The sequence below is a fragment of the Bos mutus genome, chromosome 9, assembly GCF_027580195.1.
Source record: "Bos mutus isolate GX-2022 chromosome 9, NWIPB_WYAK_1.1, whole genome shotgun sequence".
Lineage (NCBI taxonomy): Eukaryota > Metazoa > Chordata > Mammalia > Artiodactyla > Bovidae > Bos > Bos mutus.
In genome coordinates, this window is record NC_091625.1 from 84,630,364 (window position 1) to 84,774,542 (window position 144,179).

Genomic DNA, 144,179 nt, shown 5'->3' on the forward strand with positions numbered 1-144,179 from the left:
TTTTTTCATAGTGACCTAATAATTCAAGCTTTACCATATATTCTTTTAATGTAAAAGGTGATCAGATTTGGTATTTCAATATATGAAATCTCTGCAAGTATATTTTGCTCATCTGTTCTCATCTATGTCTCTATTGTAGAGATTTCTTTCCTCCTTTGTTTTCCCCCTTTAATTGCACGACTGATGTAAGATTTAGCTTGAAAGTGTTCAGAGATCCTTTGGAATTGCTTCTGCCAGATCTTTGGGGACACCGACAACCCTTGATCACTTGGAATTACTTTACCACCCGGGTAAGTATGCATTTCTGTACCAAACCTACCTGGATGTTAGGAATCTTCTAGGGAAACCTGTGTTTCCTCTGACACTCAGAGCCAAATTTGAGATGTTTGCCAATGCTCTCCCTTCACATGGTGATAGTTCCCAGACTTACCTTATTACTGAGGTTATCATCCTCTGTAAGTTATATTTTTACATGGGGGGATCAACTATACAAACCTCTACTCTGCTCAAAGTGCCAGGTTTTGTTTGTGGCTCTTTTTTTTTTAAGGCCTCATATGTTATTTATTTTTCAAATATTTATTTATTTATTTGACTGTGCCACACCTTAGTTCTGGCATGGGGTATAATTAGTTGCAGCATGTGAGATCAACTGGATCTCTAGTTGACCACGATTCAGTCCAGACCCCTGCATTGGGAGAGTGGAGTCTTAGTCACTAGACCACCAGAGAAGTCCTTGTATGGGTTCTTTAAATCCCAAATTCTTGTCCCCAGAGATTGCCAAATACCAAGGACAAACACCTGATTCCAGCACTTTCATGCCACACCAAATTCACACTTTATTATCATTTTTGCTCTTATTATTATTTGTACTTTTCTATCAGATCAACCATACGTTATAAAATACTTAAAATTATATAGCAATTTTCCTTTCTTCTGAACTTCATTTCTTCTGCAATATTAACTACAGTGGATTTTAATTAATGTCTTTTTAATTTCACTCCAGCGAAAGTGGGGAATTTGATTCTGGTTCTAGCAACATGACCTTTGGTTAGTCTTTCTTTCTCTCTGTGTCTTAGCAACTCCATCTATGAAAAATGAAGAGATTGGGCTAAATTATCCTTATGGACCCTTTCAGCTGTAAATGTTCATTGCAGATGCAATAATTCTTAATTGTGCAGAGACTTCAATAGTTATTAATCACGTAGTGGGAGTTTTTTTTTTTTTTTACATTGCAGGGATGAGATTGTTTTACTCAAAACTATAGTTTTTCTCTGACCTGAGTGGCTCATTCATTTTCTCTTCTATAGTGGGAGTTCTTGTACTGGGGCCTGTACACCTGATTGATGACTATTATAATTCCACTTTAAAATATTAGAAGAGTAAAAAAAATACACCAAAATAAAAATTGTTTTTTTCCTTCACTTCGATTTTAATAGTACCCAGAAGAGGTAAAATAGCAATGACATATCCTTGAAAGCAAGATGTTCTGTAATTACTATTAATGACTTTAAAATTTTATTTTATTTTGGCAGCATCACATGGTTTGTGGGATCCTGGTTCCCTGACCAGGGATCAAACCCAGACCCCTGGCAGTGAGAGCATGGAGTCTTAACCACTGGACAACCAGTGAATTCTTCTAAAACTTTTTGAGATATGGTTTGGCTTTCTTTAGAAGAGTTATTGGTTATAGAAATTCTCCAAAAATTTCAGATAGCATTCAGAGATAACTATATATTTAGCCAATTCAACACTTTCAAAGCCATTCAAAAAACAAGCCATAAATCGGCAGCAGACATTGAAAAGGAAAAATCCTCTTGGAGCAAACACTATTTACTACCAAGAACCCATGAATGATAGAGAACAATATAAACCAAAAGGGTGTTTTCTTCTGTCATTTGAAGTTGCAGGAGCAAGTCTATATCCTTGAAGAAATGAAATGCACTGAGACAGCATGAAATACATTATTCAGTTGCTTGCTACATAATGTGATTTAAATTGTTTTTCCTTCCATTATCCTCGGCTCGTGGGCACTTAAGTTGAGGCAGATTTATGAGCAGTTCATAATTAACAAGTGTTCCTCTCCAACAAAGATAGTAGCCTCATCTGGGGGGAGATGGGGTCTTTCTCTCTGTCCCCACTGAGCTTCTCCATCCGCACCTTTGCTTCCCTCCAGTGTACGACTCCATTAACTTCAAAAGCAAATTAGAATCTAGTCTTTTTAACTGTAGTTACTCCATTCAAATCAAAAGGTACTTAATTAGTTCGTGTCTAGGATATATTAGTGTAATAACAGCATGTAGTATAAATAGTATAACAGGATGGTCTAAGACGAAGTGGGTTCAGAAAAGATTTTGAACCTGAATTATGACCAACGCCTAAAGGACAGCCTGGACACCATCTGTGATTCTAGCCTACATTCGTTAGACTGTCACCCATTCATAAAGTCTTAAAAGACCCATTTGGCCATGTTTGGTGGGTCATGAGTCAGTCTTGTGACACGAGTTGAAGTTGGAAAGTTGTCTTCTCCAAGATGGTTTTGGCAAAGTCTATTTTCAGCAAATATGAGAAGCTCCAGAAGGAAGCGATTTATCTAGTTTTCTTCTGCTGCCTCCAATTTGCCCACGCCTGGCGCTCCAAGCCCCGACTGCAAAACGTGAGGACAGGAAGGAGGCTTCTGACTGTCATGATGTTGCTTTTCTCTCTGTCTATACCTCGTGATCACCTGGGAGGAAGTCCCTGGGCATATATTAAATTTCAGCTCGCTTTGCCCAGCTTTGGAAAGTGTGATATACATCCTGCTGTGTTTCACAGGATGGTTTAGTGATACAGAAGCCAAGAAAAGAAGTATTTCCAGAGAAGGGAGTGGGTAACTGCATTGAATGCCGCTGAGAGAACAGAGAAGAGCTCTTTAAATTTGACAGCGTGAGGGGAGTCATGGGTGATCTTTGAAGAGGGGAAAGACATTTGACTGGGAGGACCTAAGGAGAAACAAGAGGTAAAGATAACTCTGGTACTTATTCTATAAAGAATAATAGGAAAGAGGGATGTACCTCAAGAGGATCATGGGAGTCAGGGAAGTGCTCCTAAGAAGGAAAACATCACAGAAGTTTCTGTGCAGATGACAACAATCCAGTGGACATTAATAATGCATTTCCTCTTCTAGGAACTTACGAATATAATCAGAAATGTGAACAAAAAGAAATGTACAAAAATGTTCGTTTTATGTCCATTTAAATTAGTGAAAAAAATGTATAAAAGTGGAAAAGAAATGTGCCAAACTGCCAACAGCAGTTATCCTTGGTTGATGGAATTATGAATAAGTAGTGATAAAAGTAAGAAGTAAGAAATTATTTTCTCCTTCATTGTTTATTTTCTAAATTTTCAATGTGAGTATATATTTCTCTTAAAATAAATGTAAGAAAAACATTTTCTTTTAAAATATGTGAATGTATCAAATCCCCATTAAATATGTTTAGATATTATTCCTCATGATAACATCTAACACAGTCTGATTAAGGAGAAATAAATTCTTATTTGTAGAGAAAGCCAGAAAAGACATATGTCTATAAGAATTTCAAATTTTTTTATATTCTCCATTTCAAGATGAGAATATTTATTTCCAAACCTAGCCTATGACTTTAAAGATGGAAAAATAAAATTTGCAGGTAATATTTATTTTTACAAAAAGAGGGTTGCTTACTTTCTACTAGACCTGCAAGTATTTCATATGAATACGCAGTTCAACCAAATGGATTTAGGTGCATTTACAAAAATTGCATTAGGTGTGCAAATTATGATTGAATAAAATGTGTCATGGTAAGTTAAGTGTGTAAACCAAATGTTTAAGAAATGCTTCTGTTAATATCTTAAGTATAATAATTCTACATGTGCAGGTTGTCCAGTTTAAAACTCATAATTAGAATCTAGTGAAGCAGATGACAAAACAGATGCCTAGAATACAAATGTGTAATTTATCCTTGTATATGATTAATTTATGATCCGCTCTGCTTTGAAAATTTTGAAATAAGCCCATACATATTCCAAAAACTCGTTTTTATTAAAAGTGGTTTGTTTCACAGACAACACAATTTTATATTTAATTTAATTTTCATTATTATCTTCTGGAACAACTGTTTTTTCCCTGAAATATTAAAGAAGAAAAATGTTTTATTAGGAATACAATTTACAACAACAGCAGGATCTGCTACTTTATTTTTTATGACATTTATTGTCTTGTGTTTTTAAAAATTCACAAGACAGTAAATTCCTTAGTGAACTATTTTTCCCATCTTCAAAGCATTGGTTTTATTTTTGAAATTCTGGTTATGTCCAAGGTTATAACATGTGTCCCTTATTTTTATGAGCACCAATTTCAAGTATCATAGCTAAAAATCAAGTAAATATCTTTATAAAGAAAAGTAAAATCTGAAACATTTCACAAGAAATACACAATAGACTGTGACCTTATTAAGACTGCTTGACTACCAACCACACAGAAGATCTTGTTAAACTTTAATCCCCTTCTTAACCTTTAATAATAATCACAATAATTTTTTGAGCGTTAGGAGGTACACTGTGGCTCTACAGAAACGCTGTCGGCACCTGGAGAGGCCATTTATCTCCACTGTTACTACCCTTCTTTCTTTCTGTGAAGTCTCTAATTTTACTTTATTTTGACATCTCTTCTGATTTTGACACTGACAGTTGGTTTACTGCCTGCTTCTCAACCTCTTTCTTCAATTATGGAACATCTACTCTTGGCAAGGTTTTTTGCCATTGCTTTTACATAGCTGCCTCTGGAAAGTTTTTAAAAATCAGATTATTTCAGGTGCTTTGATAATTGTTGATCAAGGATCCACAAGGATATGTTAAATGTAATGCAATGAAAAGAACATACAATTTGGAGCTGTGAGACCTGGGGTTGATAATCCTTTGTCTGTCACTTAATAGTTATGTGACTATAAATGACCGAGAGCCTTTCTGAACCCTGGTTTCCACATCTTAAAGCGATAAAAATACTTATATCAAGGCTTATAGTGAATGAAGTGCACAAAAGATAAAGTTCTCAAAAGTGCTTTGTACAGTGAAATACTAACGCTATTGTTATTTTAAAACCATTAGGTTCTGACTTGGTCTTCCTTTACTCCTAGTTGTCTCTGAGGCTTTCCACATCTATAATTGAATCTGCTATTTTCTCTTTGTTAAAATTAAAGTTTATGCTAAAACCTAAATGCAACCATGCTCTGGAGCCCACAAATTAGCACATTATTCTTTCCCAGTTTATCTGTAGGACACACGCATGGTTCTAGGCAGAGGAGCGTGCAATGCAGCACGCTTAACTTTAAACAATGAAACGACAGAGATAAATTAGAAAAGTGCTAGGAAGAGCTGGGAAGAATAAGACCACTTTTCATTTTATTTCAAAGTTCTTTGAGGCTGCTCTAATCATTCTGGTGCAAATCTGTAAACACAATAGGCAATCAATGTTTCAAAATAAAATCATCTGAAGGAACAGACCAAGAGGGCCAGATAACTTAGAGGGCTTTAAAAATCCTAATAACTACGTGTCTTTGCAATCTACAAATGGATTCCAAATAACTGGAGTCATGTACATATACATTATTACAGTAACATACATTATTCCAATTATGCATATAATGAAAGTATTATCTTTACCAAGAAATTACAGAAATTATGCATGCTCTTTAACACAAGCTTGCTAGGTCTAGAAGTGCCGTGTGGATTTTTCCACCATGGAGATCTTTACTGATCTTTTAAAGAACTGCTCATCATTTCTGCATTCATTCTAAAAATAGTCGTTAAATACCTCTCATATATTAGGAAATAAGTATAAACAGTATATAAAAGAGCCACTATCCCGCCCCCAATCTCTGTTCTGACTGAACCTCATTAAATATTGTGTCAGATGATAATAAGTTGCAGGGAGAAAAATAAAATCAGGGAGGATAGTGAACTGTGCAGTAGTGGGGGAGAATTTTTGCTTATTTATTTGCTTGTTTGTTTGGCCCTTTAATTAGGGTAGCCAAAAAAATCCCATTTGAATAAAGATGAAGGAAGAAGTGAGGGAGCAGGCCTGGCAGGTCAGGTGGGGAAGCTTCTTCAGGCGTAGGCAGCAGCCAGGGTTAAGATTCCAAGGGTCAGCATGTGCGTCTGGCATGCTTGACCATCAGCAAGGAGATGACTGTCCTGGAGTCGGAGTAAGGCGGTGGGAAGGTTGCTGGAGCTGTCAATGTATCCAGTAGGGCTTTACAGAAAATCGTGAAACCATTGGTTTCTCTTCTGAGAGAAAAGATGGGCAGACATGGAGGGCACCAAACAGAGGCCTGACTAAATCTGAACGGGATCGCTCCGGCTGCTGTGTGTGGATACACGGGATGGGGGCAAGTGCAGGAGCCGGGAGACAGGGTTAGGATGCTGCTGTGAGAGGTGATGGAAAGCCTGGACCAGGCTAGTGATGCTAAGATTACCTGAAAATGTCATTGCAAGCATCCAAAATGGTGGCCAGAGAAGAAGGAGATAATTCAATTTAGAAACTCCTGTATTTGTAAGGGCTTCCCTGGTGGCTCAGATGGTAAAGCGTTTGTCTGCAATGTGGGAGACCTGGGTTCAGTCCCTAGGTTGGGAAGATCCCCTGGAGAAGGAAATGGCAACCCGCTCCAGTACTCTTGCCTGGAAAATTCCATGGACTGAGGAGCCTGGTAGGCGACAGTCCATGGGGTCGCATAGAGTCAGACACGACTGGGTTACTACCTTGGGGGTATTTGTAAGATAGGAAGAAGAAGAGGAAACCAGATAGTTTCAGAGTTCCCAGAGTCCAGGTCTCTGCTAGACCCTCCACCTAAATTTTGGTTCAGATGTCGAGACTGGTAATGCCACACACACCCTGAGAGGTTATGAAAAAGTTGCTTAAATAATTGAGGTTTCTGGGCAGCAGGGATTAGAGGGGAGGGGATTGGAGGGGAGGCTCGTCTCGCAGGTCAAAATGGCCTGAGAGTGGAAGGAAAGGAAACTAACTCAGGGTTTTTATTGTGGTTGAGTGTTGGGACGGTGGTGAGAATTCTAGTGGATGTGCAGAGGTTTGTGTGGTTTGAATTTCCCATTGGATCCACTTGCTCTTTCTTATCAACTTGCCACTTCGTGACACACCAGGGAGAGAAGGGTAAGGATTAAAAGCTGTGGGCAGTCAAACATCAAAATTGGAGTCTGACTCTTTATTATAGCCCCTAACCCAGTTTTAAAGGAGTCGGGTCCTCTAAAAGGTACTTCTCCTCCTGAAGAAGTAATGCCAGAGATAATATAAATATTAGAAAATGATATTTATTGACTCATTCACAATTTCTTGTTTGTGCTTGTAATATATTGTAATTGTAAAAATAAAAAAATACAGAAAAGTATAAAACAGAAATTAAAATTTCCTCATAACCTCATCATCCTAAAATAATTACAGTGATCCTTTTTGTGTATTGCCTTCCTGTATAGATTAGTTTGATTATCAGAAAAATAAATTTAAAAAATAATGACATGAACTTTTTTCTGGTGTACATTGACCCCTTTCCTCAATTAAATCTCTATATAACTGCTATTCTCAAACCTTTTTTAACTTATAATAAAGTTAACACTACTGTTCAATTTTGCTTACTGTCTCTGGTAATGCTTTCAGCCTATTCTCTTGTTTTTTTAAACATGGCAGAACTGAATCTACTGTATTTTTTAAAAGTCGGCAAATCTATGTTTCTTTGTCAGAGAAGTGTTATTTTTACCAGACGTATTTTTATTTTGCTGTCAAGAATCCACGGGAATTCGAACTTGATCTTTACTATTCAATGCCTCTTGGAAAGTTAAGAATCACCACAGGACCACACACCTCTACACCACTCCACAAAAAATACATTGTATATTTGAAAATCCACAGTCTCTTACCACTTTCATCTTTCAGGTGCTTAAAGAACTTGTCAGATTCAAAGGCAGAACCACGAACTTTTACGTTTAAAAGATTTCATGGAAGTTTGGCAATGGTGCTTCTGAAGTCAACTAGAATGGGCACTGCTTACCCCCACTACTCTCATCTTTTCATATTCCTTACTGCTGTTCCTCAGAGCACTTTTCATTGCCACAACGCAGGGACAAATAGGAAAAAGAATCCTGTGTCATGTGTTGCTTGTCATCTACTCTTTCTTGGTCACTTTTTGTTTGTTTGTTTGCTGTGTTCCATTTAGTGAATATCAACCTACATAGTCAGTTCCATGATAAAGCTAGTGGAGTTAGCTCGGTCATAAGGTGAAGATGGCACGGCCTTGCGCTTTGCAAAGAAAACCCTCAAACATATGAAGACCTTCAAAGATTTTGGTTCTCAGGGACTTCCCTGGTGGTCCAGTGTGAAGACTGCACCTTTCAATGTCGGGGTTGTGGGATCAGTCTTTGGTTTGGGAGTTTAGATTCAATATGCCTTGAAGCCAAAAAACCAAAACATGAAACAGAAACAAGATTGTAACAAATTCAGTAAAGACTTTCAAAATGGTCTACATCAAAGACATCTTAAAAGAAAAAAAAAAGGACCTTGGTTCTCAAGGTGGTCCCAGAAAATCCCCCTGCATACATGCCCTGTCGCTTCAGTCATGTCCGACTCTTTGCAACCCCATGGACCATAGCCCACCGGGCTGCTCTGTCCTTGGAATTTTCCAGACAAGTAGAGTGGGTTGCCGTACCCTCCTCCAGGAGATCTTTCTGATCCAGGAATTGAACCTGTGTCTCCTGCATTGCAGACAGATTCTTTACCGCTGAGCCACTGCAAAAGCCCCAGGAAATCACCTTATGGCTTTTCAAAAGAAGGTTGACCTTGGATCATAGAAATATGTGAATGTGTTTCCACTTCACTTACATCAGAGACATTTGTGTAAAGGATACAATATAAGTATATGTAGATAACAAAATTTTTCAGGGGGAAATGCATTTCGGGCTCTTTGTGGAATGATCGAGAAGAGTGTTTTCTGATACTTATGTGGAACATAAAGCCTAGAAGATTTACCGTTGGCCCTTTACAGGAAAGCAGATCCCTGCCCTGCTCATCCACGTTCACACAGAGAAGACTGTTTATGTCAAAGTTTGTTAAAAATTGGTAGTTAATTTGGCATTATAACTATATACATTAATTATAAAAACTAAATTATTGTCAGGTACTGACTCATAAATAGTGAGATTATATTTATTGCAAAAATGTCTAGAAATGGGGAATATCATTCTCGGGCAGGACATTGGAATCACATGGTAAAAAGAAACAAAGCAAGTGACTTTGGAAGAAAGCATGTGGTCTTTTGTTTAACTCATTCTTTGTCATTGTTTTTGTTCAGTCACTCAGTCACATATTGGAGCTTCAAGGCCTTGTTAGTTCCTACACTTGAACTACATTGTGATAAAAACCAGCGTAAGACCTACTTTAATTTTATGAACAGTATTAGGTGAACTTAGCTTGGTGTGATATATACAAAGCTATAAAAATCTACTTGTTCTTTCAAGAAGTTAATATTAACATTATTATTAATAATCGTACTAAGCAGGGGCTGCTGGATCTGAGAATTCATCTTTCACTGGTGTCTTTAAAGCCCATTAATTTGTACTGATATTAAGAAGCAGAAGACATTTTTTTCTTATGTACAAAGAATATTTTGAATTTCCTCTTGTCTTAACTTGATGTAGGCACATGAAAAATCTATATGAAAGGGAAATTCAGATTGGGATTTTATTACAGAAAAATGGAATTTTACAAAAAGAAGTTATGTTAAAATATTTTACTTACAAATTACTCTGTCCTGTGTGAGACACTTAAAAAAAACTTTTAGGTGATTTCTGTGACATATCATATCACATATTTGTGCTCTGTTGCTCAGTTACATCCAATTCTTTGCAAGCCCATGGACTGTAGCCAACCAGACTCCTCTACCCATGGAATTTCCTAGGCAAGAATACTGGAGTGGGTTGCCATTTCCTACTCCAGGGTATCTTCCCGGCCCGGGGATCAAACTTGCCTCTCTTGTGTCTCCTGCACTGGCAGGTGGAGTCTTTACCACTAGTGCCACCTTGGAAGCCCACAGCGTTCCCATAAAAGTGTAGGAGCTATGTGCATCTTAAAGAAGGGCACGACCCTGTATCTTTCTACTACACACTAACATCTATGACATTTATTTCAAATAATTCTGCCCTTACCCAGAAATTCCGTAAGGAATTAGAAAATACACAGACATAAGTTCCTGTAATATTGCATATTTATCATTTTATTCATATTTATCGGGCTTCCCAGGTAGCTCAAAGTGTAAAGAATCTGCAATGCTGGAGACCTGGGTTTGATCCCTGGGTTGGGAATATCCCCTGGAGAAGGGCATGGCAACCCACTCCAGTATTCTTGCCTGGAGAATCCCATGGACAGAGAAACCTGGCAGGCTCCATTCCATGGGGTTGCAAAGAGTAGGACACGACTGAGCGATTTTCACTTCACTTCACATTTATCATTTAGTATTTGCTTCATAGAATTTCTACTTTAGTGGACACCCTAAGTTTTTTGTCAAGAAACTTTTAAACAGTTTTTCCCATTAATCTTATAAAATTTCTTGGAAAAAGTAGTTTTCTTAAAGATCTTCTTTTTGGACGTCTTCAGGAAAAGTCTACTTTATAGCTTTTACATTTTATAAATCTTTCACGATATAAATTATTCCCACCTTCCTTTTACCTTTGGCAGCACAATATTTCAGAATTTTCTGGAAAGAAAAAGCTTAAGTCATTTCCCATCATTTCTAGGTATAGGATTAAATTAATCTAACAAAATTTAGAGAAGAAACTCTTCCTTTCACGGAGCATTTGTGCTCTTTTCTTTTATTTCCTTTGTACCTGAAATTTATGTGCTCAAAGGGATTTGTAAATCATTTTCGCCATCCACACCACTGATCTCAGACACTGGAAAAACATTTTTGAGTCTTGATTTCCTTTCCTGCAGCATTTTCAGGATGACAGATTATACTAAGATAATTTCGATTAGAATGTAAATTGGATTATCTGGAATTCTATCAAGTATAGTCATTTTCTCCTCTTCACTCTAATATCAAGATTAGTACAGTAATGATGTACTGATTAGTACTGTACTGTACTCATGTACTGATACACTGCAATGAGTAACTAATGCTCTTATTTATTACCCCAACGTACCACACTGTCCTCTGAATCAAGAAGGTTGCCAGTATGGTTTCAGTAGTTATTTTATTTATACTAATCCTTTAAATATGTACAATCTTATTTAACAGAGTCCTGTTAGCCAGATTATTCAATTAACTAGATCAGTTCTTTCCTTGCTTTATGTTGGATAACAGAAAGACTGTCAAATTTTAAGTTTGTTGGGTTATTCCACTTTTTCATTTCCTATATGTAAATCCTCTCTTGCATCTTATTCTCTTTTTTTCTAAGTCAAAGTGTGTTTAAAGTGAATTTTCCAGCAGCTCTGCACTTGCACCATAGCACCTCAGTGCCACTGAAGAAGAACACACAATGCTGCCAACTGGTCTCATTCAATGTATGGCCATAGGTGCAAATATGACCCCGGGATTCCTGGCATCCCTGCTATATTTCTCTAGTCAATTCACTCTCCCACTCTCTAGGATGACTGTTCTTACACTATCTCCTATCTCCCTTGCCTTCTTCTTCTTTTTCATCAGATGACTTTGCCTTTGGTCATCAATCAGAACAGAACTTCCACATCCTTCCATCCCCACATCTACTCAGCTACCTGTGTCTGTCCCCACAGACTTGCTTTCTCACCTGTTACAAATGAAACGCACCAGCTGGGCTCCTACCCAAGGCCAGAGCACCCACGCCTGCCTTGGATTCCATTTACATCCCCTCACAGCCACCCAGGCGCTCTGCTCCTGTATCACCCATCCCCCCCACTCCCAGATTCCTGAATCCTTCCCTTTGGCAGCCCCACATGCAGAAATTTCTCATTACTGAAAAAGACCCTTCCATACTGCATGACATTCTCTAGCCCCCACCCATTTCTCTGGTCCCTTATGGTTACAGCCCCTATATTGTCACAGCCACTTGCTCCCCTCAGTGTCCCTTGAGCCCACCCCCATGGATGAGACTGCTCTGGGCAAGGCCAGAAATTAGCCTTCCTGTTGCCAATCCAGGTCAGCTTCAGTTCTTACACCTCTGGATCCCTCGGCAGCAATGGATGCAGTTGCTCATCTTGAAATGGCTTTACTCACAGGTTCCATGCCATGCTCACCGGCTGATCCTTCTCCTCTCCTGTGGCTCCTCGGAGTCCCTCCCAGAGTCTCCATGTTGAGGTACATGTTCATTGCATGCCTTCTTTAATCTAATCTCACTTTATCCTATGATTTTATGTACCAACTACATGCTGAAATGGCCAAGGTGGCTCAGTGGTAAAGAATCTGCCTGCAATCCAGGAGACTTGGGTTTGATCTCTGGGTTGGGAAGACGAGGAGGAGGAGGAGAGTATGGACCAAGCTGGAGGAGGGTATGGAAACCCACTCCAGTATTCTTGCCTAGGAAATCCTATGGAGAGAGGAGCCTGGTGGGTTACAGTCCATGAGGTCACAAAGAATCCAACACAACTGAGCGACTAAACAACACAACAATGATATTTCTACCTCCTGTTCTCCCCTGACTGCAGACACCCCTTGAATAACTCCACTTAGATGACTGTCAGGTGCCTGAAACTTGGTATGTCAGAATGAGGACTCTTGCTTCTTCTCCCTCCCCACTCCCAAACTCACTCCTGTCTCTTCCATTTTAGAAGACGGCAACTGGTCCCTCACCTACTCATGTCAAATATTTAGGAGTCCACAGCCCACATCTAGCAAGCATTTCTACTGCAGGCAGTCTTTGGAGATATTGCAGGTTCAATTCCAGACCACTGCAATAAAGTGAATATCACAATAAAGCAAGTCGTAAGAATTTTTTTTGTTTCTCAGCGCATATAAAAGTTATGTGTACACTATATTGAAGTCTATTAAGTGTGTGATGGCACTGCGTCTTTAAAAACAATGTACATACCTTAATTAAAAGATAATGCTGTTGGGGAAAAAAAAGGATGCTGATTGAATTGTGCAACTCAGGGTTGCCACAAACCTCCAATGTATGAAAAATGCAATATCTTCAAATGAGGTATGTCTGTGTCATAAATTCTGAACATTTCTCACCCCAGATTTGCCTCTGTAGGGACCAAGTCCAAGGCTTTGCTAGACCTATTGAGCACTGCTTCTGCCCTTGATCCCTCTGGTCTCTATTCCATGAAGTAGATAGAATAGTCCTATTAAATTATGAATCAGCTCAAGTTCTCCTAGCCCAGAACCCTCCAGTGACTTTTCATCACATTTGTGTGCTGTGTGTTAAATTGCTTCAGTTGTGTCCGACTCTTTGAGACGGTATGAACTGTAGCCTGCCAGTCTCCTCTGTCCATGGGATTCTCCGGGCAAGAATACTGGAGTGGGTCCCGATCCAGGAATCGAACCTGTATCCCTTATGTCTCCTGAACCGGCAGACGACTTCTTTACCACTATCACCACCCAGTTTAAAATAGGGCCAAATACCCCTTGCAGCAATTTGGTCCTGCCTCGCCTCTCTGATTCCTCTTGCTTCCACTCTCCTGTGCTTTTCCTTTTCCCCCCCACAGTTCATAAACCTTCTCGTTTCTCCCCAAATGCACCACGTTTGATCCTGCCTCAGTACCTTTCCATTTGGTGTTGCGGCTACCCAGAGCACTCCTTCCTCCAGGTATTTCATGACATGTTCTCTCCCCTTTATTTTTCTTTATATTTTTATCTGCATCTGAAATGATATAGTGTTTTATTTGAACCTTTCAAGGACAGAAACTGTGTCCCTCTTTAGGCAGTGCTATATCCCCACACTTAAAAAAGTGCGAGAAACATGACAGGCACTCAATGAATATTAAAAGATAAAAACTAATCAATGAAATAAGGTATTTAAAATTTTTTTAGTTCTAGTTCCACCTACTTGCGTAGTGGACATTGATTATACTCTTTGAAATGGAGCTTTTGTCACAGGTATGGTTCTAGTTGTCTGCAACTCTGGACCTTTACATAATCTCTCTGATCTCTGTCAATGTCAATATCACCTCTTGAGAGTGGCGTGAATGCCCTGTTGGTTCAGTTGTGTCTGACTCTTAGCAACCCCATGGACTGTAGCCTGCTAGGCTGCTCTGTCCATGGTTTTCCCAGGCAAGAATACTGGAGTGGGTTGCCATTTCCTTCTCCAGGGAATCTTCCCAACCCAGGGATTGAACCTGTGTATCTTGCATTGCAGATGGATTCTTTACCGTTGAGCCACCACGGGAGGCCCCCGTGAGAGTGGTAAGGACTGTAATTACAACAGACCACCTTGTGTTCATCTAAGAGTTTCAAGTCACCCACAGAATAATGTGGAATTTGCGCTGCCTGTATATTTGTTTACCTTTTATTATGAAAATCAGAAAATGTAAAATCATAAAGAAAATAATATAATGAACCCAATTTAATATCACCTAGCTTCAACAATTAATTAATCGTTAAGCTTGTTTCATGTAATGAGTTTTTCAAAAAGTTTGTTTCGGTTTGTTAGCCAAAACTTTTTGGCCAGCTCCATATCTCAACTTCTTACTTCTCCAGGTTAACTCTGAAACAAATCTAGGCATTATCTCATTTCACCTGCAAAATTTGCATCTCTATTGTGTGGTTACATTAAAAAAAAACACAAAAAACACACTTAACCATAATACTGGTATCACACCTTAAAATTATCAATTTCTTAATATCAACAATTAGTCAATATTCACATTTTTCTCATTTTCTTATAAAAATATTTAACAATGTTTGTTTGAATCAGGTTCCAGAAAAAGTCTGTATTTTTTAATTGTTTGATCTGCCTTTTGTTCCTCGTCAAAGTCCCTGTCTCCTAATTCCCCTCCCCACCCACTCTCTATTTTGCCACTTTTGTGGAAGAAACAAGGCCTTTTTTCCCCTGCAATCTCCTTTCATTCTGGATTTTGCTGATTGTACCTTCCACATTTTTATTCTCACACTCTTGTAAGTGTGGAGATATAGTGTTTCCTATAAATTGCTAAAGTGAAAGTGGAGAGTGAAAAAGTTGGCTTAAAGCTCAACATTCAGAAAACGAAGATCATGGCATTCGGTCCCATCACTTCATGGGAAATAGATGGGGAAACAGTGGAAACAGCGTCAGACTTTATTTTTGGGGGCTCCAAAATTACTGCAGATGGTGATTGCAGCCATGAAATTAAAAGACGCTTACTGCTTGGATGGAAAGTTATGACCAACCTAGATAGCATATTCAAAAGCAGAGATATTACTTTGCCAACAAAGGTCTGTCTAGTCAAGGCTATGGTTTTTCCTGTGGTCATGTATGGATGTGAGAGTTGGACTATGAAGAAGGCTGAGCGCTGAAGAATTGATGCTTTTGAACTGTGGTGTTGAAGGACTCTTGAGAGTCCCTTGGACTGCAAGGTGATCCAACCAGTCCATTCTGAAGGAGATCAGCCCTGGTTTTTCTTTGGAAGGAATGATGCTAAAGCTGAAACTCCAGTACTTTGGCCACCTCATGTGAAGAGTTGACTCATTGGAAAAGACTCTGAAGCTGGGAAGGATTGGGGGCAGGAGGAGAAGGGGACACCAGAGGATGAGATGGCTGGATGGCATCACTGACTCGATGGACGTGGGTCTGGGTGAACTCCAGGAGTTGGTGATGGACAGGGAGGCCTGGCGTGCTGTGATTCATGGGGTCACAAAGAGTTGGACACGACTGAGCGACTGAACTGAACTGAACTGATAAATTGCTAATTATTTGTAGAGCTTTGATCAGAATCAAGTTCAACATAACTTTTAGCAAAACCTCTTCATAGGTAGTATCTACTTCCAATTGGAAGTAATAGTAATATCTGGATGTTCCTCTTTTAGTGATGCTGTCAGCTGTTAACATACTACTTAGATTAGCAGTTATCGAATTTTTTGCCTTATGAGTATATTACAGTCTTAAAAATTATCAAGGATCCTGCAGAGCTTTTGCTTTTGTGGATTTTATCTACTGATATTTACTATTTTAGAAAGTAAAACAGAGAAAACTTTAAAATATTTCTTTTTTGGGAATTAACTGGCAGTCCAATGGTTAGGACTCCACACTCTCACAGCCAAGGGTCCTGGTTTGATCCCTGGTCAGGGAACTAAAGCCCACAAACTTACAATAGTTATTTGTTTAAAATAACAATAATCAAACATTATATGTTAACATAAATAGCTTTTATGTGGAAAACTCTATTTTCCAAAGCAAAAAATTAGCAAGAAGAGCACTGTTTAATATATTTATTAATCTCTTTTATTAATCTCTTAAGCCAGACTGCTGGCTTCTTCCTTTTGTTTCTGTATTCAATCTGTTGCAATATGTTGCTTTACTTGAAGTACATTAAAAAAAAAATCCATCATCACAAAGATGTGTTGTTAGAAGTGGAAGGATTGTTTTAACACCCTTTTCAGATAATTGTAGATATTTTTCTTGGTACTATATGAAACCTTGATGAACACCTTTAGTTTTCTAAAGATTAGTTGCAATGTGAGATCTAAAACCACATCAGTGAACGTTTCCTATTCAGTTACAGATAGGTTTATCTTCCTTTTTTAGTGGATCTCTCAGCAGGCATGAATTTGTGACAATATTTGGAAAATATACTGATATAGGTAGAACTTCCAAATGCTGACGTATTTCTTTATTCAGTATCAAAGAATCACATTGATTAATAACCACTGGCTATTTTTAAAAAATCTGTCTTAGAAGCTTTCAAGCTCATGGTAACAAACTAAGGTTTCCATAGGGGCCCCAGTTACATGCAGGTTTCCTTTAAGTTAAAGGTTCAAGAGTGTTCAAGAATTTTAGACTGTATATCCCAACAGCAAACTTAAACCAAGTAAGAAGAAAGAGGTGAAAACAAATATATAAAATTAATCTACCTCAAAAAAGAACACCTACAGCCTCTCAGTCAATAGGGAGCCAAATAGACCTCAGGAAGTAGCCTCACCAAATCATTTGTCCTAAGACCGGATTGGAAATCAACTGTTAGGTGGGAACAACTAATATTTGTTCAGTTTTTGACACCTGTTCATAAACTGAGTGATTTCACAGTTGTGATTAGGTAAATAACTTGCACTTGTCAGAGATAGCTTTCATCAATATTATTTCACTTGTATTGAGATTATTTTGATTATATCAGTATAACCTAATTTTCAGGTGGCAAGTTAACTTTGCAGATTTAAATGAGAAAAAAAATAAAAGTTACTGCTAAGAGCTTCCTATCATTTAACAAAATAGCTTCACCTATCATCTTTACCTTGCTGCTGCTGCTAAGTCGCTTCAGTCGTGTCCAACTCTGTGAGACCCCATAGATGGCAGCCCACCAAGCTCCCCGGTCCCTGGAATTCTCCAGGCGAGAACATTGGAGTGGGCTGCCATTTCCTTCTCCAATGCATGAAAGTGAAAAGTGAAAGTGAAGTCACTCAGTCGTGTCCAACTCTTAGCGACCCCATGGACTGCAGCCTACCAGGCTCCTCCATCCATGGGATTTTCCAGGCAAGAGTGCTGGGAGTGGGGTGCCATTGCCTTTTCCATCTTTATCTTAGGAAACACCAAACTAATTCTTTCTTCTGGTTCCTGAGAGCATTTGAAAATATAGAAATTGGGGGGCTTACCAGAATGGTAGAGAATTAGGATGCAATGCAGAAGACCTGAGTTCGATCCTTGCGTCAGGAAGATCCCCTGGAAGAGAGCATGGCAACCCACTCCAGTATTCTTGCCTGGAGAATCCCATGGACAGAGGAGCCTGGTAGGCTACAGTCCATGGGGTCACAGAGAGTCAGACACAACTGAGCAACTGAACAGCAGGAGAGTGGACCAGAGATAAGAGTATAAGATTGTTAAAAAAACATATCTCATTTTATTTTCTATCTCTATTAATCTCTTGCTTGGCTCTTCCTGTTAGTGATCTCCAGGTCTCTGACTTTTTGAACTTTTTTTTTTTTTTTTTACCCTTTGTTCCTTCCTTAAAGAAAGAAAGGCCTGTTATAATAGTAATGAATTATCTAATGGAATCCTGCTGCTGCTCCCTACTGCTCCATGTCTCTCCTCCTTTCATATACGTGTTGTCACGCACAAGTATAATGTATACGGCTCAGACATATTAACAGACATCCCCGCCCACCCTGCCCCCAATTAAGTTGCCAACCCAATGCCTGACTCCCAGCCACTGAACAGATTGCCTGTTACATCACTCAAGTCCATTATTCTTTTTTCTCCCTATGGCATATGCTCCTCCTAGATGCTTTTCAGCTCGTAGTTTAAACAGAGGCAAGACATATTCTGCATTTGAAGATTAATATTATATATCCTTGACTTTTACAAGCCTAGACACCCTGGGGACTGACATTTAATAGATGTTAATGGAATTTAATTTTTACACACCCTATGTGTGAACATTTATCTTCAAAAAAAAAATGGTGTGAAACCTCATGAAACCTTATGTGGCACCAAGAAAATTTCACAACAAATTATTTTTCATTCTATATCCTTAAATCAAGTTACAGAGCCTGAGCAAAGTAGAAAAGCTGTCTTCTGAGATTTAGAATTTAAAACTTGAATATAATTATCATTAATTTATTACACTGAGTATCAACAGGCATTTTGCCAGTTATTACCATTACAAAACAGTTCAAAAGAATGCCTAAAAAGAAACATTTAGAAACTTTGTCTAAGATAGGTTAAAAAAGAAAACCTATTTTATTCTTGATTTTCATCAGGTGAGGGGTCCTCTCTCAAAAAAAATATCTGGCCCCAAACATTAAATAATAATCAGCATCATAAATGTTTTGGACATTTTCTTAAAAAGAAATTCTAATAAAGCAATACCACTTGAGAATACTTGTAAAATTATAGGTACTTGACAATGTGTGTTGAGTAAATTAATTTGGTGTTCTAAGGCTGTGCCTAGAAGCATAATAGCCACTTGTATTTTTTAAAGTACATTTTTGTCTGGATGTAGAATAGTTTAATTACAAATTTTGGCTAATGTAATGATTCATGGAATTTGAATAATTAATTAAAGATAGAAGAAAATATCACCTTCGTAATCTTAATTCATGAACCCACATACAAAAAAACAAAAAACTATGGGTTTATTCTCTACATATTTAGAATGCTGAAATCTCTCCAGTTCCAATTAATGAAAAAAAAACTCTTCTCTTTTTGCTTCAGTGCCTGGCACTGAAGTGCCTACTTAATAAACATTTGATGAGTAAATGAATGATTTTGACAGTAGCCAGGCGCTTACAGCAAAATGAGGTAATGCAGGGCATTGTGAAGAACAGGGGAGGAAACAGATCTGGGTTCCTGTCCTAGATCTGTCAACAACCAGGGGCGTGACCTTAGGTAAGTGACTTGACTTTCAGAGCCTCAACTTCCTTTATGTAAACATGGATGCTTGAGATGACCTTGAAAGGCCTTCTAGCTCCAAAAAACTACAGTTCTAAATCTTTAAAATTGCCTGTTTTACTTTGGATTTTAGCCTTGTGTCTCTCTCTCCCCTTAAACCTAAAAAACTTTTGTATTTGAGATGACACATAGTTGCCTTTGGAACTAAATCTATTTAGAGAGGTTCAATATGCCAAGGCAAGCAGAAGAAAGAGCCTTGAGGGCTCACACATAAAAGGCTTGAGCAAGTGCAGGAAAGGAGAGAGGTTACTAGAAGTATCTGGAAAGTGTTGTTTGGACTAGTGAAGACTCCACATAGCAGGCTTTCTCTAGAGGTAATAGTAAGTTTTATTTATGACTGATTATCAAGTGATTAATTTAGAAAAGGCTTCCCTTCCAAAGAGAGTACCAGGATGCTTTATTTCCTAATTGGATACTGACTTGCCCATAAATAAAGGGAGAATCACTGCCGCCGGCTGGGGAGACACTTTGACGTAGCAGGTTTGTTCTTGTCTCTGCCCTGATTTACTGTATGACCTTGGGCAAGTCATTTATCTTTCCCCAAACAAGTTTCCCTAATTATAAAATGGAAATAAAAACACTGCTGCCCTTCTCTAAGGATTAATGAGCAAGGTGAACATCTCTCAGCTCACAGAGGGGAAAAGGCTGTAGATAAGCAAGCAAAGAACCCCTTGGTAACACTGTTGGATTTTTCATACAACTGGGGAAAGGAAAAAAAAAATCACAGCAGTACAACATGGACCTTTCACTTTCCCACTCTAAAAACAAAATGCATTCCCTTATTACAACCAGTCAGATGTTTTCTGCATGTTCTCTAGAAGCTTCCTGGCTGAACACAAGCACTGAATCAATGCCTCCGGAGTTCTAACCCTCGCTCTCCTGTGAACAGTGGTGACATCTTGGGTGGGAGGAACAGGGATTCTTTTAGCTGCCTCCCTTTCTTCTGTAGGATGTTGTTGTTGTTTGTCACTAAGTCATGTCTTGCTCTTTTGTGACCCTGGTGTACTAGGGCCCACTAGGCTCCTCTGTCCGTGGGATTTTTCCCGCAAGAATACTGGAGAGGGTTGCCATTTCCTTCTCCAGAAGCTCTTCCCATCTCAGGGATCGAAGCACTGTCTCCTGGAAGATTCTTTACCACCGAGCAACCAGGGAAGCCCTATACTGTATAATAATACGATATTTGCCGTATATACAGAGAAATGTGTAGGTTCCCCGCATATAGGAAGTTCCAAAGAAATATCTGATATAACTTCTTTTCTCAGCAGCATTATTCAAAGTGCTGGAATATTTGCCTCCTACAAGTCAAAGGTCCTTATGAAACAGTGTCTGGGTACAACGGTGAATCTGATGCAAAAAATAAACATTCATATTTTAAAAGGGGGCCAGGTACTAGTATAAAACCTTGAAGATACTTCTTTCGCTGAACTAAATCAAGTTTGGGGTAACTTATGGCACCCCACTCCAGTACTCTTGCCTGGAAAATCCCATGGACGGAGGAGCCTGGTAGGCTGCAGTCCATGGGGTCGCTAGGAGTCGGACACGACTGAGCGACTTCACTTTCACTTTTCACTTTCATGCATTGGAGAAGGAAATGGCAACCCACTCCAGTGTTCTTGCCTGGAGAATCCCAGGGACGGGGGAGCCTAGTGGGCTGCCCTCGGGTCGCACAGAGTCGGACACGACTGAAGCGACTTAGCAGCAGCAGCAGAACACCTTAAAATTCAGTCACGCTATCGCTAGGGGGCACTGTGAGTCCGCCTTGGAGCGAGAGAGGAGGTGAGCCGCGAGGGGCGGAAAGGACTTAGTGATTCCAGCGCCGAAGCGCGCAGAAGACTAGCATCCTAACAGAGCCGACGACTCCAGAGTCGAGCTCCGGAAGGGATGACCCGGGTGACCCAGAGGGGATGGGGAAGGGCTACTTGCAGCCCCACGGCACTCCGCGCTCGATTTCCCACCTCCCACCAGGTTCCTTCCAGGCAGATCCTTCCTGGCAACTGTTCTTAATCTGCTAGTCCCGAGGCTTGGGAACCCGGGTCATCCTCTTCTCTCCGCCCCCAAATATAGGGAATATTTTGGGTGCAATTAGGTGCGTTAGTTTCCCGCCTCAAAGGGCAAAAGCTATTTGATTCTTTAAGGGGTCTATATCCCCAAAGGGGTTACACTCTTCTGATTTAGGTAAAGCGGACCTTCTCCCCGCCCTAAAGACCAAATGTGCAGATCTGGAAACGACACTGAAATCATCGTGGTCCACCTCCAGGGTCGGGGCTAGTGGCTGGAACGTCCCCACGGAGACTCCAGGAGAAATGTCCAGTTCAGGTCCTGAAATGGCTCAGGTGCGTAGCTGAATCGCCCATCCCCGAAAAGAGAGGAGACAGTGACCTTGCCCACCGAGTACTTAGACCCAAATTTCCCGAGCCCAAGAAGAGGTCAAGACACTCAAGGAAACTCGGGCGAGGTACTCGGGCTGTTCAACCTGCTTCTCGGGTCCCCACCCCAGGGGCCTGTTCAGGTATTGAGCACGGAAGAGACAAATCGGTAGATTTCGTTCTTCCCAAGAGAGAAAGCGTGGCAGGCGGAGGTCCGCGCGTCTCCTCTAACGCGAGCTGGGTGGTGGTGTATCGAGGTCCACGCGATCCCGGGGCGGGAGGCGTGCGCTCTGCTGCCCAGGCTCCGGGACTGAACACCTCGAAGTGCCGTCCCTGGAGGACAGAGCCACTCGGGGAGGTCGGGCAGGATGCTGGGTGGTGGCGGTGGGACCGGAAGGAAAGCGTAGTGGACACGAGGGTGAGAGGACCCGGTGGGGGACCGCAAGGGATGCGCCAGCGGAGGGAAAGCACAACCCAACCCAAACTTTCGCGGACCCCGGGGTCTAGGAAGCGCGAGCCAGGCAGAACCACCAGCCTCTCCCACCGCCCGGTGCGCCCAGCGAGGAGGGGCCGAGCGCAGCGCGGGCTGGAAACGGGCGGTCCCCGCGTCGCGCCCACTCGCCGAGCCAACGCGCCGCTGCTCCCGGCGCTGAGCGGCGGTCCACCTGAGAAGCCGGACCGCGGGGCTCCGGCCTGCGCGCGGGCTCGGACGAAAGGGGAAATCCAACACGGATCGGGAAACCAGAGTGGAAACTTGACCTCACAGCCTCGCCCCGCCGGGGGAAGTGCCCTTGGGCGGCCGGCGAGCGCGCAGGCTGGAGTCAGGCTCGGGAAGAAGTGAGCGCAGAGATTTTCACGAGCTAGAGAAAACGGATTAAAAAGACACGTAAAAAGCCATCCAAGGCGGCCGCTGGAGCCCGGCAGTTTGGAAGACCACCCCCTTTCCCGCTAGGAGGACAACCGTGACTCGCACTCGCCGAGACCAGGCGCTCCTGGGCGGCCTCGGGTCTGCGTGGAGGAGGTGTCTCTCCAACGCCGGGAGCATATTCAGACGCCCACGGCAGCGGCCAGGGATTGAGATGCGGCGCGCAGCCGGGGGACCGTCCCGGCTGAGGAAGGTCCGGGGCGGAGCCGGGCACCGCTGACCTCGCACGGGTCCGAGGGGTGTGCCCGGGCCCCGCCTGCCTCCGCCCCCTCGCGCGCCCGCCGTGCGCTCCTCCCCGCGGCGGCTGTGGCGGCGAATCCAGGGGCTGCGCGGAGCGGCTCGCCCAGCCGCCAGTGCCTGCAAGCTCCGGGTTGCTTGGGGAATTCACTTGGCTGCTTTGCCGCTACTCCCTCCTCAGGCTTCTGATGGCTTTCTGTCTCCGGCCCTGTCCCTCTCTTTAAAAGGAAAACTTTACCGAGATTTCGTTTTCCCCTTTGAAGGAAGAGGATTAAAAGTTCTCAGAACTGGTGCCGCTCGGGCGCTGTTTGCCGGCGGGGTTCCGGTGCCACCATGTGCACCAACATAGTTTACGAGTGGCTGAAAGCGCTGCAGCTCCCGCAGTACGCCGAGTCCTTCGTGGATAACGGCTACGATGACCTGGAGGTGTGCAAGCAGATCGGGGACCCGGACCTGGACGCCATCGGGGTGCTGGCGCCCGCGCACCGCCGCCGCATCCTGGAGGCCGTGCGCCGGCTGCGCGAGCAGGACGCCGCCGCCGCCGGCCTCTATTTCACGCTGGAGCCGCAGCCGCCGCCCGCGCCACCCGGGCCGTCCCCGCTCGCCGTCCCCACCCGCCGCCTGGGGGAGTCGTGCGGCGGCCCGAGCCAGGGTCCCCGCGGGGACCCCCGCGGCCAGACGACCGCCCCTCGCGGCAGGGAGCTGGTGAGCTACCCGAAACTGAAGCTGAAAATCATGATCCGGGATAAGCTCGTCCGCGACGGCATCCACCTGAGCAAGCCCCCGTACTCCCGCAAGGTAAGGGGGCGCCGCCCGGACAGCGCGGGGCGCGCGGCTTAGGGACCCGCCCAGCCGCTCGGCTCCGGCTTGGGGCAGCCCATTCCGGGAGACGACGCGAGACGAGGATGCTTCGGGCGTTTGGGATCCTTTTCTGTGTTCTTTCTGTCTTCGCTCTTTTATTCCCTCCTCCCTGGTGTTAAGACAGGACCTCTCACCCAGGTGTTAATAATTCTCCACTAGGACCAAGTCCCCCGCGTAGTCTCGGTCAGCAACTGGACGCTCGGTGCTCCCCCAGTGGGGCCCCGGGCAGTTCTTGATAGCCTCCGTGTATTTTTGGGTCTAGGGGTATCAGAAGAATGGTTAAACCCCACATGGTTCTCGATCTTTCTTTTTTCTCGTTCTTTTCCTTGCCTTTTCTAGAAGCTGCCAAGGGAAACTGGCCAACTCTTTTCATCAAAGAGTGAGAATTGATGCCCTGTTGCTCTCAATTCCATTCAGTCGCATCCCAGCACCGCTGCACATTTGGAACGCAAATGACTGACCTGAACAGTGTAGGGGAAAAGTTAACAGAAAGCCAAGTCGGCCCACTTGGAATAAGTTCCTTCGACTTAGGTAGAGGGAGGTAGTGGGTGCTCAGGGCGTTGGAGGTCCCAGGGCCACTGAAGGTGCGCTGCTGAGTTCTGTGCTGGGTCACCAGTTTGGTTGATTATTAATTCAGGTGAGATGAAGCAGGTGCTACGGACTTCTCAGTGGGTTCGAATGTGGGAAAGGAGGGCACAACCCAAGGAAGTGAGATTTTTCGTCACCAGTGAGGAATTCCCTAGGGAAGGAGCCTGGAAAGAAGCAGGGAAGTTGTGGCAGCCGCTGTGTGAGGAAGGCTGAACTGTGGATTTGAGCGTTTAATGATTATTTCTTTCGAGAACTCGGCCTCCAGCTGAGACTGTTCAGCTTAGGCTTCTGCAGCCATCCAGGTAGAGGGGTCCTAACTTGAAAGGAGGAAGTAGACAGTACATGGAATCCTCAAGCCTGCCTGCGGTTACTGTAGGAAATGGAGCGCCTCAACGGGAAAGTCAGGACAGAGAGAGGCCCAGGGGGAAATGATGGTGCTGCTGCTCTTGCTGGCGAGGAGTGAACACCGCCTGCAAACAGGGCCAGGCGGATAATCCACACGTTGTGTGCTTGTCTGGGGCGCTTGCATTGCTTTATAGTCTGAAGACCATAACGTCTGGATTCAAGGAAGTTCCAAAGAAAACTGTAAAAAGTAGACAGAGGAGTTCAGGCCACTCAGACTTCTGTGATAACAGCCCAGGAAGTGAGGTGGGCTTGGGCTGTGAGAGTGTGAGCACCTGGGCACATGGTGAGAGCACAGGTCAAGTCCTGGCCAGAAAGGGATGCCAAGAACAAGTTCATGTCACTTGGTATTGCTTATGCTTCAGGAGGAGAGCTGGGTGCTGGGCTGGGAGGACAGAGGAGAGGATGGGCTGTAGGCAAGGTTGATGTGCAGGAAGTAACACATTTTGATTCTGATGCTTAAAAAGACAGACTAGATATCAAACAGAATCTAAAAAGAATCAGTGGAGGAGGATTCTAAGCTCATGAGTGCCCGGCCATCGGCTTTGGACTGTGCATTCCTGCCTAAATCAGTGTATGATATGGGTAAGAGCAATTTAATGAAGAAAATTTCAGCTTACATTGTAGTACGATTTACTTTTCATGTAAATAATAATTTTGGTCAACTTCTATATGTAAATCCCATAACAATAATGTTCGATAATAAAAATGTACCCTTTTTCACTTTCTATGCCTATGTAATTCTCTTTCTCAAACTGAAGAACAAAATGAGGCCAGAATGTTTTTGAACCACTTCCACTGATGCTCCCAACTGGGGACCAGAAAAATGTGGCTGACAAATTTAATTGTAAAAATATTCTGTTACTTTATATATTTTTTGCAAGAAAAACATACACTAAATTATAAATAATTATACTTAGAAACCAAAATATAATTAGTATAGTCCAAACTGAGCATGCACGTGTATAGTGCCAGATTATGTTGGTCATTCTGAATTTGTTGCTTATGTGTCCATTATCTCTTTCAGTTTTGGATTTTAGTTTATTTAAGATGTTTTTGGATGCAGCTTGTTTCTTTACAGACAGGTTTAGGACTCCTCTTTAAAATGTGATCCAATTTTTAATTTCCTCAGATTCCTTGGCTCTGTTATGATCAGAAAATATAATGTTTATTATGTGCATTTGAAATTCTGCTTATTAGAGAGGCCTCACCTCTTCTTTATAGTCTCTGCATGGCTGATCCTTGTAATTTTTTTGTACTGTGGTGAGATTATTAGATGGTTTGAAAGCAGATTTTACCAAGGGTGATCAAGGCAGGAAGAGTGAGCCCTTACAGAAGAAAGTAAGTTGCAGAGTTTCCCCAAGAATTACTTGAAAGGACTGTAGGATTGTAGTATTTGCCTCAATAACAGATAATATTACCAGGAACTCTGCCACACTGCTATGTTCATTACATCTTATCAACAGTTGTTAATTTCCTCTTTTAGGTCAGTTAAAGTGTAAGAAAAGTAAGTTTCTCTTTGTTTTCCAAAGGCAGTATAGCTTTGGAAAAAGCGCTGCTTAAAATCTAAAAACATTGAATGACTCCCTCCTTTGCCCTGTCCTTAGCTTCTCTGACTGTGGTGATTTTCTACCTTCATGAAATGAGGACATGTTTTCACAAAGTAAGTATTAGGTAAAGCTTTGTACAAGAAAAAAAGGAAGTGAAGTTGCTCAGTCATGTCCGACTCTTTGCGACCGCATGGACTGTAGCCTACCAGGGTCCTCTGTCCGTGGGATTCTCCAGGCAAGAATACTGGAGTGGATTGCCATTTCCTTCTTCAGGGGATCTTCCCAACCCAGGGATCAAACCCAGGTCTCCCTCACTGTGGGCAGATGCTTTACCATCTGAGCCACCAGGGAAGCTCCTTCTCAATACCAAGCTTCTCTCTCTGGAGGCTCTGCCAGGCTCCAGGTTACTGAGATAGGCAGAATGCACCAGCCCTGCCCTCAAGGAACTTGGGATCTGGTGGGGAAGACAGAATAGAATGAACAACAATGATAAGGTATGCTGATTGCTTTCATGGGAGGCACATGAGCCATGGACAGGTGCCTCCAATCTAGTCTCGGGAGGTGGGGTCATGACAGGCTCTCTAGAACCTGTCTTTAGTCTGAGAACTGAAGGATGCAGGGGTTAGCCTGAAGGAGAGGAGGGACCTAAAGAGAACAAGTGTTCTAGGCAGAGAGATGGTGTGCTCAAGGGCCAGAAGGCGAGGGATGGCACCATCCAGCAGGGCAGAGGGGATGTAGAGGGATTCAGTCTGGCTGGAGCACAGAGTGCTTGGAGGAAGTGGCAGGAGGTGGAGACAGGTGGGGGCTGGTCCTGAATGGACTTGGACTGTATCTCAAGAGGGGAGCTATTGATGGATCCTGACCAGAGATGGAGTAAATGATTAGGATGAGGTTGCAGTGTCAGGAGACACATGCTGCAGCCTGGACTGCTTGGTGACAGTGGGAGGTGCCATGGAGGTAAGTGAGCCAGGATTGGATGACTATTTGAATGACAAGGGTGAGAGAGGAGGGAGGTTGAAATGACAGGTAGAGAGTTCCAGTCTAGGGTTTCGATGCCCTCTCCTGAGTAGGGAACCCAGGAGAAAAGCAAGTTTAGAAACAAAGATGTTGCCTTCGGATTTAAACACACTGAGTGTCCAATGCCGGAGGCATATTTGTACATATTTATCTAGTTAACAGTTAGAAACATGGCTATGGAGCAGAGAAAAGATGCTGGGGCAAAAGATACAGATTTGGGAGTTGTCCCCATGTTGAAGCCACAAATATGTGTGAGCTGTAGAGGGAGAAGAGAGAAGGGACCCAGACAGAACCCTGGAGAAAACCAGGATTTGAGAGATGGGTGGAGGATGAAGAACCTTGGAGGGAGGTGAAAGGGTGAGTCTTCGGAAGCAGTGTTGCTTCAAGGAGGAGGGACTGGTCAGGAGGTCAGAGTGCGACCAAGCAGGATAAGAAATAAGTGTATCCATGGGAAGTAGCAGCCATGCCAGCGGGGACCTCTGAAATAGCAGGTTAAAGTGATGGACAGAGAGGAAGTAAAAATGGGGAGCACAAACTTTTTCTTTTTAAAGACTTAATTTTTTTAAAGAGCAGTTTTATTTTTTTTAAGATTTTAAAATAAGATTCTTTTATGTGGACCATTTTTAAAGTCTTTATTGAACTGGTTGCAATATTGATTCTGTTTTATGCTTTGGTTTTTTTGGCCATGAGGCATGTGGGATCTCAGCTCTCCGATCAGGGATAAAACTCATATGCCCTGAATTAGAAGGTGAAATCTTAACCACTGGACCATCCTGAAAGTCTCTAAAAGCACAGTTTTAAGGTCACAGCAAAACTGAGAGAATGGTACAGAGATTTCCTATCTACCCCGGCCCCTACCCAAGCATGGTTGCCTGTCTTATCTGCATCCCCCACCAGAAGTGGTACATTTGTTATGATTGATAAACTTACATCAGTACATTGTAATTATCTAAAGTTCAGATTTTACATTAGGGTTCACTATTGATGGTATGTATTCTGTGACTTTGGACAAATGTATACTGAATGACATATAGCCATCATTATGGTATCAAGCAGGGTATATTCACTGCCCTAAAAATCCTTTGTGTTCTGCCCATTCATCCCTCTCTTTTCCAACACCTGGGGACAAATTATTATTATTATTATTTTTTGCTATTTCCATAGTTTTGCCTTTTCCAGAACATCACATAGTTAAGAGTTCTGTAGCCATTTCAGATTGGTTTCTTTCACTTATTAGCGATAGGCATTTATGATTCCTCTGGGTCTTTTCATGGCTTGTTAGCTCATTTCTTTTTAGTGCTGAGTCATATTCCATTGTCTGGATGTACTGCAGACAACTTTTTAACGAAGTCAGACTGAGAAGATAGAATTGAAGCTACATCTGGAGGAAGAAGGGGGAATTTGGGTCAAGCGAGGAGTTTTGTGAATTTGTATTTTTTTCAAGAATGAGAGAAGCTATAGCGTGTCCGAAGTGTTGGTGGGAGAACGTCAGGGAGAGGGAGCCTGTGAAGATAATGGGAGAAGGGAGATGACCCAAGAGATCAAGGAAGTGGAGGGAATTGTGTCCAGAGAACTGGAAGGAAAGGGGGTGGAGACACTTTCTCTGTGACAGAGGGGTAGAGAGGAGGATGGATGAGCAGACTGGGGACTTTGTTGGGGTGACATTGAAGAGTCTTCCTTTCTCTCTCTGCCCACATGATACCAGTGAGGGGATAGATGGAGAGATTAGAGATTTTTGGCGAACATTGTGTTAATAGATAAATATTAGGTATTTTGAATCTGGTGTTTATGCTGCTGCTTCTGCTTAGTTGCTTCAGTTGTGTCCAACTCTTTGTGACCCCATGGACTATATATAGCCTGCCAGGCTCCTCTGAAAACTGGAGTGGGTTGCCATGCCCTCCTCTAGGGGATCTACCCGACCCAGGGATGGAACCTGGGTCTCCTGCATTGCAGGCAGATTCTTTACTACTGAGGCATGAGGGAAGCACCTTTGCCTAAATAGAAATATTGTAGAACAATGCTAAAAGGATTTATATAAGTAAACATGAATAGAAACCACACTCACTATTCATATATTTGTGCTGCAGGTTATAAGCTACGTATGATGTTGTGTTATGTAAATTTGGCCATGCTTGTGCATGGGGGTGATGGTAGATGTGGATGGTTCAGTTCAGTTCAGTTGCTCAGTCGTGTCTGACATTTTGTGACCCCATGGACTGCAGCATGCCAGGCTTCCCTTTCAATCAACAACTCCTGGAGCTTGCTCAAACTCATGTCCCTCATATTGGTGATGCCATCCAACCATCTCATCCTTTGTCGTCCCCTTCTCCTCCTGCTTTCAATCTTTCCCAGCATGAGAGTCTTTTCCGTGAGTCAGTTCTTCACATTACATGGCCAAAGTATTGGAGCTTCAGCTTCAGCTTCAGCATCAGTCCTTCCAATGAATATTCAGGACTGATTTCCTTTAGGATGGACTGGTTGGATCTCCAAGAGACTCTCAAGAGTCTTCTCCAACAACACAGTTCAAAAGCATCAATTCTTCGGCGCTCAGCTTTCTTTACAGTCCAACTCTCACATCCATACATGACTACTCGAATAACCATAGCTTTGACTAGATGAACTTTTGTTGACAAAGTAATGTCTCTGCTTTTTAATATGCTGGTCTAGGTTGGTCATAGCTTTTCTTTCAAGGAGCAAGCGTCTTTTAATTTAATGGCTGTAGTCACCATCTGCAGTGATTTTGGAGCCCAAGAAAATAGTCTTTCACTGTTTCCATTGTCTCCCCATCTACTTGCCATGAAGATGTGGATGGTAGGGAACTGTAAAAGTATCCTGTTTTCTAGCAGACTTGGGAAAGCGGAAGGGGGCTCTAGGGTAGATTGTGGATGAAGCAGGTATATAGATTTCACTGGAAAATACCTCCTAGGCACACGCTACCAACTAGAGCTGTTTCAGTTAGTATAACCTTACTTAATAATACTATAGGAGTGTTAAACTTCATTCACACCACAGACTTTCATGGTAGTAGGGTTATTCATAGGTGTCTGGGAGAGATGGCTTGGGATGAAGGTGTTTGGAGGTAGCATGAGGGCTCCTGTGTCTGGCACCAGGGTGAAGGATATAGAAGAAATATTTAGAAAGAGGTTGGCACAGATAGGCTTGTGTCCTTTGGAGTTGTGCCTTGGGTCCTGGCAGAAGCTGAAATGACAATAAATATCCCTTCTCCCAGGAATTTCTGCCTTTATGAAGTTACTTTGGACAGCCTGGACGTTGGCAAATTTCAGCTTTTTCAAATCAAATCAATATCATCAAGTATCCTCAATCTGGGCAAGAGATGATCTTTCTAGGTTTTTTTGTTTGTTTGGTCTTATTCCCTGAAAAGAATACTGTGGATAAAAAAGAGAGAGAGGAGATGAGCTTGGGTGCTGGCAGGGCTGCCCGTTTCATCATGCTCCTCATAGTTTAGTTTCTATGGAGTTTCAGCATCCCTGGACCCTCAGCCATCCATCCATCCACGCATCCATCAATCCATCCGCCCGCCGTACTTGATGAACATTGAACAAATGCCATGTGCCAAGCCCTTGGCTTTATTGTAGAGAACTAGACAGATATCCTTCTGCTTACTCTTTAATGGACCTTGATGTTGAGGGTCCAGCCCATTGCTGAATGGATGCACCATGTAAAAGTTGAATATTACTTCCAAAAGTTAGCAAGGGTTGGAGAATTTTATGCTTGTCTTCATTTCAGATGTTAAAAAACAAGATCAACTGTGGTTGAGACTCCAGTCAGGTAATGAAGTTTAAAATCAAAATGTTTTTCTTCATTAAGTAGTATCAAAGAAGAACTAGGACTTAAAGTGCTATTCTTGCAAGTCATTTGAAAAGAAGATATTGGCAGCAGGGCCAGGACCAAGATAATGCAGGTAGGGTGCCAAGGTGCAAAATTGAAGAAAGGGATCACCCTCGGGGTTGTGCCAGCCTGGGCAGTCTGCCATTAACAAAATCAATCCCTTACCAAAAAATAGCGGATATTTGTGGGGATTGCAGGGAGCCTTCAAGTCGAATGCTGGGCAGTCACCTACCCTTCAGATACTCAGAACCTGCCTTCAACAGCAGGGTGCTGAGAGCCTAGTTAGAGAGCTGAGCTCCTAAACTAAGAGGACATGGTTTCTATGGTGATGACAGCCCATTCAGGTTATCCAGGTGAGAGAAGCATGTGGGTTCCTGTTACTCCTCTGTTGACATGATGGTCTAGTGGTTAAGAGCACAGGCTCAGAAGCAGACTGCAGAGTTCATGTCCCACCTCTGCCCCATGCAAGGTCATCTTTGGCTCCTCTCTCTGCTGTGTGCATAGTCACCCAGTCGTGTCTGACTCTTTGTGACCTTATGGACTGACCTGCCAGGCTCCTCTGTCCATGGGATTCTCCAGGCAAGAATACTGGAGTAGGTTTCCATGCCCTCCTCCTGGGGATCTTCCCAATACAGGAATCCAACCTGAGTCTCTTACGTCTCCTGCATTAGCAGGTAGATTCTTTAGTGTCTGAGCCACCAAGAAAGCCCAAGAATACTGGAGTGGGTAACCTGTCCCTTCTCCAGGGGATCTTCCTGACCCAGGAATCGGACCAGTGTCTCCTGCATTGCAGGCGGATTCTTTACCAGCTGAGCAAACTGGGAAGCCCCTCTCTAAAAAGTAGTAATACTCGTGACTCTTAAGGTGATTGGTCCTTGTACAGGTGGCACTAATGGCAAAGAATTGCCTGTCAATGCAGGAAATTTAAGAGTTATGGATTCGAACCCTGGGTCAGGATGATCCACTGGAGGAGGAAATGGCAACCCACTCCAGTATTCTTGCTGGGATAATCACATGGACAGAGGATCCTGGTGGGCTGTAGTCCTTAAAGTGATTAGATGAGCTAATACCCTTGAAGTCATTAGAACAAAATTTCTATCCATTTCTTAGGACTGTGATCATAAACTCCCACAAACTGGAGGTGTGAAAAAATAGGAATTTATTCTCTGCCGGTTCTGGAGGCTAGATGTTCAAAACTAAGGTTCGGTAGAGTCTTGTTCCAAGATCCTAAAGGTCTGCACCGATTTACCTTTGGAGGTTTCCCCAAAGCACCTCCAAACAGCGCATCTCTCCCTGCCACTGAGAGGACAGGCACTGCCAACCTGCTGGAGCATGTGCCCAGATGTCCAAGCTGTCTGCATGGCAGCCTGGACCTGGTGCCCAGCCTTCCCCTGCTCTCAAAGTGCAAGTGTCAGTCGCTCAGTTGTATTTGACTCTCTACGACCCCATGGACTATAGCCGACCAGGCTCCTCTGTCCATGGAATTTCCCAGGCAAGAATACTGGAGTGAGTAGCCGTTCCCTTCTCCAGGGGATCTTCCCGACCAAGGATTGAACTTGGTCTTCTGCATTGCAGGCAGATTCTTTACCGTTTGAGCTACCAGGGAATCCCTTGGTCTGGGCCCCACTCAAACTAATGGATTTGGAGGGGTCTTTTGGTAAAAGGGCTGAAGCAGCACATCCAGAAGGGGCATAGGTTTTCTCCAGAATCCAAAGGGGCACTGTGCCCCTTCTTTGATTGTCAGAGTGGCCAGATGCAACAGCTCATCCTTACTTTAGATAGGATATCTCAGTATAACCCACACCACTGGACCCCTGACAGTTGCACTGAGATAGAAAGCCCCTGAATTTTTGTTAGATTTCCCACTTTCTTACATGCAGAAGTCTTACCAGTACATCTAGAGTAGTTGGTACATCTTGCCCACTAGGTTCAAGCAGCGTGATGTCATGAGTATAGTGGTCCAGTGTGTTATTTTTCAGAAAGGAAAGGCATTTGGAAGAACATTGCCCATGGTGAGGGCAGGTATATCCAGGACTGTGATAGTTATCACTTTTCAAGGTCGTAGTCTGTGTAGAGCTAGAAACAGCATTGAATCCTTGGCTTATGAAAGTTAAGTGAAAGTGAAAGTCAAGTCGCTCAGTCGTGTCCGACTCTTTGCGACCCCGTGGACTCTGGCCCACCAGGCTTCTCCATCCATGGGATTCTCCAGGCAAGAATACTGGAGTGGGTTGCCGTTTCCTTCTCCAGGGGATCTTCCCGACCCAGGGATTGAACTGAGGTCTCCCGCATTGCAGGCAGACGCTTTAACCTCTGAGCCACCAGGAAGGCCATCCTTGGCTTATAGCTAAGGCTTATTATAGCTAAGGCTTATTATTGCTACTGCCAGCATGTGAGCTAAAGGTTTATAACAGTTATTTTCTAAGGTTTATGAAAAGTGCTATTTGAGATCAAACTGCTGATTTGGGCTTGAGGAGGTTTGGGTGGAGTAGGAAGAGAATCCTTGTTTTCAGTCAATATGAAAGTATTAAGGACAAGGAATTGTGGATCATGCCAAAAGGCATTAAGTATACAATCTGTCTTACATAGAGACTAAGTGATATCTAATAGTTTAAACAGATTTCATTACCGCTTCTAATCGAAATAAATGGTCTGATGAGCCCTTAAAACCTTCCTATTATGTTTCCATAAAGTTATAAATACTAACAAAATAAGATCTACCACATTTGGAATATGCTCAAAAGACAAGGAAAACAATTCGTGTGTATTCTTTACCAAAATCCTAATGAACAGCTATTCCAATTTTAAGGTATTTTTCTTAGAGCATAACTTTATAATGAGACTAGAGATGAACCTGTTGATTTGACACCTGTATTTTTTTAGCACTCTACCTCTATTTGACAAGATTATTTTAAGTACAAGTCAGAAAATAATATACAGTATTTATTTTCTTGATTTTTTGTTTTAAACAGTTAACAATTAAAATAAGGAATGCATTTCAGTTTTAAAGAATTCAAATTTAGTAAAACCATTTCATCTATGGAATAGAATTTGCACTTAACCAAACTAACATACGACCCACTTGCAGTTTGTACCAGTTTGTACTGTGTTCCCGTTTTGACTTTTCAACACAAATGAAAACTCTTTAAGTGGTCACATAAGAATAATAGAATTGAACTAATTCAAGTTTTGTTTGTTTTTTAACCAATCATGGTGCTAACATTGTTTATTTTCAGTCTGTTTGACTTATTCATGTAGTACCATGGGAGAGACATGACCACTTTTACCAGCTTATTTTAGAAAAGGACTCTTAGAACCCAGTTTGTGGGTTGGTCCCAGTTATATAACCAGGAGTTCTGTGAATTAACTCCCACGTAGAACACGATGCTTATAAAACGACAGGTAATAAAAGATGCTAGTTTGAAGTGAATGTAATACCATTATCACTTGACAGTAACTGTGACAGCTAGAAGTTAGGCCAACAAAAGATTTTTTCAGGGAGAAATGTTGTATCACTGACATTGTTTAGAGTTTCTTTAGGGCATGCTCATAATTCAGAGTTTCATTTTCTTTTAAGGGCTCGTCTTTGCCTGCCCCTCTCTCTGCCCTGTCCTTGGAAGACATAAAGAAACTTAATCTTTTTAGTTTAATAAAAATTATTTATTTTGTTAAATGGTGCCAGTATATATCTCAAAAGACTGTTGTGTGAATTAAATGGAATAATATTTATAAGGTTACTTTATAAATTCTAAAAGAACTATACAAATTTAAAGTGTTCTTATTGATAGTGTATAAATCATTGTTTCTAATACAATTTTAAAATATTTCTGATTGAAAAGTGAATACACTGAATTGAGAAAATTTGGAAAATACTAAAGCAGATTGAGAAGAAATTTAAAATGGTCTGTACAATTTCTAACCCTCATAGTGTATTTCTTTAAAAATTACCCATGAATTAGAATTTCTGTCTTATACACATGCACAAATCTGGTATTGGATAAGAAGACGGGTAAGGCTATTCTTGTGTTAGCAAATATCATTTGATGATTTTAATACTAAGACATATTCCATCTTAGTTTAACACCATAATTAATTCAGTCATTTTCTTATTGGGTTGAAGCCTTACCCATGTTATTATTGATTATTTAATTTCTTTATTATTTGAAAATGTCATGTTTGAGAAGTAGTATTTCATCATTCTTTGAATGATATTTCTTAGATTACCAATCAACATAGTTTTATATTTGTAGCTTTTATATTTATAATTGCTACTGCTAAGTCGCTTCAGTCGTGTCCGACTCTGTGTGACCCCATAGACGGCAGCCCACCAGGCTCCCCTGTCCCTGGGATTCTCCAGGCAAGAACACTGGAGTGGGTTGCCATTTCCTTCTCCAATGCATGAAAGTGAAAAGTTAAAGGGAAGTTGCTCAGATCTCGAAGTTGCTTCTCGATCCCATGGACTGCAGCCTACCAGGCTCCCCCATCCATGGGATTTTCCACGCAAGAGTACTGGAGTGGGATGCCATTGCCTGCTCCGATATTTATAATTACGTAGTGCTTTTAATGGTGTTTGCCTATTTTTTTTTTGTTGGTCTTAAACCATTTCCGGTTGCTTTGCAAGAATTCTTTCTATATTAAGGAAAATAATAATTGTTGCATAAAGGTTGCAGAGGTTTTTCAGAGTGTTGGTTTAGCTTAGAATTTTATGATTTATTTTTGGATGTCCAAAATTTTTAAACTCTTATGTATTCTACCTTATCAATAATTTTAGTTGTTTCTTTGAGACTGAAGGAATATAGAGGATACAGACTTAGAATTGAACTTAAAATCTTTTTTTTTTTTTTTTACCATTTACTTGGACAAATTATTTAATCTTTCTAAAACTGAGTTGCTCCATCTATAAAATGGGTGAACTATCACCCACTTGTTAAAGAGTGTTGAATACAGAGACAGTATATGAGAAACACCTCAGAGAGTAACTGACGGATAGTAATTCCTCAAAACGTCTGGGTAATGTTTGTGGTATAATACAAAACCGTATGATTATGAGGTTATTCTTAATATGAAGACTTATCTTAAATTATTAGTTTATGTCCTTGTGATTCTGTTGAGGCTAGTTGTTCTTTTCCTAATTTCAAAAAGCTTTTATACTATCAATAACATATATACTTTATTTGTCTGGTATAACAGTTGAAAATATTTTGCCCAATTTACCGTTTGCTTTTTATGGTTTTCTCTTTTTTTAATGAAGAAATATAATCAATCTCTATTTTCATGATTACTTTTATCCTTATAATATTTTATGATATTATCCTTATAATATTTGTGATTATTTTATCCTTAAATTCCTTCTCTATTAAAAAAAATCAGTTAATATTTACCTATATCTCCAATTAATTTTTTTGGTTTCAGATTTACACCAAGCTCTCTAATTCATCTGAAATTTATTTAGGGACACGATATAAGATAAAGTTCTAATGTTATATGTAATCTGATATAGACAAAATTTTGTCACCTACTTTCACAGGAATTATAGCTTTTATTTGTCTGTTCTGGTCTTATTGCATTGGCTAGAGTTTATATGGCAGTGCTAAATAATAATGATAAGTAGATGTTTTTGTCTTATTCCAAATTTTAATGGACATGCTACAAGGATTTTGTTAGTATTCTGCCATTGGCTCTCAGCTTAGGGTATCCTTCATGATGTTGAAGAGCATCTTGGTTTTAGTAACTTTGTAGGCATTTTTTATTAGGAATGGACATTTGATTCTAGTAAATGTCTTTTTTTGCAACTTAAAAATAGTTGAGAGTCTTTTTCTTCTTGGGCCTGCTGCTTGATGTATTGCATGAACAGATTTCCTGACATGAAACCATCCTTAAGTGATGTCTTTTGAAGCAACCTGGGTGTGAGGGTAGGAATTTTGTGATCTCACGCCCAGATTATTGTCACATTCTTTTATACTACGTATCTTTCCTTTCACGATGATGTTTGACATTTACCTTCAGTTTGGTAAGCGCTGCGACAGTTGTTGTCATGATATTATTACAGTTGACTTCTGCCAGTAGCTTTTGGAGGTTGTCATCTCTGTCTAGACAAGCAGGAGAGGCAGTGACAGCGGGGAGATGGGGGGACCAGCACCACACTCTTCTTACTCAAAAGGCAGTTGACACGGAGTTGTGAGTAATGATTTAGTTTTCTGGTTTGTGGAGACATTTTGTCTTTGAACCAGAGGGCAGAGACTCTGAGGGGGGTGAGGGGTTAACTTGAATCTTTATTGATTTTACCGTTTTCGCAGCCAAAATGGGCTCCCCGCCTCACCACCATGTGCAGCTCAGGAAATTGCTCCCAGATTCTAGAATTATATTCTTCTGCTCCTACTCTTCCACTTCCCCACATACCTTGTATTCCCTGATCAATTAGTCTTCGCCCTTTCTGCCCCCACCCCACCCCACCCCTTTTAGTGGAAAATACAGATGGGGCTGCTTGTCAGATGCCATGTTAAATAGAAAACCCTTATAAAAGAAATGGAAGTGGCATTCATTTTAATGTGAATGTTTGGCTTTGTATAGAAACAACAGTCCACTTGTAATAAAGATAAAACTGGAGAACTCTGTAAGAAATATTATTGGAACAAGTCCTTGATTGACAATTAAACATTTGTGGAAAGGTCAAATAGAATGACTTTCATTTTAAAAGGCCATTGAAGTGAATATTAAAGATGGGATACAAGAATGGTATGTTTGTAGATGAAACAGCTACCTCAGTTGCAGTATTCTGCTTAGTTTGTACAAATGGATGCACCCAACACTTCCCAAGCTGGCCATCAATCATGCAGTAAAGATATAGGCACTTTAAAGTAGCCATAGACCAGAGAAGGCAATGGCACCCCACTCCCGTACTCTTGCCTGGAGAGTCCCATGGACGGAGGAGCCTGGTAGGCTGCAGTCCAGTGGGGTTGCTAAGAGTCGGACACGACTGAGTGACTTCACTTTCACTTTTCACTTTCATGCATTGGAGAAGGACATGGCAACCCACTCCAGTGTTCTTGCCTGGAGAATCCCAGGGACGGGGGAGCCTGGTGGGCTGCCATCTATGGGGTCGCACAGAGTCGGACACGACTGAGGCGACTTAGCATTAGTATAGCAAGGTAGTCATGTATCAATGCAAAATGAAATACTGCTGGATTAGGATGCTGTTCTTGGGAAACTCTTGATTGACAAAAGTAGTACTGCTTTAAGTATTAGGCATATTTTCATGGCCAGAAAGTAATAAAGTGGTAGATGGTCTTTATGAAGGGGAAATATTTTACATTAAAAAAGTTGAGTAATTTTTGTGCGTGTGTGTGTTTAGCTGCTCAGTTGTATCTGACTCTTTGCAACCCTATGGACTGTAGCCCACCAGGCTCCACTGTCCTTGTGATTTCCCAGGCAAGAATACGGGAGTGGGTTACCATGCCCTCCTCCAGGGAATTTGCCCAACCTAGGGATTGAATCTGTGTTTCCTGTGTCTCATGCATTGGCAGATGGATTCTTTACTGCTGAGCCACCTGGGAAGTCCCTGAGTAATTCTTAGGACTTGCTAACTACAGGATCCAGTTAAGATGAAAAGTTCAGTTCAGTTCAGTTCAGTCGCTCAGTCGTGTCCAACTCTTTGTGACCCCATGAATCACAGCACGCCAGGCCTCCCTGTCCATCACCAACTCCTGGAGTTCACTCAAACCCATATCCATCGAGTCAGTGATGTCATCCAGCCAACTCATCCTCTGTCGTCCCCTTCTCCTCCTGCCCCCAATCCCTCCCAGCATCAGAGTCTTTTCCAATGAGTCAACTCTTCACATGAGGTGGTCAAAGTACTGGAGCTTCAGCATTAGCATCATTCCCTCCAAAGAACACCCAGGGCTGATCTCCTTTAGAATGGACTGGTTGGATCACCTTGCAGTCCAAGGGACTCTCAGGAGTCTTCTCCAACACCACAGTTCAAAAGCATCAATTCTACGGCGCTCAGCCTTCTTCATAGTCCAACTCTCACATCCATACGTGACCACTGGAAAAACCATAGCCTTGACTAGACGGACCTTTGTTGGCAAAGTAATGTCTCTGCTTTTGAATATGCTATCTAGGTTGGTCGTAACTTTTCTTCCAAGGAGTAAGCATCTTTTAATTTCATGGCTGCAGTCACCATCTGCAGTGATTTTGGAGCCCCCAAAAATAAAGTCTGACACTGTTTCCACTGTTTCCCCATCTATTTGCCATGAAGTGATGGGACCAGATGCCATGATCTTAGTTTTCTGAATGTTGAGCTTTAAGCCAACTTTTTCACTCTCCTCTTTCACTTTCATCAAGAGGCTTTTGAGTTCCTCTTCACTTTCTGCCATAAGGGTGGTGTCATCTGCATATCTGAGGTGATTGATATTTCTCCCGGCAATCTTGATTCCAGCTTGTGCTTCTTCCAGCCCAGCGTTTCTCATGATGTACTCTGCATATAAATTAAATAAGCAGGGTGACAATATACAGCCTTGACATACTCCTTTTCCTATTTGGAACCAGTCTGTTGTTCCGTGTCCAGTTCTAACTGTTGCATCCTGACCTGCATATAGGTTTCTCAAGAGGCAGGTCAGGTGGTCTGGTATTCCCATCTCTTTCAGAATTTTCCACAGTTGATTGTGATCCACACAGTCAAAGGCTTTGGCATAGTCAATAAAGCAGAAATAGATGTTTTTATGGAACTCTCTTTCTTTTTCCATGATCCAGCAGATGTTGGCAATTTGATCTCTGGTTCCTCTGCCTTTTCTAAAACCAGCTTGAACATCTGGAAGTTCACGGTTCACTTACTGCTGAAGCCTGGCTTAGAGAATTTTGAGCATTACTTTCCTAGCGTGTGAGATGAGTGCAATTGTGCGGTAGTTTGAGCATTCTTTGGCATTGCCTTTCTTTGGGATTGGAATGAAAACTGACCTTTTCCAGTCCTGTGGCCACTGCTGAGTTTTCCAAATTGGCTGGCATATTGAGTGCAGCACTTTCACAGCATCATCTTTCAGGATTTGAAAGAGCTCAACTGGAATTCCATCACCTCCACTAGCTTTGTTTGTAGTGATGCTTTCTGAGGTGCACTTGGCTTCACATTCCAGGATGTCTGGCTCTAGGTGAGTGATCATACCATCGTGATTATCTCGATCGTGAAGATCTTTTTTGTACAGTTCTTCTGTGTATTCTTGCCACCTCTTGTTAATATCTTCTGCTTCTGTTAGGTCCATACCATTTCTGTCCTTTATCGAGCCCATCTTTGCATGAAATGTTCCCTTGGTATCTCTAATTTTCTTGAAGAGATCTCTAGTCTTCCCCATTCTGTTGTTTTCCTCTATTTCTGGCTCTACCTAAATGTGAAAGAAAAAAAAAGAATTCAATGAGTTGTTAATTGCATCTAAAGCCAGTGCTCTAGTCACCGTCATTTGTAAAGCATCTAAAGAAAAGATGGGATTAGTTCCTGTCTGGGGTCCCACAAACCCCCTGTATCTCTGGCTTGCTTAGGCTTGCGCAGTAGAAGAATAATTCAGGATATGCATATTACATCCATTATAGATTAGAGTGGAGCCAGGGGGTATGCAAAGTAATTTATTCTTTTGAGACCGACTTCATTATAGAGAGGTGGTGGAGAGTTGGAGTTAGGTTGGTGACATTAACTTTGAGTTTTATTGCCATGTCATTTTAAATCAGAGTTTTTACTGCCACTTCTTGGCAGAGCAGTTTGGGCCATGTGTTTATCTCTGTTAATATGGTTCCTTATATTGATATACTCACCTTGAAAATAGTGGTGAATTGAATCTTCTTTTTTTTTTTTTTGAATTGAATCTTCTAATCGTTTATTAAAACATTGTGACAGTGACACGCTTGACCTGCTGAGTCATATTAGTCCTGCTGTCTGACAGGAAGCATGATCTTCTTTATCATCCCCAAGATTGCTGTTTTGGGATGCACATGCTGAATTATGTTACAAGTGATTTGCAGGAAAAGTAGGAGAGGTGTGCTTTTGGAGGCAACAAACTTAAAAAGCAGGAGCTTCCTAGAGCAGCGAGCTAACCCTGTAATATGACCACTTCACTGTGCTTCGATTCACTCATTGTGAGATTTAGACGTATTCTTGGTTCAAGGGCTTTCCAGGTGGCTCAAGTGTAAAGAATCTACCTTCCAAGGCAGAGGACACAGACAAGAGAGGTGGGTTTGATCCCTGGGACAGGAAGATCCCCTGGAGGAGGAAATTGCAACCCACTCCAATATTCTTGCCTGGAAAATCCCATGGACAGAGAAGCCTGTGAGCTACAGTCCATATAGGGTTGCAAAAAGGAGTCAGATACGACTAGCGACTGAATACATATACATTCTTGATTTAACCTTATATGAATTAATTATGGATATGTCTGATTTTCCTCTTCAATCAGGAGGGGACTTCTTGACTGAACTACCTCCTTCATGCAGGATAATAATCGTGGTAACAGTCTATATTATTTGAGTGCTTTATCACAGTATTTCATTTTGTCCTCATCACAGGTCTCTGAGAGCAACGTTATTTGTGCTATCCGTTTTATAGGTGAGGAAGATGAGGACTAGTTGTGGGGAAGGGAGTGGATATGTCCTAGAGATTTTCACTTTATTTTTAAAATTTAATAGCATGCTAATCAGTGTAAATTCCACAGGCTCATGATAGAATGAATCCATATTTTATGTTTGATAAGACAAAGAGAATGCCTTTATTCTTCCAACATGCATTACAGATACTGATTGGCAAAAGGAGACTGGAAAGAGACTCATATAGAAATTGAATCACATCAGTTTGGTAACACAAGACCCTGTTAATCTTGTGTTAATCTTCATCAGTGTTAATCCACTGATGAAGCAATTAGTCATCATTAACTGTGAATGTTACTGTGAACATATTCTGCACAGCAAATACTAGTTCTTTTTGGTTCTGATTTTCAAGAGTTTTTACTGTATTTTTAATAAAAATTTTTTATTTGGCTGTGCCAGATCTTAGTTGTTGCTTGCAACTGAGCTCTTTAATCTTGGTTGTGGCACATGGGATCTTTAGTTGTGGCATGTGGGATTTAGTTCCCTAATCAGGGATCAAGCCTGGGCCCCCTGCATTGGGAGCACAGAGTCTCAACTAGGGAAGTCCCAGTTTTTACTGTATTACTGTCTTTGCTATATATATAACTTGTGATTTTAGTTTCTTTTTTTTCTTAATTATGTTTGGCTGTGCTGGGCCTTCGTTGCTTCACCAGCTTTCTCTAGTTGTGGTGAGCGGGGGCTACTCTTTGTGGTGCTTGGGCATCTCATTGCAGTGGCTTCTGTTGTTGTGGGACTTCCCAAGTGGTGCAGAGGTAAAGAATCTGCCTGCCAGTGCAGGAGATGCAAGAGGCTTGGGTTCAGTCTCTGGGTTGGGAAGATGCCCTGGAGAAGGAAATAGGAACCCACTCTAGTATTCTTGCCTGGATAATCCCGTAGACAAAGGTGCCTGTCCTTGGGGTCGCAAAGAGTTGGGCACGACTGAGCATGCTCCCCCTCTTGTGGAGGCTGTAGGGCACGTGGCTCTGTAGTTTTGGCCTAAGTTGCTTGGTGGCATGTGGCATCTTCTCTGATCAGGGACCCAACCCATGTCTCCCATGCTGACAGGCAGATTCTTTAACCACTGAGCTACCAGGGAAGCCCAATTTTAGTTTAAGATAAGTTCTTAAGATCCAGGGCTTTTCTTCATTTAGAAAAAGTGTAGAATAGCATGGGAAGCAGACGTTTAATCAAGTGATTCTCTTCTTTCTTGGAATACTTCTTCTGAGTTGCTTTTGGAGCCTCCAACACAGGTTTTGAACATCTGTAATATGGTTGGATGGCATCACCGACTTGATGGACGTGAGTCTCAGTGAACTCCGGGAGCTGGTGATGGACAGGGAGACCTGGCGTGCTGCGATTCATGGGGTTGCAAAGAGTTGGACACGACTGAGCGACTGAACTGAACTGAACTGAACTGAATGGCATTTTGGTGTTTGAGGTGGGGTTCTGAAACAATTGCAAGTCATTTTAGTAAACAAGTTAGTGTGTGCTCAGTCACACAGTCATGTCAGACTCTTTGCAATCCCATACTAGTCTCCTCTGTCTATGGAATTTTCCAGGCAATAACACTGGAGTGGGTTCCCATTTAGTTAGTGGGTAGTCCTATTTTAGTTCCAAATCCCAAACAAATGGATGCTTGGGGCTAGTGCACTGGGACGACCCAGAGGGATGGTATGGGGAGGGAGGAGGGAGGAGGGTTCAGGATGGGGAACACAGGTATACCTGTGGCAGATTCATTTTGATATTTGGCAAAACCAATACAATATTGTAAAGTTTAAAAATAAAATAAAATTAATAAAATAAAAAGTAAAACAAACAAACAAAAAATGTGACTGTATTGAGACAAAGCTGATTTTCTTAGAAATGTGCATTCTAGGGAGAAATGATTTATTAATATTTTTATCATGTATATAGCACTACTGTTGTAATAAGCATTGTCTCCCAAGTTACTTTTTAAAAGATTTTTATTTTTAAATTTAAAAAATTTAATTTATTGGAGTATGTTTGATTTACAATGTGTTAGTTTCAGATGTTGGAGAAGGCAATGGCACCCCACTCCAGTACTCTTGCCTGGAAAATCCCATGGATGGAGGAGCCTGGTGGGCTGCAGTCCATGGGGTCACTACAAGTCAGACACAACTGAGCGACTTCACTTTCACTTTTCACTTTCATGCATTGGAGAAGGACATGGCAACCCACTCCAGTGTTCTTGCCTGGAGAATCCCGGGGACGGGGGAGCCTGGTGGGCTGCCGTCTATGGGGTCACACAGAGTCAAGACATAACTGAAATGACTTAGCAGCAGCAGCAGTTTCAGACACACAGCAGTGATTGTTATACATATATTCATTGTTTTTTTAGATTCTTTTCTCATACAGTTATCACAGAATACTGAGCAGAGTTCCCTGTGCTGTGCAGTAGGCCCTTGTTGGTTATCTATCTTCTATGGAATAGTTCCTGTGTGTTCATCCCAAGCTCCTGATTTATCCTTCCTGCTACCCTGCTGTGTTTCCCTTTTAGTAACCTTGTGCTCAGTCGCTCAGTCGGATCCAACTCTTTGTGATCCCATGGACTGTAACCCACCAGGTTTCTCTGTCCATGGGATTCTCCAGGCAAGAACACTGGAGTGGTTGCCATTTCCTCCTCCAGGGGATCTTCCCAACCCATGGATCAAAGCCAGGTCTCCTGTATTGAAGGTCTCCTGTATTCATTACCATCTGAGCCACCAGGGAAGCCCATATGTTTGTTTTTGATATCTGTGAGTCTGTTTCTGTTTTGTAAATAATTTTACGTGCAATCTAATTTTTTTAATGATACAAATTTGTATCATTTAAAAAAATTAGATTGCATGTATCAGTGATATCATACACTATTTGTCTTTCTCTAACTTACTTCGTTTAATATGATAATCTCTAGGTTGCTGAAGTGATAATCTCATCCATGTTGCTGCAAATGGCATTGTTTCATTCTTCTTTATAGCTGAGTAATATTCCAGTGTGTGTGTGTGTGTGTGTGTGTGTATACCACATCTTCTTTATCCATTCTTTTGTCAATGGACATTTATATTGCTTCCATGTCTTCGTTATTATAAATAGCCCCAAAGGATATGTGCACACAAGTGTTCATTGCAGCACTGTTTACAAAAATTACTTTTAAGGATACTTTTTTTAGCACATGTGTCTTGATTTGTTTGTTTAAAAAATATATTTATTCATTTATAATAAGTACCCCCTTTGCTTAGGTTCATCCATTTTAATGGTCTTACTTTGCAATAAAATTAAGGATATTTGAAATTGAGTAGCAGTTCCAAACTTGGGGAAATAAGCTGTCGTGATCTGAAGAACTAGTTGACATATTGTTGAGTTCCAGTAAAGCTCAGCCCACATTACATCTGTGAGCACCATGTGTGTCTTAACTGGAATATGCCTAGGAAACCTTCAGATCATTTCAGTCTGAAAAAAAGACTCACATACTGAATATGAGGCTTAATTTTGTTGGAAAGAAGGAAAGTTTCAAAATAATGAGAAAGCCTTTGGTTATACTGTAATGTCCATTAGGATCAATAACTTGTTTTAAATAATATTAAGCTCTATAGTTCTGCTTTCATTTAAGGTATAGAAAGCCACAAGAAGACACTGCTCCCACTTTAAGCATGAGAAAAAGATGCATAATGTACAATATCATGCCTATCTTTTGTTCCATCAGAGATCTGAGTTCTAAAGGCAAACAGGTGATCCAAATTCCAAGGAGAGAAGAGACACATCATGGTCAGTTCAGTTCAGTCTCTCAGTCGTGTCTGACCCTTTGTGACCCCGTGGACTGCAGCACACCAGGCCTCCCTGTTTATCACCAACTCCGGGAGTTTACTCAAACTCATGTCCATTGAGTCGGTGATGCCATCCAACCATCTCATCCTCATCCTTCTCCTCCTGCCCTCAAACTTTCCCAGCATCAGGGTCTTTTCCAATGAGTCAGTTCTTTGCATGAGGTGGCCAAAGTATTGGAGTTTCAGCTTTAGCATCATTCCTTCTAATGAATATTTAGAATTGATTTCCTTTAGGATGGACTGGTTTGATCTCCTTGCAGTCCAAGGGACTCTTGAGTCTTCTCCAACACCGCAGTTCAAAAGCATCAATTCTTCGGCACTCAGCTTTCTTTATAGTCCAACTCTCACATCCATACGTGACTACTGGAAAAACCATAGCTTTGACTAGATGGACCTTTGTTGGCAAAGTAATGTCTCTGCTTTTACCAGCTGTCAACGCAGATGTTAAGACAACAAGCAAAATTTTTTGAAAAATTTAAAAAGCTAGTATGGGCTAGCAGAACAGTTTTAAGTGGTCACAAACACAAACACACCCCAGACACAAAGAGGATCTGTATATGCTTGCCACTCTTTTCCATAGGCCTTCACTCAATACTCATGAGAAAGATTAGGAGGGGGCAGAAAACCAGAGAGAGCCTGTCAGTGATGCAGGCATGCAGGTGATAGGAGACAGGCACAAAATCCCCCAGTGTCCCAGAACTTTTGTCATAGGATACAAAAGGTGTCATAGGCAGAGGATGGGCAAGAAAGCTGCCCAACCACCTGGATCCAGGTTCTCTTTTACAGATTAGTTGGTTAGGTATAGAAAATAACTGTTCCAGCCCTGCACTGATGCTGGATAAAGCCCATCTGTACCAAGGGAGCTACAAGATTGAAGGCAGGAGGAGAAGGGGACAACAGAGGATGAGATGGTTGAATGGCATCACTGACTCAAAGGACATGAGTTTGAGCAAACTCTGAGAGACAGTGAAGGACACTGGAGCCTGGCGTGCTGCAGTCCACGGGGTCGCAAAGAGTCGGACACGACTGAGCGACTGAACAACAACCACCACCAAGGGAGGAGTGGGAAATCCATTTATGCCCAGGATCTGAACTGACATTAACCGGGGGTCTGCCATAGCTGGGGAGGAGCAGGCATGGACCCATGGTCCTCCAGCAATGCAAGGTAGAGACTGGCTGTCATTCATGGGTAGAGAAGGAAGGGATGCTGAGAAAGCCTCACCTCGGAAGCTTAGGTGCACAAGGTCTGTCAAAGACAGGTGCAACAGGAGAATAAAGAAAACTTTTGACTCCACCATGGAACACTAAGAAAAACTCCTCTGTTACGCCAGATCTCTCACTAAACATAAGGTAGCTGGAATCCACTGCTAGAGGAATTCATAGTTTTTGCTGTACCTTGTTACTATGGCAACAACAAAACACGAATCTACTTCAGTACTCTTAGATTAACACAGCTACTCACAATAATAGCCTGGTAACAGAAGAGATGTGCCCCTCCCAGAAGTAAATTCATTTACCTTAGTCTCAGCTGCTCTTTTACATACAGTGTTTTGCATTTAATCAAAACTCATAGATATGCAAAAGGAATGGAAAAGTAAATTGACTTAGCAGAGAAAAAGCACTCAATAGAACCAGACCTAGGAATGACCAGGATGTTGTAACTATCAGGTTGAAAGTTAAAAAATGGCTATTAATTATAAAAAAAATACCATAGGGGAAAATGGGTATGGGATTATATGGAAACTCTTTATACTACCTTCTTGATTTTTATATAAATCTGAAACTTTTCTAAAATAAACTTTATTAAAAATTATATTGTTAAAGAACATATTTAAAATATATTATTAAGGAAATTAAAGTTTAAGCCAGAGACTGAGAGAAAGAATTTGTAAAATGCTTGTCGGATTAAAGGACTGATGCTGAAGCTGAAGCTCCAATACTTTGGCCACGTGATGTGAAGAACTGACTCATTGGAAAAGACCTTGATGCTGGGAAAGATTGAAGACAGGAGGAGAAGGGGATGACAGAGGATGAGATGGTTGGATAGTTGGATGGCATCACCGACTGGATGGAAATGAGTTTGAGCGAGCTCTGGGGGTTGGTGATGGACAGGGAGGCCTGGCGTGCTGCGGTCCATGGGGTTCAGAGAGTTGGACACGACTGAGCTACTGAACCGATGAACTGACTGACTAGAATATAGAAAGAACTCTAACAATTCACCAATAAGAATAAAATCATTTCAGCAGGAAAATAGACAAACATTTGACCTTCACTAAAGATTTATGGATTGCAATTATGCCCATGATAAGATGCTCAGCATCATTAGTCATTAGATAAATGCAGATTAAAACCACTGTGAGATACTGTACAGTTCAGTTCAGTCCCTCAGTTGTGTCCGACTCTCTGCGACCCCATGAATTGCAGCACGCCAGGCCTTCCTGTCCATCACCAACTCTGGGAGTCCACTCAAACTCGTGACAGTTGAGTTGGTGATGCCATTCAACCATCTCATCCTCATCCTTCTCCTTCTGCCCTCAATCTTTCCCAGCATCAGGGTCTTTTCCAATGAGTCAACTCTTTGCATGAGGTGGCCGAAGTATTGGAGTTTCAGCTTCAGCATCAGTCCTTCCAATGAACACCCAGGGCTGATCTCCTTCAGAATGGACTGGTTGGATCTCCTTGCAGTCCAAGGGACTCTCAAGAGTCTTCTCCAACACCACAGTTCAAAACCATCAATTCTTCGGCACTCAGCTTTCTTCACAGTCCAACTCTCACATCCATACACGACCACTGGAAAAACCATAGTCTTGACTAGATGGATCTTTGTTGGCAAAGTAATGTCTCTGGTTTTGAATATGCTATCTAGGTTGGTCATAACTTTCCTTCCAAGGAGTAGCGTCTTTTAATTTCATGGCTGCAATCACCATCTGCAGTGATTTTGGACCCCCCCCCCCAAAAAAAAAAGTCTGACACTGTTTCCACTGTTTCCCCATCTATTTGCCATGAAGTGATGGGACCAGATGCCATGATCTTAGTTTTCTGAATGTTGAGCTTTAAGCCAGCCCTTTCACTCTTCTCTTTCACTTTCATCAAGAGGCTTTTTTTTTTTTAGTTCCTCTTCACTTTCTGCCATAAGGGTGGTGTCATCTGCATATCTGAGGTTATTGATATTTCTCCTGACAATCTTGATTCCAGCTTAGAATGGTTAAAATGAAAAAGCCTGTCAAAACCAAGCACTGTTAAGAATATAAAGCAAGTAGAATGCATGTTTCTGATAATGCAGAATGGTCCAACCTCTTTGGAAAACAGTTTGGCAGATTCTTATGAAGGTACTCATAAGCTTACCACACAACTAAGCAGCCTCATTCATAGCTGTTCCCAAGAGACGTTAAACGTATGTTCATCGAAAACTTGTGCATGGATATACATAGAAGCTTTACTGAAAATAGTCCCAAGCTGGAAACAGCCTGAATCTTCATCTGCTTGTGAGTGTAGAAACAGATTGTCATATATTCATACTGTGAGATACTACCAAACAAGAAAAAGGAACAAATAACTGGCCCTTGGCAATAACCTTGGAAGCCTTATGCAAGATGAAGGGAGCCAGATTCAGAAGACTACGTAGTATATACTTCCATTTGTATGATATTCTAGAAAAGACAAAAGTATAGTGACAGAAAAAAAGACCAGTGATGCCATGGGCTGGGATGGAGGGATGGGAATGACTGCCAGAGGGCACGTAGAAAATTTTTGAGATGATGAAAATGTCATATATTTTATTGTGGTTGTGGTTTCATGACTGTATATGTCTGTCAAAACTCATTGAGACAAATAGATTAAAAGGATACACTGTTGTATGCAAATTATATTTAAACAGACTTATCCCCAAATGCTAGTATACTCTAGAAGGACACATAGTAAGGTCTTAGAAAAAATTTAAAATATAATTTTGAGATCATGTGATACTTTCTGTTTACAATAATGCTGTGCTATGTGAGGAGGGTTGGATAAGTTACCGCTCTTCTTGGGGCCTTATTTTCCTTATCTGTGAAATGGGATAGCAATCCTTGATACCTTATATGAATTTTTTTTGCGAGCATTTAAATAATACACATAAAGGACTTAGAAAAATTCCCAGAACACAGTAAGGACTCAAATAATGTTATCTCTGTGTTGCTTTAGCAATTGAATGTAATAGGGGACAGAAGACTTAGATCTCCATGTGTTCTTGATGACCTGAAGTAAGAATCTAGATAAGTGTTACTATTGATCACTGAAAAACTGCAACCTAAAAGTTGAGGATTATGTTTTATTTAGTGGCCTTATGGGTTATAGCCTCTCAGATAACTTGGAGAGGAGGTAAGGGAGGTAAGGGTCTGAAGAGGTAAGTGAGGAGCCAGGGTATATAGGAGATTTTGCCCAAAAAAAAAAATCCAAACCAAACAAAAATCCAGGTAGTCTAAGTATCAAAAGATGACTGCTAATTAAAGAAAAAACAGACACCTCAAGTTAATGAGTTTAGCACTTTTCTCTGTATGGGAAGATGCAAGAGTCTGAGCTTATTCAAATTACTCCTTTGATATACACTTTAACTATCTAGGGCCAGTGTCCTGTTTTTCTCCAGCCTGTGTTCCCCTTAGGTTCACCATCAAGGGTGGCTGAAGAGGTTGATGACTTGATGGCTGCAACACCCTTTGTTTACTGAAAGGCAGGTGCCATTCTTTGTCCATGCTGTTTTACTGCAAAACTGATGTTTGCTTGTGCTGTGCATAAACTCATTTCTGCATTCATTTGACATTTTTTGACTCTCTCTGTTAGACTTTGTTTGTTCGGTGGTGGAATTATCTTGAAGAATAAGACTCAGTCTGTGCTCTCAAGAACTTATTATGAGAACAGACCACTCAATAAGGAATTACAATGCTCTAACTGTGATAAGTACTGTGAGTAGGTGTGGGAGCCTGTTATGAGAGTCAGTGGAGTGGGTATCTGATCTGGAAAGCAGGAAGATCTTATGGAGGAGGTGATGATGTGGTTGACCCCTGATGCAAGCTAGTCATTAGTTGGCCTGTTTGGGAGTGGAAATACATTTTTAAAACTTCATGGAACACCCATACAGAGAGAATAGAACCTTAAAAAATAGAACTCAATCTGTATAAATAGTCTTCAGTCTTTAAGTAAAATCAGTTGATATCCAGAGTGTCCATAGCTAGAGCTTACAAAGGATCTGATTCAAACCTTTTCCCGTTTGTGACTTGGCATCATTGTTAGTCATAATGGAAAGGTCAGACTTAAACCACAGCCCTCAAATTGCTAAAGAGAGCAGTTAAGATTGTAAGTTGAGGTGTGAACCATGGTGGTTGGTTCCTGTGTGGGCAAAATCAGCTGAAACCTGTGTCACAGAGTCTCATGAAGAGAGAAACATCTGTCAACCTGTGTTAGAGAAGTGCTGGTTATTGTCAGTGTCCCTGAATGTGCTTGACAAATTCTGCTGCTTTTGAAGGATCAGTCTGTTGATATGCTTACCTACAGGTAGAAAAGCACAACCGAGACAGCCAGTATGCCATCTGGAAAGCTAGATGGTTTATGATGTTCATTTCAGTTCAGTCACTCAGTTGTGTCTGACTCTGCGACCACATGGACTGTAGCCCGCCAGGTTCCTCTGTCCATGGGATTATATAGGCAAGAATACTAGAGTGGGTTGACATTTCCTCTTCCAGGGGCTTATTTAGTGTAGGATGCAGCTTAGGGCTGGGCTGGGTTTTTGGGGTGCTTTGCTTTAGTGCTAAGGAGTGTAGAATTTATTCCATTGCGTGGGACCTGTCAGATATGTTTGACCAGGACAGTTACCTAAACCTGTTTATTTTACAAAGCTTCTTTATGCTTTCTCCATTCTCTGTTTTCTTCCCTGTTATCTCCTCAGGAATTCTGATTCTCTTTCTCCACAAGCACCAGTTTATTGGGTTGCTACCCTCCAACTTCGGGGCTTTGATTTAAAAAACTGTCTCCTATATTTCTCTAATGGTAATCAACTACTTTTCCTTTTTTGTTGGTCAAAAGCATATAATTCAGGATATTCCTGCAAGGGTTGAACATGGATTTAATTGCTAAACTGTATTAGTTGACTGGGGCTGCTATAACAAAATACCACAGGGTGGGTGATATAAACAACAAAAATTTATTTTCTCACAATTCTGGAGGCTGAAAGTCCAAGGTCAAGGTGTGGGCAGGGTTCATTCCATTCTGAGGACTCTTCTTGGCTTGCAGATGGCCATCTTTTCCCTGGGTCTCCTCTCTGTGCATTGTCTGTGTCCTAATCTTCTGATCGCCTCTTATAAGGGCACCAGTCCTATTGGATGAGAGCCCACCCATATGACCTTATTATCCTGTAATTACCTCTTAAAGACCCTATCTTCAATACAGTCATATTCTGGAATTCTGGGGCTTAGGACTTCAACATGTGAATTTTGGGCAGGACACAGTTCAACCCATAACACTGACATAAAGGGGTTGCATCTATATTCTACTACCTGACAGGCAGTCATGCTGTTGGGGTTTAAGTCAATCTGGGTCATGTGTTGGGATCTGAGCTTGACTCTAAGGCTGAAAGTGGCTAGTTGCTCAGAAGCTGATGGATCTAGGTGGTTGCTCAGTGAAGGTGATCCGTTCTGAAGAGCTCTGCTGTTGCTAAGTCACTTCAGTCATGTCCGACTCTGTGCAACCCCATAGACGGTAGCCCACCAGGCTCCCCCGTCCCTGGGATTCTCCAGGCAAGAGCACTGGAGTGGGTTGCCATTTCCTTCTCCAGTGCATGAAAGTGAAAAGTGAAAGTGAAGTGGCTCAGTCGTGTCCGACTCTAGCGACCCCATGGACTGTGGCCTACCAGGCTCCTCTGTCCATGGGATTTTCCAGGCAAGAGTACTGGAGTGGGGTGCCATTGCCTTCTCTGTCTGAAGAGCTCAGTCTCTCCCAAATCCAGAAGCAGTCCTTATTACAATAGTTTTAAGTAAGTTTGGAAAGGAAGAAGATAAGTCCGTGGCACAATTGCATGATGTTTACTAGAGAACAACGAACTAAGCAAGTGCTCAACAGCATGTATAGTTGATGAGATCCCAGGCACTCAGGTCTTATGCCCTGCAACAGCATATATAGTTGATGAGATCTCAGGCGCTCAGGTTAGATGCCCTGGGCTCCATCATTTTTGATTTGTGTAACCTCCAACAGAGATGGCTTAATCTTTCTCTGCCACTCTTTTCTTATCTATAAATGAAAGATAATGTTCCCTACCTTATAAGATTGTTCTGAAGATTAAAGGAGAAAATGTATACCAAGCATTTATCACAGTGCTTGGTACATAGTAAGCATTCAGGAAGTTAACTAATATGTGTTCAATGTTTAGCTGCTGTTAGAGATAAAAATGGTGAATCTTTTCACAGGCATGTTAACAGTAGAACTATTAGCAAAATATTTGTCTTTCCAGCCATATTTGTATAAATAAAGTAAACTTTTTCTTATATATTTAAAAAATTTTTAAATATAGTTCTGGTAACCTTATCAAATAATGTGTACTTTTTATTCTTGTGTACACCATAATATTTTTGAAAAATAACTCTCCTTGGCCTTAATCCAACAATTTGAGAAATATCAATTTAGATATAACTTCAATTTCAGTTCAGTCACTCAGTCATGTCCGACTCTTTGCAACCCCGTGGACTGCAGCATACCAGACCTCCCTGTCTATCACCAACTCTGGGAGTTTACTCAAATTCATGTCCACTGAGTTGGTGATGCCATCCAACCATCTCATCCTCTGTCATCTCCTTCTCCTCCTGCCTTCAATCTTTCCCAGCATCAGTCTTTTCCAATGAGTCACTTCTTTGCATCATGTGGCCAAAGTATTGGAGTTTCAGCTTCAGCAGCAGTCCTTCCAATGAATATTCAGGACTGATTTCCTTTAGGATTGACCTAGGTAGATTTATCTTCTAGAATTGAACATTTGATTCTGTTAACAGTATAAATTTAATTGTCTTACTTATGTGGAGTAGATGCAAATACATTATTTCTTTGTGTTAAGATACCCAGAACAATTGGATACCATTACCATTTTGTTACAGATAATGTTATAGGAAGGTTTGCATGAAGAAAGGATGGCATTCACAGAAAATGCTGAATAAACTCACTGGTAATGATTTTCTTGAACCTTTTGTGCTTTCTGCCTACTTCTTCCCACTTTGAGCAAAGCAATTTATTATTAATGCTTTTCATACCACTTTGCTAGTCCTATACTCACTTTAGCATATTTTGAAACATCCAATAAAAATGAGTTGGGCACTTATAAATACTTCGTAATATATGGCTATTTTTTTTTTAACAAAGGGATTGGATTTCATTTTGGCCACTCGTGCTTCAGCGATGGCCACAGAAGGAAAGAGCTATATGGCTATTTCGAATAGTATCATAAAATAATTCTTTCAAAAGTTGCCCAGTTTATACAATGCAAATGGTAACTGAGATACTTACGATTTGTATTGCATGTTTAAAAGAATAAAGTCAGCAGAAAAGGTTTGTTAGTTTTAGTAACAGATTGAAAGGACATTTAAAAATGTCATAAATAGTTGGGACTCTTCAGCATCTTTTTTTTTTCCCCTTAAGATAGATTAGTCTTTACCACATATGGAAAAGGTACTTTTCTAATATTTATAGTCTCCTTTAAACAATCCTACAAACAGAGCTATCCAGCAAACATATTCAGAGGTTCTGCCACAGGAAAGGAAGTATTTGTTCTTTGTGATTGGGATTTCTCTTTAGCAATAATTACCATAAGGACAAATATCATATGATACTGCTTATATGTGGAATCTAAAAAAGTACAAATGAGCTTATTTACAGAATAGAAACAGGGTTATAGGTGTAGAACACAGTCTAATAGCTACTGGGGGAAAGAGGTTAGGGATAGCCTGGGAATGACCTATACACACTGTTACATACTGAAACAGATAACTAATAAGGACCTACGGTATAGCACAGAGAACTCTCCTCAGTATTCTGTAATAACCTCCATAGGAAAAGAATCTAAAAGAGTGGACATATGTATAACTGATTCACCTTGCTGTACAGCAGAAAGCAGCACAACATTGAAAATCAACTATGCTGTGTGTGTGCCTCGTCGTGTCCGACTCTTTGCGATCTCATGAGCTGTAGCCCACCAGGCTCTTCTGTCCATGGGATTTTTCAGGCAAGAATACTGGAGTGGGTTTCCATTTCCTTCTCCCGGGCATCTTCCCTACCCAGGGGTCGAACCCATGTCTCCTGCTTTGCCAGGCAGATTCTTTAGCTGCTTAGCCATCCAATACAAATGAAAAAAAATTAACCTTTTAAACTACAAGTAGAGGTGACTAGGAAAGGAATCAGGTTAATACTAGTGTAGGAATGTTTTCAGTAATTATTACTTACCACAATCTTATACACGTGTGTCACATACACACATGCACATTTTTCTTGTTGGCATTTACCTTGGAGCAGGGCCGGTGGGCAGTGTGCAGGAGGCAGGTGCAGAGAGCTTTTTGTAAGTGATAGGGCATGTCAGTTCTCATTTCCTTTCTGCAGAGAAGTGCAAAGTGAAACAGCCCACGGTACCCTCTGGGGCCTGCCCACTCCTTCCTTTTGCTGGCATCCTAGAGACGTGCCATCCAGCCCCCACCCCTGCCTTCTCAACCACAACTGGCTGGTCGTTTTTGTTTTTTAAATCTTTGTGGTGACTATTGAGGGTTGTGAAATTAATTAATTAAGCAGAACAAACAGTGAGAAGCAAACTTTACCAAGGCTTTGCTGTAAATGCTAAGGATCACCAACTAAAAGGCAGAAATCAGGGGTGCAGAGTGGCTTGGGCTGGAGTTGAGGAGTTGGCGAGATGCATGGCCGGGCTGTGCTTCCTAAACTCTGGGAGAAAAGTCCTTGGTTCTGAGCTCTGGGCATTTTGCATAACCAGCCTTCTTTGCAATTTCTGCCATTTGACGTCTTAATCTGTTATTCTAAGAACTACCAAATCACATTACACAGATCCAAGTTAATCCAAGTTAACCTCTGAACTTGACCTACTTTCATTTAGAATTAGCCTTATTTAAAATTGTAAACTACTGTCTTGACTGTGGCACATTAAACAGTGTTCTGTTTATGAAACATGCCTTTTTCTCCCCACTGTAGATCCCTTCTGGCTTGAGAAGTCTCTGTAACAAAACCAGAATATACATTTCAATTATCCCAGGGCACTTGAACTTTCAAGGATTTAAAAATAATGTATATATTTTTCTTTTCCATTTTGGAAACCAAAGAGATTCTTTAGGATTGAAAATGCTCAATTGGTTTTTGTTCTAATGTTTCCGAAAAAAATTTAAACTTGTTTTTGTGAATGAAGTCCAGTCCACATATGAAATATATACCCAAGTCACAGTAGTTATGATTATGTAAATTGTAGAAGTGAATTTGGCACAACACTTAAAATATTCTGCCTGAAATTGCAGTACTTAATTGTAATCTTAGATGACTGTCAGGATATTGCTGTTTTAAGTCTCTTCAGTCTATAAGATGTGAAGGCAGGCCCTTGTCTTATTTACCTCTTCAACCCCAAGGCAGGACACCATGCCCGGTGCCTGGCAGGCACCCACTGAATGGAATGTGCGCTAAGAGGACACTTGCCTCCATTTTCATCTTGCTGATTAATTTCAACAAATGAGCAACCAACATTCAGGTCAGAACCATGCTATTTATTATTATGGGTTGGCTTCCAACACAAGCGTTCAGCCCAAAGCAACAAAAGCATACTGTGAGAATCACTTGGGTATTATGGAATTTATCATAAGGGGTGTAAGTGTTAGTTGCTCAGTCATGCCCGACTCTTTGCTACTCCATGGACTGCAGCCCACCAGGCTCCTGTGTCCATGAGATTTTCCAGACAAGGATACTGGATATCTTTTTGTAAGTGATGTGCTATGCATCATTTATATCAGTTACATGTGTAATATGTTTATGAATGTATCCGTGTGCATTCATTTCCCTCCTGTGAAAGTGAAAGTCGCTCAGTCATGTCAGACTTTTTGCGACCCCATGGACTTTACAGCCCATGGAATTCTCCTGACCAGAATACTGGAGTAGGTAGCTGTTTCCTTCTCCAGGGCATCTTTCCAACCCAGAGACTGAACCAGGGTCTCCTGCATTGCAGGCAGATTCTTTACCAGCTGAACTACTACGGAAGCCCTTCCAGCTTGTTGTTGTAATTCAGCAGCACCGTGCCCTGCTGGGTCATGGTCGCCACCCCGGGTCCCCGCTGCTGCAACCACGGTTACCACCTCCCTGCCGGCACCTGCGCACTGCCTTGGTTTGTCCTGACCCCTGGGGAGCCAGTTATTAAATATTAACTGAACTCCACTGAGGAGGCCTTATTGTGTGAGTTACCTTTAGGAATTTAAGTAGTCAAAGTTAACTTAAATTCTTCTGAGCTGAGATTTTACACACCTGCCATGCAGCTTGGTCCCAGGAATGGTCAGACCTTGGGCAGGGGAGGAGTCTGGTGGCACTGCCAGAGGTGGGGTGGGCAGGTTAGGAGCTCAGACTCCAACTGGGGGCCCAGGCCCACCCATCTGTGGAACCCAGGGATGGAGCCAGGTCTTTTGGAGATGAAGGCTTGCCATATTGAGTGGGTGGGCCACTTTCAAGGAACAAAATGCACAATTAGGTCAAAGCCCTGGGAAAAGCCCAGGTATGAAGCCCAGAAGCTTCAGTGTGTATGTGTTAGTCACTCAGTCATGTCCGACTCTTTGTGACCTCATGGATTATAGCCTGCCAGGCTCCTCTGTCCATGAGACTTTCCAGTCAAGAATACTGGAGTGGGTTGCCATTTCCTTCTCTAGGGGATCTTCCTGATCCAGGGATTGAACCCAGGTCTCCTGCATTGAGGGCAGATTGCTTACTATCTGAGTCACCAATGAAGCCTTCATGGCAGACCTGACTTTGATCAAGTAAAGGGAGCATTTTAGGGATCAGGCAAAGCTTTCAGGGACAACAGGATTGCAAGACATGATACCCAGGAAGCTCAGTGGTGGCAAAAGACAGTAAGAGACTTACTGAAAAAGGGTGAGGATTCTGTATTAGAGGATCAGAATAAATCAGTAGGGTGTGTGCATGGTGTGTGTGTTTGTGCATGTATGTGTGGAGAGAAAAAGAAGGAGAGAGTGAAAGTCTGATTTATTTTAAGGCATTGGCCCACATGATTGTGGGGGCTGGTGTGTCTAAACCTGCAGGCCAGGCTGGAGACTCAGGAAAGAGCTGATGTTGTGGTCTTGAGTCCAAAGTCAGTCTGAAGACAGAATTTCTTCATTCTTGGGAGACTTCCGGTTTTTCTCTTAAGGCTTTGAACTAACTGGATGAGACCTACCCATGTTGTTCAGGCAAAACTGCTTTAGTCTGTTGTAGGTTGATTTAAATGTTAACCACATTAAAAAAATAATATCTTCATAGCAATGTCCAGACTGTTTTGGGGCACCATAGCCAAGCCACATTGATACAGAAAATGAACCATCGCAAACCCCAGTGTGAACTCCCCACTTGGACACAACAAAGGGTGGGAGGGGGTCAGGTCACCTCCTGCCACAGTGTGATGGTCTGCCGTATCTAGGACGCAGCAGAACGACACAGGTGGATTTTGGGGGGGGTTGATCCCTGCTTTGCCATTGGCTACTTTAGTTTGGGGTCTTGAGTGAGGTGAACGCTTTAGCCTTTTCAGCCTGTCTCCTTCCTTATAAAATGACAGTTTTTGTAGAGACATGCTTTGTCAGAAGTGAAATGGCTGGGGTTTTCAATTTTTTTGTAGTACCCTTTATGAAGCAAAAATCTCATAAGGAATTCCCAAGCAGAGTTAACAGGAGCTTGTCTGAAAGAACAGTTAGGGCAAGGAGTAAGAGTCAGATAACACATACACAGCAGGTTGGGTAACTCATTGGTTTGAGAATCACTGATTCATGTCATTCTAACCCTCTTTCCCATCCTGGCTTTGACAAAATCAAGATTTGAAGTCACATTTCTCCTGGCTGCAAAATTGGCTAGAAAATTCTCTGTTGAAAGTTGTGTCATTTACCCTGGTTTGCACTGATTTGTGTAAACACAAGTGTATATTTTGACATCTAGAAACATTTTTTTATGATTTTTAAATGAGAATTTCCTCTGCTCACTCCTCTGGAGAAAGTTCTAGTGAGAGCAAGTCAGAAACTTAGAAAAAAAAATTTATTGGTGTACAGTGGATTTAAGATGTGTTAGTTTCTACTGTCTAGCAAAGTGAATTGAATTAATTATACATCTGCATATAACCACTCTTTATTATTTTCCGGTATAGGTCATTACTGGATAGTAAAGTCAGAATTATAGAACTTACTTGAACTTATATAAAAGTGAGAAAATTTTAATTAAAAAAAATTTACTATCAGAGTCTTTGCTTTGCCATGTCTATAGGTTTGATTTGCTTGGAGCCAAACTGGATATTATGACAACATTTAGGTCTAAATAACTTGAGGAAGAACATCTAAACCTAAAATTATGGAACTCTGGAGTATTGGGAATTATGGGCAGTTTTTAAGAATACTTCAGCACGACGAGGGCATGATTTCTGTTGATGAACTTACAGTTGATAAGAAAAATTTGTGAAATATTACATGTGTAAATTAAGTGATAGCTTAAGGCAGCAAAGATGGGGGAAGCAGGGGGGCTGCTAGTTGAACTGAGTTTAGAATAAGGAGGATGAATCCTTCAGGGTGGGGTGATCTGGGAATTTCTAACATAAAGGATGAAATTTGAGTCAGGTTTAGATATGAATTGAGAGGAGGAATGGAAGCATTCCAGGAGAACGTGAAATATAAGCAAACACATATAAGCAGTGGGAAAGGAATGTTCAAGGCAGAGCAAAATCCTTTTTTTTTTTAAGTATATTCAAAAATAAGATACTCAAAGGAGATTAAGGCCCTTCAGATGCCAGTGCATTGTGATTGGAAAATTATAATGCATGCAGTTTATAAAAAGGCTCCCTATGGTGGCACAACCTCATTAAAAGAAAATTGTTAGTTTTGCAGGGCTGTAACCTCTATAGTGGACATTAGGCAAATTAGTAGGAGTTAGTATATAGGAAATTTAATTTTAATAGGATGGTTACACTGCATGCTGAACCCTGTGATGTAATAGTAAATACTATAGCTACACAGATATGTGCATTCATGTGAATGCCAGTATTTATGGAATATATTTAAGAGGCAGTTATTACATCATTAGCTATTAAACTTGCACATAAAGTTATGTTCATAATATCACCATCCCTTCCAGTGGCTTGGTGGCCCTGTTCATTGCTCATATGTGTGCCGACGAGAATGTTGTCATTATAAACTTTTTGTAAATGGAGTGACATCCTTTGGTCATTTTTAGTAAGGAGATTGATGCTGCTGCTGTTGGGACTGTTGCAGTCCCCATCACATCCGATTGGTGAGGGTGGCTGTGGCAGTGATTTGTTGTTTGTTGTTCAGTCTCTGAGCCCTGTCTGACTCTTTGCAACCCCATGGACTGCAGCATGCCAGGCTCCCCTGTCCTCCACTATCTCCTGGAGTCTGCTCAAATTCATGTAAAGAGTCACTGATGCTGTCTAACCATCTCATCCTCTGCTGCCCCCTTCTCCTCTTGCCCTCAGTCTTTCCTAGCATCAGGGTCTTTTCCAATGAGTCAGCTCCTTGCATCAGGTAGCCAAAGTATTGGAACTTCAGCTTCAGCAACAGACCTTTCAATGAAGATTCAGGGTTGATTTCCTTTAGGATTGACTGGTTTGATCTCCTTGCTGTCTGTCTAAGGGATTCTCTGGAGTCTTCTCCAACACCACAATTCGAAAGCATCAGTTCTTTGACTCTCAGCCTTCTTTATTGTCTAACTCTCACATCCATACATGACTACTGGAAAAACCATAGCTTTGACTATACGGACCTTTGTCATCAAAGTGATGTCTCTGCTTTTTAATATCCTGTCTAGGTTTGTTGTAGCTTTTCTTCCAAGGAGCAAGCGTCTTTTAATTTCGTGACTGCAGCCACCATCCACAGTGATTTTAGAGCCCAAGAAAATAGTATCTGTCACTGCTTCCACTTTTTCCTCTTCTATATGCTGTGAAGTGATGGGATGCCATGATCTTAGTTTTTTGATGTGGTTTGGGGAGGGATGCACTGTTTAATATGCTTTTGTGGATGGTATATTCTATTTATCTGTTCTGTTTTTCTTTTTTCATATTATGATTTTCCTTAGAAATGTAAAATCCTGGTGATTAAGAAACCATCCACATAGTTTTGCTCCAAAATTGACTTCCCCTAATTTGGCAGTGTAAAATGCTCTTATTGCTTGAGACAAAGCAAATGCTTTCAAAGTTAATTCTGAATAGCTGAAATTCTTTGGCAACAAAATAATTCTGAATACTAGCAGAAAATTTATGGATTTCAATTAGAGTTTGTAGGGTATCATAATTCCAGTTTTATATTCCATGCAGTTCAGTGTTTTGGACTTTTAATGGGGCCAGTGCAGTAATAATAAAAGTGATTCAAAATGCACCCAGTAATTACAGAGATTTGCTGTTGCCTTTGCATTAAAAATGATGATGATTTACACTCAGTGAAATTGCGGTCTGTGGCTCTATTTAGGGTATTCTTGCTATTAAGCTGCTTATTAGTTATGGTCAGTGATTTAAAGCTTAAGAGCTGTTAGAGGGCTGTGAAATTATTTATTCTTTAATAGATAATAGTAAATTTGAAACAGACGTTAGGTTAATTATAATCTTGTACATTAAGAATATGTATTAGCCCTTTGTCTTTTCTTAGGTCTTTTGAAATTCATTTCAAGTAAATGGCAGATGGGTGATTAGGTTAGAAATCCTGGTATATTCACTGCTTCTCCTGGTTTCTAAATGGTTAAACACCTTTTCTGAATGTTCAGGGAAATAATTTGACTTCTCATTGTGAGTCCTTCTCTCTGCTAAACAATTGCTTGTTTTTACTTTCAACTTGTCCTTGTTCCAGGTTGACATTGCTTAAATTAGGCTGAGAAGATCATAGGGTTAGCCCCATCTTCTGACGTGAGGGTCAGTGTGGGACAGAGATGTGGTTGAGGCCAATACACTTTTAAAACTGGTACTGCAGGAAGGAGTTTGTCATTATTCCTACTGCTGATAATTACATGTATGTTATAAATTTGCATGTGTATATGTGCTCCTCATTGTAGTTTTATGTAAGACAGAAATTATCCAGTGTAAATATCAGATGTGTCAGAATGTGAGTTTCTCATAACAGTAATTAAATTTGATATTCAAGTTCCTGTGTTAATGTCCTCGTATAATGCTTAGATGTTGCACTGAATCAAGAAAAAGTCTAAGATAAAGAGATTCTGTCCAAACTTGTTAAATTAAATCAAATGAGCAAATACACATGTATTATTTAGGATAAATTAATATTATTAAGTTGTGCCATAATAAGAAAATGACCCCCTACTCAATTTCAAAACCTTAACAGATACTTATGTATGGCCCCAAGAAAGTCTAGTATTTGTTGGTGGAGGCTGTCTTCCACACAGTGACTCAGAGATCCAGACTCCCTCTATCTAGTGTCCTGTCATCTCAGCACAAGGCCTCTTCAGGGACAAGAGTGCTTGAGATTGGATCTTGCTATTTTTAAAGAGTGTGACCTGGAGATGACTTCTATTATTTCTACTTAAATCCTGTTTGCCAGAACTCCATCATATCCCTAACATATTTGTAGGGGAGCCTGAAGCAGTAATCTTCCTTTGTGCCAAGGAAAAGGCAGAGCCGTCAGCGTGTTCCCTCTGCTGCAATATGCAAATACTTCTGAACTCTGTGTATAATCATGTGAATTTATCATTGGAAAAATGCCAGGAAGGCATGACATCATTTGAGCAGTTTTATCATCCCCCCATCCCCCTACTCCATGTGCCAAGAATCGATAAGAAAATCAGCTGGTTGTACCCAGTTTCCTGTCACTTGTGCTGCGGCACATTTTAGTTTTTCCTAGCTTTTCTCTTTCCTTCCTTTAGAGAAGTTGGTGACCCAGCACAGCTGAGACACTGCACCTGGGCAGGGTAAATCATACAGTATGTTCGCCCTGAATCTGTCCCACATTGGCTCCCACTTTTTCATCGCTGATCCTCCTCCCTTTTTGTTCCCAGAAAATTCCCCTCATTTCATTAGAATTAATGATGCACATTCTGAAGGTGGGAAGGAGTCATTATTTAGCCATTTAAGATAAGGAGCAGCGGCTGCACTTTGCTGGAGCAGCCATGAAGAGATACCCCACATCCAAGGTAAGAGAAACCCAAGTGAAATGGTAGGTGTTGCGAGAGGGCATCAGAGGGCAGACACACTGAAACCATAATCACAGAAAACTAGCCAATCTGATCGCATGGACCACAGCCCTGTCTAACTCAATGAAACCAAGCCATGCCGTGTGGGACCACCCAAGACGGGCGGGTCATGGTGGAGAGGTCTGACAGAATGTGGTCCACTGGAGAAGGGAATGGCAAGCCACTTCAGTATTCTTGCCTTGTGAACCCCATGAACAGTATGAAAAGGCAAAAGATAGGATACTGAAAGAGGAGCTCCCCAGATCGATAGGTGCCCACTGACTCATTTGAAAAGATCCTGATGCTGGGAAATATTGAGGGCAGGAGTAGAAGGGGACGACAGAGGATGAGATGGTTGGATGGCATCACCGACTCAATGGACATGAGTTTGGGTAAACTTTAGGAGTTGGTGATGGAGAGGGAGGCTTGGCATGCTGCGGTTCGTGGGGTCACAGAGTCAAACACGACTGAGCGACTGAAACAGAACTGAACAATAGAACACTAGGTTGATAAATCTGGTTACATGTTGTATTAGTTTTCTCTTGCTGCATGACAAGTTTCCACCAACTTAATGGTTAAAAATAACCCTCATTGGTTATCTCACAGTTAGTTCTGTAGGTCCACACTCTGGGCAAGTTGGCTGGATTCTCTGCTCAGGGTCTTAGAAAGCCAAAGCCAAGGTATCAGTCAACTTGGGCTCTTATCTGGAGGATTTGGGGGAGAATCTGCTCCTAAGATCGTTAAGTTGTTGGGAGAATCCAATTTGTTCAGCTGTAGATTCGAGGTTCCTACATTTTTGCTGGCTGTAGGGTTGGAGACGACTGTGTGACTTCACTTTCACTTTTCACTTTCATGTATTGGAGAAGGAAATGGCAACCCACTCCAGTGTTCTTGCCTGGAGAATCCCAGGGATGGGGGAGCCTGATGGGCTGCTGTCTATGGGTCACACAGAGTTGGACACGACTGAAGTGACTTAGCAGCAGTGCTGGGCAACCAGGGGCTGACTGTATTCCTTCTCATGTAAGCCCTTCCATCTTCACACTGGAAGTGGTGAGCCAACTCCTTCTCTTGCTCCCAGTTTCTCTGTCTTCTAGCCAGAGGAGCACTGTGTTTTAAAATGACTAGAATTAGATTAAGCCAACCCAAAGAATCTGTGTTTTGTCATATAGTGTAATTTAATCATGGGAGTGACATCATGTTTTCATGGGTGTCAGCCTTACTCAAAGGGCAAGGGGTTTAGACAAAGGCGAGAGTCAGTGACGACATTCTTCGAATTCTGTCTCCCTTAGGTGTTTCTGCCCAGGATAGGTTCGAAAGGAAGTTTTTGTTGTGCAGAACCTGTTTTTTTTTTTTTTCCTCCCCAAACACAGCTTTGAAAGGGAAGAAATCTTTCTACAACAAGAGTTAAATGCAGGTAGGGGAAGAGGAGGAAACTGAGGTTGGTGAGGTGGGAGGATGAATTTTCTTGCAAAGTATTCATGATGTATACAAAATACTTAAAAAGCAACTTAATTTGGATAATGGGGATATAAAATAGCTTATTTTTTTAAAATTAAGACTGCTGCTGCTACTGCTGCTAAGTCGCTTCAGTCGTGTCCGACTCTGTGGGACCCCATAGATGGCAGCCCACGAGGCTCACCCGTCCCTGAGATTCTCCAGGCAAGAACACTGGAAAAATTAAGACTATAATCATAAAAATGCATTTAATAAATAAAGCGAGGAAAGAATAAAATACTGGGCAATTAAAAGAGAGATTTAGTGGAGAATGGGACATGGGGGAGAGCACAGAGACTGAAACATTCAGAAATCTTAGTAGAGTAGCAATAGCCCTTAAAGGATAATGTTGCTGTGTCTAACAGCCAGGTTGCTCTTTACATACACAGTGTCATAATTTTCTTACATGTTGCCGGTTCAGAGAGATCACCACTCAGAGATGGGCATCCCACCTCTCCCCTTCAAACTGCTAGTACTGTCTTTAAAGACCTGCCCTAATTTGAAGTTGTCTCGGTTATTTGCACATCTCATTGTTTATTCTCTCTATCCCCTCCCCCTCCCTAAAGTGTACACTCCATGAAGGGAGGGGCATAGCTGCCTTGCTCTTCTAGGCATTGCACCCAGTGCCCAGAACTGTGCTGTGCACAGGATGAGCACTCAGGAAATACAGATGGAATGAATAAACGACTGGAATGGGCTACCACCCTTTCATCATTGGCCCCTGAGGCAGATCAAATTAAATAAAGGCTTGGAGGTTACAGTTTTCTCTCCCAAATAGGGACTCCCTTTATTTCAATGAGGCTCTTCTAACCTCTTCCCTCTTCCCACTTGGTTGTTTCATCTAATAGAATTCTGATGATACTTAAGTTTGTATTCATACAAAGACCTCGATGTTTCTGGTCAGCAGGCTGATATATCAAATGTTCTAACTGTAACATGCTTACTTGCAGTGGTATTTATTAATAAATTAAATTGAATTTTGTCTTGTCGGGGAATGCTTGCCTTGCTATTTAAATTGTTTCATTGTTACATTAAGTTGTTAAATTAAAAAAAGAGAGTTTCTGTAAAGTGTTTATACTTTTCAGGTAACTTGAATATAAAATGATGATGAATGTTCCCTATCAACCTTGCCCTGGAATGGGAATACAGAGAATTGAAGCCTCGGCCCAGGTCTGTCATTAATGTCCTTAGAAGTCAACATTATTTGTGATTTCTGAGAATCATTTCAACATCCATAAGATGAAGAAATTCACAGCATAGGACGTGTGATGGTTTCTTATCCTTCCCCATGAGGTATCCCTCATGCTTTTTTCTTCTTCATTGGAAAAAGATTTAGTTTCTTTGATTGAGACTTAATATTCCTAAATATTGATTGCCATGTGCTCAAAGAAAAGATGGTACCATGAAAGAATTTTCACAGGGTTCCTTAAAGTGAATTGCTCCTCTTACCCTTGGCTTTTCTCCTGTGAAAATGAAAGTATAGAGTAATAGACTGTGTTACTGTATTCTCAGTCACCTTGCTACATTATATGCCTTTCTCCCGAAGGATTATATATTCCAGCCCTTTGAATTAAATTTAGGCAGATGGCATGTTTTAGTCAATGAAAGGTGAGTAGACGTGATACGGACCTCTTCCAGGCAAAAGCTTTATAAAACCGTGCAGAGTTCACAAATTTAATATCTTCCATCAAACCGCAATAATCGGCTATGTTTTTGATGGAGACTGATTTGTCAGCTTTGGTCCTAGAGTCATGAAAATGTCCCAGAATCATAGCATACCCACCTTGGAATTGCATCATGAGTAAAAAGAAAGCTTTGTAGTTGGAATTCATTGAAATCATGGGGTCATTTGTTACTGCAGCATAAGTGGCCCATCCTCACTCATACACATGCTGACGCTTGTGTACATCAGTTCAAATCATCTTGGCCTTATTTCTTATCCCACTCACTGCTGAGTGAACAGTTCTGCACAAGCTTCAACAGGTAGCTCTGAGATGTAGCCTGACGGCTCATTGGCTCAAGCCTGTGCTTCTTGTTTTATAGCCAGGATCTCCTTTGACTATGTCAGTAGCTCCTATGAGAGCCGACTGGGCACTCAACGTGTGTAAACACGAAGTGCAGAAAAATGAGCACCCACGAAGCAAACCTTGACAAGTGGGTAATAGAAGATGAGGGCTAAATGTTTCTTCTTTCTTCTCTCGCATGCATGGTTTTGAAATGCATTTCCTGAGGTTCCTCTGACCATCTTACGGAATCAAACAGCACATCACAGAGTGGTCAGTTGCATCCTTGTGTTTATTTCACTCTCCCTGGCCACTATTTCTGCTCTCTGGGATCACATTCTCAAATAAATGACTGTACCTAAAGCTTTCATCTCAGTTTCTGTTTTTGGAGGAACCAGTCAGACATTTTTTTAATTGACCCAATTAGAACATTATCTACCACTAGAGTGAATTCTTTAAGTAATTCAGTGGTGTCAACTTTAACTTGACACTGTAAAGGATTTTACTACATTTATAGAAGCTCGTGAAGCAAGCATAAGCACTTTGTTACTCAGCCTGGAAGTTATTGTTAGATTTGCTGATTCCAAAACACGACTTTCCCCTCCACCTCACAGAGATTAATTTCCTGTCCTGAGTTCTCAGTCCATTCTGATGCTGTAACACAGACTTTATTTGGGAGGAATCATGTATTTTTGAGGTTCAGTGATTTATTGACTAACATACTGTTGGGGTTCCCTGGTGGCTCAGATGGTAAAGAATCTGCCTGCAATGCAGGAGACCCAAGTCCTGTCACTGGGACGGGAAGATCCCCTGGAGGAGGGCATGGCTACCCACTCCAGTATTCTTGCCTGGAAAATCCCATGGACAGAGGAGCCTGGCGGGCTACAATCCATGGGGTCACAAAGAGTCAGACATGACTGAGTGACTAACACTACTACTATTACTACTAGGCGAATGTTTATTTGTTTAAGTTTTATTTATTCATTTTAAAAGCCAATTAGATCTTCACCTTTCCTCAGTTGAATTTTCTTTTATAACAGGTGTCACAGAGTTCCTTGCATGAACAATGGAATGGATTGAATAAAGTAGGCAGATGTTTAAATGTTAATACAGAATTGTGGTTTTGGTGAAACTGTTGCTTTGGGGAGCTCCAAGTGGCCAGTCCACTGACAGAGACAAGTGGAACGTGTGTCTGCATCGTGGGAGATACTGCCTTGCTTAGGAACTGAATTGGCCAAGTTCCCATAGCGTCTTGGCTCTGTTTCCCCTTCACCTCCTTGTCAGTCTGTTCTCTAGAAGTCTTAAAATCACAGCATGATAAGACCAGAGGGTATCTGAAAATCATCTCATCAAACTCTGTGTTCCATAGATCAGAGGACAAGCCTGTAAAGGTTAAGGAAAATGACCCACTTTGGTGGTAGAAGCAAGAGAAATGGAGGGGGTGCCATTTTGGTTGTTAAGAAGCTACCATTCTTTTCTGACATAATTAAATTCTTGATTGTGATGCTCTTAAATGAACCATGAAATTCTAAGTGCTTCTGATGCAAGTGTGATTTTTAACTAAGGCTTTTTTCCCCCCTAATCTGAATGTTAAGGTGGCAGATGCATAACTAATCTTAGCTGAATCTATATTAAGAAATCAGCAAGGTGTCTTTATTTAACTTGCATCATCTGTGAATATAATGTAGTGTCAAATAACATGATTTTGCACATGATATCCTAAAATAAAAACAACTCTGCCTTCAAAGTGATGGTAGAATGCAGTTATGTGAGAGGTGATTTTACATTAGGTCCCAAAGGAAATGAGAAACACAGAAGAGAATAACTGAAGAACTGGTTCCTAAATGTGATTTCAGCAGATGTTTATACATATTTTTTAATGGGCTTCCCTGGTGGCTCAGAGGGTAAAGTGTCTGCCTGCAATGCAGGAGACCTGGGTTCGATCCCTGGATCAGGGAGATCCCTTGGAGAAGGAAATGGCACCCCACTCCAGTACTCTTGCCTGTAAAGTCCCATGGACAGAGAAGCCTGGTAGACTACAGCCTATGAGATAGCAAAGAGTCGGACACGACTGAGCGACTTCACTTTATACATATTTTAAATACAGTTTTATCTGAGGAACAAAAAGTCAGCTCTTGGGATTGTGTTCCATGTCATACAAGGGAAACTCCTATCAACAATAGGGGGTTTCTGAAATCTCTTGTTATCCTAGTTTTGAATTGTCTGAAAGATGTGCAGTCCATTGAACTTCTCTGTTTTTGCTTGGGGATGTTTCCATGGATCTGTATTAGTTTCAGGAAATTTCGGTCCTTTCTATTATCTCTGGAACCAGACATGATTCTTGCAGAAGCTACATGGGATTATCTGTTTCTCTGTTTTTTAACATCTTTGTTACAGTGGGTCAGATTCCTAAAGGAGTAAACAATGAAAAATTGTCAGGCTCAACTGTGGAAGATTGTGTGAAGATGAAAGCAAACTATTCTGATTTAAGTCATAAAAAATGTTGGCCTTTAGCTTATTGAAATACTGCTGTATTCAAGCAGTACTGAACTGTATTCAAGCAGTACTGAAATACTTCTTGACTGGCATACTCACCCATGCATGACTGGAGCAACCACACAGTGTTAAAGAAGTTGCAATTCTGGCATTTGACTTTCACTTGGTTAATCTTTTATTTTAATGTATTTGAATTTCTTTAAGAACATGATCTTAGTTTCTGATGATTCCCTTTCTTCTGTGAAAGCATCTTCTAACATGAGAAACCGAGACTCTTAGGAATTAATCCAAGGGTCTTGGAACCTACTTGGGTACCAACTATTCTCAGTGGATTTTTACATAAATACTATGTTTCATATAAATTTATTTGAAGGAGTTCTTGAATTCTTGGTCACTTTTTTATACAACAACGTACATTTTATTTTATTTTTCCTTATTTTTGACTGTATCATGGGGCTTGTGGGATCTTAGTTACCTGATTAGGGATTCACCCACATCCTCAGCAGCTAAAGCTCAGAGTCCTAACCATTGGACCACCAGGGAATTCCCTCTTGGTCACTTTTAAAGCAACAATTTTTCTCAAACAGTGGAAAGAAAGTAAGAAGAATGTAATATGAAGTTACTCTCTTTTGTGGTATATAGTGGGGGTGTGGGGGTGCATACACACATACCCTATGGCAAAAGTGGGCGGTCTTATGTTTTAAAACAATTAAAAAGAGATTTTTATGCTTGAATAAGCCGAGAACGACTGCTATGGGAGTTATGTTCTATAGAGCATGCTTCACAAAGCTAAATGAAATTTTTAAAAGTTAATGGCTAGACAGTGCTTAAAGCATACACATTATTCCTGATTTATTCTAATAACATTTGTGGATGACTAACTTAATAATGTTGCCGCACATCCATTATGTTTTTGTTCTGAAGATGTGTCTAAGTATCTATGCCTCCTTAGGGGTGGGTTTATATCACTCCCTGATTGAATGAAGAAATAGAATTCCATGCCTGTTATGGGGCATGTGTTAGAAAAAACATTCAGACACTTATATCGGCTTACACTGTGCCAGATACTGTTCTAAACCGTCTTGCAACTATTTTCTCTTTTAATTCTGATAATAACTCTCTGAAATGTAGGTAGCACTGTGGTTCCCGTTTCAGATGGGAAGGAAGCACAGAGAAGCTCTGTGTCCATGGCTACCCATCTAGGAAGTCGTCAGCCTGGAGTTTCCTTCCAGAGTCTGAGCATGGATCTCTAACCCTGCACTGCTTCCCCCAGGATTTCACTTCTGTCCTGGCAGGAAGGGATGTGATGATTGCTGAGGAATACCTGGAGGATAGGCTGGTTTGGTTTGAGGAAGTAGACCCATGCTTCCTCCATCCTCCCCCACCCTCCCCGCCTCAACATCTCTCTCACACACATACACACATACAGAGCCACCCTGGACTTACTCTGGACACCTGACATTAGGCTACCTTGAACTGTAACTGTTTGAAGCCCTCTGATTTGTGTTTTGCACCCAAACCTTCTCAGAGTACCACTTCATAACAGCAAGTGTATGTGTGCAAAAGACCTTCAGTGTATGATGGAACTCAGTCCTATTTACATGTTTTGCTGCTTCAGGTAACCCATTTACATGTCCTCAGAGTTCATTTGGACAAGGCTAACATTTTGAGGATTATTCAGAAGACTTCATAAGTACTGTTGATTTCTTTAAAAAAAAAAAAACAGTTAGCTGATGGTTCTTAAGACCCAGAACAAGGGCATCAGAGTTTGTGGCTTTCTTGAGACGTTTGAAAGTGTCCCTCTTTCCCCTGCAAAAAATCAGAGAAGTGGAGTGATGGAAAATAGCAGAGATCCCCTGAGTAGTGCTTCACTCTGCTGCCACTGAACATGCAAATGTGCTTTCCAAGGAATTGCTAAAGAGGATTATGACAGTTGTCTTGCTTCCCTGCCCATTCCAATTTGGCAGGTGAGGTTAAAGCCCAGTGGAGGCCACGCTTCAGTATTCAGGGAGCTGGGACTGGACGCCAAGAGACAAAGGGTTATTTTTGATCAGAATTGCCTAAGTCACTTCAAAAGCTCTTGCTTTTGTAAAGGCTGGCAAGCACAGTCCCTTTGAGAAGTGTTTCCCTGCCCACCCCTTCCACCCAAGCCAGCCTAGCTATCTTTACAAACCCTCTCCCCAGAGGAGGAAAGTCAACTCACCTTCAAGGCAGAAAGACTATCTACAGACTTCCTAGTTTCATGAGGTTGAGGCAGGTAGGGAGCCAGGAAGGTAAATGAAGAGTGGTTGGAAGGAAGGAGTTATTGCAAAGGGCAGAATTATATTCCAGACTGATGCACTGGTCTGAGATCCACTGGTGATTTTGTGTGTGTGTGTGTGTGGCCTGTATCTTGACTCTGGTGGTTCTCAATGTGTGGTCCACAGATTCCCTGGGGGTCCCCAAGACTAAGTTTGCAAGGTAATAATTATTTCATAACAATACTCTTTGACATTATTTGCCTTTTTCACCTTGTGGACAATTGCATTAGTAGCACAAAAGCCATTAAGTGTAAAAATGCTATCACATTAATGCCAATCAAGGCAGTGACACTAAACTACGGTAGTGCTTATGGCATTCTTGTACACATGCCAAAAAAAATGACCATTTTTCTTAAAATGTCCTTGATGAAGCAGTAGAAATTAGTAAGCTTATTAACTCTCAACTTTTGAGTACATGTTTTTTGATAACCACTCACAAAGATTTCTGTTGCAAATGGAAATGAATGTGAACCTTGTCTCTCTTACCAATCCCTTCTATTGTTGTCTAAGTTACTAGCTCAACTAGCTGCTTTAGTCGTGGAATATCATTTTCACTTAGAAGAACACTATGGAACAAACTATGGTTACCTATTGGATATTTGGCAGCTAAATTTCTTGAAAGTGAATAAAGTGAACCTTTCCCTAGTGGCTCAGATAGTAAAGAGTCTGCCTGCAATGTGGGAGACCCAGGTTTGATTCCTGGGTTAGGAAGATCCCGGAGAAGGAAATGGCCACCCACCCCAGTATTCTTGCCTGGAAAATCCTGGGAGCCTGGTGGACTACAGTCCATGGGGTCACAAAGAATCATTCACTACTGAGCAACTAGTAATATTTTAAGAAAAACAATGGACAATATATGTTAATGACAAAATTTGAATATTTAAGTAAAACTTACATTAAAAACTTGTGTATGCCACAGTAAAACTGATAGTTTCCCAAGACTTGAAGCCTTTTTTGATGGGGTGGGTGGTGATAGTAGCATATGTTTCTTTTTTGACATTGAATGATGATTAAGTGTTAACATTTAGAAGATTTGCATAACTCAGGAACCCAGTACTTTCCAGATGATTAATGCATGATATTACCAAGTCACATATGAGAAAGGATCTGTTAATAGTAGAAGACAGACAGATTTTCATGTAGTTAATGGAGTACAAAAAGTTTATTGATATGGTTTCAGATTTCACATTGTAACTGACTTAAGAAACTATACGTTATCAATTTTGGCATGGTATCATAAGAAGTCTACAATTGTTTACCTAGAAAATCTATTAAAATATTTTCCTCTTTCTAATGACAGATTTCCTTCATATATTTCAACTAAAACAACATACTATCACAGTTCAAGTGTGGAAGATGTAAGTACTCGGTAGCCTATTAAACTAGCCATTAAAGAGATATGCAAAAATGCAAAACAATGCCATGTTTGTTATTAATTTGTGGGTAAATATATTTATCTTTCATAAAAATGTTGTTTATGTTAACATGATGAATGTACCATCTTAATTTTTAAATGAATTTAATATTTTAAATATTTCACATTTGCAGTTTCAAATATGGTAAATATCAAGTTATTTTATTTATATATGTGTATATATACATATATAATACATATATATATACATATATATACATATATAATACATATATATACATATATATACACATATATATATGTTACAATTCATGAACAAAAGCTCTTTGAAATCCTCAGTGGTTTTTAAAACTACAAATTGTTCCTGGAACCAGATGTTTGAGAACTGCTAATATAGAAATTGCCATGTTGACTAGCTGGAGGTTTCTGAACTGTTAAAGGAGTCAAAAAAGTTCTCCAGGTTGGGAATAGTAACTCCTTCATTACATATCTTTAAGTGTACAATGGAAATTATTTAAATATTTTCCTCTGTGAAATGAAGACCTCTTGGAGCTCAAATATGCTTACATTGCACGTTAAACTCTCATTCTTCAATTCTTCAATAACTGATAGCAGAATAGAAAAATACTGGCGTTTACATTCATTTTTAACTTATTGGAAATAAAAATGCCCACGTATATAGTATGTGATTTGTAGAGAAATACTTACAGGTAGTCACTGAAACCTTTTTTCTTATCTTGCAATTTAAAGCAAATCATAAATATTCAGGTATATAAACTAGTGGACATCAAGCAAAATAAAAACGTTCACCCCAACTGCTGACTATTTTATATTTTTGATCTTGTAGGAAATAGTTAAATCTCAGTCTGCATCCTAATATACATGGAGGCCATGCAGAAACACAGTATTTAGTTTTTAATGTATTTTTTATAAATCATATTTTTCCTATATAATTAAATAGTTGGCATCATTTATTTAATAGGATGAAGTTAAAATTTTCTTATATATTATGAATGACATTAAATATAATATCTAAGTAAGTATTATGCACATTTCTTACCCTGAATAAAAATGAAATACTTTTTGCTTAAAATCACATTTGCATGTACTGCTGAAAATGAAGTGATTAAAAATACTCCTAAGCTCATTTGAGAAATTATATATTTCTATGAAAGGGTTCCATATTAGTTTCTGAGGGCTGTACCACAGACTGAGTGGCTTAAAGCAACATACATTCACTCTCTAGCAGTTTGGGATTCCAGAAGTATGAAAACACAGTTTTGGTGAGGCCATGCTCCCTTCCAAAGCTTTGAAGGGAGAATTCTTCCTTGCCTCTCTCCCAGCGTCAGGTGGCTCCTGGCATCACTGGGCTTGTATTAATAGCTGCATCACTGCATTCTGCATGTCCATCTTCATATGGCCTTCTTCTTTGTGTGTCTCCTCTCCTCTTGAAAGGACACCAGTGATGGCATCTGCAGAGCTTACATCATCTGCAAAGGCTGTATTTCCAAGTTCACATTCTGGAATTTCAGGTGGCTGTGAGTTTGGGGGGATGTTATTCAACTATTGTACATTCCCAATCAAAAATGGTGGGGGGAATTCCCTGGTGGCCCAGTAGTTAAGACTCCTTACTTCCTTTTCAGGGAGCATGGGTTCAATCCCTGGTTGGCTGAGTCCTGCATGCTGTGCAACCAAAATAAATAAGTAAATACATAAATAAAATAAAACAAAAATGATGGGGAGTGCAGACATACTTTTACAAGGGTGAGCTTCACTGTTGGATAGAACGGTTTTGCCACTAATTTGACACTCTCAGGATATCTACACTTGAAAGCCTCAGATTCTTTGTAAAACTGAGTTCAGGACAGCCATCATGTGGGCTTATGGTAAGAAGTAAAGGAGATTATGTTTAAATATGCTGTGTCCTCAGCACAGTGCCTGGCACAGAAGAAGTTTATTCAGTTAATATTAGTAGCTGTTGACTGTTACTGAGGTAGACTTTTTATAATCATAGTATGTACTATAAAGATAAAGAACTAAAGGAACTAAAGAGCCTCTTGAGGATGAAAGAGGAGAGTGAAAAAGCTGGCTTAAAACTCACCATTTAAAAACCCAAGATCATGACATCCGGTCCCATCACTTCATGGCAATTAGATGGGGAAAAAGTAGAAACAGTGACAGATTTTATTTTCTTGGGCTCCAAAATCACTGTGGACGGAGACTGCAGCCACAATATTAAAAGGCATTTGCTCCTTGTAAGGACAAACCTAGATAGGGTATTAAAAAGCAAAGACATCTCTTTGCCAACAAAGCTATGGTTTTTCCAGTAGTCATGTATGGATGTGAGAGTTGGACTATAAAGAAAGCTGAGTGCCAAATAATTGATGCTTTTGAACTGTGGTGTTGGAGAAGACTCTTGAGAGTCCCTTGGACTGCAGGGACATCCAGCCAGTCCATCCTGAAGGAAATCAGTCTTGAGTATTCATTGGAAGGACTGATGCTGAGGCTGAAACTCCAATACTTTGGCCACCTGATGTGAAGAACTGACTCATTGGAAAAGACCCTGATGCTGGGAAAGACTGAGGGCAGGAGGAGAAGGGAACAACAGAGGATGAGATGGTTGGATGGCATCACCGACTCAATGGACATGAGAACCCATGTCTCCTGCATCTCCTGCATTGCAGGTCTTTTTTACCACTGAGCCACCTGGGAAGCCCTAGTATTCAGCATCCTGTAGCATTTATCATTGTTTCTGTTCTGGACTTCTATTGAGCGTTTCTAGGCCTGTGTCTTGATCACTATTTTGGGTAGCATTTGGAGACTTTGAAGCATAGTACAGAAAGTCTCTAAAAGCCCTTTCTTTGTAATTCTGTACCAGTCCTGCCCAGCCCAGCCTAATCTGTCCTCTTGGAACTGTCAAACTGATTTCATGTCACAATTCTCTTGGTGACTGTTCCAGATCCCCCCATGCCACCTTCGGGTGCCTTAAAACTACCCCTGCCCCCTCACCTCCCCTTCTGCAGACGGCCTTGGCTACGTCATTACCTAGAACATCGAGTCTGCTGCACAAGAGCTCCCTGCCTCTCCCCTCCTTCATCTCAAAGTGTGTTGGCATCTTTGCCCATCTGTTCTTTGTTCCCTGTTTCTGGTGAAGAATTACCCTCTCCCCTCTAAGACTAATCCGTCCTCTGGGTATCTACTCATGGCCCTAGTCATAATTATGGCCCATAATTATCCCTTTGTTTTCTTGCATTTGGTCTCTCTCCATGGAACCCTTCCACTCCTTCTGTAAACGTGCCCAGATCCTTCCTTGTTCTTAAAAGCACTGTCCCCTCCAGCTACTATTTTGCCTCCTTAACTGTGCTATTATACTTCTTGAAAGTGTGGTGACCTAGCCCCAGCTTCATGTTGTGACCGGCTGTTAATTATTATAAAATTGCTGAAAGAACAGTTCAGAATTCCTACCAGTTCAACTCCTGATAATTTCTTCCTGGTAGAGATAAGTCAGGACCAACTCTGGGCAGTGAGGGAGGTCCTAGGCCTCTTGTCTCCAGTTTTCTGCAGCTTGCAGACCACAGCCCTGTGGGCTGCTCTCCATGTGGGGGAATTTTAGCATATTTGGAATATGTGATGACTGCAACAATGTGCTTTTAAGAAATCAGGAATTTACATAGCTATTCAGTTGGAAAAATTATAAAGCCAGTTAATGCCTGGAGGAGAGAATAAACAAAGACACTTTTGTCTTTTAACCTCTGAGTTTTTTCCTGAGCGTTTGCTGAATAAGAAGGGGTAGAAAAATTTCCATCCTCTCCAGTATATTTCAATTTGCTGAAAACCTGCAAATTTAATCCTGAGTGAAGCCTAGAACTCTGTGAGTCCAGAGAAAGTGGTAAGTAGCAGTGCAGTTTGTTATAACCCATTTAGTTTTGTCCAGGAACTAGCTAGTAAATCAGTACTTAGCAAGGACACCCCATACATGAAGACAGTTCAGTTCAGTTCAGTCGCTTAGTCGTGTCTGACTCTTTGCGACCCCATGAATCGCAGCACGCCAGGCCTCCCTGTCCATCACCAACTCCCGGAGTTCACTCAGACTCATGTCCATCGAGTCGGTGATGCCATCCAGCCATCTCATCCTCTGTCGCACCTTCTCCTGCCCTCAATCCCTCCCAGCATCAGAGTCTTTTCCAATGAGTCAACTCTTCTCATGAGGTGGCCAGAGTATTGGACTTTCAGCTTTAGCATCTTTCCTTCCAAAGAAATCCCAGGGCTGATCTCCTTTAGAATGGACTGGTTGGATCTCCTTGCAGTCCAAGGGACACTCAAGAGTCTTGTCCAGCACCACAGTTCAAAGGCATCAATTCTTTGGCGCTCAGCTTTCTTCACAGTCCAACTCTTGCATCCATATATGACCACTGGAAAAACCATAGCCTTGACTAGACGGACCTTTGTTGGCAAAGTAATGTCCCTGCTTTTCAATATGCTATCTAGGTTGATCATAATTTTCCTTCCAAGGAGTAAGTCTTTTAATTTCATGACTGCAGTGACCATCTGCAGTGATTTTGGAGCCCCCAAAAATAAAGTCTGACACTGTTTCCACTGTTTCCCTATCTATTTCCCATGAAGTGATGGGACCAGATGCCATGATCCTAGTTTTCTGAATGTTGAGCTTTAAGCCAACTTTTTCACTCTCCTCTTTCACTTTCATCAAGAGGCTTTTTAGTTCCTCTCACTTTCTGCCATAAGGGTGGTGTCATCTGCATATCTGAGGTTATTAATATTTCTCCCGCAATCTTGATTCCAGCTTGTGCTTCTTCCAGCCCAGCGTTTCTCATGATGTACTCTGCATAGAAGTTAAATAAGCAGGGTGACAGTATACAGCCTTGACGTACTCCTTTTCCTATTTGGAACCAGTCTGTTCCATGTCCAGTTCTAACTGTTGCCTCCTGACCTGCATATAGGTTTCCCAAGAGGCAGATCAGGTGGTCTGGTATTCCCATCTCTTTCAGAATTTTCCACAGTTTATTGTGATCCACACAGTCAAAGGCTTTGGCATAGTCAATAAAGCAGAAATAGATGTTTTTCTATGAAGACAGGATAGTGATAAATAACGGTTTATATTGCATTTGGGTATTTGTGTTTACAGTCAAAAAAAAGAAAGTATACACAGATCATTCTGGAGCAGGCAAACATTTTTCTGGTCTATAGAATCCCTAGGAAATCTACCCTGTGGAACTCCTGTAGCAGGAAAAAGAACATCCATGCCAGCTCATTGTGTAACACGACATCGTGTACTCCAGACTGTTGTTCTGGGAGGCAGCCTCAACCTTCCCAGGAGCTCAGAGGCACCCCTCAGAGGCCTTTGGAGGAACTGAAAGGTGACCATGAAGATACTGATGGGATTAGTGAACATATTGATATTTTTTTCTCGGCCATGTAGGCAAAGGTATCTATACTCCTGTCTGACTTGCTAGACTTAAATTTCTTGATAGCAACTTAGTTTACTGAGAAATTGGATGTAAAAATTTTACTGTGGACAGTTGAATCAGCCAGCAGCAGTAGTATGTGATGTGCTCTATAATATTCCCAGGGTGGATATTGCTGTTGTTGCTCAGAGGCCAAGTCCTGTCCGACTCTTTGCAACCCCATGTTCTGCAGCAAGGCAGGCCTCCTTGTCCCTCACCATCTCCCAGAGTTTGCCCTAGTTCATGTCCATTGAATTGGTGATGCCATCCAACCATCTCATCCTCTGCTGCCCTCTTCTCCATCTACCTTCAGTCTTTCCCTGCATCAAGGTCTTTTCCAATGGGTTGGCTCTTAGCATCAGGTAGCCAAGGATTGGAGCTTCATCTTCAACATCAGTCCTTCCAATGAATATTCAGGGTTGATTTCCTTTAGGATTGACTGGTTTGATCTCTTGCTGGACAAGTGACTCTCAAGCGTCTTCTCCAGCAGCACAGTTTAAAAACATTAATTTTTTGGCACTCTGCGTTCTTTATGGTCCAACTCTCACATCCATACATGACTACTGGAAAGACCATAGCCTTGACTATATGGACCTCTGCAAAGTGATGTCTCTGCTTTTTAGTACACTCTCTAGGTTTGTCATAGCTCTCCTTCTTAGAAGCTGTCATCTTCTAATTTCATGGCTGCAGTGGATATAAAGAAGTGTAAAATGTGGTTATGCCTTTGGAGAAATTTGAAGCTAAAATGAGGCTGGATTTATACACACCTGCCACCTCCCCAGTCTGTTAGAGTATTACCAATCTTCCTTGGGTCCATCATGATAGGTAGTGTGACATGGCTAAATGTTGAGAAAGTCATGTGGTAAAAAAAATCGTGTGTATCACCAGATTAGTGCATGTGTGCCATCCAGGCAAAATTTTTACTATTATTTTTAATTTATTTTTCCTAAGAGATAGTTGCTGCTGCTACTGCTGCTAAGTCATTTCAGTCGTGTCCGACTCTGTGCAACCCCATAGATGGCAGCCCACCAGGCTCCCCATCCCTGGGATTCTCCAGACAAGAACACTGGAGTAGGTTGCCATTTCCTTCTCCAATGCATGAAAGTGAAAAGTGAAAGTGAAGTTGCTCAGTTGTGTCTGACTCTTAGCGACCCCATGGACTGCAGCCCACTAGGCTCCTCTGTCCATGGGATTTTCCAGGCAAGAGTACTGGAGTGGGGTGCCATTGCCTTCGAGAGACAGTTGACCCACCCCCAGTTGTAAGGAAATTGCATGGACTATTATTGTACAGTCACCAGTTTTTTGTTTTTTTAAATCTCAGCTACCAAATGTGGAGAATTTATTGGTTCTACATCTGCAGTGGGGCTACCTCCTTTTAAATACTATCACAATAGCAAAATAACTTCTAAATGGCTTATCTTGCATCTGACACTGATTGCCTTTTAATTAGGGGGAAATTAGAAGCTAAAAAGTGTAGCAGACCTGAAGTCAGTTAAAAATCAGAATAATCAGCTAAGAAAAAAACACACATTATCTCATAAAACTTAATATTTAGCCACAGGATAATAGTTTTTTATTCTCTCAATAACTTTTTCTGTGCCTTCGTGCACCCCCTTCATTTCTCTGATTGGAACTCTAACAGATTAGAATTGCCAGATATGTGGGAAATGAAAGACTTCCTCTCTTCTTCTCTCACCCTCCTTAATAGCCTAGAACAAATAAAACTGAGAAACCCACAGTTCAGCCCAGGAATTAGGTTTGTATGGCCCTGAGGTAAGAACTCTGAGTGTCTCAAAGCAGGTCGGGGAAGAATTAGGCCAGCTAGGGTTATAAACGTTTTAGTAATATCTTCTCAGAAATAGATAATAATTTGGCACATTACAGACTACAGCCATTCAATTTTTATAAACTCTGTCTTTAAAAACAGTAAAGCTTCAAGAACGTTAGTAGAACCAAAAATATAATTTACCATTTATTGGTCTTGTGGTCTCCCTGATAGCTCAGTTAGTAAAGAATCTGCCTGCAATGCAGGAGACAAGGTTCGATTTCTGGGTCGGGAAGATCCCCTGGAGAAGGGAAAGGCTAGCCACTCCAGTATTCTGGCTTGGAGAATTCCATGGACTGTATAGTCCATGGGGTCGCAAAGGGTTAGACACAACTGAGCAACTTTCACTCACTCACTCACTCATTTATTGGTCCAGAGATGGAATTTTGTGAGTTTTGAGAAAGGACCAGATTTGAGGCAATTTTTTTCATGATTTTTTTTTTCTAAGTCAACCTAGTCCTATATCCAAAGAAGGCTGTAAATGCTTATAAGGTGTGTGTATGTGTGTGTTCTCAGTCATGTATGACTCTTTGTGACCCCATGGACTATAACCTGGCAGGCTCCTCTGTCCATGGGATTTCCCAGGCAAGAATACTAGAGAGGGTTGCCATTTCCCCTTCCAGGGGATCTTCCTGACCTAGGGATGAATACGCGTCTCTTGTGTCTCCTGCATTGGCAGGCGGATTCTTTCCCACTAGTGTCACCTGGAGAGCCCAAACTTATATAAAACAGATTTTTGTTCCTTGGAGGAATGAAGAAAGGGCTTTTTTTTCTTTTTTTTCCTCTCTGTAGGAATATGCTGGACAATTTAGGGGGAAAATGAAATGGAAAAATGTGAGCTGATAGGAGCAGCTCTGTGAAGTGAGACTGGACTGACATCGCTTGTTTGCCCATAAGACGTTTTTTAGCAGTTATCTCCTTAATGCTGATCAGAGTTGTAAACGTGTTCATTTCTCTTCTGCTTGAAGAGTGGGATCTATAAGGAGCAGGATCTAGGATGTCACGGTGCATGCCAGGTGCCAGAGCGCCAAGGAGCCTTCCTAGCAGGGAAATTACTAATGTCTCCTGTGATCATGAAGCAACATGTGCTCCGCTAATTACTGTTCTCTGAGACTGCTCTCACATCTTGAAACTCTCCATGACCCAACTGCGGAAATCCTGTTTGTCTGCCTCCCACCCTTTCCCCCAAAGAATGAAAACTAGCAAATGGCAAGGCTGGGCTTGTTTAATCAATGCAATTTGTTTTTGCTGAACCTAAGATGCAAGAGGTTTCAGTTGGGGCTGTTAGCTTGATGCTGTATTTGTGGATGACTTCGTGGCCCACATCTTTAGCTGAGTTTAATGTGGAGGGTGCCTGCGTTTACTAGATGACAGCCTGGCCAAGGCGTTTTCTTTCTTTCCATAGGTTCCTGGAAGACGATGATCTTTAACACAGTGACCTTTAATGGTTGGCAGGGGTATCTTGCTGACTCCAGGCAGAGCTGTATCAGGCATGGTGCAACACCTGAGAATCTTTTGTTTTAACAAGAGTCTTCTCAGGATGGTGTCGCCTTCCTTGGTGACTTTGTCAAAATTCAGCTGTAGTCTTCCTGAGGTCTTTTGCTGTTCAGTTGTCCAGTCGCTCAGTAGTGTCCGACTCTTTCCGACCCCACGGACTGCAGCACTCCAGCCTTCCCTGTCCTTCACTATCTCCCAGAGCTTGCTCAAACTCATGTCCATTGAGTTGGTGATGCCATCCAACCATCTCGTCCTCTGTCATCCCCTTCTCCTCCTGCCTTCAATCTTTCCTATCAGAGTCTTTTCTAATGAGTCGGCTCTTAGTTGCCCTAATGCTGTAATCAGAGGCTCCTTCTGGTTTTTCAGGTAGAAATAGCAAGTTAACTCACACTCTAAAGCAAATACATTTTTGTTGCAGCTCTTTTTCATTTATTCATTTATTAGAGCATTAAAAATGAAACAGTTTTGCCTTCATGTTAAGCTAAATTTCCCTCACTTCTCCCCTCAAAAGAAAAAACACCAAAATACTTAGCTTGTCAAGTTAGATCGAACGTTGCTTTTACATAGTTTATAATAGGAGCTTAATTTTCATAGAAGAATGGATTGGCTTGGAGATGGGTTTATCTGAGTGACTATTTGAATATATTAGTGAGTACTAAGATATTATTACTTGGTATTACAGGGACAAAAAGATCTCAAAACAGCCTGATTCTCTGGGGAAAGAAACTTTCTGAGCATGGCTAGTAATACTTTCTGTCCATTTAGATGCAATTGTTGGATGATTTTGCCCAAAGTAATTAATAGTGACACATTAGTTAACATATTGCTATCAGCAGGTGGCTGTTTGAGCAGGGGTGAACATAGCCTGTGCTAAAACAAATTATTGTACCCTAGAGAAATGTGCAGAATCATTTTTTAAAGTCTTTCGATAATGCCTGCAATACAATTTTTCTGCAAGAGATAAAACTGGGGGTAACACTGGAGAGTTGTAGACTAGCAAAACAAAAATGAAAGAGAGCATAAGTGATTCAGCCTTTTCCAAAAGCATTTTCAGTTAAGCAACAATAAAAACAAACACACCAGAAAACAAGTAAATGGTTCAATACAAGCAGCACAGTCTGCCTGTCGTATCAAAAATCAAGGGAGAGACCCAGGCATCCTCATTCTTCCTTTACACTCTTTTTTTTCCTTCTCCTTTGTCCATTCTGATCTGTCAAGGGACTCTTGGCCCAGGACACAACGGTGACAGATGGGCAGGAAACTGGAATCTGTTGCTGCTTTTCATTTGTGGAGGAATCATGGTGACCACGAAGGGGTTAAAAGTGTCAGCACCAATCAGAGCTTGGCGATAATTAGTGTAATATCAATCCCAGAACACTGGTGCAGACGACCACACAATAGCAGATGAATTCTGCTAGGTTACTGCTTTGTAGGAAATCCTTATTCATCTCTTTCCAGCTTGTGCACAAATATGCTTAAAAGCCTGTGTGAAAAAGTTACTGTTTGTGCACACAAATGATTATGATTAAAGATGATTGTGAATCTTTTATTTAGGAAGGTGCATTTTGAATTAGCCTTTACACAGACAAGCTGGATAGATACATACCTCCTGAGCACGAGCTAGGTAGCGTTTCAAATATTTCAAATATTCTGCGGTATGTTGACTGATATTCTATGACTAAGGCTACCAAAGTGTAGAGTTGAGTGATGTGATTTAGGAAGGCAAACTATTACAAGATATATTTTTATTTAATTTTGTTTTACTTTCCTATTCTCATGAGAAACATTAAAGGAAAGAGAAGTAGACCTTTTTAAAAAAACAGATAAAGGCTTGAGAAGAATAAAATACATTTTCTTATTATTAGCTTCAAAGAGAAAATTGATTGATAAACAACAGTCTTAAAGTTAGTTTTCAAAAGTCCATATGGTAACCAGAAAAGGACAAATATGACTTAAAAAATGGAGCAGAAATCCGTGATGGACTAGGGGAAGAATGGGTAAAGGAGAACTTAAATAACCCCGATATGTTCAAATCCACAGGTCCCAATGGCTGGCATCCTAGAGTTCTTAATGAATTGGCCGAAGTCATCACAGAACCGCTAGATATCATTTTTGAAAACTCGTGGAGGACTGATAAGGTGCCTGAAGACTGGAAAAGGGCATATTTAGAACCTTCTTTCAAAAAGGGAAATGGATGATGACCCTGGAAATACTCATCAGCCTAACTTTTTGCTTGGAAAAATTCTGGAATTATCAACTTAGTACACTGGGTAACACATTCATAATAGCTAGACAAAAGGCAGTGAAATATCACATATAAAGAAGTACTGAATTCATTTTTTAAAAAACATACCATTGTTAGAAACAGTCTTCTGCGTGTTTGAGGGTTCTGCCCTCCACACTATACATTCTTGATGAAAACAAATGAGACTGGCTAAGCTTTTGGTTAATCTGACTAATTTTAAGTGTGTAATACAAGACAAAAAAGTTTCTGGCAATAGCTAGATATTATATCATTTCTAAATTAGCCTTTAACTTGAAAACAGTCATTTTAATTTTGTATTTAAACATTTTTTTTCTGCTTCATATAAGATTGTGTTTTCATAGGTTGAGATATTTTGCATAATTCTATATAGAATAGTTTGGTGAAGGAGCTCTTACTTTAGGTGCTTTAATATAGTTATTTCACATATAAGTACAATGATAAAGGTGACAGATTTATGTTCCTTATAAGATATACTTATAAAGAAAGAAAAGCAAAGGAAGAAACTTTTTTCTAACTTCTGTTTTTAAATTTCATCTGACTGAACTTGAGTGTTGGGACCTGTAAGAGTGTCTTACTCTGACGTACGTTAAGCAACGGCCAGCTGTGTGGCTTGATGGCTGGTTTTCCTCAGCCCTGGACGCTGCTATGTCCCAGACTGCCTCCCCAGATTCTGATTTCAGGCCTTTGGCGGGGGGTGAGCAGTGGGAGTGGATATTAAGAGCCCTTTATAACAAGAGACTAAAAGGAGAGTAGAAGGAGGTGAGAGGAGGAAATGAAGATGAATCTTGAATTTTTTCTGCTTCCTGATGTTCTTGCCTTTGGATGTTGGCAGTTTTCTTTTCTGCTTAGAAAATGCAACCATGTTGAGAAGACCAAAAACTTAGTTGAAAGGAGACAATCAAAAAGATCTAGAAACACAGCCAGCCCCACGGTCAAACAGCTTCTGAGAACAGCTAGGCAGAACTGTATTCCAAAATCTTCTCTGGACTGCTTAGATATACATAAGAGATAAAAGTTTACATCACATAATACTCAAGAGTAGGAAACTCTCAGAAAAAAAAAGAAATTTACCTTCATTTTTTCCTGGTGCATACTGGAATGGGTAGGCAGTTAAGGTCTCCAAGGGCCATTTTAATCACTTTAAAAATATCAGGTTTACATAGTTTAGCCACTTCTAAAGATTAATTTAGACTGGGTAAATTCAGTCTCATTCTTAAGTACAAGTGCAAGGAAATTAAGCTCTGAAAGTATGTATCCATTGTCTTTTAAACAACGTGCTGTAGCTTGCAGCTCTGTAAGAGTTATATTCCAACCAATCTTTCATCATTATTTTTTTTAAGTGAACTAGAGTCTTTAAAATTTCCAAACTAGGTTTTCTTTCTTTTCATGGAGTGGGGATCTCTATAGATTTATAGATATGATTTATTGTGATAATAAATGGCTTCCTGTTCTAGACCTCATTTCCAGGTGCAGCATCTGTGGCAGATTTATTTCACAGATGTACATTTTCATGCATTTATTGAATTGTTGCTGGAGAGGACCCGATTTCTGAAAAATCTATTATTTTCACCCTGGGCATTATGATGCGATCTACAGGAACTAGAAAATTCTTCAGTCATTTCAAGTTTGATTTTCTTTTTGTATAATATGTACCTTCAATTATTTTGCCAAGTTTAAATCTTCTCTTTGGGTTTGCTCTTAAAATTTGAAAATGATAATCCTCTACCGACATTGCCAGGAGAAATATCAACAACCTCAGTTATGCAGATGATACCACTCTGGCAAAATGGCAGAATGTGAAGAGGAACTAAAGAGACTCTTGATGAGGGTGAAAGAGGAGAGTGAAAAAGCTAGCTTGAAACTCAACATTCAAAAAACGAAGATCATGGCATTCAGTCCCATAACTTCATGGCAAATAGATGGGGAAACAATGGAAACAGTGACAGACTGTTTTCTTGGACTCCAAAATTACTGCAGATGGTGAGTGCAGCCATGAAATTAAAAGACGCTTGCTCCTTGGAAGAAAAGCTATGATAAACCTAGACAGCCTATTAAAAAGCAGAGGCATCACTTTACCGACAAAAGTCTATAAAGTCAAAGTCCATAAGTAGTCATGTATGGATGTGGACCATAGAGATGACTGAGTGCCTAAGAATTGATGCTTTTAAACTGTGGTGTTGGAGAAGACTCTTGAGAGTCCCTCAGACTGCAAGGAGATCAAACCAGTCAATCCTAAAGGAAATCAGTCCTGAATATTCATTGGAAGGACTGATGCTGAAGCTGAAGCTCCAATACTTTGGCCAGCTGTGTGAAGAGCTGACTCACTGGAAAAGACCCTACTCGTAGGAAAAGATCCTCATGCTGGGAAAGACTGAAGGCGAGAGAAGAAGGGGACAGCAGAGGGTAAGATGGTTAGATAGCATTATCCACTCAATAGGCTCGAATTTGAGCAAACTCGGAGAGAATGGAGGACAGAGGAGCTGTGGTGTTCTGCAGTCCACAAAGTGGCAAAGAGTTACATGACTTAGCAACTGAACAACAACAGCAATCTAAATTAAGAGGCACAATCTAGAACAGTGAAATAGCCTATGGAGTTGAAAGATTTCTTACCTGAAAGTAGAGGAAGAAAGCTTTAAGCAGAAAAGTATTGAAGGAAGCCCATTAATTCCTTTGCATTAAATGAAGATGAGTTAAGAGTTAGACTATAGATATGAGAAAGGAAGTAATCTTACCATGAATTGTATCTGGAGATAATAATGCTTAAGAAGAGTAATTTTTCACAGTGTTTTTTTCTTTTATCTAATATTCATGGTATCCTTAATTTTTTAAGGAGAAGGAAATAATGGAGGGATAAATAAATATATTATCAAAACTAGAGGATTATCTTGATTTGTATTTCCTAGACCATCGAGAGAGGTTAATTACAGACTTCATAATATTGAGGAATTGGGAGGATTATAGCAAAATTTTCTTCATTTGATCTAAAATTTTTGAAATGAAGATTTTACTTACTCACATATTCTTGGCAGAGTGAATGCATAATTTTAAGAGTTCTTTCCTCACAAAGGAAATTGTATCAATTTAGAATAGCTGTTACTCAGGCATTTTTTCTGTCTAGAGAAATTTATAGCATCTTGATGTTGTGAAATTAATAACAGAAACAGTAAGCATTGAGTTTTCATTTTGGAGTTCCTCAGATCTGAGTTCAAATTCTAGAATCATGTTGATAGCTTTTTCCTGTGGTGATTGTGTTATGAACATAAGCTAACTGTTATATATACAAATAGATAATTGATAAGGACCTACTTATTATATAGCACAGGGAACTCTAGTGAATACTCTGTAGTGACCTATATGGGAAAAGAATCTAGAAAAAAGACTGGATATATGCCTGTGTATAACTGATTCATTGTACTGTACACATGAAACTGACCCAACATTGTAAATCAATGATACCTCAATAAAAATTTAAAAAAAAAGAAGACAAGCTGAGACTTTAGCACGGGAAATGATCTTGAACAATTACTGAACTCATCAAAGACTTTTTAATCCTTGTCCATAAAATGGGAAGAATAAATACCCTTCCTTAGTTCTTAGGAGGCTTAAGAGTTCTGCAACAAACCCACACAGTTCATGGTGTTTGACACATAGTAGGTGCACAGTGCCTCACTCTCTTGCCTTCTTTTTTTTCTCTTATATAAAAGATTACCTTGAAACTAACTAGACCACTCAAGCATAAATTGACATGTCCTTGTGGCTGTCTTCAACCCACTGAATAAGGCCCTTTGCTTTCTTTGGAGTGTGTGTTTGTGTGTGTGCTGAGTTGCTCAGTCTTGTCTGACTCTGCAACCCCATGGATGGTAGCCCGCCAGACTGCTCTGTCCGTGGGATTTCCCTGCCAAGAATATGGAGTGGGTTGCCATTTCTTTCTCCAGGTGATCTTCCCCACCCAGGGATTTAACTCACATCTCTTGCATCTCTTGCATTACAGGCAGATTTTTTACCACTGTGGCACCTGGGAAACCCTTGCTTTCTTTTAGGAAGGATAAAACAGGATTTCAGTGCCTGCTCATAGTAGGGTTGAAGAAGCGTTTATTGATAGAATGAAAAGGCTGTGATTTTTAAAAACAATGAACCAATGACTAAGATCAGTGTTTTTCAAGTCTGGGGTAATAGTCACATATAAAGGAACTCTTTAATTTACCTCTTTTTAAAACAGCTCTAGATTTATAAATTTGCTCTGCAAATTAGTGAGGGCAAATGTGCATTTTCCTTTCATTTTATGACTGTGATTTACAAATTAGGAGTGCACGTGGGCATTCCCCCATAGCCTTTTCTGAGATGAATCCAGCCAAGACACGAAGCAGATGATGGCGGATCAGCAAAATCTTCTAGATGAAGAGAAACCAGATGTGCTATGCCTGGGATGCACCTGCCAGCAAACAGAAGAGCCTTTCTGGTTTGTTCTCAGTGAAGAGTCTGGGTGTTATAAAAAGGTCTTTGCGTGAGCACTGAGCAGTAACAAAAAAAAGGTCAAAGAAAATTTAGTTCTTGGACAAAATGATTAATATTTACATGTAATATTTAATTATGTGTTAAAATATCATGTTCAGACAGGCATAGCATTTCTGAATTTCAAAATAGAGAAGAAGATTATATCCAGAGACATATGTAAGACATAAGCAAGAGCTTCACCTTAAAAATGGCCAGATCTCCATTCATACCAAGGACGGAGTAATAGGGAATTCTTAGAGTAGATCAGCTGACAACTTGTGCTTAGAAGAAAGCCATCATAGATCATAGATGCTGTATTAAATTAAACAAAGTTAGTTCTGCAGAGCAAAGTGAATCAGCTGGGCTTTCTCTTTTAAATTTCCTAATTTTATTCTTATTAATAGTCTGAGTGGTAATCAATGAAACATTCCTATATCAGATGTTTTACCTATCAGATTCTTTGATTCAAAAATCCTCTTCAGTTTTCTGTTATTAATCTCTTAAGGAGATAAAATATAATCATTTTGTATTTCATGATCATTATTTTAGATATTTCCATAAAAGGAAAGAAAAAAGAACAGTAGTTCAGAAAAATGAACAACCTTATTTTTTAACTGATCAAAATGGAGATTTTCTTTTAAATTGTTTAAATTCCTAGAAATTAAATTTTATTTTTTTGTTATTATTTAAAGACAATATTTAGAGGAAAATTGCAGGTTAAAGACTATTTCAAGAGCTTGGTGGGTTTTTTTTTTTTCTTTTTACAATTTGGCCAAAATTTCTTCCACTAGAACAAAAGGAAAGAAGTTGGCTATTTAATGTTGATGAGAAATACCTTTTATAGATATATTCTGTACCATGCCCTTTGTCAGATGAATTTTCCTTTGTTATTCCAAAAACTGAGATGCTGTATTGAGTATCTTGAGGGCAAAGTGGAATATTGATTAAGACAAATGTTAGAAATTCTGTTGTTCATTGAAGTTGTTGCTCAGCTTGATAAACTGGACAGTATTCTCAGATACCCTGTGGGTTATGAAAGCATTGTTCTTTGAAAAGTTCTAATCATACAAAAATGTGTGCACAGGCCTGAAAAAGCACCTCGTGTCTGTCTAGGCAGTAGAGCAGAGATGCATTCTAAATGAAAGTTGCCCTGTGGTTTTGTATATGTAATTGCAGTTGACACCTTTTTCCTTTCAGTTACCGTTTGAAAAAGGGACTGTGTGAGAAAGCTGAATTGGAACCATGTTATGAATCCTGGAATGTATGCTCATGCAACGCTGTGATCTGCAAACATATGTCCTCTGTTCAATAAATGTTACAGCTTTCACTGCGATTCCCGCCTTGGCTCTTTTGTGATCATTTACATTTCAATGAATGGGACCTAGTATGTGCGTTATTTAAATGGATGATATATAAATGTTTACGATACTGGAGCATTATGGTTAGCATGGGAAATCAGAGTGCTAACACAGAAGAAAGGAGAAAGCCTGGCTCCCCACACTGCATGCAAAATTCAAATAAATCCTTAATGATGTTTGCTTGGATGCTTTTGTGTGATGGTTATGTATATGTGTGTTGTGGCTTCTCCCTTCTCTCCCCACCTCTCTTCTGATTAAAAAAGTACTTTTGAGGGTGATAAATAGCATGCAATTCTGTTCCAGTTATTGTGGCCCCCCCGAGTGGGAGGGAGAGTGCTGGGATATATTAGGGGGTCAGTGGGGTCATTTGTGGAGTTTCTCCCATGGATTCTGCTGTGGCTCCCAGAGTCCCTGAAACTCCATCACCCACAGGTTGATGTGATTCAACTATAAATAAGCGGCATCTTGGGGGTCATGAGACCTAAACATTTAAATTCCAGCCTTACCACTTTCTGCCTCCAGGACCTTTGAACAAATAGAATAATTACTGTAAATGCTTAGCACACTAATTAGCACATGATAAGCAGCCCCCAACATTAATTCAAAGAAGTTTTGAAATAGTGTTTTGGGTTCTCTATATATGGTATCATGTGGTATGTTTTGATGATAATGAATAGCTGTTTTTATTCACACTGAATACAAGATGAGAGGAAAGTAAATTTAAAACCAGGAAGATGTGGAATAAATATTAGGAAGAAATATGCAGATTTCTGATTTTTAGAAATGAAAAAGGACCTGAGGAAGACCTAAACAGATTCAGAAATTGTGTAGTTAAGACACACTGGAGCCTGGACTGTGTGACAAGCCCACCATGACACTGGGCTGGTGATAGACAGTTGAGGTTTTCCCAGATCCTCTAATCCTGGCTTTTTGTCTGATGTCAGGTCCTAGAAAGATACCTACAGGGATCTGTGGCATCTTAAAAAGAAAAAAGACCCATCTTTGTAGACTGGCTTTAATTTCAACTTAGTTTCAGAAGTTTTCAAGACATGCTTTTGTTCATAAACTAAAGCTCCAACCAGCCCCTGGGTTCTGCGGGAGCCAGCATTATGGTATGAAAACATAATCTTTCAGCTCTAAAATCTCATGCTTCAAATCTTCCTTGATCTGTTGAGCATTATTTAGAAAAGTCAATAATGTTGGTGAGCAGCTGCAAAATGTATTTTTAAAAAAACGTTTCCCCTACGAGCATGCGGTAGTGATCCCAAGTAAGGAGGATTTAATAGAAAATAAGATGGTTTATGTTATTAGTAAAATCACTTCGCCTAAGGCAGCCTTTAAAGTCTGTCAACTGAATCCGGAAAATGAATACCTTTTAGTTTAATTGCAGGTCATATGCTGTCCCATTGAGGATTTCTTAATTTATAAGAGGAATCTTGAACAATTTTAGTGAAAAGCTTACTTCCCTCCCTCCCTGACCTTAGAGTTACTCTGAGGACAGAGCGTCTTCATATAATTATGGACACTTTTTTGGCCCACTTTCTCCACTTTAATACATCCACATACCATTAACAGGATATCTGTGGAATCTCATCTGTCTCTTGGTTGAGTAATGAACACCAATCATAGGTTGTATATATTCGGTGTGCATTCTTGTACATCTGCCGAGCTCCATCAATTCAACTTCAACTTCATTTTGGAAATTAATCAATCTACATACTAGCATTTGCAAAAATAGCCATTTTGAGTGAAGAATATACATTTAGTCTTTTTTCTAAATCCTGACCTGTAAATCAGAAGCCCTGATTGCAATCTAGTCTTGGTTTTTCTGGTGAGTAGCTGTTTAACCACTTCCTTTCACCCCTTTGCTCCTCTCAGGTCTGTAAACATGTCCACTGGACAGCGTTGCCTAAACACACCCTGTGAAAGGTCTGGGAAACAGATGGTATCTGTGAATAACATCATGTCCTTGAGAAGAAAGTCACTGAGCGGCATGGTCTGTTTTTTGACTGTGACCACCCCAAGGCTGTGAGCACATCTGGTTCACCCCCACTAGAGTTGTTCCCTGCTTATGACTGATCCTTATGTAGTTCTGGTGCATTTCTGGTACGTGGTAGGTGTTCAGTAATGTTGTTGAATGAAGAGCCAAGTGAATTGCTCACATGCATAAGGAAACTGAAGTCAAGTTGTGTCAGTTGGTTCTACCAGGGCACTTCTGGTCTCGGGGAACTTGCAGGAACTTGAACTTGATGGCCTTTGTGTTTGAAGGATAGCATGCCTTTCACTGGGGCTTCCCTAGTAGCGCAGATTGTAAAGATTCTACCTGCAGGGCAGGAGACCCAGGTTCAGTCCCTGAGTCAGAAAGATCCGCTGGAGAAGGAAATGGCTACCCACTCCAGTATTCTTGCTTGGAGAATCCCATGGGCCGAGGAGTCTTGAGAGCTATAGTCCATGGGGTCACAGAGAGTTGGACACAACTGAGCACACATACGTGCCTTTCACTCCAGGACCCAAGAAACCAAATTTCTCTTTATCAGAAGTTCACCTTGAGGTGGGGTTTATTGTTGTTCAAATCCTCTGGGTTTCCTGTTTCCTTTTGTATAAAACTATAAATGCAAATATTTTATAAAATAAAAATTCACATGCTCATTTAAGTTTTCTTCTGCAGAAATAGATCAAATATAATTTGTGAAGGCGTCTGAAAGTACCAAATTGCCACACTATTGGAATTATGATTTTCCTTTGGTTATATTTTTCTAACATGGATTGTGAGAAGGATATCACCTATTCCTGCAATTAAAGTTAATAAAATATAAATCTATTCTTGCAATTAAAGTTAATCAAACTCTGATGAATGTACTTATCACATGAATGCTAGTGTATGCTGTGTTACTAGAGAAGATGCAAAGATACTTTGATAACCTGTCCTGCACAAAGAGTGAGGCTTCCCAGGTGGCACAGTGGCTAAGAACCTGCCTGCCAGTGCAGGAGATGCAAGAGGCACAGGTTCCATCCCTGGGTTGAGACGATCCCCTGGAAGAAGAAATGGAGTGAGTAATACTCGCTCCAGTATTCTTGCCTGAAGAATGCCATGGACACAGGAGCCCAGCAGGCTGTGGTCCATGGGGCCGCAGAGAGTCAGGCATGACTGAGCTCCTTAACCTTTATTTACGTTTTATAGGGTTAAATTATTATGAGACCACACGTGTGCTTAGTCGTTCAGTTGTGTCTGAATCTTGTGACCCCATAGACTGTAGCCTGCCAGGCTCCTCCGTTATAAGGGCCTTACCTTAAGAAGCAGGAGGGGTCAGATGGATGAGAGAAAGTTTATCTTAAAAGACGGCGTGTTAGAGGGGTCAGGAGACAAGGGAAGAAGGGGTGAAATAGGCTGCCAGTCTAAGGTGCTGTAGAGGGTAAGGCCACTGGTAAGTGCCACTGGAAGAGAAGAAATGTTCAACTAGTACACCATACAGCTTTTTCATTAAGATTTTTCTTTTTAGCTTATCGGCAGAGCTATCTTAGACTTCTTTATACACAGATATTTATGCTTTATCACTCAGACACACGCAGCTGTAAAAGTAAAGCAAAAGAAGCATGAGGTCACCCTCCAGCGTTTTTCTAGGCAGACTCTTCTGAGTCACGGTTGGACTCAGGTCTGTCTTCACAGTGTCCTGGTCCTCAGGAGGATGGCTGACGGAGCCTGTCTGAGAGCCGCTGTCATCTCTGGATTTCATCCAAGCCCTTCTATTAATACGAGTTTAGATGGTGGTACTATCTTGATCTTACTTGTCTGCAGAAGGTTTCCAGACAGTGTCTCATTCTTTCTTCAAATGGTGATTAAATGGTTTGTTAGCGGAAGTGTAGGCTGGAGTCTCTGCAATTGTCCTACCAGGAATGGCATCCGAGTTTGCATATGCACACCTCATAGCAATTGTGTCACTAGTCCTGGGTCGTCAGCTGTAGCTTCCCTTCCATTGTTCTCTGTCCTGATGTCATCGAAACGGGACAAAGTGTGCTTTCAAATCCACAAAATACACTTGTCTGTAAAATTATGAGGAAAATTAGACCACCCATCTCATTTTACTTTCTCTTCCTCTCTATATTATATATTAGTAAGTTTTGATAATTCTATATTAGTAATTTTGTCTAACTACCTTAGACTGCGTAAGAATTTCTTTTGACCTTTTTTGTAGTTGAGTCTGTTAATATTATTCTGTGGTCTTCTGATCTGATTTACCCTACAGTCATGGCATATATGAGCTTCCCTCTTGGCTCAGGTGGTAAGGAATCTGCCTGTAATGCAGGAGACACACCCAGGTTTGATCCCTGGGTTTGAAAGATAACCTGGAGAAGAGAATGGCTACCCACTTGCCTGGAGAATCCCATGGACAGAGATGCTTGGTGGGCTACAGTCCATAGGATTGCAAAGAGTCAGATAGGACTGAGCAACTAACACATACATACATACACACACAATACATACTGGTAAATTTGGTTTACTATATTCTGTATTTCATGGGGATCTCTGGTTCATGGAGAGTCTTTAAATGATGATTTAAATATTATATTTTATAAAATGTAGCACCTTCTGCTATGGAGTGATAATTTTTCATTTGAGTTCTTTAATGGTGTATGAAAGTCATTCAGTCGTGTCCAACTTTTTGCAACCATATGGACCACACAGTCCATGGAATTCTCCAGGCCAGAATACTGGAGTGGGTATCCTTTCCCATCTCCAGGGGATCTTCCCAACCCAGGGATCGAACCCAAGTCTTCCTCATTGCAGGCGGATTCTTTACCAGCTGAGCCACCAGGGAAGCACAAGAATACTAGTGGGTAGTCTATCCCTTCTCCAGGGGATCGTCCTGACCCAGGAATTGAACCAGGGTCTCCTGCATTGCAGATGGATTGTTTACCACCTGAGCTATCAGGGAAGCCCGAGTCCTTTAATGATGATGCCTTATTATAGAGTTAACTATCATAGCACCAATGTCCCCAACCACTGCTGAAAGCAGGAGTTTGTTCTCACTAATGCTTCAGGGCAAGAAATACTCTATATTGTAATTAGAATTCCAAGTGGCAGCTCATAATTTACTATTTGACCTTTAAATATTAGGACCCTGTTAAAATATTTGAAGTTTCTAAATGTCCACAGGAACTATTGGTCTTCCATGCCTTATGCTCAGAGGATGTGTGGTGAAGCAGAAAGAGGCTGGGGCATTGGGAGAAAGGAACCCCAGCTCCCTACTGAGTGGCCTTGGTGAAAAAATACCCAGTGCTTTCACTGGTCAGAGCAAGGTATACAAATTCCATTTAATTCTTATAATAACCCAATAAGGTAGTTGCTGCTGCTGCTCCATTTTATAGGTAAGGAAGCTAAGACACAGAGACTTTTTAAGTCTTAGGAAATTCATTTCACCTCTTTGATTTCAGGTGTCCTTAGATTTATAAAAGGTATGCTTGTGAGTACTAGCCATATCCTGAAAACACACTGCATATATCAGGTGATTGAAATGGAAACTAATTTTATTACACTGGCTTTTAATTACTTTTTCCTCCTCCATGAGTGCCCCTAAGGTATAATAATTTGCCATTTGAAATCACTTTATACATTCTGAGAGGAAAACAAACATTTTGGAATTTTTGACCCTCCCCCAAATAATTTTCTCTTACACATATTGATTCTTCTTATTTTGTCTTAATTAATTGATAACCTTTTTTTATATTGGAGTATAGTTAATTAACAGCATTGTGTTAGTTTCAAGTGTATAGCAGAGTGATTCAGTTACACATATACATGTATCTATTCTTTTTTCAAACTCTCTTTGCATTTAGGTTTTTCATAGTATTTGGCAGAGTTCCCTGTGCTATATAGTAGACCCTTGTTGGTTATACATTTTTAGTATAGCAGTGTGTGCATGTCAATTTTTTTTTTTTTTTTTACTAATATAACCCAGTGGGCAGCTTTGTACCAAGATCCAAACATTTCCACATGTCTGTGAATATTCTCCATGATGCCTGAACTGAAGGAATTTGGTGACCAAATTTTTTTTAAATTGGGCATTTGGGGAGAAAACGTAGTATCTTCTCTACTTTGAATGAACTGATGATCATTCAGTTGGACATATAACAAACTATAACTTCCAATAGATCTCATCTTGATAAAATCCCAATATTAGCATTAGAAATATTATTTTTAGAAAATTACTTTATTGCCCCCCATGAAATACAAAACAGGTAATATTTATGTACATGTTAAGACAAAGGAGTTCATTGAAGAGTTTGATAGAGGTAATTGACTAAGGCATAGTGTTAGGAAACACTGGACTCATTGCCTCAAATTTTTGAGGCTGTTTTCTTTCCTTCTTTCTTTTTCTCTCTTTCCTTCTTGTAACTGACAACAAAATGAGTCAAATATATCTCTTTTAGCCCACAAGTCCTATTCATCTGCTTTTATTTTTCTATGCTTTAATCTCCCTCCAAGTACATTCAAAGAATAAGTAAATATGTTTTTTGAAAATCTTGGCACATTTCCTAGATTTTAGAGGTGTGAGGAAAGGGTTGGCAAAGAAGTGACTTTTGAATGAAAAATTAAATCTCTGCTTAGATTTAAAATCTCCAGACCTCATTGATATAAACCAAAATAGTGTTTGTAGTATGGAAAACAGCCAGTTGTATGTGATTTAGAGAAATGAGTTTTTTGAAAAGCATGTAGCAACTAAATCTGTATATAAATCTAGTGTTTGGTGTTTTTAAAACACAAACCGTAGTATAAATCTCAACCAATACTTGAAAAGAATAAACTGATGAAGGCTATATTCTAGCATGGAGTATAGTATTTAAAAAGTCCAATCTATCAAAATAATAGGTCTGTTAAATGCAATAATAGGAATAAGGCAAGGCCTCTGACTGTATCATTCAATGGGGAGAAGTTGGAACACATTTACAGAGCGTGCTTCACAGAGTTACGTACAGCTGACGTACGTAATAAGGAATAAGGACAAGAAAGTGCTGGGAATTAAGCTTACTGCCATCAGAAGTTTATTGCCCTTCTGCTTTATATTTTGAATCTTGCCTTTAGATATTTTTTAACTCTTAATTAATAGTTGCTTAAGGTTTACTCATTTTGATACTCTGCTGCTTAGCTGTGGTGTTAGTAGAATGTTTGGGGTCTGTGTGCCTGCTGAGTCGCTTCAGTTGTGTTCAACTCTTTGCAGCCCTATGGACTGTAGCCCACAAGGCTCCTCTATCCATGGAATTCTCCAGGCAAGAATACTGGAGTGGATTGCCATGCCCTCCTCCAGAGGATCTTCGTGACCTAGGGATTGAATTCCAGTCTCTTATGCCTCCTGCATTGGCAGGTGGGTTCTTTACCTCTAGCACCACCTGGGAAGCCCCACGTTCGGGGTCTACTTATATATAAATTCACCTTGTTTCATAAATAGTAAATAATCTTGGGCAAATAAAATGCTATGCCCATTTTCATTCCCACCTCCCAAACGAAGATTGACTTCCAGTTAGGAGAGTAACTTGGACTACCCAGTACACCTCTCTGCTCACCTTGGGGATCCCAAGGGAGCTTCTAATTATTGAAAAATTGCATGAGTATAAATATGTCTTCACAATAAAGGATGAGTTTATTTTTTGCATGATTCAAAAACAATTCTAAGGCATTATCTGGTTATAGAAAAAAATTAAGCATAATTTTCCCCTTGATGGTAAACTTGGTTACAGTAGACATAGAGCATGATAAATATTAATAGGTTATAATCCACATCCTGTAGTTAAAAATGCTTTCAAACATTTTGGAATTAACATCCACAGGAAAAACATACAGCAGAGGTTGAGAGTTGTCTGTGGGTAACACTCATTCATATTTTATAGAGTCATATATTCAAAGTGAAAAAATTAAGCTGATCCACACTTATTACAGATCATAAAACACAGTGCAAAGAAAAGAAAACACAAATGTCAGTGGAAAGAAAAGAGTTACACGTGGATTTGAGTTCTTTCTGCCACCTAAATCCATGTGGCCTTGGGTGAGTTACCTCACCTATGTCAGGGTTATATGAACTGTTTATGTAGTTCTGTGCTCAGATATGCAGATGACACCACCCTTATGGCAGAAAGTGAAGAGGAACTAAAAAGCCTCTTGATGAAAGTGAAAGAGGAGAGTGAAAAAGTTGGCTTAAAGCTCAACATTCAGAAAACAAAGAAAATGGCATCTGGTCCCATCACTTCATGGAAAATAGATGGGGAAACAGTGAAAACAGTGTCAGACTTTATTTTTTGGGGCTCCAAAATCACTACAGATGGCGATTGCAGCCATGAAATTAAAAGACGCTTACTCCTTGGAAGGAAAGTTATGACCAACCTAGATAGCAATTCAAAAGCAGAGACATTACTTTGCCAACAAAGGTCCATCTAGTCAAGGCCATGGTTTTTCCAGTGGTCATTTATGGATGTGAGAGTTGGACTGTGAAGAAAGCTCAGTGCTGAAGAATCGATGCTTTTGAACTGTGGTATTGGAGAAGACTCTTGAGAGTCCCTTGGACTGCAAGGAGGTCCAACCAGTCCATTCTGAAGGAGATCAGCCCTGGGATTTCTTTGGAAGGAATGATGCTAAAGCTGAAACTCCAATACTTTGGCCACCTCCTGCGAAGAGTTGACTCATTGGAAAAGACCCTGATGCTGGGAGGGATTGGGGGCAGGAGGAGAAGGGGACGACAGAGGATGAGATGGCTGGATGGCATCACCAGCTCGATGGACATGAATTTGGGTGAACTCTGGGAGCTGGTGATGGACAGGGAGGCCTGGCATGCTGCAATTCATGGGGTTGCAAAGAGTTGGACACAACTGAGCGACTGAACTGAACTGATGCATATAGTAAGTGCCCAATAAATGTTAGCAGTTTCCATCAGAATTCACTTTCACATTTGACAACTTTGCTGTTAAGATTGTGTGATGAACCAAGCCCTAATTCCTAAATGACGCTATTTGAGGAGAGTTTATTGAGCAGTGTTCCTGCAGGTACCACAGTGGGCTCCTGAAGGGACCCCAAGGAGGAATGAAGAAAGTATTTACTGTGTGTAGGAAGGAGGTGGGTGTACAGAGGATTCAAACTCCATCAAAACAAAATGGCAGTGCTTGTTGTTCAGTCACTGAGTCCTATCCGACTCTTTGCAACCCCATGGATTTCAGCACACCAGGCTTTCCTGTCTTACTATCTCCTGGAGTTTCCTCAAACTCATGTCCATTGAGTTGATGATGCCATCCAACCATCTCATCCTCTGTTGCTCCCTTCTCCACCTCCCCTCAATCTTTCCCAGCATCAGGGTCTTTTCCAGTGAGTCACTTCTTCGCATCAGGTGGCCAAGGTATTGAAGCTTCAGCTTCAGCATCAGTCTGTCCAATGAATATTCAGGACTGATTGCCTTTAGGATTGACTGGCTTGATCTTGCTGTGCCAAGTAAATTCCTGTTGCATGATGTGTATGATTTAGATGAACAGTCTTAAAAGCTGGGTAGGATTTTGATTTTTGGGAGGGTGAAAGAGGAGTGAGGGGGAGGGATTCTCCAGTAGGGGAGCTGCTTGAGCAGCTTGAGGCCTAAAGGGATGAAAGTGTGTGGTGTTTGTGGAGGAAAGGATGTCGGCCAGTGGCTCTGGAGCCTAGGCATGTAAGGACAAATAGGTGAATAAAGGGAAGATGTGTCTGTTGGCTTGGAAAGTGGTCTCTGATTCCTAAATATTATGAATATACTGAGAGGCCCTACTTTATTTTTTAGGCTGGATATTTTCAAGCTCTTGTTTCTCAAGGTGTATGGCTGTCGGCATTCACATGCCCAACGTATTTTCATATGACAAATGTGTATTGATGCCTTACTCATGCCAGGCACTGTTCTAAGTGCTAGGGAAAACGAGACATAATCCTGCCATCATGGAGAGTGATTTTCTGAAGAAATATAGGTGTGGGTCATTTAGTGCTGTATTAGAATGCAAATCCATGATAATCTGGTTATGATAGGAAGAGCCTAGTGCATAAAATCACCAATTATGCACAAACTGCCGCTTTAAATATTCTTGTCAGCAGATTACTGGTACACTGAAAATCCACACCAGCTCTTCTGGGTGTCTGGCTCCCAGCACTGACAACTGCTGCTCAGGTCTTTGAGGAGGGAAGTGATGTCATCTGAGAAGAAACCAGAGCATGCTAATATTAAGGCTAGTCTTGATTTCCCTGGTGGCCCAGGGGTTAAGCCTCTGTGCCTCCACTGCAGGGCGCACAGATTTGATTCCTGGTCCAGAAACTAAGATCTTGCACGCTGTGCTCTGCGGCTAAGGAAAAAAAAATGCTAGTCTTCCTGTGAGCACCATTATTCTGAGAATTCATGACAGCCTTTCCCTGGTTCTCCCCCGAGACTTCCTCCTTCTTATTTGGTCGTCACCACCTTTATAAAGGCCAAAGGCACAGCTCTTGTCAGCGCCAATCTACCACTGGCCTTTTCCTCTCATTCAATCTTAGCTCCCTCTATTTTATTTCCCATTCTCATTAATTATATTTGTCTGGACTGGCCCTGTCAGGTAGCACTCTGTGCGGTGATGGGAATGTTTTATTCTGCCCCATTCAATACTGTAGCCACTAGCCATACGTGACTGCTGACTGTTTGGAGTATGGCTCATGCTACTGAGGATTCAACATTTTAAAATTTAATTTAATTTTTTAAAATTAATTAACTTACATTTAAATAGTCTTAGGTAGCTAGCAGTAACATGTTAGACAGTATAGAAGTAGATGTTCATAAAAACTATCCAAGTCCACATTCTGTTTGGTTGACAATCATATTTCTGGAAAATTCTTACATTCGATTTTTCTAGTTTTCATGTACCTGGAATTCCTTTTTTGCAGCCAATCTATGATTTTTTTTTTTAATGAAAATTCTCACCTAGATCTAGGAGCAGGAAGGTGACATTACCTCTTGCTGTTTGTCTACACATGGCCTTCCAGCCATAGCAGCAGGCAGGAAAAAGATGCCATGTTGGGGGTACAGCTTTATGGTGGCTTTTTATTCTATTCTACCTCTTGTCAGTCTCTCACCAAGGAAAAGAACAGCATTTTTTTCTTCCTCTCTTTTTAAACAGGCTTCCTCAAGGTAAGAGTTGCAAGAGAGAAGAGATAGTCCTGTTGAGACAAAAAGGTACTCTGAAAAGTGATATGATTCCCCTTTACTGGCTCCTGCTGGTTGGGGGATGGGAGATGAAGGAGAGGGAGGGGTCATATATGACCTGACAGGTATCTCCATGAATGATGTCATTCATTCGTGAAGGATGCACAAGATAAGGAGTCTGTTAGCAGGGCTAGGGATATGTTGAACTCCATTTTGGATGCAATGAGTTTGAGGTCTTTGGGGTGAGATGTGCAGTTGGATGGAGAATGTATTTCTGCACCTCTGGAGAGTGATCTGTGCTGGAGATAAATGTCTGGGAGTCATTGGCATATGCTAATTAAAACCACAGGAAAGATATGGTGGCCCAGGCACAGTGTGGAGAGTGAGAGAAGGAAAGGCCAAGAGACAGCACATAGCCCTAAGCATCAGTATTCACATGAACCCATGAAGCATAGGAGCTTTGACCAAGGTAGGAGGAAACAGCCAAGAGAAGATCATCACCAAAGACAAAAAGAGAGACAGTTCCAAGAAAAAGAACATTTGACAATGTCATGTGTTGTGAAAGGTCTAGGTAAGGAAGGACTGAAAAGTAGCCATTAGATAAAGTCCCACGACATGGAAGGTAGAGACTCCAATGAAAAAGGGTGATGTGGCTTTGACAGATGGATGGAAGGCGAGCAAACAAGGCCTGCAAGAGGGGTCCACTTAGAATAAGTGTGGCTGTGAAGGGGCGGGAGCTGGAATGGCTGGAGCTGCGGTAGGGAGATGGCTGGAGAGGTGTTTGGATTTGGTTTTGTTTAGTTCTACAGGTAGGTTAGCGATGGTTGAGGGTCTGTAGAGAGGGGTTAAAGATGAGATGTGGGAATAGAGTGAGCAGATCATCCAGAGAGGGGCTCCTAAGAAGGGTACAGGTAGAGGGGGAGACAGCAACCTTAGGCAGGGGAAGGAGGGTGTCTTTCCATCTAAGATAGAAAGGACCAGTGTGGAAAGTTTATAGGCTAGTAGATAGTGAGAAAATCCTGAGTGCTGGTTTTGTTGAAACTAGTTTTATGTCTAAGATTCTCTGTATCCCTAAAGTGACCTTTATATTTGACCTAATAGAAATAGTAATATGCTCATCAAAAGAGTCCCCATCGGAATAGGCTGTGCTCCCAAAGTTGGTCCAGGGCTTTACGAAAGGGCCTGGCCTGCTGTCCTCTGCAGAAGGACTTCTTGGCAGCAGGCAGTATGCAGGCTCTCAAATCAAGGGGAGCTCTAGGTATCCCCCTTGAGTATGTTAAAAGCAGAAAATGAGCACAGTAACTGTTTTGGCTTTTCCTCTCTGCACTTTGTATTGCAAATGTGTGGTTTTAATTTTTAAAACTCTATGAAAACACCTCCCTGAGTTTCTAAGTCGTACCATATCATAGTATGCATGTGTGCTCAGTCATGCCCGACTTTTTGTGACCCTGTGGACTATATCCCACCAGGCTCCTTTCTCCATGGAATTTTTCAGGCAAGAATACTGGAGTGGGTTGCCATTTCCTCCTCCAGGGGATCTTCCCCACCCAGGGATCAAACCCATGTCTCCTGTAATCCTGCAGTTTCAGGTGGATTCTTTACCACTGAGCCAACGGCGAAACCCAAGTTTGAGTCTCTAAGGTGCAGAGCCCCGAAAGCTGTGAGCAAGACTTTGGATTGTACCAGTACTGCATCCAGAGGCCTGGTGTTAGCTGCACCTGCTTGTGTGCGATGGGGTTCCGTGGTGCCTGCCTGCCTGCCTGCTGTGGTGCACAGCTGAAACCTTCATTGTTTTTGCAGGTGCTAGAAAACACAGTTGCTTTAGGCGGATGGGGTGGGTTGGGGTCTGTGTGGCATCAGCTTCTGGGAAAATCTTGTTACACGAAATGAAAATCTGACTAAACATTAGAATACTTAATGATTTCTTAAAATAACATACCCCTTTCATTACATAAAAACAGGATGTATAAAATCCATACCCAGTTTTAAGCATAAACATTTCATTATGTGAATATTTTTCCAATATGAAACAGAGCAGCTGTTTCTCCAGATGCCAGATCAGCGCTCTGGAGGGAATAGTTGCTCAATCCAATACCACAGTGAGCTGGATATTGAAAAAAATGCTACAAGATGTATCTGGTCTAATCAGTAAGCCTCAGTGAACCAAAATACAAACACACAACACGGAATTAATGCAAGAATTTGGATTACATTCTAAACAAGGGAAATGTAATCGCTATGTTTTTGAGCTTATCATGTTCTAATTTTTATTATTTAAAACCTATTAAGGATCCATCGCAAGAAACCCTCTTTGTTTTTCCTACAATCAGTTGTCATTGTGGCAGCCAATTGTTTTGAGAGAGAAAGTACAACGTTATTATTTATGAGAAAGAGCTGACACATACAATCCATATATTTAGCTGACTCTAGTATGCCTGGGCCAGCATATTAAATCATATGCATAACTACTTGAAAGATAGATCCAGAAGGTTACAGGTAATTTTTATGCAGGAACCATCAGCCCTATACTGAAATGAAAAACTGCTCATAAAGTAGTCCATAACCTCTTGCCATTCTGCTCGAAGAGTGGTAAAATGAAGAGCAAGGGAAATTTATGGAAGGATTCCGTTGCTCTGGAATGAGTTACCTGATAATTATGTGGAATTAAAAAAAGTCTGCAAAAATTGGCAATTTACCTGGAAGAAACTTGTTAGAAAAAAAACTAGTTCTTTTTTTATTTTATTTTTTGCAAATAAAGCTACATCTCTGGAATATTCGTCTAAGATGTATATACTTAAAATGTTCAGTTATATTATCAAGTTTAAAATACTTTAACCTATTTCAGAGCATATAGGATTTCAGTAAAAATTTATACAGCCTATCCATGTAGGAAAAATACCAGGCAGTATGTAACAATTTTTATCTTTGATTGGTTGGATTTATAGGCATTGTTATGATTTTTCCTTTATTGATGAATATTAGCTCTGAGCGTGTACTGCTTCCATGATTACTAAAAGACAGCCCATCAAAAAAAAAAAACCAAACCAACCTGTTTCATACATTTTTATGGACAGTTCATGGAGACCATTCAGATGTTCTTGACTAAGGACTTTCTTTTGTTTTTCAAAGAACTGTCATTTGTCTTTTCATTATATTTATAAAGGAATTCTTTAATCTCTATAGTGTGATCCACTGCTTCTTTAACTCTTTGCCACTCATATTCCTTATCCTAAGATACCAGAGACCCAGTGCTGGTTCTGGGTAGGGCTTACTTAGCCTGAAGCTGCCCAGAGCCTACGCCTTCCACTTGCTTTTCTAGCCCAGCCAGTGTTGCTCTGTACTCACAGCTGCTGCGCTGGCCAATTCCTGGCCCACACCCCTCTGCTTATTACTGGATAATGAAGCCCAGCGACCATGCCAGGCAGCGTGGGAACATGGCTTTGGGTGACATTTGCTTCCTTGATTCTACACAATGTCTTACCACTGATGAATTATTATATAAATTCCAATTATATACTTATTTTGTTAGTGTAACATACCTTCTTAGAATAAATAAATGAGGACACATACTTATCGTTAAAGGGTTTCAAGCCACTAATTAGATTAGCTCTGTGAGTGCCTGGCAGAATGTAACTTGTGTGTTATCTTTGGCAAATGTGCTATCAACTATAAAACCCTTAATAGGAAATGTGACAGGAAGAAAAGAGCATGAGAGAAAATCATTGAGTTTTCAAAAGTAGCTTCCTGATAGAAATAGCTATAACAAACAAATGGTTCTTAATATTATCAAGGATATATAAATGCATAGCTATGTTAACCATATTTTGGAGGGGAAGTTCTAAAAATTGCACCCATCCACATTGACTCCTGGTGGCTCAGATAGTAAAGAATCTGCCTGCAGTGCAGGAGACCCAAGTTCAATCCCTGGGTCAGGAAGATCTCCTGGGGAAGGGAATGGCTACCCACTCCAGTATTGTTGCCTGGAGAATCCCATAGACAGAGGAGCCTGATGGGCTATAGTCCATGGGGTCTCAAGGAGTTAGATATGACTGAGCAACTCAGATTACCAACACACTGACTTATTAAGTTTTATTCCCAACCACCAATGCCCTAGCCCTTGAACGAGTGTCTCTTATTTATAGGAGGTGTATATGGTGCAGACAAAAGGTTGAGAACCACTGATAGTGATACAAGAATCTGGAGAATGTCGTGGCAACTAGTTGAGGATCTATTAATGGAGAGGGATGGAGACCAGTGGTTCCCTGGTGGCTCAGATAGTAAAGAATCCGCCTGCAATGTGGGAGACCTGGGTTTGATCCCTGGGTTAGGAAAATCCCCTGAAGGAGGGCATGGCAACCCACTCTAGTATTCTTGCCTGGAGAATCCCCATTGACAGAGAAGCCTGGTGGGCTACAGTCCATGGGGTTGAAAAGAGTCGGACACGACTGAGTGACTAAGCACAGGAGGCCCGTGGAGGATTTTTAAACATTGACAGTTTCAAATAAAAAGCTACAGAGATAACTCCAAATGCTGCTGTAAATATTATCAGAGGGAAAGGATGAGGCTGGATGGAGTTATAGCATGAACCCTTTCCCCAGTGATTGTTAAGTCAGAAAACATGCCCCCAAAGTCAATAATTAGTCTCACCAAAGAGAGTAAGGTGTTGCTCTTAAGAGAAGCAATGGGCTTGCTCCTGCCTCTTATGAACTTTATGAAATGGGCAAGAACTATTAATGAGAAGGCAGCAAAGTGCTTCTGTTAGTAGGTGCATTGAGTGTTCAGGTCACTAGGAATTCATTTAATAAATTACTACTCTAGCATAAGAAATTACTTCTTCATAGCTTGAAAAAGTGTTCCAATGGAGTAGCAATTTACTTCCTTCTTTTCAGGAGGAACAAACCCTATATACAGTATGAAGAACCTGCCATTTTTTGGTGTCATTTAAAGGATTTTTATTTTTGGTCTTAAACTATGGATTTGTAAAGAACTTTGATTTTCTTAAGTCCTAATACTATCTCAGTTTGAGAGAGGAAATATATACATATATTCACACCATGAATGCAGAAAACAGCTAGTGAAAAGTGAAAATTACGTGTTAAGAAAATCAAAGTTCTTTTAGTGGTAAGGACCACAAAAAGATAAGAGTTGTAGTTTAAGTGAAATTTTCTTGGGGCCTCATTCTGAACAATGTGGTCATGACAAAAAGAAATGGGTCAGATCAGAGAACGGGGTGGGAAGTGAATATTAGCTTGGAGCTGAGGTAGCAGTCATCCTTAAGGGTGGCCATCACAGGGCGCCATGATTAATTAAGGAATCTGCCAGTCATATGGGCCTGTATCGTGGCTTCAAAAGGGCAGAATGCCTAGATATTTACACAGGGATCATACACTCATATTCAGAGTGTTGTCACCGCTTCTCTTGGCAGCCTGGGACTTGTTGGCAAAACGTCTTCAATTATGGGCAAACTGCCTCGTTTCATATCATCACACACCAATTTGTTAGGATGTGTGTATTTGGAAAGCTTTGGAAACAGACGTATTTGACTTATTTTTTAAAGGGTGGGGAAAAATCCTTGTGTACATATATTTGAAAACACCCAATCTTCTGAAATTTCACTCATATAAATATTTAATAAGAATGCTTCTGCCTTTCGAAAGGGAAACAAACTAAAGGAGGGATATCTGTATTAATGTTGATGTTAGTACCTCTTTGGGTGTTTACAGAGAGATTGCTGAGTGGAGAGTCTAGAATATTTCTGCCTGAATATCCCCCCACATTTAAACTAATCAATAATACCATGGTTTTTCTCTAAATAAGTCCATACTGCCTAGGTTTTTCTTTTTATCATTTCCTCCATACTCTGTGAAAATAATAGGGGTTAAAGTTTTAGCCATTATAATTCATATTGCAATAATATAAAGATGTAAGTGATATAAAGATAAATATAAAGACACAGAAAGAATGGAAAAGGGCCTTGACAGCAAAAATAAAGGCCAATTAATAAAAGTCAAAATGAAAAAAAATTTAGCATCCTTCCTTTTTTTTTTTTTGCTCCTCACCTGCCTTTCTCTAATAGGCTGAAAGAAAAACAATCATGAGAAATAATAAAGAGTTATTAGCACATAAATGATGTATTCTGCTGCACCTCGTCTATGGTTTTATATGTTATTTTAAGCTTTGAAGAAAATAGCTGTTTTCCTGCGACGTTGATTGTAACATGAATGCCAATAAAATGAATGTTGTTTTCCTGTTAGATTTAGGGAGTTTGACAGTCTTTATTTGTGTGTGCTAACTGCTACTGCTAAGTCACGTCAGTCGTGTCCGACTCTGTGTGACCCCCATAGACGGCAGCCCACCAGGCTCCCCTGTCCCTGGGATTCTCCAGGCAAGAACACTGGAGTGTGCACTTGTTTAATTCTTGTCTTCTCTGCTAGACTGTAAGCTTTTAGCGATAGGGCCTGTAACTTCTTCACCATTCTGTTCCCATCACCTGCAACAACTATGCTGTTACTGTTCAGTCTCAAAGTCACGTCCAGCCTCTGTGGCCCCACGGACTGGAGCACGCCGGGTCTCCCTGTCCCTCACTATCTCCCGAAGTGTGCTTACGTTCATGTCCATTGAGTTGGTGGTGAAATTTAACCATCTCATCCTCTGCCACCCTCTTTTCCTTTTGCCTTCAATCTTTCCCAGCATCAGGGTCCTTTCTAATGAGTCAGCTCTTCTCATCAGGTGGCCAAAGTACTGGAGATTCAGCCTCAGCGTCATTCCTTAAACAACTCTATTTCTTGCTAAAGATATTTTTTTAATGACTCTTGAAGACATGCTGTTCTGTAAAAGTATCATCAAGTATAATAAATCTAAAATCTTGTAAAATAAATGAATATAGATAGTTAGATATTCTCCACTCATGTCATGGTGAATTTACTAACACCAGCAGGCATGCACCTGTAAGCCCTTGAACTGACTGTGTGATAATTTTTTCTATTGCAGCTTTTTCCAGACTTGATGGGACTTCTCCGCTTCTGTGTTTTCCCTTCCACTGTCTAAAATGCTTTGCCCCTCTCAGCCTGCCAGAGCAATGACTTATTTTTGTTGTTTAGTCTCCTAGAACTTAGAACAGTCTTATGGACTCTGTGGGAGAGGGAGAGGGTGGGAAGATTTGGGAGAATGACATTGAAACATGTAAAATATCATGTAAGAAACAAGTTGCCAGTCCAGGTTCAATGCACGATACTGGATGCTTGGGGCTAGTGCACTGGGACGACCCAGAGGGATGGTATGGGGAGGGAGGAGGGAGGAGGGTTCGGGATGGGGAGCACATGTATACCTGTGGTGGATTCATTTCGATATTTGGCAAAACTAATACAATTATGTAAAGTTTGGAAATAAAATAAAATTAAAAAAAAAAAGAAGTATAATACCAAATAAAGTTGGACTGTGAGGACTCATTTGCTGGAAAGATAGTCTACAACCTGGAAACTTTCCATGTTTGAAGCTTTGCATTTTTCAAAACGAATGAAGATCTGTTTCCACTTTTAAAATTCTATTGATTTCTTACAGTGGTAGATACTTGCTACTATAGGATTTTTAAAATGGAAGCCAAGAAATTAAGGTGAAACAAGCAATAAAGTGAGTCAATAGGAAGATGAGAAGCAAAGGCTAGGGTAAAGTTGCTTTCAATTTATCTCATTTATTCTTGAGAATCATTTTTATGCTCATTAACAAGTCTTCCTAGGAGTCTGAAACATCTAATTTGTTTTCAAGTATTTTAGACAAATATATCATGTGAATGATATTTACCTGGTTTCAGGCAATTATTTCAGTTCCCTGAATAAAATTCATTTTCTTACTCTATGATATGATTTTGAAATACATTTTAGAGGACTACTAAAAAAAATCATCTGTTTGTCAACATAATTTATACTTTTGTTGCTCATAAGGATCACCTAACCTAGAGAAAGTGGTATGTGGGTTATTTTTCCTATGCATCTTTTTACTCACTTCAACTAATAAGGTGAATCGCATCAGAGTGCTTTTGGGTGATCACACCTCTTGGTTTATGCCTGTTGTCCGGGTATTATTATTAACAGCATCCATTTCACTTTCAAAAGTTTGGACAGTAACTTTTGTGGTTAGTCAGTCTGTAAGGCCTTTTAGAACAACTTCTTCATACTCTAAACATGTCCCTCTTTTCTCTAACTCTGCTTCTCAAACATCAAGCTTTTCTTCCTCATATATGCCACAGAGATAAATCTAGCGTGGCCATCATACCACCAGGACATAAAGGATTGGGAGCTGGAGACAGATGACCTAGTTTGAGAGCCCAGCTTGGCCATTTGCAGGGTACGTGACCTTGGGCCAGCCAGCCAGCCTGCCAAGCCCCAGCCTTCATTTGCACGTGGGATCACAGCAGCATTTCGTGGAAAGGTAGTTGCAGGCCTTGACTCGTGCCCAACTGCCTGAGTGCTCTGCCATAACATAAGACTACGAGAGCCTTAAATAAGACGACATATTTACAAGCTCTTAAAATAGAACCTGGCTCATGGAAAAATAAAAGTGTTAATTGCTCAATCATGTCCAACTCTTTGCGATTCCATGAAATGTAGCCTGTGAGGCTCTTTTGTCCATGGAATTCTCCAGGCAAGAATACTGGAATAGGTTGCCATTTCCTTCTCCAGGGGATCTTCCCGACCCAGGAATTGAACCCGGGCCTCCTGCCTTGCAGGCGGTGTCTTTACTGCCTGAGCCACCAGTACTAGGTATGTGATAGTAATTGTTTATAGTGCTCTGAGAGAATTAAATATGATATAAATGCAAGTGCCTAACACATAGTCAGCACTCAGTAAATGAGATCTAGTGGTATTACTGGACACTAACCTGATGTGTCTCTGGTTTTTCTCCCTCCCTAATTCCATCAAAAAAACATTCATCATAGATATTCTAAATATGTACATTCATGTATGTGTGTGTATGGGCCCAGAATAGGAGCTCTGAGCAGATATTGCTCTATATTCCCAAATAGATGGTTCAGTGCTGCCAACTACAGTTAAAAAATCTAGCAAAATGCCAACACATTTTGAATAAGATGCAAATGTGAAATTCACTTGCTCTTAGAGGGTGTATAAAGGCCTTGCTAAATTAGAAATGCAGAGAAGGGAGGGTTTATTGGTCCTGTTTATTTGAAGTCAGAGCCAGAATTGTGATGGTTTAATGCTCCCAAATATTTCTTTGGGTTTTTCCAGGAGAGAAAGATTGTATTTATCTCTTAAATGGCCCATAGCTATTTTCACATAGAAACTGGGAGAAATTATTTTTCTTCAGCATTCTTCAAAGAAGGTATAACTCCCGTGGAATACAAGTTCCTTCAGTGAATGAAGTATTTCGTATCCCTCACGTGCCTTGCATGGGTCCTGTACATATCAGAAACTAGTGAGCATTTGCTGAAGGCAAGGAGGTCACACCTCACATGAGGGGTGCAGCCATTACTTGATTTCATGGTCTTTTTTTTTTCTTCCCATTTCCTGTTTACCAGGAACAAACTTCAGTAGTTAGAAGTCGGCTTGACCTCACTGAGTGACATTTAAATGAAAAGTTTTGAAATTTTCTTTGTGATCAGCTTATGATGATTTTTTTAAAAATATGAAGTCATGTCCTGGGATACTGCAGAGGTAATTAAGGCTGTGTAGAGGGAAGAGGGCTTCCCAGGTGGCTCAGCAGTAATGAATCTGCCTGCCAATGCAGGAGATGTGGGTTTGATCCCTGGAAAAGCAGATGGCAACCTACTCCAGTATTCTTGCCTGGGAAATCCTATGGACAGAAGAGCCTGGTGGGCTAGTCCATGAGGTCACAAAAGAGTCAGACACAACTTAGTGACTAAACAACAATAACAACAACAGAGGGAAGAGAAATTGTGGTGAAGGGGAGTGACTTCACTTGGTCACATCAGAAGTTCGTGGCCAGGGCTGAATTCTAGTACCCGTGTATTTGCCCACTCATTCATTCTTTCATTTATTTTATTGAATATTGAGAGCCTCCTCTGTCACCCTGGAAAATATATGAATTTATAATGGCAAACAAAATAGACTTGGTTCCCTGTCCTAACAGAGCTTACCATCTAGGGGAGAGGCAGACAAAATACTGATATGAATAAATATTCAAATAAATATATGATCAGTGTACTAAAACCAAAGTACAGGAGACTAGGAGGAGGGGTAGGTGACCTACTTTAGACCAAGGAAACAAGAAAGGCTTTCCATACAAAAAGTTGCCAATTTAATAGACCTGTTATTAGTACTACAGAATGATTGGTTAGTACTTCTGGTGGATTCCTTATAGTTAATGTGTTTGAAATTGTAGCTAATGCCCAAGCTTTGTATAGTGGTGTTGGGTACCAGGCATTTGCAGTTGGCTGCTGCTGCTGCTGCTAAGTCACGTCAGTCGTGTCTGACTCTGTGCGACCCCACAGACGGCAGCCCACCAGTCTCCTCTGTCCCTGGGATTCTCCAGGCAAGAATACTGTAGTGGGTTGCCATTTCCTCTCCGCAGTTGGCTGAATGCAGTACTTTCAGGCTGTCTGTGTCTGAAAGGTTGTCCCAGATACTGGCATGACTTGAGCCTGAACTTCAGAAGAATTAAAACTGCAAAATCAAAAAAAAAAAAAAAAAAAACTGCAAAATCATTCATTGACATCAGACTCCATTGTGCTTTCTTCTCCCAGATCATCTCTTGTAGTTACTTTCTGCCTCTATGTCCTGAGGCTTAGCAAACACATCTATTGTAGGAGGTCGACTTAGTCTCTCTGCAAACTCATTTCTGTGAAGGTAAAAATACAAAGCACCAGAAGCCAAAGAGAAAAGCACAAGCACGAGCACTTGCATTTCACAGCCTTAATTATCCATTGGTATTATCTGAGCACTTTGATCTTCTTTGCGCCCCTCCCTTGTTCTTTCTCTCATTTCTTTGCTTGTTAAGACTTCATCAGAGGTTAGGGTAGAGCAGGAAGAGGAGAATGCAGTAGTCTCTTTTCCTTTTTATTAACAGCTCTTGTAAAAGGTTTTGGTGGCAGGGAACATTGAAGGTAAAATGAGATTATAATGAAGTTTACAGATAATGCCATTGACTTTAATTATACCAAGTTCTGAGCAGCAGAGGTAATTGAAACTGAGTGGATTTTTACAAGTTTTCATCTAATCCATTATGTGACAAAGGTAGGTATTGGTAAATAGCTGTTTCCACTTGAAGGTATATAATTAAATGGATTTCACAGAGTTATTATGATGGCTGATTCTTTTCAGAAGTGAAAGGAGAAAGATACTAGGCAGGAGTATGGAGCAAGGAGGTGGGTGTTCAGAGCTCATCCACACTTGAGACATATTACTGGAAAGGAAACTCTGAACAGTCTTTACTAACAGTCGGTTAATCAGAAATTGTCACCAACTTGCATGTCTGTGAATTCTGGCCATTAGAGGAAAACTGAGGTTCAACCTGACTGGTCCTTGGGTAATTCAAGAGCCTGAAGCATCTTCGAAGACTTACAGAAACGCTGAAGTAACTTCGATGTCATTTTAAAATGTGTGTGTAGTATGTGTGTATGTTTTCCTCTGGAGAAGAAATGACAACCCACCCCACTCCAGTATTCTTGCCAGGAGAATTCCATGAACAGAGGAACCTGGTGGGCTACAGTCCATGGGGTCACAAAGAGTTGGTCATGACTGAGGGACTAACACTTTCACGCTTTCCTTAGAAGTCGATGTGTGTACCTTAAAATGTGACAATTCTATTATATTTACTCAGTTGAACGTCCCTCCTCCAGGCGCAAATGGAGGACAGAATGTAGCTTCTCTAAAGCTACAGAAGAAAAAACCTTGGTAAAGCTATTAATTTAATTTTATATGGTAGAAAAATTTTCATCAACTGCCTTAGAACTTCCTCAACATGATAACACCACTGCATAGTATGTCACCCTGAAAACTGATCCTGCTCTGAGACCCACTGCACCTTGAGCAGCCCCCTCAAAACTCCCCATTATGTGTGGAATGCTCACACAGACTGTGAAATCTTTTTTTTTTTCATACTGAAAACAATAAGTATTACTGTTTTAACATGGTGCAAAAAGCTTTATACACAATCAATAACTTAATGCTCACATCAGCCTTCTGAGATGGAGGCTATTATTTTTCCCAATTAGTACTGCAGCTTAGAATAACTTCCCCAGGAGCTAGTCAGTAGAGTTCAGATTCTAACTCAGGTCTCTAGTGCAGCCCTTATGCCCTTGTTTTTTGTCCTCCCTAGTCGTGAAGGTGTTCTGGGCTACTTGCCCCCTACTTCCCACCCCATCTCACAGTGATTGCAATACTGAATTTTTTAAAAAAATTATTGCTTTAAAAAAATTTATTGCTTTTGTAAGTATTGAATTACAATGTTGCATTGATTTTCAGTTCAGTTTAGTCGTTCAGTTGTGTCCAACTCTATGCAACCCCATGGACTGCAGCACACCAGGCTTTCTTGTCCATCACCAAGCGCCGGAGCTTATTCAAACTCATGTTCATCAAGTCAGTGATGCCATCCAACCATCTCATCCTCTGTCATCCCCTTCTCCTCTCACCTTCAATCTTTCCCAGCATCAGGGTCTTTTCAAATGAGTCAGTTCTTCGCATGAGGTGGCCAAAGTATTGGAGTTTCAGCTTCAACATCAGTCCTTCCAATGAACACCCAGGACTGATCTTCTTTAGGATTGACTGATTGGATCTCCTTGCAGTCCAAGGGACTCTCAAGTGTTTTCTCCAACACCACAGTTCAAAAGCATCAATTCTTTGGCACTCAGCTTTCTTTTTAGTCCAACTCTCATATCCATAGATGACTACTGGAATAACCATAGCCTTGACTAGACTGACTGTTGTTGGCAAAGTAATGTCTGTGCTTTTTAGTATACTGTCTAGGTTGACAATAGCTTTTCTTCCAAGGAGCAAGTGTCTTTTAATTTCATGGCTGCAGTCAGCATCTGCAGTGATTTTGGAGCCCAAGAAAATAAAGTCTGTCACTGTTTCCACTGTTTCTCCATCTATTTGCCGTGAAGTGATGGGACCGGATGCCATGATCTTCGTTTTCTGAATGTTGAGCTTTAAGCCAACTTCTTCACTCTCTTTCACTTTCATCAAGAGGCTCTTTAGTTCTTCCTCACTTCTGCCATAACGGTGGTGTCATCTGGTATTTATCCTGGCAATCTTGATTCCCACTTGTGCTTCACCCAGCCCGGCATCTCTCATGATGTACTTTGCATATAAGTTAAATAAGCAGGGTGACAATATACAGCCTTGACGTACTCCTTTCCCAGTTTGGAACCAGTCTGTTGTTCCATGTCCAGTTCTAAATGTTGTTTCTTGACCAACATACAGATTTTTCAGGAGGCAGGAAAGGTGGTCTGGTATTCCCATCTCTTGAAGAATTTTCCACAGTTTGTTATGATCCACACAGTCAAAGGCTTTGGTGTAGTCAATAAAGCAGAAGTAGATGTTTTTCTGGACTCTCTTGCTTTTTCAATGACTCCACGGATGTTGGCAATTTGATCTCTGCTTCCTCTGCCTTTTCTAAATCCAGCTTGAACATCTGGAATTTCATGGTTCACATACTGTTAAAGCCTGACTTGCAGAATTTTGAACATTACTTTGCTAACGTGTGCTGCTAAGTCACTTCAGTCGTGTCTGACTCTGTGCGACCCCATAGACGGCAGCCCACCAGGCTCTGCTGTCCCTGGGATTCTCCAGGCAAGAACACTGGAGTGGGTTGCCATTTCCTTCTCCAATGCATGAAAGTGAAAAGTGAAAGTGAAGTCGCTCAGTCATGTCCGACTCTTAGCGACCCCATGGACTGAAGCCCACCAGGCTCCTCCTTCCATGGGATTTTCCAGGCAAGAGTACTGGAGATGAGTGCAATTGTGCAGTAGTTTGAGCATTCTTTGGCATTGCCTTTCTTTAGGATTAGAATGAAAACTGACCTTTTCCAGTCCTGTGGCCACTGCTGAGTTTTCCAAATTTGCTGGCATATTGAGTGCAGCACTTTCACAGCATCATCTTTTAGGATTTGAAATAGCTCAACTGGAATTCCGTCACCCCCATCAGCTTTGTTCGTAGTGATGCTTCCTAAGGCCCACTTGACTTCACATTCCAGGATGTCTGGCTCTAGGTGAGTGATCACCTAGATGGGTCACAGGGAACCATACTGAGTATCTTGTAATAATGTATAATGTAAAAGAATCTAAGAAAGAATGTATATATGCGTGTAGTTCCCTGTATTGTACAGTGGGTCCTTGTTGGTTATCTATTTTATATAATGTATATATTTTAATCCCAAACTCCTGTGTAATTAATCCCTCTCCTTTCTTTTCCCTTTGGTAGCCATAAGTTTATTTTCTGTCTATAAATCTATTTGTGTTTTGGATGAGTTTATTTGTATCCTTTTTTTAGATTTCACATGTAAGTGATATCATATGATATTTTACTTGTCTGACTTACGTCACTTAGTGTGATAATCTCTAGGTCCACCTTTGTTGCTGAAAATGGCATTATTTCATTCTTTTTTATGGCTGAGTAGTATTCCTTTCTGTATATATACTAATCTTCTTTATTCATTCATCTATTGATGGACATTTAGGTTGCTTCCATGTCTTGTCTATTGTAAATAGCCAGTGAGTATTAGGGTGCATATATCTTTTCAAGTTATATGTGTTTCTCTTGAGGTATGCCCAGGAGTGGGATCACTGGATCATATGGTAACTCTATTTTTAGTTTTTTGAGAAATCTCCATACTCTTCTCCATATTGGCTGCACCAGTTTACATTCCCACCAACAGTGTAAGAAGGAACCTTTCTCTCCACACCCTTTTCAACATTTATCTAAATTTTAATTTGTAGGCATTTCATCCATACCCTTCAATGCCTCTGAGTTCTTATCTGGAAAATAATGATAACAGGAGTCCTTTATACAACTCAGTATTATTATTTTGTCTTTATGATACAGATGAATGTGATATAGACTTATGCAGCATAGATTTTGCTGGCATGGGTATCTAAGGAAAATATATTTGGACTACATCCTGTTTACATGATGTATTAGCTGGAACCCCTGCTGTGTTTGCTGGGTTCCCAGTTAGGCAAGGTACTTAAGGCCATGTAAAAGTAACTAAAATTTATCTAGAAAATCACATTATTTTAGTATTTCTTTTATTTTCATTAATGTTTTCTTCTTTGCCAGGATATGTACTTGTCTTTTTTTCCTCTGTTGGTTTTTTTTTTTTTTTAATACCTCCTCTACTTTTGTCAAAGAATATGTCATGATGTAGATGGACTTACTGGTCCATGACTGTTTTTGTTTCAGCACAGTCATTACCATGAACTTTCTTATACAGTGTTCTCAAGTTGTGAAACTTAATGTGGTTTGCAAAAATTGATTAAAAGTATATTTATGACTGCCTGTTTATTAAACTACTGGTGTTTCATTGTGGCCATAAATGCTACTTTGGCAAAATTTTTGATTCTGTGTATGTGTACTTGAAAATTGGAGACTAACGTCTATTCTCTAAACACACATTTTCCAGCGAAATGACATTATATTTTGCTCTAAGAATGCCACTTGAAAAAAATTCTATTTGAATAATGAGTTATCAAACGCTCAAGTGTTTCTCTGTCCCCAGTTATTAATAAGCTGCTATCCCAAACCATTTTTCCTCCTAACTTGACAAACATGCCTGTTTATTAATATTTGTACATGCCTGCTTTATCTGTTAGATAGGTGATATGGAATAAGGTTCTGTCTGTTTCTGTTTCATCTTGAAAAATGTCATATGGACCAATCATGCTAGCTCGTGGCAATCTTTCTTTAAATTTATTCGGAGCCTACTTTCTAGGAAATGGCATGCTTTATTTTGGTGTCACATGCTTCAAGTTTCAAATAAACACCATCCAAGGACTTCCCCTTCATGCCATAAAGACTTATGGGGTTATGATGGTGAGGGTGAGGCAGGAAGAGTGTTGACCCAGTTGAAAAATCACCTTCATGGCACTGAGCATCCTGGTAGCTGTTGTCCGGTTAGCCAGTAAGTGCTTGAGAAGGATATTTATCATACAGATGGGGCTTTAGACAATCAGCAGTTTCTCAACTGTAAGGTTGTTGATTTTTAGGATTAATTAGTAGGGTTATTAATCCAAACAATTAAGTTCTCTCCTAAGAGTACAGCTGTCTGATTAATTAATCTATTAATTAATCAGTGGCTTGTCCAGATGTCTGTTGAGATACTGTCCCATGAGCACTGCTGGGATGTGTGTTCAGACCATGAATTAATCCCTTTCACTTACTCAACTTTACAGTAAAAGGAGACTATTTATAACAGAGCTTGTTGTGGGTTTGCTGTGAGCAAAAATCTATTTGTAATTATTTCAGGATATCCTTCTCACTCTCATATGAGACATACTTTGGTGTCATGAATTGATAACATTTGATAAAATCTTAATAGCTTTTCAGATATATTTCCTCTCACCTTACGGGAAAGTGTACTTACAAAATTAAACATTCCTGCTGAAAAGAGAAGAGTCATCACATTCTAAAACATGATTTATTTATTTCAATAAAGCAAGAAAATTATACCAATATTTCTAGTCATATAAATTTCATGACTTCTTTGAGAGCCACTGTTTTCCAAGGTAAAACTTTTCATGGCAAACTGTGTTTTCCTGAGTCTTAACTCCAAATCCATGACTGACTCCAGGTTCCCAGAATAGCCTTTCTGGCGCAATACCTGGGACTCCCCAGAGAGCCACTGTCTGTAGGTAAAGGAATGCCTTGCTCCTCTGGGCATGGCTGAATTACTGTGGCCTCTGTTTACTTGTCTACTGCGAGAATAGGGCCACCTCTGTCCCCTGCAGGCCGCCCATCACCTCAGCTCTGCTTGGCCAGTCCTGCTGCATAGCTGTCTCCTTCCTGGAGTTATATTACTTTGGCTGGATGATGCCAGTCTCTCTAGTGCAGCCTTACCAATCCACTGATGCAGTGGAGTCCATGAGGTGACAAAGCTTCTGAGTATTCTTTTTAAAAGTGGGAAAGAATGGTTCTCCCCTCTTTTTGTGGGAACATATAAAATAGCAAAAGATAACATGAGTTTAGAACCAGAAAGACTTGGATTTGGGCATTCATCCATCTATTGTCTTGTTGTTCAGTCACTCAGTCGTGTCCGACTCTTTGAGACCCCGATGGACTGCAGCACGCCAGGCTTTCCTGTCCTTCATTAGCCCCTGGAGTTTGCTCAAACTCATATCCATTGAGTCAGTGATGCCATCCAACCATCTCATCCTCTGTCTCCCCCTTCTCCTGCTGCCTTCAATCTTTCCCAGCATCAGGGTCTTTTCCAATAATGAGTCAGCTCTTTACATCAGGTGGCCAGAGCATTAGAGCTTCAGCTTCAGCATTAATCCTTCCAATGAGTATCCATTGTCTACATACATTAAACAGAGGGTAGTGATGATGATGGTGACTTTACAAGGGTAGCTTTGAGCTATTGCAAGATTGAATGTAATCCAGGCTCCTCTTTGGAAATTCAGCTATTGATTTCCCCAGCAGAGTTAAGCACGTTCTGTAAATCAAACGCATGCATGCATTCATTCATTCTTCAGTAGGTACTCAGTGTGCATCCATTGTGTCCAACACTGTGTTACGTCTTGAAGATGTGTGCCAGGTGCATAAGGGTGTGGAAGAGGACCAGAGGGAAGAATATGCCATGGGAAGTAGTTGAGGTTGTGGACCCATTTGAACTCACTAGCAGGAATGTGTGGAAATTTGAAAAAAAAAAAAGACTATTGATGGACCTTTGGGCAACGGAGACATTTACAAGGAGAGCAGAAGAAGGGCCGGTAATGAAAACTGAGGAGATGTGGTCAGTGGGGTGGAGGAGAACCAGGAAGGGGGATGAAAGCCTCAGTGGGTGGTGTCACAGAAGACAAGGAAAGAGTTCCAAGGAGCCAGTGGGCAGAGGGACACATTTTGAATGTTAAGTGTCTCTTGGATTAGGCAAGACCAAGGCATTGGTGGCCTTGATGGAGTCATGGCAACGGATGCCAAACTGTCATAGTTTTGGAGGTGGATAGGAAGGTGGAAATATAAATTTCTTGAAAGAAGCATGGCTTTGTAGGAAAGAAGGCAATAAAAGAGGCAAGGAGAGTTAAGACAGGTTTGTTTTTTCAGATGAAGGAGACTGAGCATGTTGTGATATGTTCCAGATAGTTTTGCTTGCCAAAAAAGTGTAAAATTTGCAATGAACTAAGGTTTCTATAATTATGAAAATGGAAATTAATCTGTCACCTCCATTTTAATGATTGAAGTAAGATATATATTCTAACCTAACACAGTTATTGTATTTGTCAGAGTTGGAAGGGAAATGCATTTACTTTAAATTTTTTATTCAGTTTTTCCAGATTAAACCTGATATTTTGACTTGTGAAATACTTTGGGGGAAAAAGACCCAATCTAAACAGTTTTCCATGAACATCTTTGACGCCTCAGTGTTCAGCTCAGATGTTTCCTTCCTGAGTTGGAATTAGAAGCAATGAGAACCAGACCCCTTGTCAGGTCATATTTCAGTCAGTTCCTTGTCATAGGAGATTTGTAGAAAAGAGAACATCTTTGCCTGACTGCTTGGTTAAACTAAAGATCCTGCTATATCAAACTGATCCTGGCCCTTTCTTTCAGTCATTACATAGATTTTTATTGGATGAGCCTGACTTGTGAGGTCAGGTCACCCTGAGCCCAGCAAAAAAAAGCCCAGGTCAGTTTAGCAGCTGACCTGTGAGCAAAAGCTGCTAAACTCAGGAATTTTGCTGGGCTCAGGGTTCTCCCCAATTTCCCTCCCCTTTTTGTCTTCCTCTGGATTCTTATTTTTAGAAGGGAGAGTCACACTATTAACAGAGAGAGGAAGGAAAGTGACAAGGAGATAGGACTCTCTTTGCAGTGTGGTCAGAACTGCTGCTTGTTCAGCCTCTGGGTCCTTGAGGAGCTCCTTTAGGGCAGGAGAGCGTAGGGCAAGGACCCCTCTTAGATGTTCTGTGTAGCAGGGGATGGCGATGATTCTTGCAGTGGTTCTCCCTGGTCCTGCCTCTTCTGGCTAACTTCACTCCAGCGCTGCTTCAGGGAATTCACAGAGGAGTCAATGTATTCCTGCAAAGGAACTAACCAAGTGTCTCAGTTTGAGATGCCAAACATTTTTTTCTTTCTTCCCTCCCTGCTTTCCTTCCTTTCTTGCTTCCTTCCCTCCTCCTTCCCTTCTTTGTTTCCTTCCTTCTTGGATTCAGATACATTCTTTATCCCTTGATAGGTAAAAGAGGTCAGTAAACAGAACTGAGAAATGGCTAGCTTCCCTGTCTTTTCCCTTTTGGGGAGTTTCATTTGCAATTCTTCTTCCTCACTTCTCCTCCCAACCCCCAACCCCAGTCTAGCTCAGAGTGCTCCCTGGCCCTCTCGGGTTTATCTTTCTTTCTCTTCAATTTCAAAATTAGATGAATAAACACATCTATTCTTGGAGTACATTCCTTTCCCTCACTTTCCCTCTCCTCATTTAGAATCCTGTGTTTTGACATAATTTATCATGGGTTGTCACCCTGGATGATTAAAAAAGGCACTAATGAGATGAAGCGTGTCAAGACTCGATCACAGGGTCTCTACATTCTGTCTGATGGTAATAGGACACCTTCAGGAGACTTGGAGAAAGTGGGAAGTGTGAGAACAAATTATGGATTCTTGTGGATGAGGGCAGAGGTGAGGCGAGGAGATGCCAAATCAGAATTCCTTAAGGAAATCAAACAGCTCGAGAGCAGTTCTGTTCCTGACTGTGTGACTAATTCATCAAGCGATGGGGGTGACTGCTAAAGCTTAGAACGACCTAACCACATGAACAGACTCTTCAAAAATAGGTGTAGATTTTTCTTGCAGTGTTCGGGACTGGACTGTGATGATTGTGTAACATACATAATATGAAAGGCTAGCAGATTGATTCATTTTCCATAGATTTCACGTGGAACTCACAAGCTGACTCTGAGACACACCGAGTTTATTTGCTTCTCCAGTGGGACTTCTTGTATGAGGTCTATCTCTTACTCTGAATCAGTGCAGCATAGCAGGCAAGTTGGCAGTGGTTCATTAGGAAACGAGCATACAAAAATAAGCAAGTCATGAAATCCATCAGGTTTCTGCCACAAAAATTTATAGATTATAAGTTAATAATATTGTTTGGTATGTACCAAACACCACCAATTAGATCTTTTCTGCTGATCTGCATGCAACTGTTTCATTCAGATTACTTTTATATCCAGAACAAGTCCTCTAATTCATGTAAGAGTTTATTTTAGTTCAAGACTTGTATTTAACTATAACTTGTGATTTATTATTTTTTTAAAAGACCACTGTATGTGTGTCTGCTTAATATTGTTTTAGACACTTGAAACCTCGGTGCATCTTGAGGACACTTTCTTCACAAACCTTCACAGAATGAACACATATCCACATTGTGTGAACATAAATGTACCTTAGATTACGATCCCCAATCCTAGTCATGTCAGAAAACTTCAGTTCAGTTCAGTTCAGTCGCTCAGTCGTGTCCGACTGTTTGTGACCCCTTGAATCGCAGCACACCAGGCCTCCCTGTCCATCACCAACTCCCGGACTTCACTCAGACTCACGTCCATCGAGTCAGTGATGCCATCCAGCCATCTCATCCTCTGTCGTCCCCTTCTCCTCCTGCCCCCAATCCCTCCCAGCATCAGAGACTTTTCCAGTGAGTCAACTCTTCGCATGAGGTGGCCAAAGTATTGGAGTTTCAGCTTTAGCATCAGTCCTTCCAAAGAAATCCCAGGGCTGATCTCCTTTAGAATGGACTGGTTGGATCTCCTTGCAGTCCAAGGCACTCTCAAGAGTCTTTTCCAACACCACAGTTCAAAAGCATCAATTCTTCGGCGCTGAGCTTTCTTCACAGTCCAACTCTCACATCCATACATGACCACTGGAAAAACCATAGCCTTGACTAGACGGACCTTTGTTGGCAAAGTAATGTCTCTGCTTTTCAATATGCTATCTAGATTGGTCATAACTTTCCTTCCAAGGAGTAAGTGTCTTTTAATTTCATGGCTGCAATCACTATCTGCAGTGATCCTGGAGCCCCCCAAAATAAACTCTGACACTGTTTCCACTGTTTCCCCATCTATTTGCCATGAAGTGATGGGAGCAGATGCCATGATCTTCGTTTTCTAAATGTTGAGCTTTAAGCCCACTTTTTCACTCTCCACTTTCACTTTCATCAAGAGGCTTTTTAGTTCCTCTTCACTTTCTGCCATAAGGGTGGTGTCACCTACGTATCTGAGGTTATTGATATTTCTTCTGGCTATCTTGATTCCAGCTTGTGCTTCTTCCAGTCCAGCGTTTCTCATGATGTACTCTGCATATAAGTTAAACAAGCAGGGTGACAATATACAGCCTTGACGTACTCCTTTTCCTATTTGGAACCAGTCTGTTGTTCCATGTCCAGTTCTAACTGTTGCTTCCTGACCTGCATACAGATTTCTCAAGAGGCAGATCAGGTGGTCTGGTATTCCCATCTCTTTATAAAAAATAGTTCAGTTAAAGCATTATTTTTGTCTTATATTACTGTGATTCTCTTCTCATATGGTACAAAAAGATTAATCATGGTATGTTGGCTGACCTATAGAACTGATAGAGCTAACCACATTCACTGTGAATGCGATGATGCAGTTCAGAATTTTCATGAAGAAGCAGCTGCCAGAAGGAATGTGTGCTGGGGAGTGTTCATATTTTATGAAAACTATCTTGGTCCATTGCCTCCTTCCTTGAATTAGCGCTCAATTATCCTTAAGGAAGGGGCTGAAGGCTCAGCAGAGCTGGTAAGATTACCCCCAATCTCGTTAGCACAGCAGCAGCTGCCTGAATTTTCTCATACCAAATTGCAGCAACTTGTTTCGTTTCATTTGTGCTGTCTTAGTTTGTAAAAGAAACAAATGTATTTTACACTTTTGAAATGTCTTAGCACAGATTGAGAGCTCTGTAACAGCCTGAAAATTGGTAAAAATCTCTCACTTATGAAACATCTTTCATTCCCCTTTGAGGTTGGACAGGCTGAAAACCTCACATTCTTTTTTTCTTGGCAGTGAAAGTTCATCATTTTCAACATAACATTTTGAATTCAGAACACAACTTCTGGATTAAAAAGAATGGTGGGGCTGAATCAGTGTCATAAATTCTGCAGTTTTTTTGTTTACTAAACTAATCTATTTTAAAAATTACATATGGGGGTAGTTTATTAGATCGTATTTCAGAATGTGCCTTTACTCTGTTTGAAGGGATCATTGTGGAAACATAGTCACAAAAGTTTCTCACCCTAGGAGTATAAGTATAGTTCCAGAATAAGGAAAATTGTTAGGTAATTAAAAATAGCAAAGGAAAATATTGGGTCAAGAATACTGAAGCAAAAGGGTGTAGGATGGGAAATATAGGGACCCTGAAAGCACACAGTTTACTAGGACTCATGTCAAAACAGCTACATTACTTGAAGTTGATGAGCCTCTACTAGAATGGATGTAATGGAAATACATTGTCTATGTATGAAGCAGATTAACATGCTGTAATTTTAAAGCCATGTAAAGACAAAATTGAAAAGATAAGACTTTAAGTTCAAGATTCACATTCTTTTAAAAAGAAACTGATCTTATGTTTCTTCCTAAGGAATTGCATCGAGTATGTTAACTGAAGTTATTTCTAAGTGATTACAGCAGAAATTAAATTGGATATTAGGGAGGAAAAGATCCCATGTATTAATAAAACAGACTCTGTTGTCAGCATAATTTTAGGCCAACTGGTATAATATTACCCAGGCAAGTGTGATGTTTTTCGTGCTTTGTGCAATAATTTTGTGTGTGGAGGTCTATGTAGATATTAATGTGGGTTTATATTGACAAAACGAGAGATACTGTTTATTGGATTTCTAGTTGAAGGCACTCCTTCCTTTCAAGCTACAGGAATCAAAATCAAGATCTCAAAGCAATATTTGCACTCCCTTACATATTGCAGCATTATTTATAATAGCCAGGATGTGAAAGGAACTCAAATGTCCATTGACAGTTGAATGGATAAACAAAAATAAGGTTTATATTTGCAACAGAATATTGTTCAACCTTAAGGAAGAAAGACCTCCTATAAAACGTGACGACTTAGGTGAACTCAGAGGATATGAAGGTAAATGAGATAAGCCAGCCACAGAGAGACAAACACTGCATGATTTCACTTACAGGAAGTATCTACAATAGTCCAACTCATAGAAGCAGCAAGTAGAATGGTGGTTCTGGGGCTGGTGTTTTTCAGTCACTAAGTTCTGCCCAACTCTTTGTGACCCCGTGGACTGCAGCATGCCAGGCTTCCCTGTCCTTCACCATCTCCTAGAGTTTGCTCAGACTCATGTCCATTGAGTCGGTGATGCTGACTCTGGAGCTGGAGGGAGGGGGAAATGGCAGTTGCTGATCAAGGGATAGAAAATTTCAGTTATGCAAGATGCCTGAATTCTAGAGATCGCTGTACAACATTGTAGCTAGAGTTAATATCTCACTGTGCTCTTAAAAGAATTGTTGAAAGGGTAGGTCTCGTGTTAAATATTCTGACTCCAAAGAAAAAAAGAAAAAAGTTTAGAGAATCAGTACTTCAGATGTGCTCCAGTTAGAAACTAACAATAATAAGTAGATTGAGTTAGGGGAATGATGGGCGTTCGGTGCCCTCTCTCAGAACCCCAGGACCCGCGCCTTCACTGATGTCTGCTCTTTAGCTTTTTCAGTGTCCATTGAGGGAGGGTTACAGAGCTAGTTCTCTGTGGAGTCAGGTCTGGAATAGTGGTTTCCCAAGTTCCTGACCAATCGCTTTCCATTAAGTTGTTACACAAAGATTTCAGGTACATTAACATTTTAGCAGATCTGTGAATGGAGCAAAGTCATTTGATACACAAAAAAACTACCTTTTCTGTGAGATAGAGGTTTTTTAGATCTTTCTGTATTTATGCAGTAATTGAAAACTGGGCATGACAGACTGAGTTCCTGTGTGCGTCTAACTTTCATTGGAAATATCCTCTAGGAATTTTTCTAAAAGAAATTTGGTGTTAGTTTATGAGGCCATGTGTGTAGTTTTAGGCCTTAATTTTCCACAGAGGCTAGATTAAAAATACACAATTTTAAATTTAATATATTTTTTAAAATTTAGAACATGGACTTAATATTAGTAGAAAGCAATGTTTCATTTCTTAACCTGAAGACCAACAGCTGGAGAATTTTAGATTTAATAAAACCATCAAAAATGAGCTATGACAAGATTGTGAAAAAAATCTCATTTTTAATAAATTTATGTATTTTAAATCGAAGGATAGTTACAGTATTGTGTTGGTTTCTGCCATAGGTCAACATGGATCAGTCATAGGTAAAAATCTCATTTTTAGTACTACTCTTAATTTTTCCTACTACAAAGACCTGGCAGTTCTCGATGAATATAGTTTGAAAAGACAGCACAAGTGTTCTGCAGTTGGTATGAGATTGTGAGGAAATTATACCCTTTTCCCTCCGACCAGGTAGATCGGAGCCAGGAGATAGATTCCCTGTCAGATTAAGTGCTATGTAATTACAAAGTCGTTTTCAAGGTAGGCGGGTGAGGTCAGTTGTCAGGTTTGGGGAGTTTTGAAACACATAAGCATGTGCCAGCAGTGTTAGATGGGAATTCAGTTTCAATTCTAGTTGTTGAGGACGGAACTAGCATTGGCTTATCTTTCCTTCAAGGACCATGAATGCTTTGCTGAGCTTGGTGGGAAGAATTCTTTTGATCCTCTGACACATTGACTTGATATTGGCTTAAAAGCTTCAGCATCATGGAATTTGTGAACCAAGGCTGGCAAATTTACCAAATGAATTAATGTCGGGTGTAATTGCCTTACTGATAGCTTCCCAAATGCGTCTTCTACAACACCTTCTTTCCATACATGCTGTTGTTAGGAAAACGCTAGGCTGTGCCTCATTGGATAACTGGAGTGACAAGAGTAAGATAATTAAAAAAAAAATGGAGAGCAAAAATTTTTACTGTAAGAACTTCTGAAGCTCTGAACTGTGGCCACTGATTTGTATCTTGAGGTGGACAGTCAGAGCCTCGGCCACTAAAATACGGTCTGGCTGTGTTTTTGCAGCCAAGGTTTCTCTGATGCTATCTGTGTGTCACTTCCCGTGCCCGGTCAATGTCGTGCTCATGTTGCTGCTTTTAATTTTGAATTTTCTAAAATGTGTTGGTAGGAATGGATGGTGAAGAACTGAGTAATCTCTGTGGCTTTAGTCTTATTCTGGAAACCAAAGAATTATGTAGGATATTTGAAATAAATTTAAATATTTTTCAAGTTTTTAAAAACAAAATAGCCTACGAAAAATGTGAAGGATAGAAGGGATGTTTCTTAAAAAATATTAACACATTAAAAAAATCTATTGAAATTCCATAAAAGGCAATCATTTCCTTAGTTATGTTTTCTTCAACAGAATTTACACTAATTAGATCACAACATTTTGCAAGTTTACCATGCAGTAATTCAAGATGGAGTGATGAGCTGAACAGAAATGATAAACAAATTAACTGTTAGGACTGAAAGATAAACAAATTAACCATAAAGATTCTATCTGGTTCTGGGCAATATACTTTACAAGGAGAAAAATTCTTTTAAGCAGAAAAGCCAGAGTGGTAAAGGGAAAAGAACTATTTCCCATGAAGGATGTTTGAGGCACAAGACTGTTTACCATAGACAGGATTCTAGTTGGAGTAGAGATGTGTTGCCATATAGTACCTACATAGCAAATATTTGTTGAACGCACGAATACCTATCTTCATAATGCTTGGGGACTGTCATGTGAAAGGAATTAGATAGGTTTGTCCCATCGATAGAGTTAGGATCCGGTCTACTCAATAAAAGGGAGAACTTCCAACTGTATAAAGAGGGACCAGCATCCCCTGGGTGAGTTTGCTGAGTAGTACAGACTGCACGGCCCTTTGCTGTGGTTACCATGGAGAGGATTCAAGAAGTGCACGGAAGATGGGGTCAGGGGAGTTTGCTGGCTTTTTCTTTTTCCTTTTGATTCTGACATGCTGTAAAGTGATCTTCTGTGTTTGTTTGTTTTTCTTGGATTCCTACTCAATTTCCTCATTCTGTTTTGGCAAATGTTGAGGTTTTATAATACCAGTGCCTTTGGATTTATTGAAACAGAACAAAACAAAATGGAAAAGCCATGCGTGAGATGAGGCAGGCCTGGGTGGCCGTCACTGGATCCTCTCTCCAGCAGTCCCCAGCATTTTCGGCGCCAGGGTCTGGTTTTGTAGAAGACAATTTTTCCATGAGCCGGGGTTGGGCGGGGGGCGGTGGGGGATGGTTTTGGGATGATTCAGCCACGTTACATTTATTGTGCACTTTATTTCTATTATTACTCCGTCAGCTCCACCTCAGATCATCAGGCAGTAGATCCTGGAGGCTGGGGACCCCTGTCCTATACGCTGTATGTGTGGCAAGAGGAGCTGATGTTTCCACTCCATTTTAGTGTTTAGAATTGTTTTTATAAACACTGATGGAGTTTAAAATTCCAATTACATTTTAAAAGCTGCTTACTTTCCTGTATTAGGTAGGTAAGAACTACCTTGAAAAGCTGTTATTTTTAAATCCCCTGATATGGGCTTGACTGTGTCTCCCCTAAAATTCCAGAGAAGGCGATGGCAACCCATTCCAGTACTCTTGCCTGGAAAATCCCATGGATGGAGGAGCCTGGTAGACTGCAGTCCATGGGGTCGCTAAGAGTCGGACATGACTGAGTGACTTCACTTTCACTTTTCACTTTCATACATTGGAGAAAGAAATGGCAACCCACTCCAGTGTTCTTGCCTGGAGAATCCCAGGGATGGGGGAGCCTGGTGGGCTGCCGTCTCTGGGGTCGCACAGTCGGACACGACTGAAGCGACTTAGCAGCAGCAGCAGCAGCAGCCCCTAAAATTCATTTGATGAAGTCTTAACTCCTAATACCTCTAAATGTGATCTTCCTTGAGATACGGTCTTTATAGAGGTAATCAAGTTAAAATGAGCTCATTAGATACAAATACAATACAACAGTGTGTGCTCAGCGTCTGACTCTTTGTGACCCCTTGGACTGGAGCCTGCTAGATTCCTCTGTCCATGGGATTCTCCACGCAACAGTACTGGAGTGGGTTGCCATTTCCTCTTCCAGGGGATCTCCCCGACCCAGGGATCAAATTCACGTCTCTTGTGGCTCCTGCACTGGCAGGAGCTCATTAGAGTGGGCGCTGATCCGAAATGACTGGGGTCCTTATGAAAAGAGAACTCTGTATACAGACACATGTATAGGGAGGATACCAGGTGAATGCGGAGACAGACATCTACAAGCCAAGGAGAAAAAGCTGGAATGGGTCCTTTCCTCACTGGCCACAGAAGGAACCAATCCTGTGAACACCTTGGTCTTGGATTTCTAGCCTCCAGAATCATCAGACGCTAAATCTCTGTTGTTTAAGCCATTGAGTTTGTGCTACTTACTTAGCTACTTGTGCTAGCAAAGTCGTGCACTCCCTAAAAGACAGTACTTTACATCTCTACCGGGTCCCTAACAGGGGAACATATTTGGTAGATAAGAGAAAACGGTTGCTTCATATGAAATATTTATTTTCCTCAGATACACCTGGCTTTAATTTTTCTCACAGTCCCATTTACGTTAACACAACTCGTTGCGACTTCTGTCGCTTCCATTAAACAGTTGGGAAAAGAGCCACCAGCAAAGCGTGAAGATCCCACATTATACTCTGTGCTGTGTTCTGTAAACGAGGCACATAATTTTCGCGCTTATGAGATACTTTCCATGCCGGGCACACACCTCTTGTCACACATCTGACACTGTCCCTGTTCAGGTTTCCATTTACATTTATATGTGAACAGTATTTGGGCTGGCTGATAAACACACAGTGGAGGGAAGGAAGTAATTTACCTGAAGCATTTAGTCCTTTGCAACTTTTATTATTCCTAGCTGATCCGCCCCATTGGAGTAAAAACAGGAGAAAAATGTCCCTTTTCAACACAGACTTTATTCAGGACATGGCTGGGTCTCAGGCAGTGACTGCACTCCTGGGAGCCGTTGTCAAGCCGGGCGATGTTGTGTGTAAGCACTGCCCGGGGGATGTGATTCTCCAGCAGTCTCCCAACCCCCAACCATCTGTTGTGCAATGTATCTCCCACAAAATCGTATTCAAGCATGGAAGTGAAATTTGTCTTATTACCAGTATTTTACTATGAGTGAGACACTTGCTGGACATGTCAAAGTAACAGCAGACGGTCTTTGAAATTCAGATCACCTACTAGTCCTTTAAATCAGACTTTCACACACTGTCCTGGAGCCGAAGTCTTCTGATATGGCCTGAGGTCCCTGAACCAGTCACTTGGGGGAAGGTCTGACCTTCATTTTCCTCGATGCCACAAAAGGTTTGATCAGGATTTGGGGCTGGGCCCAGGGGCCTGACCTGGGATGGGTGTTCTACTGAGGGGAGACAAGGAAGAAAGAGCCAGGGGGGTCCGTAAAAGTCAGAGGTCTTCATAGGAAATTAGACCTGGCTCTGGAGTGACCAGATATTCTCAGATGGAAAGTGCAAGTGAGGAAGGTGAGAGAAGAGACTGAGGACTGATTAAAGTGGAAGCTGTTCAGACGTACCCAGGCAGCGGGCATGCCCGACTCTTTGTGACCCCATGGACTGTAGCCCACCAGACTCCTCTGTCCATGGAATTTCCCAGGGAAGAATACTGGAGTGGGTTGCAATTTCTGCCTCCAGGGGATCTTCCCAACCCAAGGATCAAACCCGTGCCTCCTGCTTGGCAGGGGGATTCTTCACCATTGAGCCACCAGGGAAATTCACCCAGAGAGAGTGAGGGGCAATCACCCTGACCTCAGTGAGGTGTTCCACGATAGGAATGGACTCCTCTGAAGACTAGAATGGAGCCAGACAGTCCTCAGCTTTTCTGCTGCTTAAATTATTTATTTAGGAGGAACAGAGACTCCCTGAAGTCACCTGGAGTAGTGCAGTCTCATTATAAGGCTCTGGGACAGGAATCTCACTTCAGTTGCCTAGAGCTCCAGGAACAGTCATACAAATGTCATTTGGGAAAAGGATGGTTGTCATCAGGGCTCTAAGGCAGCTGGGATTTCTGATTCTCTTCCCGCCTCCCCAGCTCACCAGACTTTAAATAAATGTCTGTTTTCCCTCCTGTTCAAGTTCTTATTGAATAAGTAAGCTTTCTTATTTAATAAATCCTGGAATGCAAAGTCAAGTGGGCCTTAGGAAGCATCACTACGAACAAAGTTAGTGGAGGTGATGGAATTCCAGTTGAGCTATTTCAAATCCAAAAGATGATGCTGTGAAAGTGCTGCCCTCAATATGCCGGCGAATTTGGAAAACTCAGCAGTGGCCACAGAACTGGAAAAGGTCAGTTTTCATTCCAATCCCAAAGAAAGGCAATGCCAAAGAATGTTCAAACTACCACACAATTGTACTCATCTCACATGCTAGCACAGTAATGCTCAAAATTCTCCAAGCCAGGCTTCAACAATTCATGAACTGAATTTCCAGATGTTCAAGCTAGGTTTAGAAAAGGCAGAGGATCCAGAGATCAAATTGCCAACATCCGTGGAGTCATTGAAAAAGCAAGAGAGTTCCAGAAAAATATCTACTTCTGCTTTATTGATTATGCCAAAGTCTTTGATTGTATAGATCATCACAAACTGTGGAAAATTGTTCAAGAGAGGAATACCAGACCACCTTACCTGCCTCCTGAGTAATCTGCATGCAGGTCAAGATGCAACAGTTAGAACTGGACATGGAACAACAGACCGGTTCCAAGTCAGGAAAGGAATACAACAGGCCCTGCTTATTTTACTTATATGCAGAGTACATCATGAGAGATGCTGGGCTGGATAAAGCACAAGCTGGAATCAAGATTGCCGGGAGAAATATCAATAACCTCAGATATGCAGATGATACCACCCTTATGGCAGAAGGCAAAGAAGAACTAAAGAGCATCTTGATGAAGGTCAAAGAGGAGAGTGAAAAAGTTGGCTTAAAACTCAACATTCAGAAAACTAAGATCATGGCATCTGGTCCCATCACTTCTTGCAAATAGATGGAAAAACAATGGAAACAGTGAGAGTCTTCATTTTGGGGGGCTCCAAAATCACTTCAGATCGTGACTGCAGCCATGAAATTAAAAGATGCTTGCTCCTTGTAAGAAAAGCTATGATCAACATAGAAAGCATATTCAAAAGCAGAGACATTACTTTGCCAACAAAGGTCCATTTAGTCAAAGCTATGGTTTTTCCAGTAATCATGTAGGGATGTGAGAGTTGGACTATAAGGAAAGCTGAGTGCCAAAGAATTGATGCTTTTGAACTGTGGTGTTGGAGAAGACTCTTGAGAGTCCCTTGGACAACAAGGAGATCCAACCAGTCCATACTCAAGGAAATCAGTCTTGAATATTCATTGGAAGGATTGATGCTGAAGCTGAAGCTCCAATACTTTGGCCACCTGATACAAAGAACTGACTTACTGGAAAAGACCCTGTAAAGATTGAAGACAGGAGGAGAAGGGGACGACAGAGGATAAGATGGTTGGATATCATTACCAAATCAATGGACATGAGTTTAAGCAAGTTCCGGGATTTGGTGATGGACAGGGAAGCCTGGTTTGCTGCAGTCCATGGGGTTGCAAAGAGTCGGACACGACTGAGTGACTGAACTGAACTGAAAATTGAAAAAAAAAAAAAAAAAAACGTGGCGCCATTGATGCAGTTCATGTCTCTCTCTGATTCTGTTTTCCTTTATCTGTCGTGGCTTCCATTGCCCCCACCAATTGCTGATCTATCATCGTAGGTCTCAAGTTCATACTCCCACAAAGCAAGGGTGGTGTTGGTTTAGTTGGCTTGACTATGACCTAGTTGCTGTCCAGCACGAAGGTGGGCTGATCTTGGGTCAAGGACCCATCTCTGGCTGTAATGGGGTAGTCACCTGGTATCTTGTGTGGTGCTTGTGACAGGGGCTGTAGGTTGTACGTCCTGTGACCTGGCCACCCAAACAGAAGCAGCACCATCAGTCACAGTGTGCATCAGTGCCGCTCTAATGCAGTTCCCATTGTTTTGACTTGAATCTCCTCTCGTTAAAAAATCCTTATTTTCGTTACTGTTTCCCAAGGATCAAGTTTGCACTTTCTTACTTGGAGTGCAAATTCTTAGTAATCTGACTTCAGACTACTTTCCTCACCTCCCCTTCCATAACTATTCTATTCTGACCTTCCCTCATATCTTGAATTGCTCTAAAATTTATTTCCCTAATAATTGTACTCCTCTTTTTTTAGGAAATGTGGTAGGCACAATGCTAGAATTGGCCTCAAAAGAAAAAAAAAAGTAACAATGCTGGAGAACAGAGGAAACTGCTGTGTGATATTGGATAAGTTACTAGTCATCTCTGGGCCATTGTGTCATTTACAAAATATACTAAAGTACATCATGTTATCTAAATTTCTTTCTTCCTCTTATATCCCGTGGAGGGCTGAACCGGTGCCTGAATTCAATCTTATCTCTCTTTTTCTTTTCTGAAGTCATTGCATTTGAAATCTCAGCTTTTGTTTGAAAGTTCATTGTGATATTTTATAGAGTCACTCGCTCTATTATCTGCCCCCTTGCTCCTGCACCCTCTATAGTGGCTGTACAGTGCAGGGGAGCCCTGTGAACCTGTGGCTTTGCTTCCCTGTTGAGTGTCCTGAGCCTCTTATTAAACGCCTTCTTTGAGCCCCATGCGCTAGGAGACCAGTCTAACCCACAGTCACGGTCTGACACCTTCCTGACCAGTTAGATATTTGGGCGCTTGCCTGGTCACACGCGCAGGGATTACTCTGTACTCCTAACAGCTTTTCTCTTCCATGGGCATAATTGAGTCACTCATTTTCTTCTCGTGATACCCTGTTCGGTGATCACTGGTCATGTCACCTGTTGTCTGGGCTCAGTAGCCTGATATTCCATTAAATGTTTTTCAAGTGAATTGACTAACACAAGAAAAGAAAAAAAAATGAATGTAAAAAAAATAAAGAAAATTAAGAGACACAGGGGGAGATGGAAGGGGTAAGGAAGAAGGGGAGGGAAAGAGTAGAGAAGAGGGAGAGGTGGAGAGGCCAGAGGAAAGGAAGGTGGCAGAAGAGGCAGGAGAGAAGGAAAATTGTGAGACTAGATCTTTGCCTAGATTACACATTTTTCTCAACCAGCACTCCACAGCTGCACCGCCCGTTCACATTTATCCACTAAGTGACTATCCATCTGGTCTTCTCTCCTTTACTTCTCCTGGCGATTGCTCTACAGAATGGGGGCATCAAACCCCAAGAAGCAGATTAAAATATGTTTTAAAGAAAAAGACAAGATCAGAAAAGGAGCTGCTAATGTCTGCGGAGATGGAGAAGTGCTTGATGAAGGAGATGACACTGGGTGAGCCCAGCAAGATCAGCAGGCTGTGTTAGGCAAAGAAGGAGGCATCTGAGTTGAGTCCAGCCTGCAAAAAGATGTGTGTGTGTGTGTGTGTGTGTGTGCGTGTGTGTGCTTAGTCATGTCCAACTCTTTGTTGACCCCATGGACTGTAGCCCGCCAGGCTCCTCTGTCCATGGAGTGTTCCAGGCAAGAAATACTGGGGTAGGTTGCCATTAATGACTCCAGAGGACTTTCCCCAACCCAGGGATCAAACCCACGTCTCTTGCATCTCCTGCATTGGCAGGTAAATTCTTTACTACTGAACAAATAGACGAGCTGATACAAATGAAGGAACTACTGTTACATACAACACTGTGGTCTCAGAATCTCAGAAACACTGTTTGAGTCAAAGCCAGACACAAAAGAGACATTCTTATGACCCCATTTTATAAGGATGCTTGCCTGCTCAGTCGCTTCAGTTGTGTCTGACTCTTGGCGACTGTATGGACTGTAGCCTGCCAGACTCTTCTGTCCATGGGATTCTCCAGGCAAGAGTACTGGAATGGATTGCTGTGCCCTCCTCCAGGGAATCTTCCCAACCCAGGTGTCTTCTGTGTCTCATGCATTGAAGGGGAATTTTTTTAGCCACTGGGCCACCTGGAAAGCCCTTTATAAAGGTGAAGAACAGGCAAAATTAATCTATGGTTTTAGAAGCTGTAAAGTGATTACCTGGAATTGAGGGTAATATTCCATGGGACAAGGAGACTAAAAACTTTCTGTGATGTTGTAACTTTGCTATGTGTTGGTTTGGATAGTGAGGAAATGGGAACATATGTATGTAAAAATTCATCATTCTGCACACGTAAGGTTTTTGCATGTCATTATATCTGAAATATACTGCAATTAAAAAATACTAAGTAGAAGAAAGTTTACACGTAGAATTGTACATTTAAAATACCAACAGAAAGTCTATTAGACAACTAGCCCTGATTTTAAAATGTATATTTCTGGTTTTTTGAAGCTTGTTGAAATTTAAAATTAGGCTGCATTAGTGCCATGCAAATACATTATAGTTCTGATTTGAAGGTTAAATTTAATAAATGAGTACCTTTAAATATTTATCAACTTAAAAATAGATCACTGGTAATGTTTGTCTCATGCCATTTGGGCACCTGTTTTTTATGACTTGGGGAAAAGTACTCATTTTTATTTATATCAACAACTAGTAAAATTGAAAAAAATTGTTATTTTTATTTATTTGAGGAGCAAAGTATCCATTATTTCATTCATGACTGTGAACTTGTTTTTATAAACGCCCTGCACAAATAGTTGAGGAATTTGCTGTGCGTGCTCTACTAGCAAAATCCAAATATTAATAAATGTTTAGTTCTTTGAAATATGCCTGGGGTGTGTGTCAGTATAAACATACTTTCCTTAACATAGTAATGTGAAAATATTAGCTGGAAAGATTCATATTTTTTGTGAATTGAAAGTGTATCCATAAGTATTTTTTTAATAAATAAATTATATTAGGCACAGTTTGAAATATACCAAAGACATAAACAGTTTCTTCACTGGAACTCTGCAGCTCTAGTCTGAGGTCATGACTTTAATCTTGGCTTTGATGTTGGTAAAAGAAAATGCTGCAAAGGTCCCAGGGGACTAAATAACCCAATGCCTCTCCCCTTTTCCCTTGGCTATTAGGACGTTCAGATATAAATGCATGTTCACTTAAGTACGTAATTCATTTCAAGTATATGGTGAGTTTCTATTTATTTTTTTCATTTTAGCTTCCCAATTTTGTATATTTCTTTTAAATAAGAATGGGGGAAGAAGTTACTTATGAATGATTTGAAAGCATATCTCCCATTTAACTGTGTTTTTACAAAGAGTTTCAACGTCCCTTATGCGCTCGTTGCTTCCTTCTTGTCTGACTCTGTGACCCTTATAGACTGTAGCCCACCAGACACGTCTGTCCATGGGATTTTCCCAGCAAGAATACTGGAATGAGTTGCCATGTCCTCCTCCAGGGGATCTTCCCAATCCAGGGATCGAACCTGCATCTCTTTACATCTCCTGCATTGGTGGGTGGGTTCCTTACTTGCTGAGCCATCAGGGAAGCCCCAGTGTCCTTGAAGGATGAAGTAATTTAGAAAACACTGGTGAGGAACTTCCCTACTGTACAGTAGGTAAGAGTCTGTGCTTCCAGTGCAGGGGGCCTGGGTTCACTCCTTGGTTGGGGAACTAAGATCTCACATGCCTTGTGGCTGAAAAAATTTAAAAAAAAAAAGAAAACCTCATTGTTGAGCCATGGAAATGTACCATGGGAAAACAGGGATTCATATTCGAAGAGATGAATCCCTGGGTAGACACGTGTTGCTTAAATGACTTACTGAGAAATGGAATCCCAGCTCCTAATACCTATCTCCATGTGTAGCCTCGTGAGATGTGAATGCATGACAAGCTATAAACACAGGGTCTGGCATATGATAGCTGCTCAATGAATGCTTCTCTCCACCCCTCCTTTCTTGCTTTTTCAGAAATTCCATGGCCACTGTGATCCCTCTATTAGCTATACATACAGTAGCTTTGGGGGCTTCCCTGTAGCTCAGATGGTAAAGAATCTGCCTGCAATCCAGGAGACCTGGGTTTGATCCCCAGGTCAGGAAGATCCCCTGGAGAAGGGAACAGCTACCGGCTACCCACTCCAGTATTCTTGCCTGGAGAATCCCGTGGACAGAGGAGCCTGGCAGACTACAGTCCACAGGGTTGCAAAGAGTTAGACATGACTGAGTGACTAACTTTACTACTACAACAGTAGCTTTTAATAGTTCTATTCACTGACCATATGGTAATTTCAGAATATATATTAGTAAGAAGAGAGTGAGTGATCTTTGGTTCAGATAGTTTTTCTCCCTTGTTTTCAGTGTTAATAAATACATTCAAGTGGGACCTAGCAAGCTGAAGCTATGGGATTTCTCATCTGTGAATTTGAATAATTGGGGTCATGTGGCTTTCTCTCTTCATCATCTGAGGGATACTGTGGACAGTCTTTCTCTGAGCAACACTTACCTGGTGTAAAGATGCTGTTCCCTGTAGAGGAGATTTGCATAGGCTATGGTGACCCAAAAACATATTAAGAAAAATTAATAGTATGTCTTGAAAAGTAAGTGAGAATCACAGGAACCTCAGTTGAAGCAGCGTCTCCTGTGTAGGCTCTGTGCACAGCACTGGCTGCCATGCCACGAGGCCCCAAAGGACTGAAAAAGATACCTGGGAAAAGCAACTTTTCAGATTCATTGGCCTTTGGAATTGGTTTGTGACTTATAAACTCAGCTTAGAACATAATTATGTCATTTCCATCTTCGCAAATGCGGCATGCTCTCAAATCTAAGCTGCGGGGACTGCTTTATGAAATGAAATTGCTCCATAGTGCTTTCAATGGAAATTGCTGCATCAGCTACATGGTAGTGTCTATTCTGGAAGCTAATTGAAATTGCTCTGGCAGATGCTGGAAACAAATGCTGGGTTACATTAGCTTATGGGGGTCACTTTCTCCACTGTCACATGTAAAACTTGTCAAACTGGATTGCATTCTAGGAAAGCGCACAGGCCTTGGAGAAAGGGAGTTTGGCTGCTGCCCTCCATACAATGCATACTTGTGGTGGCATTCCAGCCCTGTGCCTCATACAGTAATAATACCTACTTCTCATCATGGGGCTTCCCTGATGGCTCAGATGGTAAAGAATGTGCCTGCAATGCAGGAGACCCGGGTTCGATTCCTAGGTCAGGAAGATCCCTTGGAGAAGGGAATGGCTCTCCACTCCAGTATTCTTGCCTGGAGAATTCCATGGACAGAGGAACCTGGCAGGTTATAGTCCAAGGGATTGCAAAAAGTCCGACATGACTGAAGTGACTTAGCATGCATGCATGCACTTCCCATGATTGCCACATAGATTTGTTGACACATTGTATAAAAGGAAAAGTCTACTGAGTATGTGTGTCTTGTACTTCTTAATATTGATTTTGTCGTTATAAAGTGAAAGTGAAAGTCACTCAGTCGTGTCTGACTCTTTGAGACCCCATGGACTATACAGTTCATGGAATTCTCCAGGCCAGAATACTGAAATGGGTCCTAGGGAAGATAATGACATTATATTCATTATATTCCTATGTCATTATATTCACAGTCATTTATTCAATAAACATTTATCAAATGCCTAATAATTTGGTTATTTATTGAGTGCTTAATAAAAATGGTTAACTTTTATTAAATGCGTAGAATATGCTAGAGCACTGTATTTTTTATGTTTTAGCTCACTTACTCCTCACAATAGCCCTATAATCTCTGTTTTATTAAATGAGAAAACTGATATAGCTGAGGCATAGAGGTGAAATGATTTGATCAGCATTTGTTGAGTGCTTTAAATCTAAAGCACTTTAAAAAGTGTTTTAAATATAAATAAAAGCAGCATTTTTTGAGTGCTTGCACTGTACTGGGTGGTAGGAACACACGGGTCAATAAGATACAGCCTGAAGTATGAGAACATTAAAGCCTAGTTGTGGGTAAAACAAGAATAGGAAAACTGATGGGCCTGAAGATGGAGAACTGGCTTGGTCCTCGAGGAGCTCCATGGAGGGACACCTGGAAGCATTTTGGACCAAATGATGGGGAAGGGGAGTTCCAGCGGCTTGGGAGAAAGCTTGGACTAAAGGGAGCCTGGAGCATACACGAGGCAGCTGGACTTTGAAGCCAGTGGTTAAACTATCAGAAGTCAAAATAAAGGGAGCTTTACATTTTATCAGGAACTGAACAGACAGAGCAAGTTAAGGTCAGCAACTCGGGGGGACTGTCCACTCCCAAAGCCATATGTGAGGAGACAGAGAGGACCCTCTAATGCCTAGACCTTAATGGGGAACCCATTTTCTAGCGAGCCTGGAGAGCTTTGGTTTCTGAGGAAGCTTAGAACCAATGACATACTTTGTCAATTTGGGACGTGTCCCTCAGGGTACCTGGATGTCCAAGCTCGTTCTTCTGAGTGTCTCATTTTTCAGTTTAAGCCATTTGAGCAACATAAGTCTGCCTATAGGATTCATCTCTTTCAAGTATTATATTCCTTTGGTACATTCCCCTGGCTCGACAATGTTTCTTAAGTTACTTCATCTTTTAAGGAGATTGTGTCTCTAAGTAGAAAACTGGAATTCTTTGCAGAAACATAGTTAAATGGGAGCTATGCTTTCAAACCATTCAAAAATAACATCTTCCCCATTCTTATTTAAGAGAAATATATGAGATTAGAAAATTAAAATAAAAAATAATAGAAAGTCATCATGTACTTGAAATGAATTAAATACTTAATTGAACATTGCATTTATCGCTGAACTTTGTAGAAGCCGAAGTATAAAGGAAAATGCTCTGGATCCTTTAGTTCCTATAACCTGACAGAAAAGAAGCATAACCCCTGATCTGGAGAGAAACTTTCCTGAGTTCTCTGTAAGCATTTTCTCTACAAGTATGGCGGGTATGCTACTCTTGAGGATACTTTCAAGAAAAGATACTCCTTGTTACTCCTAAAGTCACAAATTAATACAAGACGAGATGCCTGGTTTTTGTCTCTAAATAAATGAATTGGAGAGGAAATCGGACCAGTTGTGCTCCATTGTGTTTTCCAAGAATGAGGGAGCATAGCCTCCTTTACAAATTCTTGAGGAACAGAGCAGACAGGGGAACTGTTCTCAGTATCAGTGACTAGAGACATCTGTTTAAGTGCAGTTGGCTGCAGGCGTGTTTGGACCATAGTCACTGCTATCCTCAGTCTAGAGAGGCCACTCGCGTCTCAGCTAAGCTGCCCCCTTGTGGTGATTACCCAAAAGACTGGCACCCCGGCATTAGGGTTCCAGGAGCCCCTGCAGGCTTACGCCCCCTGGAGAGGTCTGGTGGAGTCCTAGTAGGCTAGCGAAGCTTCCACTGAAGTTCTTTTCTGGTTAATGGACAGGTGATATGTGATCACCATTTCAGTTGTGGATTCTGTAGGAAGTATAATGTTATTTCATCAAATCAATTGAGTGTTGGTGTTTCCTCCTTTAAGCCACATGTACTCCTTGCGGAAAAGAGCCAAGGCGCTGTGCTCTTCCTTGGTCCCAGGCCACCCTGTGGGTCTCATCCCTTCCTCTGCCCTGCCTCTATCCAGCCTGCTGTCTGCTCCCCTTCAACTTGGAGCTCAGCCTGCGTGGGTAACCTGCCCCTTTTCTTCTCAGGACTCCCTCCTCTTCTTCTCCTCACAGATTCCAGCCTTAGCCTTCCTCCTGGCGGACCCCTCAGCCACAGACTTTGCCCACTTCCTCCTCAGCTCTGCTCTCAGAACCAAGACCACAGAGCATAGTGTTTGCTTTGCACATTCATTCCTGTAACCTGAGCAGGCGTCGTGGGCAGAGCCTGGTGGGCGTTCACCATGGGGGAGATTACATACAGGAATAACTAATGCGGGTTCGAGGCCGCAAGTGCGTGTACATTACAGAAGGTAAAAAACACTTCCAGAAAGACCCGGAGAAACTTCCTGAAGGAAACCATGTTCCTAAAGCAGAATGCACTTCTTTCCCTGGTTGCTGGAAATAGGATACGGGTGAGCTCATCTCTTGAGCTCAGCCCACTGGAGCGCCCGGAGGTAGTCAGACCAGTTTTCCTCTGTGGACTGTACAGAGTTATATTTTCCTGCGTGTATCCTGATGGGAAAAGGGTAGGGAATTTTTATTTTTATTTTTTTAGAGGGCTTAGATTTGGACATCGGGATTGTGACTCTGAGGGAGAGTTCCAAGGGAGGCAAGGTTGGAGGGAGGCAGTAGAGTCTCTTCTGTGTTTTTATGTTTGTGGATATGGCTGGGTTTTTGTGTGTGTAGCAATAGCCAATGAGGCTAAAAAGATGGATCAGTGCGCCATCAGGCAGGGCCTTTTTACACACCAGGGTCCTGAGCTTGACTTTTACTTTGAAGTCTGGGTTGTCGGTGAAGTTTATGCCTGTGGAGAGTGATAATCAGAGCGAAGCTTCTTAGGTACTTAGGTATTTCTTGGGGTAGAAAGGAAGATGGGCTGGAGAAGTCCTTGGGGGAGGTTTTGAAGTTTTATATGTAAGGAATAAGATAGGGTTGAATTGCCAATGTCGGTTGGATCACCGCAAAAGAACCAGAGTTCCAGAAAAATATCTACTTCTACTTTATTGACTATGCCAAAGCCTTTGACTGTGTGGATCACAACAAACTATGGGAAATTCTTGGAGATGGGAATACCAGACCACCTGACCTGCCTCCTGATAAATCTGTGTACAGGTCAAGAAGCAACAGTTAGAAATGGACAGACATGGAACAATAGACTGGTTCCAAATTGGGAAAGGAGTACAACAAAGCTGTCTGCTGTCACCCTGCTTATTTAACTTACATGCAGAGTACATCCTGCAGGATGCTGGCCTGGATGAAGTACAAGCCAGAATTAAGATTGCCAGGAGAACTATCAATAACCTCAGATACACAGATGACACCACCCTTATGGCAGAAGGCAAAGAAGAACTAAAGAGCCTCTTGATGAAAGTGAAAGAGGAGAGTGAAAAAGCTGGCTTAAAACTCAACATTCAGAAAACTAAGATCATGGCATCTGGTCCCATCATTTCATGGCAAATAGGTCGGGAAATAATAGAAACAGTGACAGACTTTATTTTGAGGGGCTCCAAAGTCACTGCCAACCCACTCCAGTGTTCTTGCCTGGAGAATCCCATGGACAGAGAAGCCTGGTAGGCTGCAGTCCATGGGGTCGCACAGAGTCAGACACAACTGAAGCGACTTGGCAGCAAAGTCACTGCAGATGGTGATTGTAGCCATGAAATTAAAAGATGCTTGCTCCTTGGAAGAAAAGCTATGACCAACCTAAACAACATATTAAAAAGCACAGACATTACTTTGATAACAAAGGTCAAAGCTATGGTTTTTCCAGTAGTCATATGGATGTGAGAGTTGGACCATAAAGAAGGCTGAGTGCTGAAGAATTGATGCTTTTGAACTGTGGTGTTGGAGAAGACTCTTGAGAGTCCCTTGGACTGCAAGGAGATCCAACCAGTCCATCCTAAAGGAAATCAGTCCTGAGTGTTCATTGGCGGGACTGATGCTGAAGCTGAAACTCCAATATTTTAGCCACCTGATATGACGAACTGACTCATTTGAAAAGACCCTGATGCTGGGAGGGATTGGGGGCAGGAGGAGAAGGGGACAACAAAGGATGAGATGGTTGGATCTCATCACCGACTCAATGGACGTGAGTTTGAGTAAGCTCTGGGAGTTGCTGATGGACAGGAAGCCTGGCATGCTGCAGTCCATGGGGTGGCAAAGAGTCAGAAGCAACTGAGCGACTGAACTGAATCCTTCCTTGTCAAAGGCACCGGGAACCTTTTCCTGTCTCTCTTCTCCAGAGACCAACCCAAAGGAATGTAGTTACTTGACTGCAATCTTGCATTCTTGGGCAGACGGTCTGGCTTGGTGTAATTCACTGCCCAGGACAGTAAGACTACGGTTTACAAGGAGGGCAGCTGTATGTGTGTGGATATGGGGGAGAGGGGGCCGGGGGCAAGCAGGAGGGGTCCTTGTGAGCTGCCCATACTCCCAGAATAGGTGTACTGTTCTTATATGCTCACTGCTTACTTGGTTATTAGTTTTCAGTAACCCCTCACACACAATAGGATTCTTAATGGCAAAGCTTTGCCGCCTATGGCAAACCATTTTAATGTTAAAATCGTTGTTCTGATTCCAGAGGACTTGGACATAAAAATGGTATGCCCATATAACTGTAGGAATAGTACATTAGCATTGTAAGCGGTGACTGGCTCCTTCCCCACTGAAGATAATACAGGAAGGGATAGGGTAGATGGAGTAATGTGATATTATCTTTGCTGTTTCCATGATTTGTTTTCCTGTGAGAACATTTTCATCAGAAAAAAAACAATATAACTCAGCAGATCCTTGTAACAATTCTTCCTAAAAACAGTGTACATTGTGGAAAAATGAGCATTTGCTCGTCGTAACTCTGACCGCATTATGCCTGTGTATCTGAAGACTTATGATCTCAAAGGGCCATTAAACTTAAGTAAGATTGCGCACATTACAGAAATGAAGGATCGGTAAATGGTAGCTGCCAATTTCAATTAGACTGAAATTTAACAGAGGGCATATAAGTTTTTTTTTTTTTTTTATTGTGTTTATTTCCTGGCTAAATTTATTTTCTGAATTTTTGTAGTACTGAAATCAAAGGAGAGGGAAGAATCTAAAAACCCCCAATTAGTCTTACAAGGAACCTGAAAGTGGATCCTAGCTTGGTGCATAAATACCTCCATCTCGTCCTTGAGGATCCAGATGCTAATAACAGGGTACTTTGGTGGGGCCTTGGGAACCAGGGCTGATCTGCCTGGGGCGTTGGTTTTACTTAATACGAAGTCATTAAAAACAGTTTTATGTTAAAGGGATACATTATGTGTACCAATGGAATTTGTAGTATGCCTCAGGGAACTCAAACAGGGCCTCTGTAACAACCTAGAGGGATGGGATGGGGAGGGTGGTTCAAGAGAGAGGGGACATATGTATGCCTATGGCTGATTCATGTTGATGTTGGGCAGAAACCAACAAAATTCTGTAAAGCCATTTTTCTTCGATTAAAAAATAAATTAAAAAAAAAGAAAACAGGGGTACATTATAGAGAGAATACAAGAAGCTCTTGATTTTTGTTTTTTTTGAAATTAAACTTTTTTAAAATAAAAAATTGTCTGTTTAGGACACCCCTCCCTTGGTTGGACATTGTGGTGCTGGGAGTTGTAGGGAAGTGGAGAGTTGGAATGAGATTCAAGTTAGGAGACTGAAAGAAATGGGTAAATTATTTCAGACCAAATATTCCATTGGTGTGGATTTTATGGGGGAGGGGGCATATGTGGAGAGTCTGTGTGAATATCAGGGAATATCCGTATGAATATTCTATGTCTGTGAAGGGCTCAGGGTCTCCTAAGGATTGTAGAATCAATCTGATAATATTTTCTGGTTAATATGGATGGATGGTCCCACAGTTTGGGCTTTTAGTCATCATGATAAATGCTGCTGTTTTATCTTTTATGCTTTCATAGAGTTAGAATCACTCAGTATTGGAGCTGGCAGGGACCTGTGGCTTTTTTCAGTCTCTTTCTCTACAGAATACGGTCTGGTTGAAAGAGTTAAAGGTATTAGGTGAGTTACTGAAACAATTTAGCTATTAAGTCACTCAGTTATTTATTAGTTAATTTATTAATAAATTTATTAGGCTAGGAATTTGGTTTTCCTAACTTACAGTCTTATTCCTTTTGAGAAAATAAAAGTTTAGATATAGGGATATGTTAATATTTCTAACCAGTCTTAACTTAATTGAATTTCTTCAATGCTGTATTTTATATCTGGATCCTTATCTGAAACCTCAGGCAAAGTACAGTCCCACTCCTAGCTGATTTTTAGATAGCTCAGGAACTAAGAATTTTGTGTTTGTTGTTTAGTTGCTAAGTTGTGTAGGGGTTGTGGAAACAAAAGCAAAACAAAGAGGAATATATGTCAAAAATCATATGTGGCCCTCAAAGTCTAAAATATTTACTCTCAGTTTCTTTATAT

General features: G+C 41.0%; 1 protein-coding gene across 2 annotated transcripts; it reads left to right on the top strand.

Annotated features, from left to right (window-relative positions):
* The first annotated feature begins 22,863 nt into the window (after positions 1–22,863).
* SAMD5 (sterile alpha motif domain containing 5) lies at positions 22,864–89,758 on the top strand. Of its 2 annotated transcripts, XR_011465406.1 has the most exons (3): positions 22,864–23,892; positions 83,689–86,317; positions 88,219–89,758. XR_011465406.1 is itself a non-coding variant. In XM_070376833.1 (2 exons), the coding sequence occupies exons 1-2, from the start codon at positions 23,428–23,430 to the stop codon at positions 83,749–83,751; spliced, it is 528 nt and encodes a 175-aa protein (XP_070232934.1). In that variant the 5' UTR covers positions 22,864–23,427; the 3' UTR covers positions 83,752–89,757. The 2 variants fall into 2 exon arrangements, 1 of the variants encoding a protein (XP_070232934.1); XM_070376833.1 differs by having other exon boundaries at positions 83,689–89,757.
* The last annotated feature ends 54,421 nt before the right edge of the window (positions 89,759–144,179 follow it).

What these genes read in the sequence shown, in the direction of transcription:
- SAMD5 (XM_070376833.1), top strand. Translation starts at nt 23,428, where the DNA reads ATGTGCACCAACATAGTTTACGAGTGGCTGAAAGCGCTGCAGCTCCCG. An exon ending in AGCCCCCGTACTCCCGCAAG is followed by an intron (nt 23,893 to 83,688) that starts GTAAGGGGGCGC and finishes TCAAATCCACAG; the next exon opens with GTCCCAATGGCTGGCATCCT.